The sequence below is a fragment of the Oncorhynchus masou genome, chromosome 28 (assembly GCF_036934945.1).
Source record: "Oncorhynchus masou masou isolate Uvic2021 chromosome 28, UVic_Omas_1.1, whole genome shotgun sequence".
Lineage (NCBI taxonomy): Eukaryota > Metazoa > Chordata > Actinopteri > Salmoniformes > Salmonidae > Oncorhynchus > Oncorhynchus masou.
Window position 1 is genome coordinate 14,942,202 of NC_088239.1, and position 144,179 is coordinate 15,086,380.

At 45.4% G+C, this 144,179-nt stretch overlaps 6 protein-coding genes across 9 annotated transcripts in view; 1 reads left to right on the top strand and 5 right to left on the bottom strand.

Annotated features, from left to right (window-relative positions):
- Positions 1-24,540, bottom strand: part of LOC135517236 (vascular endothelial growth factor receptor 1-like) — an 80,797-nt gene extending 56,257 nt beyond the window's left edge. The window contains exons 1-4 of one of the 4 annotated variants that reach the window (XM_064941353.1): positions 24,219-24,537; positions 17,053-17,158; positions 16,197-16,408; positions 11,426-11,550 (exon numbers count right to left, since the gene is read on the bottom strand). In XM_064941353.1, the coding sequence (XP_064797425.1) occupies positions 11,426-11,550; positions 16,197-16,408; positions 17,053-17,158; positions 24,219-24,276 (501 nt within the window). In that variant the 5' untranslated portion in view covers positions 24,277-24,537. Of the gene's footprint in view, positions 1-11,425; positions 11,551-16,196; positions 16,409-17,052; positions 17,159-24,218 lie in introns of those variants that run through there. The other 3 variants (XM_064941355.1, XM_064941356.1, XM_064941354.1) reach the window with 3 other exon arrangements.
- A 12,092-nt stretch (positions 24,541-36,632) lies between these two features.
- LOC135517238 (uncharacterized) lies at positions 36,633-66,815 on the bottom strand. The gene is made up of 14 exons (XM_064941358.1): positions 66,367-66,815; positions 51,097-52,686; positions 49,928-49,969; positions 49,060-49,515; positions 48,769-48,913; positions 44,418-44,545; positions 40,844-41,023; positions 40,012-40,203; positions 39,152-39,331; positions 38,738-38,970; positions 38,480-38,609; positions 37,984-38,362; positions 37,792-37,866; positions 36,633-37,678 (listed from the first exon to the last, which is right to left on the bottom strand). Exons 1-14 carry the CDS (start codon positions 66,373-66,375, stop codon positions 37,500-37,502), a joined length of 3,918 nt encoding a protein of 1,305 aa, XP_064797430.1. The 5' UTR covers positions 66,376-66,815; the 3' UTR covers positions 36,633-37,499.
- A 716-nt stretch (positions 66,816-67,531) lies between these two features.
- LOC135518528 (complement C1q and tumor necrosis factor-related protein 9A-like) lies at positions 67,532-69,165 on the bottom strand. Its single transcript, XM_064943699.1, has 3 exons — positions 68,882-69,165; positions 68,717-68,779; positions 67,532-68,614 (listed from the first exon to the last, which is right to left on the bottom strand). The coding sequence occupies exons 1-3, from the start codon at positions 69,066-69,068 to the stop codon at positions 67,842-67,844; spliced, it is 1,023 nt and encodes a 340-aa protein (XP_064799771.1). The 5' UTR covers positions 69,069-69,165; the 3' UTR covers positions 67,532-67,841.
- A 2,237-nt stretch (positions 69,166-71,402) lies between these two features.
- On the bottom strand, positions 71,403-73,824 carry LOC135518529 (transgelin-3-like). The gene is made up of 5 exons (XM_064943700.1): positions 73,771-73,824; positions 72,785-73,094; positions 72,396-72,570; positions 72,032-72,134; positions 71,403-71,952 (listed from the first exon to the last, which is right to left on the bottom strand). Exons 2-5 carry the CDS (start codon positions 72,962-72,964, stop codon positions 71,811-71,813), a joined length of 600 nt encoding a protein of 199 aa, XP_064799772.1. The 5' UTR covers positions 72,965-73,094; positions 73,771-73,824; the 3' UTR covers positions 71,403-71,810.
- Positions 73,825-77,163: 3,339 nt separating this feature from the next.
- On the bottom strand, positions 77,164-93,569 carry LOC135517239 (palmitoyl-protein thioesterase ABHD10, mitochondrial-like). The gene is made up of 5 exons (XM_064941359.1): positions 93,456-93,569; positions 83,321-83,504; positions 82,036-82,147; positions 80,628-80,765; positions 77,164-80,480 (listed from the first exon to the last, which is right to left on the bottom strand). The coding sequence occupies exons 1-5, from the start codon at positions 93,547-93,549 to the stop codon at positions 80,139-80,141; spliced, it is 870 nt and encodes a 289-aa protein (XP_064797431.1). The 5' UTR covers positions 93,550-93,569; the 3' UTR covers positions 77,164-80,138.
- Positions 93,570-94,167: 598 nt separating this feature from the next.
- LOC135517240 (YTH domain-containing family protein 3-like) lies at positions 94,168-112,124 on the top strand. The gene is made up of 5 exons (XM_064941361.1): positions 94,168-94,655; positions 95,168-95,192; positions 95,583-95,662; positions 96,322-98,037; positions 107,490-112,124. The coding sequence occupies exons 1-5, from the start codon at positions 94,632-94,634 to the stop codon at positions 107,511-107,513; spliced, it is 1,869 nt and encodes a 622-aa protein (XP_064797433.1). The 5' UTR covers positions 94,168-94,631; the 3' UTR covers positions 107,514-112,124.
- The last annotated feature ends 32,055 nt before the right edge of the window (positions 112,125-144,179 follow it).

A 144,179-nucleotide genomic window follows, 5' to 3' on the forward strand; every position in this document is an offset into this window, starting at 1 on the left:
ATAGAGACAGAGTTGTGTTACTGTGGAGACAGAGTCTGGAGTTACAATATAGATAGAGTCTGGAGTTACAATAGAGACAGAGTCTAGAGTTACAATAGGGACAGATTCTGGAGTTACAATAGAGACAGAGTCTGGAGTTACAATAGAGACAGAGTCTGGAGTTACAATAGAGACAGAGTCTGGAGTTACAATAGAGACAGAGTCTGGAGTTACAATAGAGACAGAGTCTGGAGTTACAATAGAGACAGAGTCTGGAGTTACAATAGAGACAGAGTCTGGAGTTACAATATAGATAGAGTCTGGAGTTACAATAGAGACAGAGACTTGTGTTACTGTGGTAACAGAGTCTTATGTTACTGTGGAGACAGAGTCTGGAGTTAGAATAGAGACAGAGTCTGGAGTTACAATATAGATAGAGTCTGGAGTTACAATATAGACAGAGACTTGTGTTACTGTGGTAACAGAGTCTGGAGTTACAATATAGATAGAGTATTGTGTTACTGTGGAGACAGAGTCTGAAATTACAATAGAGACAGAGTATTGTGTTACTGTGGAGACAGAGTCTGAAGTTACAATAGAGACAGAGTATTGTGTTACTGTGGAGACAGAGTCTGAAATTACAATAGAGACAGAGTATTGTGTTACTGTGGAGACAGAGTCTGAAGTTACAATAGAGACAGAGTATTGTGTTACTGTAGAGACAGAGTCTTGAGTTACAATAGAGACATAGTCTTGTGTTACTGTGGAGACAGAGTATTGTGTTACTGTGGAGACAGAGGTATTGTGTTACTGTGGAGACAGAGTCTGGAGTTACAATAGAGACAGAGGTATTGTGTTACTGTGGAGACAGAGTCTGGAGTTACAATAGAGACAGAGTCTTGTGTTACTGTGGAGACAGAGTCTTGTGTTACTGTGGAGGCAGAGTTTGAAGTTACAATAGAGACAGAGTATTGTGTTATTGTGGAGACAGAGTCTGGAGTTACAATAGAGACAGAGTCTTGTGTTACAATAGAGACAGAGTCTTGTGTTACTGTGGAGACAGAGTCTGGAGTTACAATAGAGACAGAAGCTTGTGTTACTGTGGAGACAGAATCTTGTGTTACTGAGGAGACAGAATATTGTGTTACTGTGGAGACAGAATCTGGAGTAACTGTGGAGACAGTCTTGTGTTGCTGTGGAGATAGAGTCTTGTGTTACCGTAAAGACATAGTATTGTGTTACTGTGGAGTCAGAGTATTGTGTTACTGTGGAGACAGAGTCTGGAGTTACAATAGAGACAGAGTCTTGTGTTACTGTGGAGACAGAGTTTGAAGTTACAATAGAGACAGAGTATTGTGTTACTGTGGAGACAGAGTATTGTGTTACTGTGGAGACAGAGTATTGTGTTACTGTGGAGACAGAGTATTGCGTTACTGTGGAGATAGAGTATTGTGTTACTGTGGAGACAGAGTATTGTGTTACTGTGGAGACAGAGTATTGTGTTACTGTGGAGACAGAGTATTGTGTTACTGTGGAGACAGAGTATTGTGTTACTGTGGAGACAGAGTATTGTGTTACTGTGGAGATAGAGTATTGTGTTACTGTGGAGATAGAGTATTGTGTTACTGTGGAGACAGAGTATTGTGTTACTGTGGAGATAGAGTATTGTGTTACTGTGGAGACAGAGTATTGTGTTACTGTGGAGATAGAGTATTGTGTTACTGTGGAGATAGAGTATTGTGTTACTGTGGAGATAGAGTATTGTGTTACTGTGGAGACAGAGTATTGTGTTACTGTGGAGATAGAGTATTGTGTTACTGTGGAGATAGAGTATTGTGTTACTGTGGAGACAGAGTATTGTGTTACTGTGGAGACAGAGTATTGTGTTACTGTGGAGATAGAGTATTGTGTTACTGTGGAGATAGAGTATTGTGTTACTGTGGAGATAGAGTATTGTGTTACTGTGGAGACAGAGTATTGTGTTACTGTGGAGATAGAGTATTGTGTTACTGTGGAGATAGAGTATTGTGTTACTGTGGAGATAGAGTATTGTGTTACTGTGGAGACAGAGTATTGTGTTACTGTGGAGATAGAGTATTGTGTTACTGTGGAGATAGAGTATTGTGTTACTGTGGAGATAGAGTATTGTGTTACTGTGGAGACAGAGTATTGTGTTACTGTGGAGATAGAGTATTGTGTTACTGTGGAGATAGAGTATTGTGTTACTGTGGAGACAGAGTATTGTGTAACGGGGTTGTTTTCTTGGAGGAGGCAGACTTGAGGAAACTACTGTTACCCAGTGGAAGCATCCTGCACTTTCTCAGGGAACAGGTGGACCCCCCACCCCCAGTGTTAACTAGCTGATAGCCCCCCCACCCCCAGTGTTAACTAGCTGATAGTCCCCCCAACCCCCAATGTTAACTAGCTGATAGCCCCCCCACCACCAGTGTTAACTAGCTGATAGCCCCCCCACCCCCAGCGTTAACTAGCTGATAGCCCCCAGTGTTAACTAGCTGATAGCCCTCCCACCTCCAGTGTTAACTAGCTGATAGCCCCCCACCCCAAGCGTTAACTAGCTGATTGCCCCCCCACCCCCAGGGTTAACTAGCTGATAGCCCCCCCACCCCCAGTGTTAACTAGCTGATAGCCCCCCACCCCCAATGTTAACTAGCTGATAGACCCCCACCACCAGTGTTAACTAGCTGATAGCCCCCCCACCCCCAGTGTTAACTAGCTGATAGCCCCCTAATGTTAACTAGCTGATAGCCCCCCACCCCCAGTGTTAACTAGCTGATAGCCCCCCACCCTCAGCGTTAACTAGCTGATAGCCCCCAGGGTTAACTAGCTGATAGCCCCCCACCCCCAGTGTTAACTAGCTGATAGCCCCCCCACCCCCAGCGTTAACTAGCTGATAGCCCCCCACCCCCAGTGTTAACTAGCAGATAGCCCCAAGTGTTAACTATCTGATAGCCCCAAGTGTTAACTAGCTGATAGCCTCAAGTGTTAACTAACTGATAGCTCCCACCCTCAGTGTTAACTAGCTGATAGCCCCCGTGTTAACTAGCTGATACCCCCACCCACCGTGTTAACTAGCTGATAGCCCCAAGTGTTAACTAACTGATAGCTCCCACCCTCAGTGTTAACTAGCTGATAGCCCCCCAGTGTTAACTAGCTGATAGCCCCCGTGTTAACTAGCTGATACCCCCCACCCCACCCCCAGTGTTAACTAGCTGATAGCCCCCTAGTGTTAACTAGCTGATAGCCCCCCACCCCCAGTGTTAACTAGCTGATAGCCCCCCCACCCCCAGCGTTAACTAGCTGATAGCCCCCAGTGTTAACTAGCTGATAGCCCCCCACCCCCAGTGTTAACTAGCTGATAGCCCCCCCACCCCCAGTGTTAACTAGCTGATAGCCCCCCACCCCCAGTGTTAACTAGCAGATAGCCCCAAGTGTTAACTATCTTATAGCCCCAAGTGTTAACTAGCTGATAGCCCCAAGTGTTAACTAACTGATAGCTCCCACCCTCAGTGTTAACTAGCTGATAGCCCCCGTGTTAACTAGCTGATAGCCCCAAGTGTTAACTAACTGATAGCTCCCACCCTCAGTGTTAACTAGCTGATAGCCCCCCAGTGTTAACTAGCTGATAGCCCCCGTGTTAACTAGCTGATACCCCCCACCCCACCCCCAGTGTTAACTAGCTGATAGCCCCCTAGTGTTAACTAGCTGATACCCCCCACCCCACCCCCAGTGTTAACTAGCTGATAGCCCCCGTGTTAACTAGCTGATAGCCCCAAGTGTTAACTAACTGATAGCTCCCACCCTCAGTGTTAACTAGCTGATAGCCCCCCAGTGTTAACTAGCTGATAGCCCCGTGTTAACTAGCTGATACCCCCACCCCACCCCCAGTGTTAACTAGCTGATAGCCCCCTAGTGTTAACTAGCTGATACCCCCCACCCCACCCCCAGTGTTAACTAGCAGATAGCCCCCTAGTGTTAACTAGCTGATAGCCCCAAGTGTTAACTAACTGATAGCCCCCCAGTGTTAACTAGCTGATAGCCCCCGTGTTAACTAGCTGATACCCCCACCCCACCCCCAGTGTTAACTAGCTGATAGCCCCCTAGTGTTAACTAGCTGATACCCCCCACCCCACCCCCAGTGTTAACTAGCAGATAGCCCCCTAGTGTTAACTAGCTGATAGCCCCAAGTGTTAACTAACTGATAGCCCCCCAGTGTTAACTAGCTGATAGCCCCCGTGTTAACTAGCTGATACCCCCCACCCCACCCCCAGTGTTAACTAGCAGATAGCCCCCTAGTGTTAACTAGCTGATAGCCCCCCCCCAGTGTTAACTAGCTGATAGCCCCCTAGTGTTAACTAGCTGATAGCCCCCCCCCCAGTTTAACTAGCTCATAGCCTCCCCAGTGTTAACTGGGGTGGAGAGGGGTTGAGGGGGGTGGAGAGGGGTTGAGGGGGGTCGAGAGAGGTTGAGGGGGGTGGAGAGGGGCGGAGAGGGGTTGAGGGTGGTGGAGAGGGGTGGAGGGGGGTTGAGGGGTAGAGGTGAGTTGAAGGGGTGAAGGGGGTGGAGACAGGTTGAGGGGGTGGAGAGGGGTGGAGAGTGGTTTGAGGTGGGTTGGAGGGTGAGAGAAATGTCAGGATGTAGAAACGTGACTCCAGTCCATCTGCTCACATTCTGTTACTACAGGATATAGACACTCAGACTGGACTGGATTGGACCCCTAGGTTATGCTACACCTCCTCTCCTCTCCCCTCGCCTGAACGGGTCACTTTCACGGCTGCAGAGAGAGAGAGAGCGGCCCCCTGGGTATTGTTCCCGGCTGAAAGGTGGGCCGGACAGATTAAAGATCCAGACAGAGTGCAAAATCCTTCCAGGAAAAAAACACACTCCAGTGTGTGTGACAGAGTGTGTGACAGAGTGTGTGACAGAGTGTATGACAGAGTGTGTGTGTGTGGGATGGACTCTATGTTCGAAATGCTGGCCCAGATCGGGACGGATGGAGGGAGGGGCGAGGGAACACGGAGTATTTTTAGCATAATTACCTTTGTGGCTCAGGGCCGGGCGTTTGTGTGGAGATGGGAGCAGGACGTAAACATAGAGAGCAAACAGAAGTGAAGTGTGTGTGTGTTCTGCCTCAGTGTGTGTGTGTTCTGCCTCAGTGTGCGTGTGTTCTACCTCAGTGTGCGTGTGTTCTGCCTCAGTGTGTGTGTGTTCTGCCCCAGTGTGCGTGTGTTCTGCCTCAGTGTGCGTGTGTTCTGCCTCAGTGTGCGTGTGTTCTGCCTCAGTGTGTGTGTGTTCTGCCAGAGTGTTTGTGTGTTCTGCCTCAGTGCGTGTGTGTTCTGCCTCAGTGCGTGTGTGTTCTGCCTCAGTGTGTGTGTGTTCTGCCAGAGTGTTTGTGTGTTCTGCCTCAGTGTGTGTGTGTTCTGCCTCAGTGTGTGTGTGTTCTGCCTCAGTGTGTGTGTGTTCTGCCTCAGTGTGTGTGTGTTCTGCCAGAGTGTTTGTGTGTTCTGCCTCAGTGCGTGTGTGTTCTGCCTCAGTGCGTGTGTGTTCTGCCTCAGTGTGTGTGTGTTCTGCCAGAGTGTTTGTGTGTTCTGCCTCAGTGTGTGTGTGTTCTGCCTCAGTGTGTGTGTGTTCTGCCCCAGTGTGCGTGTGTTCTGCCTCAGTGTGCGTGTGTTCTGCCTCAGTGTGCGTGTGTTCTGCCTCAGTGTGTGTGTGTTCTGCCAGAGTGTTTGTGTGTTCTGCCTCAGTGCGTGTGTGTTCTGCCTCAGTGCGTGTGTGTTCTGCCTCAGTGTGTGTGTGTTCTGCCAGAGTGTTTGTGTGTTCTGCCTCAGTGCGTGTGTGTTCTGCCTCAGTGTGTGTGTGTTCTGCCAGAGTGTTTGTGTGTTCTGCCAGAGTGTTTGTGTGTTCTGCCTCAGTGCGTGTGTGTTCTGCCTCAGTGTGTGTGTGTTCTGCCTCAGTGTGTGTGTGTTCTGCCTCAGTGTGTGTGTGTTCTGCCAGAGTGTTTGTGTGTTCTGCCTCAGTGCGTGTGTGTTCTGCCTCAGTGTGTGTGTGTTCTGCCAGAGTGTTTGTGTGTTCTGCCTCAGTGCGTGTGTGTTCTGCCTCAGTGTGTGTGTGTTCTGCCAGAGTGTTTGTGTGTTCTGCCAGAGTGTTTGTGTGTTCTGCCTCAGTGCGTGTGTGTTCTGCCTCAGTGTGTGTGTGTTCTGCCTCAGTGTGTGTGTGTTCTGCCTCAGTGTGTGTGTGTTCTGCCAGAGTGTTTGTGTGTTCTGCCTCAGTGCGTGTGTGTTCTGCCTCAGTGTGTGTGTGTTCTGCCGCGCTTCGTTTCGGATTCCAAGGCACATCCTGAAGGGAGAGCCAGGGACGAGAGGAAAGTGAGAGATTACTGAGTGGTTTGTTTATTTATTTTGCACTTTTAGCATTTCCTGAAACACTCCTCGGAAAGACAATGAATGAATAAACTGCCAGCAGCCCACTCACCCTACCTGAATGTTGTTGTATTGATCAAACTGTTCAATCTCTTCCACAGAAGAGGCTATCTACGTACAATAATACTCTCAAAAGATTTGCCTGAGGGGCATCCCTTGCCTTGCTAGTTTCAGTCAGTCCTGCCCATTACTACTGGCACCTCAGCTTCCTTTGACCAGGATACCAGCTGGTTAAGGAATCAGGAGGAGGTTGGCAGCCTGACCGCCTTAGGAGAGGAGGGGTGTGTGAGTAGGGGGAAGGGTTGGCGGAGACAGGGGGCACTCCAGACCCCATGTCCTGTCTCCGGGGGTAACAACAGTGCCAACAGGACGACAGAGGAAACCGCAGGCGCCGCTCACTCAGAACACAGAGGTAAAAAAGGGGCAACTCTGACACACTGAGACGTTGCCACAAACACACACACACACACACACACACACACACACACACACACACACACACACACACCCACACACACACACACACACACACACACACACACACACACACACACACACACACACACACACACACACACACACACACACACACACACACAAGCATATACAAATTGCACTTCATTGCACTTATCTACACTCTCACACTCACTCACCACTCAGGCACCAACACTCACAAACACATCCTCACACTTTCACACACATCCGCAGACTGACACAAACAAACGGACACGCACACTCCAAGGCAGAACGGTTGCCAAGATAAGAACAATGATCTGTCCTAGGAGAAACAAGCGCCCTGTGACTTGTGTACAGATGGGAGTGTTGATGGAGAAACAGAGAGGAGTGTATTGTTCTAAGAGGTAGTCAGGAGTGCCAGTAGTGGAAATAGCGAGGTACCTGACAAACACTATATTGTTGTCTTTCCTTGTTTGACAAGACACTGACTAGCTGTCTGAAGCAGAATCAGGCAGCCACTAAGTGGATGTGAGAGTTATTGACATTGTGAAGTTGAGGTGGAGAATGTGACTTGATTCTGTCAGCCACACTGCTTTGCTCAGTTGGGCCGGGCGACCAGCTCTAGGAAGAGTCTTGGTGGTTCCAAACTTCTTCCATTTAAGAATGATGGAGGCCACTGTGTGCTTGGGGACCTTCAATGCTGCAGACATTTTTTGGTAACCTTCCCTAAATCTGTGCCCTGACACAATCCTGTCTCGTCGCTCTACGGACAATTCCTTCGACCTCATGGCTTGGTATTTGCTCTAACTGAGCTCAATTTCAAGTCTCATAGCAAAGGGTCTGAATCCCCTTTTCTATAATATTTCTAAAAACCTGTTTCTGCTTCGTCATTATGGGGTATTGGTTGTAGATTGATGAGGAAAAACATGTATTTAAATCATTTTAGAACAAGGCTGTAATGTAACAAAATGTGGAAAATGTCTGAATACCTTCTGAATGCACTGTAGAGGGGAGCTGTTTTTCTTGCTCTGATGCTTTCTCTGGTAATATAGTTTCAGCAGAGAGGAAAAGGATAAGCGAGATGGCTCACTCTTGCCAAATTCTGTCCAGTTGTAAGCCCAATGTGTTTCTATGGGAATAATATGCAGACCTAAATTTCTCGCCTGCCTTCCCGCCTTTGGGACAAAGAATCCCATTGTTAGGTCGGAGACATGAGCATCTCGTCATTACATACGGATCTCTGGTTTCAGTCTCTTGCGAATTGGAAAGGAAAGTTGGCGGGTGCACAGTGCACTGTTAGAATGCATTGCCCTAAAGGATATTGATGTTTTGCCAAAATTATATAATTACTCTTGTCTAAATAAAATAATTCAAAATACTTCACCAGGGAGCATGACTTAGGCAGTAGAATGGCCTTACTGAAGAGCTCCGTGACTTTCAACGTGGCACCGTCATAGGATGCCACCCTTCCAACAAGTCAGTTTGTCACATTTCTGTCCTGCTAGAGCTGCCCTGGTGCTGTTATTCTGCCCTGCTAGAGCTGCCCTGGTGCTGTTATTCTGCCCTGCTAGAGCTGCCCTGGTGCTGTTATTCTACCCTGCTAGAGCTGCCCTGGTGCTGTTATTCTGCCCTGCTAGAGCTGCCCTGGTGCTGTTGTTCTGCCCTGCTAGAGCTGCCCTGGTGCTGTTATTCTGCCCTGCTAGAGCTGCCCTGGTGCTTTTATTCTGCCCTGCTAGAGCTGCCCTGGTGCTGTTATTCTGCCCTGGTGCTGTTATTCTGCCCTGGTGCTGTTATTCTGCCCTGCTAGAGCTGCCCTGGTGCTTTTATTCTGCCCTGCTAGAGCTGCCCTGGTGCTGTTATTCTGCCCTAGTGCTGTTATTCTGCCCTGGTGCTGTTATTCTGCCCTGCTAGAGCTGCCCTGGTGCTGTTATTCTGCCCTGGTGCTGTTATTCTGCCCTGCTAGAGCTGCCCTGGTGCTGTTATTCTGCCCTGCTAGAGCTGCCCTGGTGCTGTTATTCTGCCCTGCTAGAGCTGCCCTGGTGCTGTTATTCTGCCCTGCTGGAGCTGCCCTGGTGCTGTTATTCTGCCCTGCTAGAGCTGCCCTGGTGCTGTTATTCTGCCCTGCTAGAGCTGCCCTGGTGCTGTTATTCTGCCCTGGTGCTGTTATTCTGCCCTGGTGTTGTTATTCTGCCCTGCTGAGCTGCCCTGGTGCTGTTATTCTGCCCTGCTAGAGCTGCCCCGCTCAACTGTAAGTGCCGTTATTGTGAAGTGGAAACGTCTAGGAGCAACAATGTATCAGCCACAAAGGGGTAGGCCACACAAGCACACAGAATGGGAGCGCCGAGTACTGAAGAAAAATCACTCACTACCGTGTTCCAAACTGCCTCTGGAAGTACCGTCAGCAGAAAAACTGCAGTCGGGAGCTTTATGAAATGTGTTTCCATGGCCGAGCAGCCGCACACAAGCCTAAGATCACCATGAGCAATGCCAAGCGTTGGCTGGAGTGGTGTAAAGCTTGCAGCCATTGGATTCTGGAGCAGTGGAAACGCATTCTCTGGAGTGATGAATCACGCTTCACCATCTGGCAGTCGGACAGACACATCTGGATTTGGTGGATGCCAGGAGAACGCTACCTGCTTTAATGAATAGGGCCAACTGTAAAGTTTGATGGAGGAGGAATAATGGTCTGGGGCTGTTTTTCATGGTTCAGGCTAGGCCCCTTAGTTCTAGTGAAGATAAATCTTAACACTACAGCATGCAATGACATTCTAGATGATTCCGTGCTTCCAACGTTGTGGCAACAGTTTGGGCCCTTTCCTGTTTCAGCATGACAATGCCCCCGTGTACAAAGCGAGATCTATACAGAAATAGTTTGTCGCGATCGGTGTGGAAGAACTTGACTGGCCTGCACAGAGCCCTGACCTCAACCCCATCGAACACCTTTGGGATGAATTGGAACGCCGACTGCGAGCCAGGCCTAATCGCCCAACATCAGTCCCTGACCTCACTGATGCTCTTGTGGCTGAATGGAAGCAAGTTCCCGCGGCTATGTTCCAACGTCAAGTGGAAAGCCTTCCCAGAAGAGTGGAGGCTGTTATGGCAGCAATACCCATGATGTTAGAAAGCAGGTGTCCACATACTTATGGTCATATAGTGTATGTGTGAGGATAATGTGTCTTGAGAATCATTTAAAATGTTGAGACAAGAAGAAGAAGAGGAGGAAGGCGTGGGGAAGATATGATGCGTCTTTCTCCAGAACACATGTATATGTAGGAATGGGCTCATTTGGCAAAGTGATATTTCTGATTGTCTTAACTCACCATGTACACCACTTATTTTTTCTCAAAAAAACAGACTTCGTTGGCTTGTGTAACATCAATTGCGAATGATAGTTCCTAAGTATTAGAAAAATCTTTCCAACACCCCCGGCCTCAATAATCACCAAGCCTCCGTGTGAAAGTGCAAAATATCATGATCTGATGACCCCATATAGCCAGTGGAAATGTTATTTTAAAAAACAGCGGTCTGTCTAAAGCTCACTGGGTGGGAAACTCTGAGGGCCCAGAATAGGTTAGTTTATACAATGTTGCAGTTCACTAACAATAGCTCAAGTCAAGACAGATAGAAAGGGAGGCAGACAGGTGGAGAAGAGAGATGATTGTGATTGAAAGAAGCAGAATTTATCAGGTTATTTTCTACTGTTTTTATTTGTCAGCTTTACTTAGTTGAGATGGAAGTTACAGGCCTACTGCTGCATTGGCCTATAGGCTCGGAGTTCTATGAGCTCATTTCTTTAGCCGCCAATTTACATTTACATTTAAGTCATTTAGCAGACGCTCTTATCCAGAGCGACTTACAAATTGGTGAATTCACCTTCTGACATCCAGTGGAACAGCCACTTTACAATAGTGCATCTAAGTCATTAAGGGGGGGGGTGAGAAGGATTACTTATCCTATCCTAGGTATTCCTTGAAGAGGTGGGGTTTCAGGTGTCTCCGGAAGGTGGTGATTGACTCCGCTGTCCTGGCATGGATCACAGTGTATCAATGTGTTCATATGGCAGAGGCTGCTGGTCTCACCTCAGTTCAATTTGAACTTTGACATTTTTATCATTTTATTTCAGATTTTTATGATTAACCACGTGACAATGACTGAGAAAATAAAATGTTAATATTAAAATTAAACTGTTGCACAAAAATGTGCATATAAAAGATGGGTAGAAATGGTAGGATAAACTGGAAGCTTCCCCAAACTTGAAACTCCCCAGCTGCCTATTGTCTTTACTATTACACCTATTAAAACTAATTGTGAACGCAAGCGGGTCTGCTGTTGGGCCTGGTGTGTGTGTGTGTGTGTGTGTGTGTGTGTGTGTGTGTGTGTGTGTGTGTGTGTGTGTGTGTGTGTGTGTGTGTGTGTGTGTGTGTGTGTGTGTGTGTGTGTGTGTGTGTGTGTGTGTGTGTGTGTGTGTGTGTGTGTGTGTATGTGTGTGTGTGTGTGTGTGTGTGTGTGTGTGTCATAGAATCTGATTGGGCACTAGGGTGAAGGGAACTCACCTTGACCAATGAGACAGTGGCGTCAGGGTTGGTGACCCTACAGGGGAAGACCAGAGGCTGGCTCTCCTTCATATACACAACGTCTGGACTGTTATTCTGCTCCTCCACAAATGGCCGCTGTCTGTCTGAAACCACATCACTGAGGTTAGGGATAGGAACACACCAGCATGGACACACACAGACATATTGTATAGATGGCTATTCATCAGAAAGCAATCAACAATAAGCACAAAGATACAAACACACAAACACTCACCCATACTAAATACCGTTCAGAAAACAGTGATCTGGAGTCAACAATAAACACACACAGATTGTTTAGAGGTAATCAAAATGCCTGTGTTCCTTCCAGATACATTGCGATTCTTTCCCTGTGCTCTAATATCCCTGTGCCATTGAAAGATGTGGGCGGGTGGAGCTCACCTCATTGTTTGTCAGCTACTGTACTGTGCTATTCAAGGAAAGCATAATCTCTGAACATTTGAACAAAAGTACCCCAAGGACTAGTGGCCTGGACCGCAGGGCTTCCTCCTGCTGCTTTGATTTCATATAAAGGAGCTGGTGAGGGGTCAGGAGGGACCGGAGGGTGAGCAGAGTGGGACAAGAGGGACCGGAGGGTGAGCAGAGTGGGGCAGGAGGGACCGGAGGGTGAGCAGAGTGGGGCAAGAGGGACCGGAGGGTGAGCAGAGTGGGGCAAGAGGGACCAGAGGGTGAGCAGAGTGGGGCAAGAGGGACCGGAGGGTGAGCAGAGTGGGGCAGGAGGGACCGGAGGGTGAGCAGAGTGAGGCAAGAGGGACCGGAGGGTGAGCAGAGTGGGGCAGGAGGGACCGGAGGGTGAGCAGAGTGGGGCAGGAGGGACCGGAGGGTGAGCAGAGTGGGGCAAGAGGGACCGGAGGGTGAGCAGAGTGGGGCAAGAGGGACCGGAGGGTGAGCAGAGTGGGGAAAGAGGGACCGGAGGGTGAGCAGAGTGGGGCAGGAGGGACCGGAGGGTGAGCAGAGTGGGGCAAGAGGGACCGGAGGGTGAGCAGAGTGGGGAAAGAGGGACCGGAGGGTGAGCAGAGTGGGGAAAGAGGGACCGGAGGGTGAGCAGAGTGGGGCAAGAGGGACCGGAGGGTGAGCAGAGTGGGGCAGGAGGGACCGGAGGGTGAGCAAAGTGGGGCAGGAGGGACCCGGAGGGTGAGCAGAGTGGGGCAGGAGGGACCCGGAGGGTGAGCAGAGTGGGGCAAGAGAGACCGGAGGGTGAGCAGAGTGGGGCAGGAGGGACCGGAGGATGAGCAGAGTGGGGCAGGAGGGACCCGGAGGGTGAGCAGAGTGGGGCAGGAGGGACCGGAGGGTGAGCAGAGTGGGGCAGGAGGGACCCGGAGGGTGAGCAGAGTGGGGCAGGAGGGACCGGAGGGTGAGCAGAGTGGGGCAAGAGGGACCGGAGGGTGAGCAGAGTGGGGCAGGAGGGACCGGAGGATGAGCAGAGTGGGGCAGGAGGGACCCGGAGGGTGAGCAGAGTGGGGCAGGAGGGACCGGAGGGTGAGCAGAGTGGGGCAGGAGGGACCCGGAGGGTGAGCAGAGTGGGGCAGGAGGGACCGGAGGGTGAGCAGAGTGGGGCAGGAGGGACCCGGAGGGTGAGCAGAGTGGGGCAAGAGGGACCCGGAGGGTGAGCAGAGTGGGGCAAGAGGGACCGGAGGGCGAGCAGAGTGGGGCAGGAGGGGCAGGAGGATGAGAGCAGAGTGGGGCAAGAGGGACCGGAGGGTGAGCAGAGTGGGGCAGGAGGGGCAGGAGGATGAGAGCAGAGTGGGGCAAGAGGGACCGGATGGTGAGCAGAGTGGGGCAAGGGGGACCGGAGGGTGAGCAGAGTGGGGCAGGAGGGGCAGGAGGATGAGAGCAGAGTGGGGCAAGAGGGACCGGAGGGTGAGCAGAGTGGGGCAGGAGGGGCAGGAGGATGAGAGCAGAGTGGGGCAGGAGGGGAAGAAAGGGCTGGAGGGTGAGAGCAGAGTGGGGCAAGAGGGACCGGAGGGTGAGCAGAGTGGGGCAGGAGGGGCAGGAGGGTGAGAGCAGAGTGAGGCAGGAGGGTGAGAGAAGAGTGGGGCAGGAGGGGAAGAAAGGGCTGGAGGGTGAGAGCAGAGAGGGCGATGGAGTTGGACGCCTAATGGACGTGGTAGCTGGAGTGATTGATGGACCCCAGGGGTCTTGTTAGCCAAACATTAGCCCTACCCTGTGACCTGGGCTCCTCTCACTCCTTTGGCCCCTGGCCCAGCTCCATGCTCAGCCAGCTGCCCCAGTGGCCCAACTCAGGACAGGGAAGGGCAGAGAGGGGCAGACAGGGCTCTCACTATACCTCCTTTGCCCTTGGATGGTCCTGAATCCTGAATGGCCTTCATCCTCTTTCACTTCCCTTACCCTCCCACCTTCCAGTCCCGCCACCTTGTACAGACTGTCCCCCCTACCTCCCCTGCCATAGACCTCCAGCCTCCCTTCCACCTCTACCAGCCCCCTGCGGCTCTTCTCCCGTCCTCCAGCACAGGATGCTGTGAGCAGGGCTGAGGGGAACAGATAAGCCTGGTGCCCTGGGAAACTCTGCCCAAACCTGAGCCTTTCAGCAGCTGGGCTATTTACGTGGTAGCACGTAAATGAAAGTGAAAAGGTTTTATATATAGACCTGGTAGAGGGAGAGGGAGGCTAAGAAAAGAGACTGGCTAGGGGGGAGAAACTGTGCCAGAGTCATTACAAAGGATGTGTTGTTGGGACAAACAGTGTTTAGATATAATTGTCTCTCTGACATTGGTCTGTATTTAGCACCAACGACATCCAGTTTAACCTGAACCTATAAACAATGAGACAGCGCGAGAAAGAGACTGACTGACCACTCCATTAGAGAAAGAGGGGGAGACTGACTGACCACTCCATTAGAGAAAGAGGGGGGAGACTGACTGACCACTCCATTAGAGAAAGAGGGGGAGACTGACTGACCACTGCATTAGAGAAAGAGGGGGAGACTGACTGACCACTCCATTAGAGAAAGAGGGGGAGACTGACTGACCACTCCATTAGAGAAAGAGGGGGAGACTGACTGACCACTCCATTATAGAGAGAGGGAGAGGAAGGGGAGACCGACTGACCACTCCATTAGAGAAAGGGGGGGAGGGAGGGGGAGACTGACTGACCACTGCATTAGAGAAAGAGGGGGAGACTGACTGACCACTCCATTAGAGAAAGAGGGGGAGACTGACTGACCACTCCATTAGAGAAAGAGGGGGGAGACTGACTGACCACTCCATTATAGAGAGAGGGAGAGGGAGGGGGAGACCGACTGACCACTCCATTAGAGAAAGGGGGGGAGGGAGGGGAGAGACTGACTGACCACTCCATTAGAGAGAGAGGGAGAGGGAGGGGGAGACCGACTGACCACTCCATTAGAGAAAGGGGGGGAGGGAGGGGGAGACTGACTGACCACTCCATTAGAGAGAGAGGGGGAGGGAGGGGAGAGACTGACTGACCACTCCATTAGAGAGAGAGGGAGAGGGAGGGGGAGACCGACTGACCACTCCATTAGAGAAAGGGGGGGAGGGAGGGGGAGACTGACTGACCACTCCATTAGAGAGAGAGGGAGAGGGAGGGGGAGACCGACTGACCACTCCATTAGAGAGAGGGGGGGAGGGAGGGGGAGACTGACTGACCACTCCATTAGAGAGAGAGGGGAGGGAGGGGGAGACTGACTGACCACTCCATTAGAGAGAGAGGGGGAGGGAGGGGAGACTGACTGACCACTCCATTAGAGAGAGAGGGAGAGGGAGGGGGAGACCGACTGACCACTCCATTAGAGAGAGGGGGGGAGGGAGGGGGAGACTGACTGACCACTCCATTAGAGAGAGAGGGAGAGGGAGGGGAGACCAACTGACCACTCCATTAGAGAGAGGGGGGGAGGGAGGGGGAGACTGACTGACCACTCCATTGGAGAGAGAGGGGGAGGGGGGAGACTGACCACTCCATGAGAGAGAGAGGGGGAGGGGGGAGACTGACCACTCCATGAGAGAGAGAGAGAGAGAGAGAGAGAGAGAGAGAGAGAGAGAGAGAGAGAGAGAGAGAGAGAGAGAGAGAGAGGGGGAGGTAGGGGGAGACTGACTACTCCATTAGAGAGAGAGGGGGAGGGAGGGGGAGACTGACCACTCCATTAGAGAGAGAGGGGGAGGGAGGGGGAGACTGACCACTCCATTAGAGAGGGGGAGGGAGGGGGAGACTGACCACTCCATTAGAGAGAGAGGGGGAGGGAGGGGGAGACTGACCACTCCATTAGAGAGAGAGGGGGAGGGAGGGGGAGACTGACCACTCCATTAGAGAGGGGGAGGGAGGGGGAGACTGACCACTCCATTAGAGAGAGAGGGGAGGGAAGGGGAGACTGACCACTCCATTAGAGAGAGAGGGGGAGGGAGGGAGGGGGAGACTGACCACTCCATTAGAGAGGGGGAGGGAGGGAGGGGGAGACTGACCACTCCATTAGAGAGAGAGGGGGGAGGGAGGGGGAGACTGACCACTCCATTAGAGAGGGGGAGGGAGGGGGAGACTGACCACTCCATTAGAGAGAGAGGGGGAGGGAGGGGGAGACTGACCACTCCATTAGAGAGAGAGGGGGAGGGAGGGGGAGACTGACCACTCCATTAGAGAGGGGGAGGGAGGGAGGGGGAGACTGACCACTCCATTAGAGAGGGGGAGTAAAAAGCACTTCATTGAGAGACTCCTGGAGTGAGTTGGTAGTTGTTAGATGCATCTTGGCACGTCTTACCTGTGACATAGACATAGACAGCTCTCTGCCTGAGCGTCCGATGACTGTACCGACACCGGAACGATCCTGTGTGCTGGGCCTGGGCCGAGCTAAGCGTCAGTTGGCTGCAGTAATGCTGGCTCTGCCTACCACAACGAGAATCTTCCAATCGCATTCTATCCTGATCTCTGGCCACACCTCCAGGGAATGCCCACGACAGCTCCCACCGACCCCTGATTGGTCAAAAGTAAAATGGCATTAAACATTCCATCTCTCTCATCGCACCTCAACTTCTGAAAAGCTGACCATAAAGCGGTCCATATAAAACAGGGGTGTCAAAGATACAGCCCGTGGGTTTGATCCGGCCCGAGAGCCCATTCAAACCGGCCTGCGAGGTGATTTAAGTAAATAAAATAAAAATAATTGTTTCATCTCAATCGACATTGAAATGACTAAAACTACATTGAAACTGTGTAGAAATGATAAAGGAGCTTCATTTCCACTCTGTCCAGCTCACTAACAGTCATCTCAACGAATGCTAGACAGTCAGGGAGCACAATCTTTTGCAAAGAAATATAACACATTTTGAGTGCGGTTCTACGGACCTCGGTGAAGACAGAATGCGGCCCATGGGGCAAAATGAGATTGACGCCCCTGATACAAAAACTAATCTGGACAGAATCAGTGTCACCTTGATTGGGGAGGATGGGCTCGTGGTAATAACTGGAGCGGAATCTGTGGAATGGTATCAAATACATGGAAACACTGTGTTTGGTGCCACTCCATTCCCTCCGTTATGGACATTATAATAAGCTGTCCTCAGCAGCCTCCTGTCCATCACATTTGACCTGTAACCTTTCACTCCAGAGAGACTCACCTGCAGTGGATTGTCAGAGTCTGGTTGGCCTCCAGGACCAGCTGTCGACTCTTCACATCCAGAACAGGAACACTGAACTTCCCCTTAGGCACACTCTCCACCTTACCTGCAGGGGGAGAGAACAGAGATGTCTTTTAGGCTGCAGGCCAGGCTGGCCCCCATACAGGGGGAGAGAACAGAGATGTCTTATAGGCTGCAGGCCAGGCTGGCCCCCATACAGGGAGAGAGAACAGAGATGTCTTTTAGGCTGCAGGCCAGGCTGGCCCCCATACAGGGAGAGAGAACAGAGATGTCTTATAGGCTGCAGGCCAGGCTGGCCCCCATACAGGGGGAGAGAACAGAGATGTCTTATAGGCTGCAGGCCAGGCTGGCCCCCATACAGGGAGAGAGAACAGAGATGTCTTATAGGCTGTAGGCCAGGCTGGCCCCCATACAGGGAGAGAGAACAGAGATGTCTTATAGGCTGTAGGCCAGGCTGGCCCCCACATAGGGGGAGAGAACAGAGATGTCGTATAGGCTGCAGGCCAGGCTGGCCCCCATACAGGGGGAGAGAACAGAGATGTCTTATAGGCTGCAGGCCAGGCTGGCCCCCATACAGGGGGAGAGAACAGAGATGTCTTATAGGCTGCAGGCCAGGCTGGCCCCCATACAGGGAGAGAGAACAGAGATGTCTTATAGGCTGCAGGCCAGGCTGGCCCCCATACAGGGAGAGAGAACAGAGATGTCTTATAGGCTGCAGGCCAGGCTGGCCCCCATACAGGGAGAGAGAACAGAGATGTCTTATAGGCTGCAGGCCAGGCTGGCCCCCATACAGGGAGAGAGAACAGAGATGTCTTATAGGCTGCAGGCCAGGCTGGCCCCCATACAGGGAGAGAGAACAGAGATGTCTTATAGGCTGCAGGCCAGGCTGGCCCCCATACAGGGAGAGAGAACAGAGATGTCTTATAGGCTGCAGGCCAGGCTGGCCCCCATACAGGGAGAGAGAACAGAGATGTCTTATAGGCTGCAGGCCAGGCTGGCCCCCATACAGGGAGAGAGAACAGAGATGTCTTATAGGCTGCAGGCCAGGCTGGCCCCCATACAGGGAGAGAGAACAGAGATGTCTTATAGGCTGCAGGCCAGGCTGGCCCCCATACAGGGAGGGAGAGAACAGAGATGTCTTATAGGCTGCAGGCCAGGCTGGCCCCCATACAGGGAGAGAGAACAGAGATGTCTTATAGGCTGCAGGCCAGGCTGGCCTGCAGGCCCTGGCCCCCATACAGGGAGAGAGAACAGGATGTCTTAGAGGCCAGGCTGGCCCCCAACAGGGAGATGTCTTATAGGCTGCAGGCCAGGCTGGCCCCCATACAGGGAGAGAGAACAGAGATGTCTTATAGGCTGCAGGCCAGGCTGGCCCCCATACAGGGAGAGAGAACAGAGATGTCTTATAGGCTGCAGGCCAGGCTGGCCCCCATACAGGGAGAGAGAACAGAGATGTCTTATAGGCTGCAGGCCAGGCTGGCCCCCATACAGGGAGAGGGAGAGAACAGAGATGTCTTATAGGCTGCAGGCCAGGCTGGCCCCCATACAGGGAGAGGGAACAGAGATGTTGTATAGGCTGCAGGCCAGGCTGGCCCCCATACAGGGAGAGGGAACAGAGATGTTGTATAGGCTGCAGGCCAGGCTGGCCCCCATACAGGGAGAGAGAACAGAGATGTCTTATAGGCTGCAGGCCAGGCTGGCCCCCATACAGGGAGAGAGAACAGAGATGTCTTATAGGCTGCAGGCCAGGCTGGCCCCCATACAGGGAGAGAGAACAGAGATGTCTTATAGGCTGCAGGCCTGGCTGGCCCCCATACAGGGAGAGAGAACAGAGATGTCTTATAGGCTGCAGGCCAGGCTGGTCCCCATACAGGGAGAGGGAACAGAGATGTCTTATAGGCTGCAGGCCAGGCTGGCCCCCATACAGGGAGAGAGAACAGAGATGTCTTATAGGCTGCAGGCCAGGCTGGCCCCCATACAGGGAGAGAGAACAGAGATGTCTTATAGGCTGCAGGCCAGGCTGGCCCCCATACAGGGGGAGAGAACAGAGATGTCTTATAGGCTGCAGGCCAGGCTGGCCCCCATACAGGGAGAGAGAACAGAGATGTCTTATAGGCTGCAGGCCAGGCTGGCCCCCATACAGGGAGAGGGAACAGAGATGTCTTTTAGGCTGCAGGCCAGGCTGGCCCCCATACAGGGAGAGAGAACAGAGATGTTTTATAGGCTGCAGGCCAGGCTGGCCCCCATACAGGGAGAGAGAACAGAGATGTCTTATAGGCTGCAGGCCAGGCTGGCCCCCATACAGGGAGAGAGAACAGAGATGTCTTATAGGCTGCAGGCCAGGCTGGCCCCCATACAGGGAGAGAGAACAGAGATGTCTTATAGGCTGCAGGCCAGGCTGGCCCCCATACAGGGAGAGAGAACAGAGATGTCGTATAGGCTGCAGGCCAGGCTGGCCCCCATACAGGGAGAGAGAACAGAGATGTCGTATAGGCTGCAGGCCAGGCTGGCCCCCATACAGGGAGAGAGAACAGAGATGTCTTATAGGCTGCAGGCCAGGCTGGCCCCCATACAGGGAGAGAGAACAGAGATGTCTTATAGGCTGCAGGCCTGGCTGGCCCCCATACAGGGAGAGAGAACAGAGATGTCGTATAGGCTGCAGGCCAGGCTGGCCCCCATACAGGGAGAGAGAACAGAGATGTCTTATAGGCTGCAGGCCTGGCTGGCCCCCATACAGGGAGAGAGAACAGAGATGTCGTATAGGCTGCAGGCCAGGCTGGCCCCCATACAGGGAGAGAGAACAGAGATGTCTTATAGGCTGCAGGCCAGGCTGGCCCCCATACAGGGAGAGAGAACAGAGATGTCGTATAGGCTGCAGGCCAGGCTGGCCCCCATACAGGGAGAGAGAACAGAGATGTCGTATAGGCTGCAGGCCAGGCTGGCCCCCATACAGGGAGAGAGAACAGAGATGTCTTATAGGCTGCAGGCCTGGCTGGCCCCCATACAGGGAGAGAGAACAGAGATGTCTTATAGGCTGCAGGCCTGGCTGGCCCCCATACAGGGAGAGAGAACAGAGATGTCTTATAGGCTGCAGGCCAGGCTGGCCCCCATACAGGGAGAGAGAACAGAGATGTCTTATAGGCTGCAGGCCTGATAAGTGTGTGAATTGGACCATTTTCCTGTCCTGCTAACCATTCAAAATGTAACGAGTACTTGTGGGTGTCAGGGAAATTGTATGGAGTAAAAAATACATCATTTTCTTTAGGAATGCAGTGAAGTAAAAGTAAAAGTTGTCAAAAATATAAATAATAAAGTAAAGTACAAATACACCCCCAAAATACTTAAGTAGTACTTAAAATGATTTTTACTTCAGCACTTTACACCACTGCCCATATGTTGCTCAACAACTAGCAACTGATGTTATTGTGGGAGGAGATGACAATGACTGATATGTGAATCAGCTGTGCACAACGGTGAAAACTCTTTTGAAAAAACAACTGAGGATGAGATTCTTGTGCTGCATTCCAACACGACTGACCACCACAGTGCTGATGACAGCACCCAACTGATTACAACATAATGGGCACAACAAAACCGCCACCACTAGCGCCATTGACCAATACCACTGATCCTGCCCACAGCTCTGGTCCAGGGCGTTAGGGAATGAATGTGAACTAAAGCCCTGGACCAGAGCTATGCTGATGCCAAAAACCTGATCTAATAAACACTGTAGAACAATGCAGTAATTGACCACAAAACCGGGCGTTGACAGATCAACTTACAGTGTCATCACAGACACTCCCATGCAGCAATACCACTGACCCTTGTCACCTGCTCGTTCCCATGCCAGTAAGACCACTTGAGGACCACAGTGGAAATGCGTGAGCACTAAGCAGTGTCGCTGTTGTTTATCAAATAATATCAACACTCCACTTCATGGTAGCTGAGGTTAATTAATGAGAGATTAAGGGTGCTGTCCATCCACCCTTCCTTCCTCTCAGCCCAAAGGGAAACTTCATTCACACAGACACGTCCTTGAATCAGCCCCAAAAAACTAGTTCACACTGCATCCTATTTGAACAAACACAAACCTAGTTCACACTGCATCCTATTGGAACAAACACAAACCAAGTTCACACTGCATCCTTTTGGACCAAAACACAAACCTAATTCACATTGCATCCTTTTGGACCAAAACACAAATGTAGTTCACACTCAGTGGTGGTCAGTGCCATTTCAGATGAGGGAGGACAAAACATGTTTTATGAGCATGACCTTATTTCTATTACAGCATGTTGGATGGCTGTCATTCACATCCCATTCACCCAGTTCAATGTAACAGAGATATGTTGATATGTTGGAGGACGTCCTCCAGAAGTTGTCATAATTACTGTGTAAGTCTATGGAAGGGGGTGAGAACCATGAGCCTCCTAAGTTTTGTATTGAAGTCAATGTACCCAGAGGAGGAAGAAAGCTAGCTGTCCTCTGGCTACACCATTGTGCTACCCTACAGAGTGCCGTTGAGTCTACTATAGAACTTCTTTGCAAAATAGTGTGTTTTAATCAATTATTTGGTGGCGTGATTGCATTTAGTATTGTTTTATCTAAAAATTATATTATTTTAAGTTACTGAGGAGGATATTCCTCCCCTTCCTCCTCTGAGGAGCCTCCACTGTTCACACTGCATCCTATTGGAACAAACACAAATCTAGTTCACACTGATCTAGCGTGGTTTGTAATCAGAACTTGTCATAGTACAATTTGTAAGTCGCTCTGGATAAGAGCGTCTGCTAAATGACTTAAATGTAAATGTAAATAGTACAGCAGACTGGGTGTGACTTCCTAGGTCCTCCTGCTTTTGGTAAAGCCTTTCTTTAGGTCCTCCACGTCATAACCAGCATGTCAAGCATTCTCACTTCACCAAAATGAAACTTCACTTCAGTGTGGTATCCTCTCTGTACTATCTTCCTGGTCATACACATCACTATACTGAGACGGAATACTGACCTATCATTTTATCCCATCTGTGACCCTCCCATTACTAATATTCATTGTCATGGTTACCAGTGGATGTCCCCTTCAGCAGCTCTAGTGTTACTCTGGTAATTTCCTCTGTTTCCACTCTGAGTGACACCCCCCCCCCACACACACACACACACACACACACACACACACACACACACACACACACACACACCCCCCCCCCCCCCACACACACACACACACACACACACACACACACACACACACACACACACACACACACACACACACACACCACACACACACACACACACACACACACAGAGAATCCTGCAGCAGAGTCTATATGTCGGTGTAAATAGTGTAAAGGAGGAAGGGAAGTCAAGTCTCTCTCAGCACAGGCCCAAGGGGCATTTCAACAGGCTGTAAAGTGGCCAGAACCCCCCTTCCCATGTTACTCAATACAGCTGGAGCTTTCATTCAACAAACCCTAGTGCCATTTCATACAAGTGGAGGATCAGTTGGAGTTCAAGGACATGTCTGTTTAGAACCCCAGAATGTGCCTGCAGGACAGGAGTAAGTTACAGAGCTGGATGTAGCCGAAGATTACAAAAGGAGAATTTTGTAATAATTTCCCCTCAAGTTTCCCCTCCAGTGTGCATGCTATTCTAATCATGTAAAACACAGAAATGATTTTATAAATCATGGCGACATTTGCATTTCGTTGGAGGGACATAATAATGTTTGGCCTTCTATATCCTGTTTCCATGGTACAATGCATTCTTCTCGGGTCCTTATCAGACAGCATATTATAACACAGTAGTAAGACATAGAAACAGTTTGGAAAATGCCATTGGTGTTTGCTCCACTGGTATAAATGTGAAATATTTTTGTTTGAATTGCAGTTTTGTGTATGTTTTGCCTAAACCAGTACAGGGTCATATTCTTCTGTGTAATAAATGTAGGGCTATTGAATATGAAAAAAGCAAGGATTGTTCCTCAACTTGTTTCATTGGTCTGCATCAAAAGTGCAATGATAGTAAACGACCAAATTAATACAAAGTTAATTGATTTTACTGACAATGTTTAACAATTAATTAAATGAATTAAGTAATTAATTACTCCAGTTGTATTATCTAACCCATTAAAAAAGCTTGCATTAAAATTAATACAACTAAAATTAATACAACAAATAAAAGACTGTATGTAGAGGACAATTGTGACATTATATCAGGTTTGACATGACAAAAACACTCGTTCCATTTAGTAAAAAGTTGTTGAACAATAACCATATGCCCTGCGCTACCCTCATACTTTATGCACACAGGAGCTAGTTCACCCCAGTCTCCTCCCCGTGCGTCTGTTCAAGTCGTAAACGCTGATTAGCGCCATTTCCTGCGCTCTAGAAGGTTTCCTAGTGCTGGTCATGACCCCGCACTCATTTATATTAGAACTTCCCTTTCACAAACTCATCAGCGTCAGGAAGTAACGCCCTGTGTGCCGATTCAACCAGGGCCAAAGCGCGCACAGAGAAGCGGATGCCAAGCCTGGCCACAGAGGTCCCCGCTATCCAAACAACTATCCCACAGGACAGGGCTTATCTACTAAACAACACTTAGCTGTAAAAGAACCGCACTTCATCAACCACCCCTGCCACACGACCACACTGGTTTCTCAATGGGCCGATAAACGAGACAGTAGACGGGAAAGCGTCAAAGAGCCTGGTCCTGTGGCCCCTTATGTTCAAAGCGCGGGATGTTGGGTAATCTGTCTGCCAAGTGCCAAGCGTTCAAAGAATGTTCCCCTGACGCCAATACTATCTTTTTACCGTGGCAGCACGCACGTTCCTCCTGATTATGTGGGAATCAATTTGACATGGTCTTGCACAATATGACTACTAATAAAAGATGGCAAGTTGGCAATGTACGCGCATCAACATCCTCGTGCGTCAAGCATTCAGGCAATAATTACGCATGATGACTAATGTGTCCTGAACAAATTGACGAATAACTATTCATAATTGTACTTTTTTAAACACATTCAATCATATAATTAAGGAATACTTTATGTGATTTGTCCATAAGCGACAGAATGGGTGAGGGTGCGCTCTACGGGCATCCATGAAGGGGCTAGTTGCATCAATCAGTGAACTCTCTACTCACCCTTTGCGAGCGCACTGCCAGCCAATCCACACAGAACCACGAAGATATAACCAATCATGTTGTCCGTCTTCCCCGTCGCACTGAAGAAGAGGTATGTAAGAAGAAAAGTGTAACAGGGAGTTTAGTCCTTGTTCTCCAGAGAATCGAAAGCTACAGACAGCACACCACCAGCCCACTCCTCGCTGCTGCTTCGCATTGATTCTGACGAGTAGGACAGGTTTCCCGAGGAGAGGAGAGCAGAGCCGTGGGAGAACACGCTACAGGACACCACACATCAACTCCAGTAAAACGTTTTCCCATTGTGCTCTTGGGGATCGGTTTTATACAGTTCCCATAGCGACCGGATTACTGGCCTTCCAGTGACGTCCATCGACACACCCATGGCGCGTGAAAGCAGAGTCCCACGCCCGTACCCATTCTCACAGTCACTCTGGACTAATTAAAACAATGAAGACAACGTACTTATACGGAGACCCTGCTTGACCCACAAACACCAGACCATGACACGATTTACATTGAGTAAGCAAAAGCACACCCAAGCAATTACGTGCGTAAATCTCAGTGCCTTCGGTGGCTGCTGGAGAGGTGGCAAGTAGACAATGGGGTAATATGCAAACAGGGAGACTTGCTTGAAACAATTACCAGCTTTGATCGGACCGGTAATAGTTTTCATTAACAAACATCACCAGAGCCTTCCTATCTCTATCACCTGGGTTCCTCACCTATGACATTGGTGGGTGTATGCAGTGGTGGAGAAAGTACCCAAATGTTATACTTGAGTAAAAGTAAAAATACCTTAACAGAAAGGTACTGAAGTAATAGTGAAAGTCACCCAGTACTACTTGAGTAAAAGTCTAAAAACATTTGGTTTTAAATGTAATGAAGTATCAAAAGTATATGTAAATGTTAAATTATACTTAATTAAGTATCAAAAGTATAAATAATTTCAAATTCCTCTTATTTAAGCAAACCAGACGGAACGATTTTGTAAATTTGTATTTATGGATAGCCAGGGGCACACTCCAACACTCAGACATCCTTTACAAACGAAACATGTGTTTTTAGTGAGTCCACCAGATCAGAGGCAATAGGGATGACCAGAGACAATCTCTTGACAAGTGTGTGAATTGTACCATTTTCCTTTCCTGCTCAGCATTCAAAATGTACTTTTGGGTGTCAGTAAGAAGTACATGATTTTCTTTAGGAATGTTGTGAAGTAAAATTAAAAGTTGTCCAAAATATTAATAGTAAAGTACAGAAACCCCCAAAACTGACTTAAGTAGTACTTTAAAGTATTTTTTACTCAAGTACTTTACACCACTGGGTGTATATGCCCATTAGGACTACCTTACCTAGAGTCAGGCACGCACATTTCATTCACTTATTGATGGAAACAGCATGACACTGGGGTGGTGAGTGCTCTAAGATATGAATCATATCAGTATTGCATGTTAGTATAATTCTGACACTGTGTGGTATGCAAACTGCATTGTAACGATGATTGTAGACCACAGGAGGTTGGTGTCACTTTAATTGGGGAGGACATGATCTTGGTAATGGCTGGAGTGGAATTAGTGGAATGGTATCAAACATATCAAACATATGGTTTCCATGGTTTCCATGTGTTTGATTCCATTCCATTAACTCTGTTTCAGACATTACTATGAGCCGTCATTCCCACAGCAGATTCCACTACTGTAAACAAAGGAATGCAGTGACTGCAGTCCATTACAATACAAGTATTAGTGAAGTACAGTACATTCACCCTCCATTTGACCTTTATAAATAGGATATATATATAATGTCTAATTTTCAGGACCCAAAAGTTATCTCTCTTGATTTCGCTGATTGGATTAAATGGATGGAAATATAATGATTGGAACGGACAAATCACTGGCTTGAATGGGGGACTCCCGTTCTATTTAATCCAGTCTGATAGGCAAAATCCAGATAAATAATTTGAAAAACTGGCCCATGTGTATAGACAATATATAGACAATAGTGCCACCTAGAGAGAGACTCATTGAATGACATATGATGGTTTGAGCTTCACAACGTAGTACATCAGGGGTGTCAAGCTCCTTCCACGGAGGGCAGAGTGTCTGCGGGTTTAGTTTTTCCCTTTCAGTTACGAACCAGTCAATCAGATCTGGGGAGTTCCTTACTAATTAGTGACCTTAATTCATCAATCAAGTACAAGGGTGGAGCGAAAACCTGTTGACAAACGACCCTCCATGGACTGAGTTTGACACGTGTACAACAGAAAAATAATTGTGTAAGTATACAATACAAAAGATATACTATACAAAGACATGTACTATACAGAGACATGTACTATACAGAGACATGTACTATACAAAGACATTTACTATACAGAGACATGTACTATATAGAGACATGTACTATACAGAGACATGTACTATACAAAGACAGGTACTATACAGAGACATGTACTATACAGAGACATGTACCATACAAATACATGTACTATACAGAGACATGTACTATACAAATACATGTACTATACAAAGACATGTACTATACAAAGACATGTACTATACAGAGACATACTATACAAAGACATGTACTATACAGAGATATGTACTATACAGAGATATGTACTATACAGAGATATGTACTATACAGAGACATGTACTATACAGAGATATGTACTATACAGAGACATGTACTATACAGAGACATGTACTATACAGAGATATGTACTATACAGAGACATGTACTATACAGAGACATACTATACAAAGACATGTACTATACAGAGACATGTACTATACAGAGACATGTACTATACAGAGACATGTAGTATACAGAGATATGTACTATACAGAGACATACTATACAAAGACATGTACTATGCAGAGATATGTACCATATAAAGACATGTACTATACAGAGACATATACTATACAGAGACATGTACTATACAAAGACAAGTACTATACAGAGACATGTATTATACAGAGACATGTACCATATAAAGACATGTACTATGCAGAGATATGTACCATATAAAGACATGTACTATACAGAGACATATACTATACAGAGACATGTACTATACAAAGACATACTATACAAAGACAAGTACTATACAGAGACATGTATTATACAGAGACATGTACCATACAAATACATACTATACAGAGACATGTACTATACAGAGACATACTATACAAAGACATGTACTATACAGAGACATGTACTATACAGAGACATGTACTATACAGAGACATGTAGTATACAGAGTTATGTACTATACAGAGACATACTATACAAAGACATGTACTATGCAGAGATATGTACCATATAAAGACATGTACTATACAGAGACATATACTATACAGAGACATGTACTATACAGAGACATACTATACAAAGACATGTACTATACAGAGACATGTACTATACAGAGACATGTACTATACAGAGACATGTACTATACAGAGACATGTAGTATACAGAGTTATGTACTATACAGAGACATACTATACAAAGACATGTACTATGCAGAGATATGTACCATATAAAGACATGTACTATACAAAGACATACTATACAAAGACATGTACTATACAGAGACATGTATTATACAGAGACATGTACCATACAAATACATACTATACAGAGACATGTACTGTACAAAGACATACTATACAGAGACATGTACTATACAGAGACATGTACTATACAAATACATGTACTATACAAATACATGTACTATACAGAGACATGTACTATACAAAGACATACTATACAGAGAGAACAGGGCTCCGGGCAGCCGAGTGGAAATGGAGGAAAACTCGCCTCCCTGCGGACCTGGCATCCTTTCACTCCCTCCTCTCTACATTTTCCTCCTCTGTCTCTGCTGCTAAAGCCACTTTCTACCACTCTAAATTCCAAGCATCTGCCTCTAACCCTAGGAAGCTCTTCGCCACCTTCTCCTCCCTCCTGAATCCTCCTCCCTCCTGAATCCTCCTCCCCCTCCCCCCCCTCCTCCCTCTCTGCAGATGACTTCGTCAACCATTTTGAAAAGAAGGTCGACGACATCCGATCCTCGTTTGCTAAGTCAAACGACACCGCTGGTTCTGCTCACACTGCCCTACCCTGTGCTCTGACCTCTTTCTCCCCTCTCTCTCCAGATGAAATCTCGCTTCTTGTGACGGCCGGCCGCCCAACAACCTGCCCGCTTAACCCTATCCCCTCCTCTCTTCTCCAGACCATTTCCGGAGACCTTCTCCCTTACCTCACCTCGCTCATCAACTCACCCCTGACCGCTGGCTACGTCCCTTTCGTCTTCAAGAGAGCGAGAGTTGCACCCCTTCTGAAAAAACCTACACTCGATCCCTCCGATGTCAACAACTACAGACCAGTATCCCTTCTTTCTTTTCTCTCCAAAACTCTTGAACGTGCCGTCCTTGGCCAGCTCTCCCGCTATCTCTCTCAGAATGACCTTCTTGATCCAAATCAGTCAGGTTTCAAGACTAGTCATTCAACTGAGACTGCTCTTCTCTGTATCACGGAGGCGCTCCGCACTGCTAAAGCTAACTCTCTCTCCTCTGCTCTCATCCTTCTAGACCTATCGGCTGCCTTCGATACTGTGAACCATCAGATCCTCCTCTCCACCCTCTCCGAGTTGGGCATCTCCGGCGCGGCCCACGCTTGGATTGCGTCCTACCTGACAGGTCGCTCCTACCAGGTGGCGTGGCGAGAATCTGTCTCCTCGCCACGCGCTCTCACCACTGGTGTCCCCCAGGGCTCTGTTCTAGGCCCTCTCCTATTCTCGCTATACACCAAGTCACTTGGCTCTGTCATAACCTCACATGGTCTCTCCTATCATTCCTATGCAGACGACACACAATTAATCTTCTCCTTTCCCCCTTCTGATGACCAGGTGGCGAATCGCATTTCTGCATGTCTGGCAGACATATCAGTGTGGATGACGGATCACCACCTCAAGCTGAACCTCGGCAAGACGGAACTGCTCTTCCTCCCGGGGAAGGACTGCCCGTTCCATGATCTCGCCATCACGGTTGACAACTCCATTGTGTCCTCCTCCCAGAGCGCTAAGAACCTTGGCGTGATCCTGGACAACACCCTGTCGTTCTCAACTAACATCAAGGCGGTGGCCCGTTCCTGTAGGTTCATGCTCTAAAACATCCGCAGAGTACGACCCTGCCTCACACAGGAAGCGGCGCAGGTCCTAATCCAGGCACTTGTCATCTCCCGTCTGGATTACTGCAACTCGCTGTTGGCTGGGCTCCCTGCCTGTGCCATTAAACCCCTACAACTCATCCAGAACGCCGCAGCCCGTCTGGTGTTCAACCTTCCCAAGTTCTCCCACGTCACCCCGCTCCTCCGCTCTCTCCACTGGCTTCCAGTTGAAGCTCACATCCGCTACAAGACCATGGTGCTTGCCTACGGAGCTGTGAGGGGAACGGCACCGCAGTACCTCCAGGCTCTGATCAGGCCCTACACCCAAACAAGGGCACTGCGTTCATCCACCTCTGGCCTGCTCGCCTCCCTACCACTGAGGAAGTACAGTTCCCGCTCAGCCCAGTCAAAACTGTTCGCTGCTCTGGCCCCCCAATGGTGGAACAAACTCCCTCACGACGCCAGGACAGCGGAGTCAATCACCACCTTCCGGAGACACCTGAAACCCCACCTCTTTAAGGAATACCTAGGATAGGATAAAGTAATCCTTCTCACCCCCCCCCCTTAAATGATTTAGATGCACTATTGTAAAGTGGCTGTTCCACTAGATGTCATAAGGTGAATTCACCAATTTGTAAGTCGCTCTGGATAAGAGCGTCTGCCAAATGACTTAAATGTAAATGTAAATGTAATGAGACATGTACTATATAGAGACATGTACTATACAAAGACATGTATTATACAGAGACATGTACTATATAAAGACATGTACTATACAGAGACATTTACTATACAGAGACATTTACTATACAGAGACATGTACTATATAAAGACATGTACTATACAGAGACATTTACTATACAGAGACATTTACTATACAGAGACATTTACTATACAGAGACATGTACTATACAAATACATGTACTATACAAATACATGTACTATACAAATACATGTACTATACAGAGACGTGTACTATACAAAGACATGTACTATAGAAAGATATGTACTATACAACTGCATACACTACCTGTCAAAAGTTTTAAAACACCTACTCATTCAAGGTTTTTCTTTATTTTTACTATTTTCTACATTGTAGAATAATAGTGAAGACATCAAAACTATATAATAACACATATGGAATCATGTAGTAACCAAAAAAGTGTTCAACAAATCAAAATGTATTTTATATTTGAGATTCTTCAAATAGCCACCCTTTGCCTTGATGACAGCTTTGCACACTCTTGGCATTCCCTCAACCAGCTTCATGAGGTCGTCACCTGGAATGCATTTCAATTAACATGTGTGACTTTGTAACCGATGTGAAATGGCTAGCTAGTTAGCGGTGGAATGGGAGTCTGCCACCTTTCCAACAAGTAAGTTCGTCAAATTTCTGTCCTGCTAAAGCTGCCCTGGTCAACTTTTTAAGTGCTGTTATTGTAACATGGAAATGTCTAGGCGCAACAATGGCTCAGCTGCGAAGTGGTAGGCATCACAAGCTCACAGAGCGGGACCGATGAGTGCTGAAACGCCACAATAACTATTCGTCGGGAGCTTCATGAAATTAGTTTCCATGGCCGAGCATTGATTGCCGTATGTCCTTGTTTACCCATGTGCCGACGCTGTGCCTGTCGTGCTACCTGTCTGTTCACAACTAAATGTTGACTCTCCGTACCTGCTTCTCATCTCCGGCGTCGGTCCCTACAAGGGAGTTGTGACTGGTATTTTTGTATTTCTGGTATTTTTGTTTCAAGCCTATTCCAAACCTTAATTCTAAAGGTTAGGCATTATGTCAGAACAGTTAAGGTAAGAGTTGAGTTAATGCCTAAACTTAACCCTGGAATGATACAGAGAAGTAACCAAACACTTCGAAATTTGACATTTGAGAAACATGGATAAACATATTCTGATGTGAGAGTGTGAGAGTGAGAGTGTGAGAGTGTGAGACTGTGAGAGCATGTTGCAGCACATCACAAAACACAATCCCCCGCTCTCTATGTTTGTATGGTGTCTCTCGTTATCTCTCAACCTGTCTGTCTCTCTCTGTATCTCTCTTACTGTCTCTTGCTTTCTCTCTCTATCTCCTTGGGAGATTGCGAGGTGATGAAAGGTATAACCAAATATCTAACAGTAGCTTACATTTTCAAGTTATTTTTTTCAAGTTCAAATTCAAAAGGTACTTAATCCAAAATGTAGACAACCCAGTACCCACCTTTCCATCACACCATGTACTGTTCACTAAGTACAGTAGGGTAAACAGACAACTACATCATGTTACAGAGAGTGACAACAGCAGTGAACTGTCCTTTGTTTCTGAAGGAATTGAAGTACTGGTAAAACATTTGTCGTCTTGGCAGGATTCCCCGAGGGAGTGCACAAAGTGTGGCTGGAGGGGTCTGCTTTCCCACGGGCTCGTGCAACAGTGTCAGCACTCAATCAAGAGGTGCACTCTGAACAGACATTCATGAGAGCAAGAACCCGATACCCCTAGAGACAGATTTTACTATTAAGATAAACCATAAGTTCTAAGTGGGGAAACTTGGTCACAGACTCATATCCATTATCGGTTAACCAGCACATCCACTTATATAAGGAGAAAGGAGTTCTAACAGTTTAAAGCCTAACATAATGAAAAGTAAACTGATGAAAATCTATACCTACAAAGACCGTTGCTTTGATTGTGCAGCCTGAACAGCATCCCGTTGTCTCCCCTTACTGCTCTGGCAGGTTGAAAAGTGCAGTGAGTGCTGAAGCCATCTCTCTCACCTCTGCAGGTGAACCGACAGCAGAACAATGTCCGAGACGCTGTAAACCTCAAGTTCTGCTTTTAGGGAGAACCCTCATGGCACTGTCCCGTTTGTCTCCATGAAGGCAGCATGCAACAATATCCTAGCCATAGAAATGATGGCGCGAGGAGACCCATTTTGCGAGTCTAAAGCTCTGTAGAAAAAGGACAGAAACCTGACCTGAGCATATCAGAAGCAGAGGAATCATTTACTCTGCAAAACTGTGCAGGCAGGTGTCACATGGAGCCCTGGAATGCAGTGCGGCACAATGGGACCACTATGAAAGGGTACAATCCACATAACCATCCGTGCAACAGAAATTGTGGCAAACTTGCTCCCCTGTGCACAGCTTGGCCAAATGTTTGAGGGAGGGATATTTAGAGATTTACCGGGATTTAATGTACAACAACCACTCCCTTTTCCTGGGATAAATAACTGCGAGAAAACTGTAAATTCTAATAAATGATTTCTATGAACAGCATGGCATAAAATGGAACTGTTAAATGATAAATCTATCTTCTCTACAGCCTCTGCATGATGAATCAATGCTCAGGGTGAGGACAGACAGCCCATCTCAGTATGGAGCACAGTTCAGTGGGTTGAGTCACTGACATGATCTTCCTGTCTGGGTTGGCGCCCCCCGTTGGGTTGTGCCGTGGCGGAGATTTTTGTGTGCTATACTCGGCCTTGCCTCAGGATGGTAAGTTGGTGGTTGAAGATATCCCTCTAGTAGTGTGGGCGCTGTGCTTTGGCAAAGTGGGTGGGGTTATATCCTTCCTGTTTGGCCCTGTCCAGGGGTATCATCGGATGACGCCACAATGTCTCCTGACCCCTCCCGTCTCAGCCTTCAGTATTTATGCTGCAGTAGTTTGTGTTGGGGGGCTAGGGTTAGTTTGTTATATCTGGAGTACTTCTCCTGTCTTATCCGGTGTCCTGTGTGAATTAAAGTATGCTCTCTCTAATTCTCTCTCAGAGGAAGACCATGCCTCGGGACTACCTGGCATGATGACTCCTTGAGGTCCCCAGTCCCACCTGGCCGTGCTGCTGCTCCAGTTTCAACTGTTCTGCCTGCGGCTATGGAACCCTGACCTGTTCACCGGACGTGCTCCCTGTCCCAGACCTGCTGTTTTCAACTCTCTAGAGACAGCAGGAGCGGTAGAGATACTCTTAAAGATCGGCTATGAAAAGCCAACTGACATTTACTCCTGAGGTGCTGACTTGCTGCCCCCTCGACAACTACTGTGATTATTATTATTTGACCATGCTGGTCATTTATGAACATTTGAACATCTTGGCCATGTTCTGTTATAATCTCCACCCGGCACAGCCAGAAGAGGACTGGCCACCCCTCATCGCCTGGTTCCTCTCTAGGTTTCTTCCTAGGTTTTGGCCTTTCTAGGGAGTTTTTCCTAGCCACCGTGCTTCTACACCTGCATTGCTTGCTGTTTGGGGTTTTAGGCTGGGTTTCTGTACAGTACTTTGAGATATCAGCTGATGTCAGAAGGGCTATATAAATAAATTTGATTTGATGATTTGATTTGACAATGCATGAAAGACCTATCATCTCATCATGGTAACTTTTTTCCTTGTGACATGTAGGCCTACATTTGCTGCAGTATAGTCTATGCTACAATAATATATGGACCGAATGCACATCTAATTTACACTTCTCCATCTGGCTTTCGGGGGCCACCTTGTTTTTTAATTGTAAAGATGATTATTTTTAATATTGCAGCTGCAGAGTTTTAAAACAGCCTATCACTTGAATACTGTTGCTTTAAATCAGTGCACGCACTAGCACTCTTGCAGTCTTACTTTCTCTCCATCAACTCCATTTAAATGGCATCCAAAATAGATCATCCTGTTACATTTACGCAATAAGGCCCGAGGAGGTGTGGTATATGGCCAATATACCACAGCTAATGACTGTTCTTACTCACGACGCTACGCAGAGTGCCTGGACACAGACCTTAGCCGTGGAATATTGATCATATATCACAAACCCCAGAGGCGCCTTATTGCTATTATAAACTGTAAATTAGAGCAATAAAAATAAATATTTGTCATACCCACGGTATATAGTCTGATATACCACGGCTGTCAGCCAATCAGATTTCAGGGCTCAAACCACCAAGTTTATAAATGTATATACATATACACACACTACCTTTCAAAAGTTTGGGGTCACTTAGAAATATCCTTGTTTTTGTAAGAAAAACACATTTTTTGTCCATTAAAAGAATATCAAATTGATCAGAAATACAGTGTAGACATTGTAAATTACTATTGTAGCTGGAAACTGATGATTTTTAATGGAATATCTACATAGGTGTATAGAGGCCCATTATCAGCAACCATCACTCCTGTGTTCTAATGGCACGTTGTGTTAGTTAATCCAAGTTTATCATTTTAAAAGGCTAATTGATAATTAGAAAACCGTTTGGCAATTATGTTAGCATAGCTGAAAACTGTTGTTCTAATTAAAGAAGCAATAAAACTGTCCTTCTTTATATTAGTTGAGTATCTGCACAATCAGCATTTGTGGGTTCGATTACAGGCTCAAAATGGCCAGAAACAAAGAGAAGCAACAAGAGTCTTGTTCTGAGAAATGAAGGCTATTCCATGCGAGAAATTGCCAAGAAACTGAAGATCTTGTACAACGTTGTGTACTACTCCCTTCACAAAATAGCGTAAACTGGCTCTGACCAGAGTGGGAGGCCCCGGTGCACGACTGAGCAAGAGGATAGGTACATTAGTGTCTAGTTTGAGAAACAGATGCCTTACAAGTCCTCAACTGGCAGCTTCATTAAATAGTACCCACAAAACACCAGTCTCAACGTCAACAGTAAAGAGACGACTCCGGGATGTTGGCCTTCTAGGCAGAGTTCCTCTGTCCAGTGTCTGTGCTCTTTTTCCCATCTTAATCTTTTAGTTTTATTGGCCAGTCTGAGATGGCTTTTTCTTTGCAACTCTGACTGAGTCTCTGATGACAGCTCCTACAAACCCACCATTAATGAGTCTTTAGGCTTGTGAGGACAGTCTCTGAGGACAGCTACCACACACACACCATTAATATGGAGTCTTCAGTCAAATATTCCAAGCAGTAGGCTGGATTATATGGGAAAACTGTACAAAACTGTATGTGGTCAGTTTTCATGTCTTAAAGTAACGCCATCGTTTGTAATCTCAAACCGCGCGCAATACTTAAACTATCGTGATAACGAGGTACCGATTCTCTCATGGCAACGAAAATGACTCCTTTATAGTAGTCAGTCACACACTGTAAATGCATGTATTCTTAGTGAATGGCCTAAAGCCTACGTTTTCGATTTAAGTAGGCTACTTAAAGAACATTTTATGGGGACCACTCGGTTGATTTGGCTGCACAATGACCGTTCTACTAGTCACTGAGGCCTAACCTAAATTGGTTAAAAATTCAATTTATTCCCATTAATCTACACTAGGTAACGCTCAAAGAATATGCTATAATTAAAATAGCACTGTCCCCTTGAGACGCAATGCCATATCTGTAATCTCCACCAGTTTGTCCACCGTCCCCGCGCTCTTTCCCACGACACAGCGACATTAATTACCTCGCGCCTCTCATATCACGGGATCGTTCGCTTCAGAGTGCCATCTGTCATTTATACTCTTCCATTCTCTTAAAAGGTCAAATCTAGATTTGGAAAAGGCAGGCCTGTGTAGGCTATTGGCTAAACCGTGCTACTGTGGGGGCCTCGCTATCTACCGAGCCGCCAGGTGAACGTAACCAGATCAGACCGCACAGATGAGCCTCTGTGGGAACCAGTGACCATACAGAACGCAACGTGACCTGCGCCAGATACTCTGTTTGCTGGGGCTCATTCAGTGGGATCATCTGTGATATAATTCATCCGATTATAGCAGATATGTGTATGGTACATTTCCCCAGATACCTAAGTACCTGAGGGGTACACAAAGCAGGATCACACTTTTTCAGTCAGGCCCCATCTCTTCTGCGCTCGACCAGCACAAGCACTGTTCATAACATAACAGGAAATATTGCAGGTTTTAAAGCTTATTTTCTGCAATTCTACACATTTTGTCAAGCGGTGCAGGTACATTTTTGCCGTTTTAAAGCTAATTTTCTTGCAACGCTAAACATTTTGCATTCATGTGACATTCGATTGACAAACAAAATCTATGGGCTCAAAAACATAGCTAAAAAACATTAGCTGACATGGGCTAGTTGATATGGACATTTCTGATAAGCTATAAATAGCTCTCGAAGGTCTGCAATGACAAGAGGATTCTACTTGTGCATTCCACTATTACAACTTCTAGATTAAGTTGAAAGTAGGGCATGTGCTCACTCTTGAAAATAAAAAAATATATTTGTCTGGTGGGATCAGATACAATTCTATTCCACTTACGAGATCATTTTCAAAACAAGGCACATGTTTTTTCACAACCAACATCACTTGCATATGGTACAGTTTATTTACAACAGTGATAACAGGGTTAGTGCGTGTGTAAACCTGTGTGTGCGTGCGTACGTACACCGTCCTGTGTGTGCGTGCGTGCGTACGTACACCGTCCTGCGTGTGTGCGTGTGTACGTACACCGTCCTGTGTGTGTGCGTGCGTACGTACACCGTCCTGTGTGTGTGCGTGCGTACGTACACCGTCCTGTGTGTGCGTGCGTACGTACACCGTCCTGTGTGTGCGTGCGTACGTACACCGTCCTGTGTGTGCGTGCGTACGTACACCATCCTGTGTGTGCGTGCGTACGTACACCGTCCCGTGGGTACACTGTCCTGATGGTACATCGTCCCGTGGGTACATGTGTACACTGTCCTGTGTGTGGGCTGTGCTTTCACTAGCAGTCTAACGCCAACAGGGTCCAGCCTCAGAGAAATAAACTAAAACCAAGATATCAGGTAAATATTGGACAGGTAATTTAAAAGCTGAACGTGTAGTACATCATTGCCATAATTACTATAATACAGGTTTCTGCTCGGCGGTTGGGTTTAAAGGATCTCAGACTACAAAGCAGTATCTTCACCACACCAGCAACATGGAGGGGTGTCCATCTGTATGTATATTAACAAGTCCAGGCACTGATTTAACTAGACAAATAAACACAGACTTAAAGATAATGCCATAACAAACAAAACACACAGACACTTTAAGAGGCAACACAAACACATTGATAAAACACACATTACACAAAGCAGTACGCGCACAGATACTGTCCTGTGGGTCCATAACAACTGTACGTTTTTCTGAGTTATCAGGACGCTTCTTGGTGAGACCATTTAGAGTCAGGACCAGGCGGGGGATCCTCACTTCCTGAAGAAGGTGTGTCGGGTGAAGGTGTACCACAGATGGGCGGGCTTTCGCTTGGGCTCGGCCAATGTGAACACCTGCTGCTGAGGCACGCTGGTTGGCACGGTAACGTGGCGCTGGTGAATTGGATGCAGGGGCTGGTGGTGGGGCGGGACATTGCCAGAGTAGCCCATGGCTGTGGAGGAAATGGAAAACACATTTTAAAAACATTATTTGCAATAGTGATGAATCCAAAACCACATGCACAGCAATCGGAAGAACAGAAAAGCATGATTTATTAACGCTTACTCTTAATTTTCCCTTGTCGGGATTTCCTCGCATTGAAGATTGCTTGTTTTCGCTGCGTTTCACTGATCTTCATTCCTGTCATGAAAAAACAAAACAAATACCAGACAATCAAATGTCATTCAACACATTCTCCTTTTCCCAACAACCCCTCTCGTCTCCTCTTTCCTTTCCCTCCATTCCACCCCTCCTCACCCATCTCTTGGTCCTCCTGTACCCTCCGTCTCTCCCTGGCAAAGGCCTGCAGCCAGCGCTGTCTGTCCTGGGGCTTTCTGCAGCAGAGGTAACACAGGGTCTCCAGAGTGGAGCTGTTCCGGAGCCACAGGGCATTCTTCAGCGAGATGCCCAGCTCAGGGTCCTTGCCATCGGGCATCTCCAGCAGCTCCGTGTGGTCCATGTCCAGGCGGCCGCGGTAGTACAGCAGGTCGCGGCGCAGCACATCCTTCTTACAGAACACCAGCTGGTGGTCGAACAGGAAGAAGCTGCGCTGCTGTGTCTTGTTGCCCTGGCACACGATCCGGGTCAGCTCTCCAGAGTGGATCAGCTCCGAGCTGCGCTCCAACACGTCTGCTCCCTGAAAGGAACAATGACAGAGAGACAGACATTCATTAGGTTGAGCTGCATTCATTGTTAGAACACACAGGGATAACATCTGCCTGCTACAGTAATAATACACCTGGAAGATTCTCACCTCCCAGCGTAGGATGGCCACTTGCCAGTGAGCGATGGCGTCAACACTTTCCAGGCGCCTCTTCCCCTCATTGATGAGGCTCGCCACGTTCTTCATCGCCTCGTACGCATCACTCACTCCACCGTAGTCACTACAGCACACAACATCAACAGCATTGGAGAGTGTGAAAAGGTTTGTGTGTTGCACAACGAGCTGTGTATATATAACACACACACGTGGGTGTTGTGAAGTTTGTAAAGTGTGTGTGTTGTGGCCTACCTGTGGTCTTTGGGAGTGTATTTGAGCAGCTCTCCCAGCTGCAGGGGGTACTTGCAGATCTTCTGGACAGGCGTGAGCAGGAAGCCGGCGATGGAGATGTCAATCATCTGCTGCAGCAGCCGGCAGGCCTCAAAGAAGTGCTTGTACCTGCCCAGCTTCATGAGGCGCTGCAGCTCCCCACACGCTGCAGGGTGGGTGTTACAGTACTCAGAGTAGATGGAAAAACCCTCACCCTAAGAGAGGGGAGAGAGGAGAGAGAGGGAAGAGAGACAGTTAAATAAAACCTTACCAAATAGGGATGTGACTGCTTTGAAATGTATAGTGAAATGTTTTGGAAAAATGCTGCATTTAGTAATACAATCTGTGTATGTGTGTGAGTGTGTGTAGAAAGGTAGAACCAACAGTAGAACGTACCTGTAAGAGGAAACAGGCTCCTATCTCACTGAGGTGAGGCTGGTCTGTGTTGTACTTCCTCTCCAGGTCTTTGAGGAACTGTCTCTGGAACTTGTAGATGTCCTCGATGTTACTGAAGATGGTCTTCAGCTGCAGCTCAGTGAACATGCCTGGGTTTTTACCACACTGACGGATATAGCCCTGGGAAAAGCATTAGATATTGTCAGATGTTTTAGTTGTAACAAGGAATAACCGTTACTATGGAGTTGCGGACAACGCAAGGTTTGTCCAGCAGGGGGAGCGCCAATGAAGCGGGTGAAAATCCAGAGCTTTAGGGAGATTGTCATTTCGGTAAATCAGTCCTCTTCTCTCCTGGACTCCTCTGTCCTCTCCTCCGTGACCCGGAAACTGATAAGTGGTCGAGAAGACACCCCTCCTCCATTTCCTACTTCGACAGATGATGCACAAGAGTGTCCTTGCGGCAAATAGCAGGGAAGTGCTACGCCCCCTTTGAATCAGGTGTTCTCAAAGCATCTTGAAATCAGGTGTTCTCCTTGCATCTATAAAATGCGTTGCACAACTAGCTAATTTGTTTTATCACTTTACACAATTATTCTGGAATTCCACCAGTTTAAACTTCATTTGCCGGATGAAGCGTGAGTAGAAAAGGAGTTTCATTTCATACAAATGCATTCGTTCACACATTTCCTCTCCTCCGCTCCTCAATTACCTTTGACCATTTTTCCAAAAAGAGGCAAGGAGAAGAGAGGAGAGCAGGAGAGAAAAACTAAGGTAAATTCTACCCTATCGGTAATGTCAGTGACTATGGAGGACACATGGGTTAGGGTCGGGTTAATGTTTCTGGTTGAGCCTCCACCCACCTCACAGATGTCCCGGAGGTGTTTGATGTAGATGCGTTCTGTGTTCATGATCTCTTTGACCACGTTGGTCCTCATCTGGTGGCGGTGCTCAGCGCTGTGTGTGTCCCGGGGGGCAGTGTGTGGGTTCTCCTGGTCCAGAGCACAACGCTCTACACTCTCCGCTCCAGAATCCTCCTCCTGGTTCACACGCACCTGTCAAATCACACACACGTTACCAGGTGAACCACAGAGTCACGCATCTGTGAATTAAACCCTATTAACCCAACCTACATCCCTATGGTAACATTAGAAACACCATGTATGGTTAACAAGCCCCTGTCCGTCGCCAACAATCCCCAACAGGGGCAATTACCAAGCGGTCACCCCCCCGTCAATTAACTGGCCTCACCATGGTTACCATAGCTTGCCTAATTAAGATGCAACTGTAAATCAACACAATTCACCAGGGAAACACCCAAAACCTCTGAACCCACACTACCCTTTCCCTTGAACACACACTACTAAGGGGCTGGGTTGCAGCCAAGACAGCTGGCAGGGTCTAGCGTAAACATCAATTACACAGAGGGCAGAATGTCTACTTAAGACAAAACATGGACACTTGTTGTATTGTCTTGCTTCCTGATCCAAGCCGATCATGTCAATGGTTTGTTCAGAAAGTTGTTTTGTTTTTGACCTCTTTTTGCCTCATGACCTGATCTGTTTGTTTCTTGTTGTTGTGAAAAAATATCAATAAAAAACACAAAGAGCTGTTAAATAATTGACTTTGACAGATTTTTTTATTTTCAATGCAACAGGGCTAGTGCACAAATGTGTTGACTCCGTGTTGTCTTACCCTGACGAAGCTGGAGGGGAACCAGGCCTCCTTGTCTGCCCCCATGCCCCACCACCAGTCCTTGTGAGGGGCCTCCAGCACCCGGATCACCTCCCCCGCCTTGAACGCCAGCTCCTGCTCCTCCATCGTCACATGGTCCCACAGGGCCTCTGCATACACAGCTTGACCCTGGCTGATCCACTGAAAGAGCGAGAGAAAAAAGGGTAAGAGAAGTGGAGGGTTACCGAGCTTATGTAATGACAGACACGCACAAATAAATACAGAATTACATGCACAGCATACTCATGTCTGACACACAGATTACGCTTGGACTTGGGACCCCAGAGCTGCGTCCAAACTCAGACCAAAACAGATCACACACACACATCAGGGATTGCAGAAACGGCATATTGTCTTGGAGACATTTATCCAATGTTCCCTCTAAGCTGCGCGCAGTAGCCCCCAGACCGCCGCACAGAAATATCAGCCCACAGAGAGAAGTACGATATTGAACTTCATTCAACGACTGATCGATCTCCCAAGGCATTCCTCCATTTTTTCTGTAAAAAAAATCAACAATTTGTATTTATTATGGAGTGGAAGTTAACACTCAAGGTTTCTCTTTACTGTGGCAATTGTGATCGAATCAACACAATATTATCCACGTTCAACGCAACAGCTTAGCTTTTGTTGTAGACAGAACGCATCGGAGTAGGATTCTATTGTATTGACACGCACTACTCAGCCTGTACTCTACACAGACCGGTGCAGCGTAACCAATCAGAGCTGCAGTAGGCCTACATGCAAATAGACCATTGCCATATATGGATCTGTACCATTTACTGGACTGGACTGTGTTTACAGCATGAGCGGTCGTGAGTAGGGCTGTGGTGGTCACAAAATTTTGTCAGACTGTGATTGTCAAGTGAATAACTGTCAGTCTCATGGTAATTGACCGTTAATTAACAAACACATTAAGCATCTCCTGGCTTCCACACATTTTAAAAAGTTGAATAAATCCATGTATTATAGACTACACCGTCACAATAAATCCATGATTTATTTTAGACAGGTCTAAAGAAGCATGATATGAAGAAAATGTAGACTATTTCAGAAGAACAGAATAGCATACTCTGAGTTGTCTTTATGTTAGGTCCTGAACTGGCTATGCCATATGGCTGTGGGCTACACTATTTCATTTAGCAGACAAGATTTGCTTATAATTATGTTGCATTACTTTATAGTATGGTGAATACAATTGAACAAAGCTAAATAAAATAAATATTTTCTCCAAACGATTGAGTGCGCACATTTGGCTATTCAGTGTTGAGCAGTTAAAGAAACAGGTATTCCTATATGCTTAATTTAGATTTATTAAATGTAACTTTAGTTGTTCTACAAACGTTGTTTTGATTTTTAATACATTGTAAGGCTGCATGATGACACTAATGATCATTTGAAAGAAAATAGCTTGAAAAGGCATGAGTTCTGTATTGTTTATGGCGCAGGCTGGACACTTCAATAGTCTCAATCACAATTTGACACGCACTTGATAACGCCTCGAATTTCACGGCGGAATCCCCTTTGTGGCCGTAATGCACCCTAAAACAAATCCATTCCTTTTACAGCCCGAAGTGCTGTGCTCTTCTCTTTTGAGTGTGCCGTGCAATCCAAAGAGTCTCTCACTCACACAGCTCTCCGTTAGCTGGTCGGGTCTTTCTTACAGGCTACAAATTAAGACAGACACGTCGGGTGACGCAACTTCTCACGTCCTTATCCAACTCTGATGTGCATATTGAAGATATTGGAAGAACTGTTCACATTTACTTTGAACAGCAAAAGCCCGAGACTATGTTAATCTACTGACCCCCATAGTACAAAAGTAGACCTGTTCTATTATGTGCGATAAATGAAGATTTAATAAAAAAAAAAATAGTCTGGGACAGTTGGGATAGAGCCCAAATTAATACAACCACTAGCATCAAAAAAACTTTTTAGATCAAAACGTTCAGCTTAAAATGTTGATAAACCATACGGCTATTTCTTCATATTATAAGCGCAGCAATGAGCACATAATGGTGGAAAATGTTCTTCCCCAAACACATATGCCTGTTAGGCTCTACACCCCTTGTAAAGCAGATTAGTGCGCATACTTTTAATTATTTATTTGGCCACTGCAGTTGTGATACAAACCTATTAAAACATATTGGCCTATGGGCTAGGCTACATAGGTGTGCAACTATGAAAAAGTCACAAAAAAGATGCATGGTTTCTTATGCTGGGAATCATTCACAAGTGATAATGTATTAGCTACCGTTCAAAAGTTTGGGGTCACTTAGAAATGTCCTTGTTTTGGAAAGAAAAGCACATTTTTTGTCCATTAAAATATCAAATTGATCAGAAATACACTGCAGACATTGTTAATGATGTAAATGACTATTGTAGCTGGAAACGGCAGATTTTTTATGGAATATCTACATAGGAGTACAGAGGCCCATTATCAGCAACCATCACTCCTGTGTTCCAATGGCACAAAGGCAGAGGCTGAGTTGCAAAGAAAAAGCCATCTCAGACTGGCAAATAAAGAGAAAAGATTAAGATGGGCAAAAGAACACAGACACTGGACAGAGGAACTCTGCCTAGAAGGCTAGCATCCCGGAGTCGCCTCACTGTTGATGTTGAGATTGGTGTTTTGTGGGTACTATAACGAGGCTGCCAGTTGAGGACTTGCAATTTGCAAATAAATTCATAAAAAAATCCTACAATGTGATTTTCTGGATTTTTTCCCCATTTTGTCTGTCATAGTTGAAGTGTACCTATGATGAAAATTACAGGCCTCTCATCTTTAAGTGGGAGAACTTGCACAATTGGTGGCTGACTAAATACTTTTTTGCCCCACTGTAGCTTTGTTTCGTCTTAAAGGGGCACTGTTGTATTTTGAGACGGGCTTGAATAAGCTAAGTAGTCAATAGGCAGAGGGTAGCACAATTGTCTGATTCTCTGTAATAATCATGCATTTTATTTTGTAGAGTGGTTTCTTGCATCAAACAACAACTCTTTCAGTCACCTCCCTGTCTGAAGGACGAGTAAATAAAGCAGGTTCCAAAAGCCTCATGGAATGTTGGCCTACATTGAACACCACATATTGGCTGCTACTGTAGGCTGAATGATAGAACAGCTATTTACATGTTAAGATATTATCCATTTTCTCCATTTTTTTTATGGCAGGCCACTCTGGTAGGCCTACATTATGATCAAATAGCCACAGTAGCCTACTTGAGCACTTAAAAACAGGTACAACCTCAGTGTTCAGAGTAAACTTGCTTCTACACCTGCATTGCTTGCTGTTTGGGGATTTAGGCTGGGTTTCTGTACAGCACTTTGTGACATCAGCTGATGTAAGAAGGGCTTTAAGTAAATTTGATTGATAAACTCGCACTGGAAGTTGCACAGAATTTTCTCAACATTCAAGTTTGCACTCAGCAGACATGAAATTTGATCAGTGCCGAATTTCTTGAAGGAACATTGGTTACATCTGATGCTGAATGCATCCTGCAATTTAACACAAAGGCAGGCAGGTAGATAAGCAGCACACCTGGCTGAGAGCAGACAGCCCCACCCCAGGCTGCAGGTACGTTGTGACATCACTGAGCTCATCGAAGCTCCCCTCCTCCTCACTCACACTGTCACCATCCACCGCTGCACAACACTCTGAGCCTCCGTCTGCAGTGGGGAGGAGAGAGTTAGTACAGTTACACACATCAGACATGCTCTCTCACACACACAAACAGCACTCACTACACCAGGGATCATCAACTATATCCAGCCGCGGGCCGATTTGTTCTTGAGTGGATGGTCGGGGGGCTGCGACAAATACAAATCATTTGTAGAAGGCAAATTGACCGCAAGAAGCCCAAACAGATATGTTTAACTAAAACATAATCATTTCAAACCTTGTTTACATTTGTATACGATCACATTTCACTATTATGCATGGGAAAAGATTTCCTATAATGAAATCAATTGGAGCTGGTTTCCTGGTGTTTTTAGTCTATGTAGAAAATAAATAAATAATAATTAAACATATGTATATATATATAAATAATTGTGGGTTTTGTTTAGAAAACTTGGGGGGGACAAAAAAAGCCCACCCGCGGGCCAGTTGGGGAACCCTGCTCTACACATTACACACTCTGGAAAGATGGTAAACACACTATTTTACACAATAACTTTCAAAGCTCTCCCAGACCTGCCAACCCTGTCCAACTGTTTAGAGTACAAGACGAGCAGCAAATTGGAGATTCATGTGCTTAGACAAACATTATGCATCACACCTAGTTCAGTTAGTCCTCTGAAAAGGTATTTAAAAAACATAAATAAAAGATTCATACTGATAAGTACAGAACATATAATATAAATATATGTTTTGTGGAATTAGCATATTGTCTGTATGTTTATTCCATTACATGTACAATATAGAATGGAGATAATTATCTATAACGTTTTTCTTAGCACATGCCCCCAAGTTTAGTCTCTATAGCAGAGGAACGCTAGTCACCTCTCAAACAGGGCCAATCACTAGGGACAGCTCACATGTATTGGCTTTTTAGACACAGTTCCTAATCAACACTAAAAGCAAAATCATTTGGAAAACATAAAAACAAATGATCACATCGACACAGACTGGCTACACAAAGCTCCAGTAGGCTACCGCAAAGAGAATCTGAACGCTGTTCAGTAGACTACCGCAAAGAGAATCTGAAGGCTGTTCAGTAGGCTACCGCAAAGAGAATCTGAAGGCTGTTCAATAGGCTACCGCAAAGAGAATCTGAACGCTGTTCAGTAGACTACCGCAAAGAGAATCTGAAGGCTGTTCAGTAGGCTACCGCAAAGAGAATCTGAAAGCTGTTCAGTAGACTACCGCAAAGAGAATCTGAAGGCTGTTCAGTAGGCTACCGCAAAGAGAATCTGAAGGCTGTTCAGTAGGCTACCGCAAAGAGAATCTGAAGGCTGTTCAGTAGGCTACCGCAAAGAGAATCTGAAGGCTGTTCAAAAGGCTACCGCAAAGAGAATCTGAAGGCTGTTCAAAAGGCTACCGCAAAGAGAATCTGAAGGCTGTTCAGTAGGCTACCGCAAAGAGAATCTGAAGGCTGTTCAGTAGGCTACCGCAAAGAGAATCTGAACGCTGTTCAATAGGCTACCGCAAAGAGAATCTGAACGCTGTTCAGTAGGCTACCGGCTACGCCAAAGAGAATCTGAACGCTGTTCAATAGGCTAGGAGAATCTAACGCTGTTCAGTAGGCTAGAGAATCTGAACGCTGTTCAGTAGGCTAAAAGAGAATCTGAAGGCTGTTCAGTAGGCTACCGCAAAGAGAATCTGAACGCTGTTCAATAGGCTACCGCAAAGAGAATCTGAACGCTGTTCAGTAGGCTACCGCAAAGAGAATCTGAAGCCTGGCCAGTAGGCTACCGCAAAGAGAATCTGAAGGCTGGCCAGTAGGCTACCGCAAAGAGAATCTGAACGCTGTTCAATAGGCTACCGCAAAGAGAATCTGAACGCTGTTCAGTAGGCTACCGCAAAGAGAATCTGAACGCTGTTCAGTAGGCTACCGCAAAGAGAATCTGAACGCTGTTCAGTAGGCTACCGCAAAGAGAATCTGAAGGCTGTTCAATAGGCTACCGCAAAGAGAATCTGAAGGCTGTTCGGTAGGCTACCGCAAAGAGAATCTGAACGCTGTTCGGTAGGCTACCGCAAAGAGAATCTGAAGGCTGTTCAGTAGGCTACCGCAAAGAGAATCTGAACGCTGTTCAATAGGCTACCGCAAAGAGAATCTGAACGCTGTTCAGTAGGCTACCGCAAAGAGAATCTGAACGCTGTTCAATAGGCTACCGCAAAGAGAATCTGAACGCTGTTCAGTAGGCTACCGCAAAGAGAATCTGAACGCTGTTCAATAGGCTACCGCAAAGAGAATCTGAAGGCTGTTCGGTAGGCTACCGCAAAGAGAATCTGAATGTTCTAGGCTACCGCAAAGAGAATCTGAAGGCTGTTCAATAGGCTACCGCAAAGAGAATCTGAACGCTGTTCAATAGGCTACCGCAAAGAGAATCTGAACGCTGTTCAGTAGGCTACCGCAAAGAGAATCTGAACGCTGTTCAATAGGCTACCGCAAAGAGAATCTGAACGCTGTTCAGTAGGCTACCGCAAAGAGAATCTGAATGCTGTTCAGTAGGCTACCGCAAAGAGAATCTGAACGCTGTTCAATAGGCTACCGCAAAGAGAATCTGAACGCTGTTCAGTAGGCTACCGCAAAGAGAATCTGAAGGCTGTTCAATAGGCTACCGCAAAGAGAATCTGAACGCTGTTCAGTAGGCTACCGCAAAGAGAATCTGAAGGCTGTTCAATAGGCTACCGCAAAGAGAATCTGAACGCTGTTCAGTAGGCTACCGCAAAGAGAATCTGAAGGCTGTTCAATAGGCTACCGCAAAGAGAATCTGAACGCTGTTCGGTAGGCTACCGCAAAGAGAATCTGAACGCTGTTCGGTAGGCTACCGCAAAGAGAATCTGAAGGCTGTTCAGTAGGCTACCGCAAAGAGAATCTGAACGCTGTTCGGTAGGCTACCGCAAAGAGAATCTGAAGGCTGTTCAATAGGCTACCGCAAAGAGAATCTGAACGCTGTTCGGTAGGCTACCGCAAAGAGAATCTGAACGCTGTTCAGTAGGCTACCGCAAAGAGAATCTGAACGCTGTTCGGTAGGCTACCGCAAAGAGAATCTGAAGGCTGTTCGCTAGAAGAGTCTGTTTCAGCCTATGTAAAGGTGTCTATTGTATTTCTTTGCGCATATATCATTTCAGATTTTCAAAATTGATAAAATCTAAAATGTAGTACAAAGGCATTTTAGAAGCACTGCCTCTAAATCTAATACAGGACACTCATTGATTCTTCATCGTGCAGTCTTCTAAACTCGACTCCATTTAATTCCAAGATGTTTATATTCATTTTTGATTACACTTTTGTAATGCTTTTTGTGACGTGGATCATAATTACTGTTAGTCTATCAGGTTGCGTTCTCCTCGTAATGTTACGTGGATCATAATTACTGTTAGTCTATCAGGTTGCGTTCTCCTCGTAACGTTACGTGGATCATAATTACTGTTAGTCTATCAGGTTGCGTTCTCCTCGTAATGTTACGTGGATCATAATTACTGTTAGTCTATCAGGTTGCGTTATCCTCGTAATGTTACGTGGATCATAATTATAGTTAGTCTATCAGGTTGCGTTCTCCTCGTAATGTTACGTGGATCATAATTACTGTTAGTCTATCAGGTTGCGTTCTCCTCGTAATGTTACGTGGAAAATACAACTAATGGGACGCAGAATGAACTGTTTTTCACACTCGCATAAATGCGAACAGTTATTTTTCGTACTTGTATTTAATTTCTTTCACTAGCAAATGCGAGTGAACTGTTGGCACATTAGAGCCCACTGAATGTCCATCTTATGTTCTCTAACGTTAGCTTGAACCAATGCGTTTACCTTTCCACAACACACAGAGTCCATGTGTTAACTTACAGCTGACAGTCCGCAAACTCAGCATCACAACAAACAGGAGGGACAGACACGAGGAAGCTACGTTGAGTAATGATGTATTCCTCTCCATGTCCATTGACACAAAACTCCGTACATGTCTGTGTGTTGCAGCTCGAGAATCGGGTTGTTAGATTTACTCAGTGGATTTATTTTTTATTAAAATGTTTAAAAAAATATATTTAAAAAAATCAGGCCCTATTCATTTCTGCGTACTTTTAACTCAGATCTCATACATTCATACATGGACAGAGTAGTTGTTACACAACATGCGTGCATGTTGGCCAATCCGGTCTCTGCTTTACGCTTCTTTAACAGACATTCTACCCCACTCTGCCTCTCATACACAAACATACTCACCACTGAGGACTCTGTGTAGTTTGCGTTGTCCAAGGCGGTCCAGTCCAATGGGGGTGCTCTGGGAGAAGGTGGAGGGGCGGAACCTGGCCGACACAGCCCTGTAGGAGGGCACTTGGTGGGATGGGACAGGGGGGCGTGACAGGGGCTAGAGCAACATGGAAAGGACAGTGTTAGGGGCCTTTGGGAACGTCCAAGGGTTTTGCACTTCAATCACAAACAGGGCATTATTTGACATACTGTGTTACACAAATCTCAGTATATCTAGCCATTGTTAAATAGTGAGGTGCTTACAGATGGCAGGCGGTCCTCTCTCTCCTCAGCGCCAGGTGAAGAGTACAGATCCACTCCTCCAATCACAGACATAGGCCGTCTTCTCCGGCACCGGAGATCTCCATTCATATTGTAGTTCTCTTGGCTGTCACTGTCCTGCGAGCCTCCATTACTTTTGAAGTCCTGACAGGGAGTTCCATTTGTAATCCTCTCCTCAGGATGTAGCTCCGCCTCCTCCTCGGGGATGGCGTACTTCCTGGCAACCAGCTGAGCGTAGTCAGAGATTGGCCGAGGCCTCGATCGCCCCGCCCTCCGTCTGGGGGTGACAGACGTGGACGTTTCCGTTGCGCCTGTTGCCATGGGTGAGGTGGGAGAATCTTGGGAACATGTTGGGGTGAGAATGGTACCGGTGGCTGAAGGAGAGGGCGCCTCTTCACCCCCTAACAGTGCCTCTCTGCCCTGTTCGTCTGATGTGTCCTGCAGGTAAGAGTAAAGGTGAAAGGTCAAATTTGATGTCCCACAATGCCTGCTCCTAATTAAACACATCCTCGTTACAGAATGTCTGTTAATCAGAAACAGAGCTTGCTGTTTAGCTGACGTGTCAATTGTGGAAAGTCCGTACAAATGTCAGTGATATGGAATATTTATTTTTGCACATTCTTCTCCCATATCACATACCCTGAATTCATGTAAAAAGTCTTATCAAATTGTATGTGTACACACAAGGAGGAGCGACAGAAGAGAATACATTTCCTCCTATTTAGGTTACTGCCCAAGAGAAATTGTTTGTAATGGTTAGTTTAACCGACCAGAGAGCTTACTAGTATACTGTACTGGTTAAGTTTAATTTGTTTGTCATTGGCATGTCAGAAGAGAGAAGTTCCTTTACCTCCAGCTCCTCCTGATCTTGGTCTGGTCTGGTCCATATGCACTGGAAAGGTACACAGTAGATCAGCACCATGGTCAAACACCAACACACTCACAGGCCTCTGTCCCGAGGTCTGGGTCTGCTTCTCCTTCTGCCTGCTTCTCTCTCTTCAACCAATGAAAATCAGCTAATTTCCCTCCATCTGATCAACTAAAATCTGCCATCATGGTTCTCAATCAAATAAACCAGTCTTCTGATTGAATATTCAGTCCTCTAACAACCCAGACAGTGTATTATTCCTGGTGTGTCGGTAGTGTTTTCCTAGATCTCTCTGTAAACTCTCCCAGGCCCAGCGTGACTAGTGGACTTTGTCCTGGTGGCCTGCCTGCCTGCCTGTTGTTGAGGGCAGAGTGGGGAAGGGAGGGGACAGCATTGCTCTTACTGATAACCAGCCAGCCACAGCACACTGGAACAGGAGCCCTGCTTGCTTATGCAACCAATCCCACCACCAATCATAAACAATACCTAATAATTAACTGTGCCTGTTCTGCTCCTTCAGATTGGCCGGCCTCTACAGCCGGCAAACACGTGACCCTGCTACGGCTGTGGCTGCTGGGAGTCACGCAATCACAGTGGTGACAAATACACTAGACCGACGCTTATGAGACACAGATAAAGTGACAGTAGATGTGACACAGGGCTGGGGCCAATCAGCTGGGCTGTAAAGCCTGATTGACAACTGACTTGATCAATCATGTTGGACAGGAACTTTGGACGAGGCATGGGCACGCAAGCGTTGGATTCTTTGGTTAGCTAGAGACACGCGCCTCCACTCACTTATCTAAATGACTTTAAGAGACCTGACATAATCAAAGATCACTTCCTAAACCACCAGATATCTCCACGACTACGTTGCATTTCACAAGACAAGGTCACTGCCAGAAGATCGAATTATTACGATAAAGGCCTTACAACGGATCATTCTGCTCCAATTGATAAGGATGAGACTGTCTGCCTTCACCCCCATGACGACTTTTCACTGTGCTTCCCTTTGAGCCCGCTGAATAAATAGGAATGAGATGTCACCACCAGCAAATCGCTTTCACCTGATGTCTTTCAGATCAGTAGTCCAGACATTCCAGTAGGACTGAGCCAGTGTAGCAGATTGGAGCATTAAAGTATTATCTTACCTGCTTTGGTGCCGTCTTGACCTCTGCATTGACCTCTGGCTGGTGTTTGCTGTGGCTCTCACATGGCTCCCCCTGGGGGAGTGGAGTGGAGTCACATAGAGCTCTCCACCCATCTCCCCGACCCTCCTGAGGCCTGCCCCCCTCACACAGGCTGCTCCTCAGGGGAGATGAGGTTGTAGCAAGAGGTTCACTATTGGTTGGGAAACTGAAGACATGGTCATGTCTTCTATGGAGGTGGGGGTGGATGGTTGGCGTGTGTTCCAGTGATACCAGAGTGACGTTCCTCGTTCTGGCGGGCGAGGGCCGCCGTTGACGGTTGCCGGCGGGAAGGCAGGGCGTACGGCGGGAGTAGTCGTCGTGGAGACGGCTGAGGGGGGACAGGGGAGTCACGGGGGAGCCCGGGCAAGTGACGGGGGACAGGTTAGACCTGCGTCTCACAGTCAGGTCAGTCATGCTGCCCACTAGCTTCAACATGTGGCCCCTGGCCCCTAGGGGACTTCTAAGGCGACCAGGGCTCTGGCTGCGGTCCCTAAGGTCCACGGACGAGGCACTGGCTGATCTCTGTATGCTGGGGCCCACATTGGCCACTACAGAGCCACTGGTACCAGGTGAGTCATTTGGAGAGGGAGAAGGGGCTTTGCGTCTGAAAGGGGCCTTAAGGTGTAGGTTGTCTGCGCTCTTGGTTAGTCTGCTCAGCACGTTGACGCTCTCTTCCGAATGGAGGTTCACCTCAGACCCTGAACTAGAGCCTAAACCTGGCCTCTGATTGGATGAAACCCCCTGTCCTGGACCCTCCCCGCGTTCCCCGTTCTGCCCAGTGTCCAGCAGTGAGATGCGCCCCGCCCCATATGCTCTCTGGATACTCCTTGAAAAGCGTGTGTTTCTCTGCAGTCCATCTTCCTTATCTACTTCCTCCTCTTCATTTTCAGAACTATAAGGGCTCATCCCAGCCACCTGCTGGCCAATAGACACCCTACTGGACACACTATAGCCCTCCCCACACCTCAGTCTTAAGCTCTGATTGTTTGTGACCATTCCATTACATTCACCCTGGTTGGCTGCTGAGATGTACTCCCCATCCGGATTAGCTGTCCCTCGGTTCTGAATGCCTTGGAGCACTGAGGAGCGCAGCTTCTTAAAGGAGCCCATGACGGCAAGCCCTGACAGGACTGGCCAAGCCTGCGGGCCCCCGGCACTGGATTGAGGACCCTGGAAGGAGAGGGGCCTGGTTGTGCCCGGACTGTCCCCAGGAACGGTGCACTTCCTCTGGGTAGAGAAGAGCCTCATGATCCTGGAGGGGTAGGGCTTCATCTCAGGGTGGCCTATCACTTGGCTGGACCAGGTGTCCGTGTTGAGCCCGTTCAGTCTCCTCTCCTCATTGTGGGGGTCATAGGTCACAAGCTGTACCTGGGCACCACACCCAGACAGCAGGGACGGGGGCGCCGCCCTCTCCACGTGACCCTGGGTAGGGTAAAGTTCGCCGAGGGGTCGGGGCCAGGCTCGAGGTTGAAGGTCAGGGTCGGTGGAGGAGCCATCGCGACAGGAGAGGGAGTCATTGCTGGTAGACAGGGCTGCATCGCTCTGCCCCGCCTAAAGAGACAAGACATGTTACGTAACACTTGTTTTATTTAACCAGGTAGGCCAGTTGAGAACAACTGTGACCTGGCCAAGATAAAGCAAAGCAGTGCGACAAAAAACAGAGTTACACATTGGATAAACAAATGTACAGTCAATAACACAATAGAAAAGTCTATATACAGTGTGTGCAAATATAGTAAGATTAGGGAGGAAAGGCAATAAATTGGCCATAGTGGCAAAATAATTACAATTTAGCTATTAAACACTGGAGTGATAGATGTGCAGAAGATGAATGTGCAAGTAGACATACTGGGGTGCAAAGGAGCAAAAATTAACAGTATGGGGATGAGGTAGTTGGGTGGGCTATTTACAGATGGGCTGTGTACAGGTGCAATAATCAGTAATCTGCTCTGACAGCTGATGCTTAAAGTTAGTCTCCAGCTTCAGTGATTTTTGCAATTTGTTCCAGTCATTGACAGCAGAGAACTGGAAGGAAAGATGTTGGCTTTGGGGATGACCAGTGAAATATACCTGCTGGAGCACGTGCTATGGGTGGGTGTTGCTATGGTGACCGGTGAGCTGAGATAAGGCGGAGCTTTACCTAGCAAAGACTTATAGATGACCTGGAGCCAGTGGGTTTGGCGACGAATATGAAGCAAGGACCAGGCAACGAGAGCATATAGGTCACAGTGGTGGGTAGTATATGAGGCTTTGGTGACCAAACGGATGGCACTGTGATAGACTACATCCAGTTTGCCGAGTTGAGCGTTGGAGGCTATTTTGTAAATGACATCGCCGAAGTCAGTTTTACGAGGGTATTTTTGGCAGCGAAGGATGCTTTGTTGTGAAATAGGAAGCCGATTCTAGATTTAATTTTGGATTGGAGAAGCTTAATGTGAGTCTGGAAGGAGAGTTTTGTTTTATAACATATAACACTTTATATTACTCTTCTTACTACAGTGTCCTTGGTTGTTTAAAAGGCCCTTTGATTTCAATGTTTTAATACCCTTCATTAACATTATAAAAACACAGGGAACCTGTGCAAATAAGAGCGGTTTATTTATCCTATCCAGCGGGTTATTTAGCCTATTTAGCCTAGCCAGCAGTTGATTTAGCCTATCCTATTTAGCCAGCCCAGCAGTATATTTAGCTTATCCTTTTAAGCCTATTCTATTTAGCCTATCCAGCAGTGTATTTAGCCTACCCTATTTAGTAGTTTATTTAAACTGCTGGATAGGCTAAGTAGGCTATTTCACCTATTCTATTTAGCCTATCCAGCAGTTTATTTAGCCTATCCTATTTAGCAGTTTATTTAGCCTATCCAGCAGTTTATTTAGCCTAATAGGCTAAGTAGGAAAGGCTAAATAGGATAGCCTATCCAGTGGTTTATTTAGTCTATCCTATTTAGCCTATCCAACGGTTTATTTAGCATATCCTTAAAGCACACTAGTACAAAATAGCCAGAGTTGCCTTTATCTTTAACACTAGACTGCCTGCTACCATACACACAGCCCTGAAGGTGGCACACAAGTGAGGGGTACACTGTTAACTTGAAAAAGGCCTTTCAGGAAGTGATTTACACCAGAAGCAGCTAGACGGACATAAAAAACACAATTCGGATTCAGAATGTAATTCAAGGAAACACTACGAGTAATGCAGAAAAGTAAAGTAGGCCTAATTATTTGTTTACTACAAATGAATGGGTGCCACTACCAGTATAATGTTTAGCCAATAACATTATTCATTTATGAGTCTGCAAATGAGTATGTTGCTGTGAAGTATGAATAAAATATATCTTGAGTGGAGTACAGTATTATTGCTGACTTAGTATAGTAACATAAGTCTTTGTATATATGTGAGTGCAAGAAAAAGATTGCTCTTTTGTTAACAGCATGTGTTTCTGAGCTTTGAGTGTGTGAGTGAAAGAATGAGAGCGAGAAAGAGAGGGTATCTGGTAGTCTCTCTCCCTGACAGCTATCCTATCTACACTGAACAAAAATATAAATTAAACAAAGTGTTGGTCCCATGTTTCATGAGCTGAAATAAAAGATCCCAGAAACGTTCCATACGCACAGAGAGCTTATTACTCTCAAATGTTGTGCACAAATGTGTTTACATCCCTGTTAGCGAGCATTTCTCCTTTGCCAAGATAAACCATCCACCTGAGGTGGCATATCAAGAAGCTGACTAAACAGAATGATCATTACACAGTTGTACTTTATGCTTATGGACAATTAAAGGCCACTAAAATGTGCCCTTGTGTCACACAACGCCACAGATGTCTCAAGTTGAGGGAGCGTGCAATTGGCATGCTGACTACAGGAATGTCCACCAGAGCTGTTGCCGAGATTATTCAATGTTCATTTATCTACCGTAAACCGCTTCCAACATTGTTTTAGAGAATTTGGCATTATGTCCAATCGGCCTCACAACCACGTGGAACCACACCAGCTCAGGACCTCCACAGCCGGCTTCTTCACTTGCGGGATTGTCTGAGACCAGACACCCGGACAACTGGCGAAACTGTGCGTTTGCTCAACCAAATCATTTCTGCAAACTGTCTGAGACGGTCTGTCTCAGGGAAGCTCATCATCCTCACCAGGGTCTTGACCTGACTGCAGTGTGGCATCGTAACCGACTTCAGTTGGCAAATACTCACCTGCCACGCTGGAGAAGTGAATCCCGGTTTCAACTGTACCAGGCAGATGGCAGACAGTGTGCATGTCATCGTGTGGGTGAGCGGTTTGCTGATGTCAACATTGTGATCAGAGTGCCCCATGGTGGTGGTGGGGTTATGGTATGGTCAGGCATAAGCTACGGACAATGAGCACAAGTGATGAGATCCTGAGGCCCACTGTCGTGCCATTCATCCGCCACCATCACCTAATGTTTCAGCATGATAATGCACGGCCCCATGTCGCAAGGATCTGTACACAATTCCTGGAAGCTGAACATGTCCCTGTTCATAGTCTGTATACTCAGACATGTCACCCATTAAGCTCGTTTGAGATGCTCTGGATCTACATGTACGACAGTGTGTTCCAGTTCCCGCCAATATCCAGCAACTTCACAAAGCCATTGAAGAGGAGTGGGACAACTTTCTATTGGTCACATACACATGGTTAGCAAATGTTATTGCGAAGGTAGTGATCTGCATATGCTTCTTAGATCCAACAGCGCAGCAGTATCTAACAAATTACACAACACAACCTAATACACACAATTTAGTAAAGTAATGGGATGAGAATATATAAGTATAAAATATATGGATGAGCAGTGACAGTGGCTAAGATGCAATAGATAGTGAAGGATACAGTATATATAGTTGAAGTTTACATACACTTCGGATGGAGTTATTAAAATTTGTTTTTCCACCACTCCACAAATGTCTCGATAACAAACTATAGTTTTGGCAAGTCGGTTAGGACATCTACTTTGTGCATAACAAGTCATTTTTCCAACAATTGTTTACAGAGAGATTATTTCACTTGTTCACAACTCCAGTGGTTCTGAAGTTTACATACACTAAGTTGACTGTGCCTTTAAACAGCTATGTCATTGCTTTAGAAGCTTCTGATAGGCTAATTGACATAATTCGAGTCAATTGGAGATGTGGATGTATTTCAAGGCCTACCTTCAAACTCAGTGCCTCTTTGCTTGACATCATGGGAAAATCAAAAGAAAATCAGCCAAGACCTCAGAAAAAAATGGATGGTTCATCCTTGGGAGCAATTTCCAAACACCTGAAGATACCACGTTTATCTGTACAAACAATAGTACGCAATTATAAACACCATGGGACCACGCAGCCATCATTACGCTCAGGAAGGAGGCGCGTTCTGTCTCCTAGAGATGAACATACTTTTGTACGAAAAGTGCAAATCAATCCCAGAACAACAGCAAAGGACCTTGTGAAGATGCTGGAGGAAACAGGTACAAAAGTATCTATATCCACAGTAAAACGAGTCCTATATCGACATAACCTGAAAGGTCGCTCAGAAAGGAAGAAGCCACTGCTCCAAAACCACCATAAAAGAACCAGACTATGGTTTGCAACTGCACATGGGGACAAAGATTGGTGCACTTCACAAAATAGATGGCATCATGAGGTAGGAAAATTGTGGATATATTGAAGCGACATCTCAAGACATCAGTCAGGAAGTTAAAGCTTGGTCGCAAATGGGTCTTCCAAATGAACAATGACCCCAAGTATAAGTTGTGGGAAAATGGCTTAAGGACAACAAAGTCAAGGTATTGGAGTGGCCATCACAAAGCCCTGACCTCAATACCATAGAAAATTTGTGGGCAGAATTGAAAAAGCGTGTGCGAGCAAGGAGGCCTACAAACCTGACTCAGTTACACCAGCTCTGTCAGGAGGAAATGGGACAAAATTCACCCAACTTATTGTGGAAAGCTTGTGGAAGGCTACCCGAAACATTTGACCCAAGTTAAACAATTTAAAACGCAATGCTACCAAACACAAATTGAGTGTATGTAAACTTCTGACCCACTGGGAATGTGATGAAAGAAAGAAATGCTGAAATAAATCTCTACTATTATTCTGACATTTCAAAAAGTGGTGATCCTAAAACAACTAAGACAGGGATTTTTTGCATGATTAAATGTTAAGAATTGTGAAAAACTGAGTTTAAATATATGTAAACTTCCAACTTCAACTGTACATATGAGATGAGTAACAGAAGATATGTAAACATTCTTAAAGTGGCATTGTTAAAGTGACTAGTGTTCCATTTATTAAAGTGGCCAATGATATCAAGTCAGTAGGTAGGCAGCCGCTGTGCTTGTGGTGGCTGTTTAACAATCCGATGGCCTTGAAATAGAGATTGAAAAACAGCTTCTATGTCCCAGCTTTGATGCACCTGTACTGACCTCGCCTTCTGGATGGAAGGATGGTTATTGTCCTTGATGATCTTTTTGGCCTTCCAGTGACATCGGCTGTTGTAGGTGTCCTGGAGGGCAGGTAGTTTGCCCCCGGGGGGGGGGGTGATGTGTTGTGCAGACCGCACCACCCTCTGGAGAGCCTTGTGGTTGTGGGCGGTGCAGTTGCCGTACCAAGCAGTGATACAGCCTGACAGGAGGTTCTCAATTGTGCACCTGTAAAAGTTAGTGAGGGTTTTCAGGTGACAAGACATTTTTTCACCCCCTTTTCAGGTTGAAGAGGCACATTTGCACCTTCTTCACCACACTGTGTGCTTGGACCATTTCAGTTTGTCGGTGATATGTACCCCGAGGAACTTAAAACTTTCCACCTTCACTGCTGTCCCGTCGATGTGGATAAGGGAGTTCTCCCTCTGCTGTTTCCTGAAGTCAACGATCATCTCTTTTGGTGACATTGAGTGAGAGGTTATTTTCCTGACACCTCACCTCCTCCCTGTAGGCTGTCTCGTCGTTGTTGGTAATCAAGCCTACCACTGTAGTGTCATCTGCAAACTTGATGATTGAGTTGGAGGCGTGCATGGCCACACAGTCGTGGGTGAACAGGGAGTACAGGAGAGGGCTGAGAAAGCATCCTTGTGGGGCCCCTGTGTTGAGGATCAGCGGAGTGGAGATGTTTCCTAACATCACCACCTGGGGACGGCCCGTCAGGAAGTCAAAGACCCTGTTGCACAGGGCAGGTTCGAGACCCAGGGTCTTAAGCTTAATGATGAGTTGAGGGTACTATGGTGTTGAATGCTGAGCTGTAGTCAATGAACATCTTTATACATAGGTATTCCTCTTGTCCAGATGGGATAGGGCAGTGTGCATGCGATTGCATCGTCTGTGGACCTATTGAGGCGGTAAGCAAATTGGACTGGGTCTAGGGTAACATAAGGTGGACGTGATATGATCCTTGACTAGTCTCTCAAAGCACTTCATCATGGCAGAAGTGAGTGTTAAGGGACGATAGACAGTTCAGTTACCTTAGATTTCTTGAGAACAGGAACAATGGTGACCATCTTGAAGCATGTGGGGACAGCAGTCTGGGCCGGCAGCCTTGCAAGGGTTAACACGTTTAAATGTTTTACTCACGTCGGCCACAGAAGGAGAGCCCACAGTCTTTGGTAGTGGGCCGTGTCGGTGGCACTGTATTGTTCTCAAAGCGCGCAAAGAAGTAGTTTCTTTGCAATGTCCGCGACATGGTTAATTTCTCCAGACCACAATCAACAGCCTGATCTATGCGAAGGAGACATGTCATGCTGCATGAGGCAAATGGTGGTCACACCAGATACTGACTGGTTTTCTGATCCAAGCCCCTACCTTTAAAAACATGTGATGTATCTGTGACCAACAGATGCATATCTCTATTCCCAGTCATTTGAAATCCATAGATGAGGGCTTAAATGTATTTACTTAAATTGACTGAATTCCTTATATGAACTGTAACTTAGTAAAATCTTAGAAACTGTTGCATGTCACGTTTATATTTTAGTTCAGTGTACATTTCTCCTTGGCGGTGTATATTTTCTACGGCCAAGGAGCAGTGGGCCTCAGTGTAAGTGCGTGTGTGTGTGTGTAGGGCAGCGATTAATGCAGGCCAGTCTTTGATGAGGGGTTTTGTGAGCATGACTAAGCAATGAGAATCACTAATCCATTGTGATTAATGCAACAAATTGCCCATTTTCTCCAGATTTGGCAGACAGAGAGAGGTGAGAGGGAGTGATCTCTGCTTCTCCATCCTGAGATCTGAGTAGTTTCACACAGACCCAACTGATCACACAGTGGCTCTGCTATAGACCTTTTAATCAAATACACACTTCACTTAATGGCGAAAGTTCATACTACATGGAGGACCTAACTTGTCTATCATAGATTAGACTGCCTGTGTCTGGCTTTTCCACTCCATCTCTAGCTCCAGTGAGTGAGAGTTAGATTACGTGCTGTTAGCATTCTCTTCCACCATATGGATTATCTCAATGCTACACCTTCTCTGTTGACAGTTCACCAACCTCGCTCCCCTCACTCACTCTGACCACTACTGTAAACAAAAGAAAAGCACTTTCACCATTCCTACTCTACTCGTACTAGCCTTGCCTACCACCCTTGAAGGCTTCTAGGTACTCCAGTAAGACACAAGGTTGGTGAATGAAAGAGAATTCTCTAGCACTGAACAGGCACACTAAGGTGGTCCTTAAGTCAATATATTATCTCAAACGCATCTGATCTTGCACAATGCACACTACCCCTATGCCTAGCACCAACATTCACAACCCAGTTGGGACCTGCTACACTTGGCAGGATAGAGCACAGGTTTCTGTTTCAAAAGATTTGGAGTTTCTGCCTGCCAATACTTCAAATCTAGTGATCAACAAAATGAGTGTGTGTAGTTTTACCTTGGCCAGAACAATAAGCTGCATAAGACAGTGGAACCTCCTACTGTACTAGCCACCCTCTTACGTCAATCATACTACAGCACTATGTAGGTCTACATAAAAGGTTCACCCATTTTGAATCTTATATTGTCTTTGTGCATCTCTGAGTTATGTTCCATCGATTCCCTGGGTCATTTCATGTTTTCATGTGTACCGGCATTCAAGCAGGCAGAAATCCGGTAGGTATTACATAACACTGTGATAAAGTCGCTATCACTACACTGGAAGTTAATGGGACTACAACTTTTAGATCGCAAAAAAGTCTATCATACATGTCAGATTTCAATACTGGCCAATGTCATAACTCAGGTGGATGTCTTCTCTTGAATGAGCCATTGATCATATTTTTGCGATATTCCTACCTTGAGAAATGTGTCATTTAACAGGAGGGTATTTTTCCTATTTGTCTGCCTCTTTAGTGCGAGGTGCATTGCATGGTGCAGTTGCCAGAGATATTATTGAAAGGAGATAGGAATGAATGAAGGAACATATGACATTAACCAATCACGTTGTGTCATGCTAACCCTTCTCACAGTCAAGAAACGTGCCTATTATCCTCGAAAGTACGCAGTGTCACGATTCCAAAGCTATACGAACCTACAGATAGCAAATTAATTATCTCACATCTCGGAAAAGATTTTCAGTGTTGTACTTCTTGTTGAAAACAATGTGCTAATGTTGGGTTTTTGAGCTAGCGCCAAGGACTCCATTCACTCCTTGACCCAGAATTGTTCAGAATGCACCGCGCGGCCAATTGATGTAGCATGGGCAACGTTTCCCATCTCCTCAAAAGTACAGTGCATTCGGAAACTAATCAGACCCATTCCCCTTTTTGTTACGTTACAGCCTTATTCTAAAATATATATCTACACACAATACCCCATAATGACAAAGCGAAAACAGGTTTAGACATTTTTGCAAATTTGTTAAAAATAAAAACAGAAATGCCTTATTTACACAAGTATTCAGACCCTTTGCTATGAGACTCAAAATTGGACTCAGGTGCATTCTGTTTCCATTGATCATCCTTGAGATGTTTCTTCAACTTGATTGGAGTCCATCTGTGGTAAATTCAATTGATTTGTCATGATTTGGAAAGGCATACACCTGTCTATATAAAAAAGGTCCCAAAGTTGACAGTGCATGTTAGAGCAAAAACCAAGCCATGAGGTCGAACAAATTGTCTGTAGAGCTCCGAGACAGGATTGTGTCGAGGCACAGATATGGGGAAGGATACCAAAAAATGTATTCAGCACTGAAGGTCCAAGAACACAGTGGCGTCCATCATTCTTAAATGAAGAAGTTTGGAACCACCAAGACTCTTCTTAGAAGCTGGCGGCCCGGCCAAACGGGGGAAAAGGGCCTTGGTCAGGGAGGCTTTGGGACAAGTCTCTGAATGTCCTTGAGTGGCCCAGCCAGAGCCCGGACTTGAACCCGATCGAACATCTCTGGAGAGACCTGAAAATAACTGTGTATCGACGCTCCCCATCCAACTTGACAGAGCTTGGAGGGATCTGCAAAGAATGTTGAGAAACTCCAAATACAGGTGTGCCAAGCTTGTAGCGTCATACCCAAAGAAGACTTGAGGCTGTAAAAGCTGCCAAAGGTGTTTCAACAAAGTACTGAGAAAAAGGTCTGAATACGTATGTAAATGTGATATGTTTGCAAATGAAAGAAACTTTTTAAAAATAATTTACAAAAAAAAACGTTTTTTTGCTTGAACATTATGGGGTATTGTGTGTAGATTGATGAGGGGGAAAACTATTTAATCAATTTTAAAATAAGGCTGTAACATAAAATGTGGAAAAAGTCAAGGGGTCTGAATAGTTTCCGAATGCACTGTATATCTGCCGTTGTTAGCCAGTCAGCCCATCGAGAGAGCATTGCATTGTGGATGATGTAGTTGAATTGAACTGCAGATTTCCACAATCGATTTCCCATGATACCAACCTTATTATAACTACAAATAGAAACATTTGTTCACCAAAAATATTGTTCTCACAGTGTTATTTAACACTGTACATTAAAGGAATAAAGGGTTTTGGGTGGATTTTTACTATAAGTTAATTAAGCTTCAACAATATGGAAGGTAAATATGCAGGTCAGGTCAGTGTTCTCGCATGGTTGCATGTGAAGTCTGGGAGAAAATGGTGCTCTGGCTCTCAGGCCCAGAGTTAATTAAGAGCTCAGAGAGAGGAGAGCAGAGGAGCCCCCCCACACGGCTGCCAGCTGGAGCCAACCTCTGATTAGATTCCCAGAGAGAGGAGGGCTGGGGCTACACTCACAGATATACTAAGGAGGTTCACAGTATAATGAAAAACATACACACATACTGTAGAAGACACAGACACTGTGTAGATCTACACACACACACCCTAGCACTACACAGTGGGAAACCCTGCCATATGGGAAAGGAGTGGAGGCGCACATCTCTTGGTCATCAACTTCCTTCTCTTTGGGTTGGTAAGTCAGTCTTACGTAAGGGGTCATAAACCTGTAATCATTAGTGAACTCTAGCCCCCAATTCACCTACACAGAGCAGAGTTGTCTTGCCCCAGGCTATGGCTAATTGGGCAGAAATATAAACGGATGGTTAAAATAGACGGCTAGACAGAGAATATGAAGGGAAAGGCACTTCTCTAGCAGTTCTCTAAATTGGTAACTAAGCCATGGAACAGACAGAACCTCCCCAAAAGCACTAACACTGCCATGATTCTATGGTAAGCTGCTCAGCCTGCTTGTTTTCAGGTTGTCTGTTGTTATTGGAGTGATCGAATCTAGATAGCCAGGCTTAAGAGTGCTATCCTGAACAGAGAGACAAACACGTTCAGGGTAAATAACTTAACACACTAGAACTTATTGAAATTGTGAAAGAATGAGAGAATAGTTTATCCCTTCCAAGTCAGTCAGGCTGACACGTATGTAGGAGACCTTCCATGTCAGCCAGGCTGACACGCATGTAGAAGACCTTCCATGTCAGCCACGCTGATACGCATGTAGAAGACCTTCCATGTCAGCCACGCTGATACGCATGTAGAAGACCTTCCATGTTAGCCACGCTGATACGCATGTAGAAGACCTTCCATGTTAGCCACGCTGATACGCATGTAGAAGACCTTCCATGTTAGCCACGCTGATACGCATGTAGAAGACCTTCCATGTCAGTCAGGCTGATACGCCTGTAGAAGACCTTCCATGTTAGCCACGCTGATACGCCTGTAGAAGACTTTCGGGCTTGAGACTACACAGAGGGCGCTTCTCTTTGTGTGTGTAAAACTCACCAGTGTGTGGTCCAAAGAGAAGCTGAGTTTCTCTGAGGAACTGTTGAAGGAAACACACATGGCTCCTATCACCAAGCCCCGTCCGGCATGCATCTGTGTGTGTGTTCCTCCCCCAGGAATAATCTGATTAAGCAGGCTATACCAGTCTGTGCAGCACTGGTTTCATCTACAGTGCAGCCATTAAGACTACTAGTCAGCAACATACACTATGAGTTAGTCATACATTATAGTACTCTTAAATCAGGGAAGCCTTACGACCACTCTACAGCTGCTGAAAACCCACTCTATAGACTCCAGATAATTGGAATGGATAATGTGATTGTTCCATTATATTGGTGGATCCATGTAAGATCACATGGAATTTAGAACCATGTGTGTTACTAGGCTATATAAAGCTGAATACTAACTATTATCGCTGGATGCCATCTATACAAGGAATCTGATGGAATCTCTAGCTCACACAGAGAGCCTGCTCAGTGTTAATAGTAGATTGATCTACTATTGGGGAGGGAAAGAGGAAGACAGAAGAATGCACTTTCCTCCCATCAGATAGTCTGGTCTTTTTAACCGTTACACTGTCTAACTCACCTAGCCTATGCAACAGAACCAAACCCCATGTACATTCTGAGAAAGTGATTTCCAGAGATTGGGACCTGGCAGCCATGTCTGCGTGCTTGTTCACCAGAATCATCCTAAACCTAGTGCTGTTCAGATTCACTAATCTCTGTAGACACACCAGGATCTCCTATTGCACAGTTGTTTGGCATTTCTGGTGACTAGTCTGACGAGCACCAGGCCGAGTCCTGTGTGCTAACAAGCAGTGGCCTACTCCTTGACATTCAGGATGTTGCAGATAAAAGTGTCCTATATAGAGCAGCTGACACAATAGTCTATTCTCTGAAGCAAAGTACAATTACTATTTTATGTACACATTTTAGCCTAGTTCTGTCTGAATGTTTCGTAACATTACACCCTCCTAACTAGGCACCTGTTGCCAGCTTGTTGAAGTCTAATATCTCACAACGGCCCAGTTCCCCTTCTTTTTGTCCAATGACAGAGGGCATACAGAGAGACCGCACCCCCCCTTTGATCGTGGGAAGCCAGGTATTGGGTAGAGTGTCTGTCTCATTCATTCACTCACCTGATATAGTCTGTCAGAAAGCCCTGAATGGGAAACCCAACACCAACCACAGGTAACAGAGGACAAGACGCTACTATGAACACTAGGACTTGTAGGAATGCTACACACACAAATATCTGACCTAACAAGACACTAACATTCCACATACAAATAGCAGACAGTAAAACGGGTCTGGGACACTGCACATATAGTTAGTGTGGGGTGAAGTTACTAACCCTTGAGGGGCCCAGGCAACCTCTTTCCAGGATGACAGAGAGCCAGTTATAGCAGGGTATCAAATCAATCCCACTGATAGACCTTTGACATAAGCTTCTCTGAGAACAAGGACATTTATATGAGGCAAAGTTCAGACATAAGAACTCCATGTAACTACCACTCCTGTGACGAGTGGATATACTGTGTGAAACAGACACAGTCTCCTACACCAGTGAAAATACACTGAAAATACACTGAATAGTGAAAATACACTGAACAAAAATATAAACGCAACATGTAAAATGCTGGTCCCATGTTTCATGATCTAAAATACAAGATTCCAGAAAATGCCCATATGCACAAAAAGCTTACTTCTCTCAAATTGTGCACACATTTGTTTACATTCCGTTAGTTAGCATTTAATCATTTGTCAAAATAATCCATCTAACTGACAGGTGTGGCATATCAAGAAGCTGATTAAATAGCATGATAATTACACAGGTGCACCTTGTGCTGGGGACAATAAAAGGCCACTGTAATGTGCAGTTTTGTCACAACGCCAGAAATCTCAAGTTGAGGGAGCGTGCAATTAGCATGCTGACTGCAGGAATGTTCACCAGAGCAGTAGCCAGATAATTTCATGTTGATTTCTGTACCATAAGTCACATCCAACCCGCCTCACAGCCGCAGACCATGTGCAACCACGCAAGCAGAGGACCTCCACATCTGGCTTCTTCACCTGTGGGCTCGTCAGGCAGGTGCTGAGTATTTTTGTCTGTAATAAAGCTTTTTGTAGGGAAAAAAACGAATTCTGATTGGCTGGGCCTGGCTCCTCAGCTGGTGGGCCTATGCCCTCCCAGGCCCACCCATGGCTTTGCTCCTGCCCAGTCATGTGAAATCCATAGATTAGGACCTCATTTATTCATTTAAATTGACTGATTTCCTTATGAACTGAAATTGTTGCATGTAGCGTGTATAATTGTGTTCAGTATATTTGAATACTGGAATTAAATAGCAAAGTTTGTGTGACATGTTCAGATATACTACTGAACAACAGAACATCTAGCTGACATGAAGCGCTTCCCCTGACACAGTATAGCACCCTTGCCTGAATGTGCCCCTGCGCCTGGCGTTCCATCCATAGAGATAGAACTGGTCTGGTATTCGAACTCCCTGGTGTATGAGCACGTACTAGTCGGAAGCTTACAAAAACATATACCTCTGGAAAACAATCTACTACAGCTATAAATCCATACTGAAAAGGAAGTAACAGGGAATGTTGAAAATTGAAAAAAAGAGCTGGAGAATAAGATGAAGGCGATTATGTTCCTGTTCTTTCCCATAAGCCAGCAAAACACCAGATGAAAAAGTGCTTATTTATTTGTGTATTTAATTAACTTAGTTTCAGCATAAACCTCTTACTTTGTAGTTGACCGAGACCCCCACAGCACCCAAATAATGGCATCTCTCACATCACTATAACAACCAGGGGAGTACCTAAAATACCCCCCCCCCATCTTGAATTAACGTTAAAGGAACAAATCAATACTAGAACCCAAACGGATTTGATCAATATTGACTGTGAATGACATTTATATCCACAAAAAAAGTTGGCCAGATTCATATTAGCCATACATTTGTTTATGATGCAACAAATTGATATTACATTCATCTGCAATTTGGTTAAGTTTGCTTAATAACTTACCCTTCTCATAGTCGTTGATGTTGTTCTGTGCCACCGGTATTTCTCAAAAGAGAAGTAGCGGTTTTTGTTGATTAGATAGCCATAATCGATAAACACTTTACTAAAAGAGTTAGCAAGCTACTTGAAGGTCCAAATGTCTTTTGGGTCCAGCAATCGATGATTACACACGAAAACATGTCGGAAGTAGCAGGCTGCTGTTTGATAAACTGGCTTGCAACAAATGACTAATTGCAACATCAAACAGTAGGCTAGTTAGCTGGCTAGCTAACCGATAAATTCTAAAAGATTTAACGTTACAAAAATGAAAACTGGCTTGGTAAATGGTTGCGGGCGAGAAAACATCCGGCGTTGGTTATTCAAAAGAATAAATGGAAAAAGAGGGAGTCAATAACTTAAAGTTGTTCTAGCAAACTCAGAGTCCTTTGGTACTCAAGTGTGTGAGGCTGGTCGATTATTGGCAGCTCGAGCTGTCGTTTCGGTGAGCAGCATCAGTACACTTGTTGCGGTGATTGCTTGGGGGTGGAGTTTGCGTTCGACCTTCACGGTTTTACACTAGTTACCACAGCCACTAAGTCAAATAGGCTATATCGTAAACATGTATACAATCTAAAATTAGCTTTTTGGTCTTAATTTAAGGTTATGGTTAGGCATATGGTTAGCAGTGTGATTAGGGTTAAAGTTAGGTTTAAAATCACACAGACCAGAAATCGTAAAAAATAGTCGGGGTTTATGACATTGTGGTTGTGGTAACTAGTGACGACCCCAAATTCACTCAAACTACGTTTTTCTCAATTTTTGTGGTGGTCTGACCGCAAAAGAACCACACCTCCTAAAGCCAATCACAGTTAAACAAACATGACCACGGCAGTAAAGCACGCCCATAGTAGGTTGCTCTCCATTGTAAAAAAAAAAAACAGCCGTGGATTTATAAATGCGAGTGTCCTCTTCGGACGTCATTTCTGGCACTGACATTTGGCATGCCTTTGAAAAAGTACAGGACCTTCCAGTTGTTTGTAGTATTGCAAAACTCAGCCTGTTTCCTCATGCCTAAGTGTTTTTATTCATGCCCGCACCCAGAAATGTATATCACATTACACCAGCTGATATATTCTTCACAAATGTGTACCTGACTACTTTGTACATTGGAGTAAATTAAAAGACAGTGAACTGTTTACAGTTTATTGAAATCAAACAAGATACAAGAACACATGTCACAGGAAATCTGTCATAGTTTGCTGAGTTATCAAAGAGATGATCTTAAATGATAGGCGAAATCAGTTGCAGCATCAAAATATTACATACAAATTGTTTCGTTTATGTTCATATTTGATAACAAACCATTTAAACAATGCTTTTTGTCATTGCCTAAAATTACTGTATACGATAGGCTATTAACGTCACGTGAACGACATATTAAAGTCATCTTAACGTCATATGTAACAGTGTTACTTCACTGAGCCATGTGAACCTAACCCCTATTCTGCACCAAAGAGAAGGAACCCAGAGAAGGTTGTATCATCATCTTCATCAGCAAACAGCCCGTTGAAGAGCTCTCCCCCAGCCACCTGCAGCCACACCTTGTCCCCTTTCTCCAGGTGCAACACAGTCCCGCCTGCCGCCTGGTCCTCACTGCTCTGGTAGTTATCCATGGTGTGGATCACCTTCACCCCGTTTCTCACTAATGCTACTTTTACATTACGGGAGAACACAGTGATGTGGTAGGTAAAGTAGTAGGCCCCAGCCACCACGCAGGTGAACCGTCCGGTCTGTGGGTCATAATGGTCCTGCTGGTTGTAAATCACCTTGTCAAACCTGATCGGTGCGTTAGCCGGTGGGAGTTTGGTGTATTCGGTTAGACCCACTGAGAATGCGCTTTTTGGGATGAAGAATGTGTCCCCCTTCTCTCCCTTCTCCCCTGTCTCGCCCAGATTCCCTCGCTCTCCGCGGTAACCAATGTTGCCTTTGAACCCTGGGGGGCCGAGGTTTCCCTTCGGTCCTGGTCGGCCTGGAGTTCCCAAGGGCCCCTGGATGCCTCTGTCCCCCTGAAGCCCGATCTCCCCCTTCTGCCCTTCAGGTCCCAGAGGTCCCAAATCCCCTTTCGGTCCCTGGATTCCTGGTAACCCGAGCTCCCCCTTCTGGCCCTTTAGACCTATGGGCCCTGAGACTCCTTGGGGCCCCATCTTCCCTGGTGGCCCCTTCTCTCCATTCTCACCCCGTCTGCCCTTTATTCCTGCCAGACCAGCTGTACCTGCAAATGCAAGGATAAAGGAATTGTGTCTATATTGTTTATCAGAGAAAGCCAGTAGTGATAACTGTACAAAGTATTTTTGATTATAAAATACAGTATTACCCAGCTCCCCTTTGTCTCCTTTGGGGCCACTCTGTCCAGTTGGTCCAGTGATGCCGATTTCACCTTTTAATGAATAAAGAACTTTCAAAAACTCATTAGCATGGACCAGAAATGCTGGTTTCTATTGAGACCTGTTTAACTGAGGAGGTTGCGCCTTTGTTTTACCTCGATCACCCTTGTCACCTCTGAACCCATCTCGTCCATCTCGGCCTGGCATTCCATTGTGGCCTGGGTCTCCTGGTATTCCTGGATGTCCACAAACACATTCATTCTTCTTGGGTTCTTCCAGTGCTACGCATCTCACAGCCAGCAGAAGGAGCAAGAGAGAGACTCTGAGTTTCACCCACACCATTGTCCCTCAAGAGCCAATGCTTCACAGCAGCCCAGTTGAGTATTCTCAGCACTAGATGCACAATGCAGAAGAGGCTAATCCAGCTCAACACATGAAGTTCAATGCACACTCACACACACATACATTCACAGGCACATGCATACAAATTGAGCGCAGGAGAATGAACACAGCTGAATGTTTGTAGAGCCAAGACACCGAAGAAGGCCACACAAACCTTTCCAAGGACTTGAAAGGTGGTGACATCACCATGCCAACTGCTAAGCCAGGCATCCCATTGGTTCGACAAGGATAACGGCTATTTTAGGTTACTTATTCTGTGTCCAGCCCTCTCCCCGTTCCACATCACCTGTCCCCTTCTAGAATATTCCCCATTCTCTGGCAGGGTAATGATCAGCTTGGACTGTGCTGAGCATACAGTATCTGTTACCATAGGGATGGTAGCAAGGCAATCAGCAGACGCCCGGCCCGCTACAAGGAGTCGCTAAAGCACGATGAGCCAAATAAAGCCCCAGAGGCCATAACCCTCCCCTAATCCGTACGAGGCTGGGCCAATTGTGTGCCGCCCTATGGGACTCCCGGCGACTGTGGGTTGTGAAACCACCTGGGATCGAACCTTGGTCTGTAGTGATGCCTCAAGCACTGCGATGCAGTGCCTAAGATCGCTGCACCACTTGGAGAATTTCAATGCTGGCCTGTGTGGTGGCTGTCTAACTCCTCCCGAATAGTCTTAAAACTAAAAGGTTAAGGGGCCTGGAATTGACTGAAATCATTAGCAACAGAACACAAGACAAGGGACACTCAGGATGGGGAAATGTTAACGTATGTGTGGTAATCATCAACATCAGCCATATTGTTAAATGCTTGACCCCATAAATTACACCATTGCCATCAACTCTGACCTTTCCGGTTAGTGTTCTAGAACATACACACCCATCCCTAACCCCAGAATCATTTTTTATCCATGTATTTGTCATATTCTCTACACACAAGATTTCAGATATAAACATAATTCTTAATGTAAACATGACAAATTATATTTAAAAATATCTATTCAAGCATTATCAGGCCAGGAACAGAATGATAATTGTGTCACTTTCATACAAGATGGCTCTAACAGTGGTGTAAAGTACTTAAGTAAAAATACCTCAATGTACTACTTAATTTGTTTTTTGGGGTATCTGTACTTTACTTTAGTATTGATATTTTGGACAACTTTTACTTTTACTTCACTACATTCCTAAAGAAAATAATGTCCCCAAAAGTACTTGTTAAATTTAGAATAAATAGCAGGAAAGGAAAATGGTCCAATTCACATACTTATCAAGAGAACATCCCTGGTCATCCCTACTGCCTCTGATCTAGTGGACTCATTAAGCACACATGCTGTGTTGTAAATTATGTCTGAGTGTTGGAGTGTGCCCCTGTCTATCCATAAAAATAAACACAAAATGGTGCCATCTGGTTTGTTAAATATAAGGAATTTGAAATGATTTATACTTTTACTTTTGATACCTAAGTATATTTTAGCAATTACATTTACTTTTGATACTTAAGTATACTTAAAACCAAGTACTTTTATTCAAGTAGTATTTCACTTGGGTGAATTTCCCTATTGGTCATTTTCTATTAAGGTATCTTTACTTTTACTCATGTATGACAATTAAGTACTTTTTCCACCACTGCTCTTAAACAATCATGGGATTGGCTGAAACACACATGGACACATCCAGTACATACATTATAATTACACATATGTTATAAATGCACAGCACAGGACCAGTCGGCAGAACTGAATACATGCCTTTGAATTCCTCTGCATTATGGTGGGTGACATTTCTTATATAAGGCATAGTTTAATGTCTGTTTGCTGTAATAACCAGGCACAACGTGATGGTAATTTGGTTACAGCAGTTACTGCAAAGTCTTCACATAATTAACACAAGACAGCAGAGGCATCATCGCTCATCGAGATCCATTCGGTTATACATGAAACATCTCATGAGGTATAGCAAACCCTCCATGACTATACAATGACTCAGACACACTTACTGTACATACAAACAAACAAATAAAGAGCTAAATAATTAAAATATGTAACATACTATAACATGGACTTGCTGATATATTTGGTAGTAGTGTAAAATACTATTGGCTTGTTTTGTAGAGGGACGACTCCAATCTTGGTTTCTCTGTATCGACTGAATTACTAAGACTTCATCCACTGAAGGGAATGGCTAGCAGGACCATATGGATGGAGAGAGCAGGACCATATGGATGGAGAGAGCAGGACCATATGGATGGAGAGAGCAGGACCATATGGATGGAGAGAGCAGGACCATATGGATGGAGAGAGCAGGACCATATGGATGGAGAGAGCAGGACCATATGGATGGAGAGAGCAGGACCATATGGATGGAGAGAGCAGGACCATATGGATGGAGAGAGCAGGACCAAGGAGGACTGGAGAGTGGGTGTGGGGTAAGCAGAAACTACTGATGTCTGTAGGAATCATGGTGTGGTTGGGGTATATTGAGCACCCTGTTCGGGTGTTGGGGACGAACAATAGGTGTGTATGTATGTATGTATGTATGGCTGGTGTTGCTGGGGAAGGGGAAAAAGGGGTGGGTCATTTCATGAGGTTCAGGGAGTGTGGTGGAGCTCTCTTCTGGAGGTCCAGTAACTGGAGTACACCGCCAGGCTAAGGGAGTGGCTGGCAGCTGGCTGGGCAGCTGGCTGGTGTCTCTACATGATCTGGCGGTGCGATCCGTAGCCCGTCATGCCGGACTGCGAGGCCCCACGGTTGCTGCCCATCTGTAGACCAATCAGACTCTGGCCCTGACGAAGCTGGTCCTCAGAGAACTCCCGCCGGTAACCCTGGGCTTTCCTACACAGACCAGGACAAACAGGAGAGTTGAGATGTTGTGTGAGTGTTGTTCTACAAGGGGGTCGTGGCCAGTCCGTACCTGTGGAACCAGTCTCTGTCGCCACGGTAATGTCCATCGTCCTTGGTGAGGGCAACACTTCCTAGGGCCATCAAGGTTCTCTGTACCGCAGCCATGTCCTGCCCTGTAACCATAACAGAACAGAACCTCACAAGCACTGGACCCCATCCATACAGCAAAGAACAGGCGGGGCACCAGTGATTTTACCCACGTACCCATGCTGGACTATAAAGACTTGTAAATTCAATGTGAGTATTGATGGTCGTGTACAGACAGACAGAGCTCAGCAGAAACACTAGTGTGAGACTCTGCGTCATTGGAGAAGCATATCAACGTCGCCCGGATTTATGGAGGCTTTATATGTGCCCGTGAACGTGCAGCCCACCTTCCCACAGGTCCACTGTCTGGAAGATGTCTGTGGTGAGTACTCCGTAGGCCTCGGCAGCCTGCAGAAACTGGGAGATCTTCTCCATCTGCTTAAAGGCCATCTGGGTCTCCAGAATCTTCTTGATGGGCTCATTACCACGCGGGTACAGGCTATTGATGAGCCTACAGAGAATCTACAGGGAGGAGGAGAGAACGGTGGAGTAAGAGGAATACAGATACATGGATAAAGAAGAGAAGAAGTAGAGGGAGAAAGGAAGAGATTGATCAATGAAAAGAGGGAGAGCGAAACAAAGATAAAGGCAGAGGGGAGCATACATTGGTGTCATTGTTAGCGGTCCAATCAATCAGTGAATCTTATTGAGTTTGTTCATTCTCGTGCATACTCACTGTTCCATCCATCAGCCAGGTCTGGAAGTTCTGTCTGCTTGGCTGTGGTCTCTCCAGGTTCCCCCCACACTGAGCTACGATCCAGTCCACCAGCCGGGCCTCCAGGTCCAGATCATACTTCAACTCTATCTTTTCCTGCACCTCCTTGCTCAGGCCGTAGCTGGGTCCCCTGTTAGCCATGGCTCCTCCTGTCCTGCTCACCCAAACAGACAGACAGACAGACAGGCCAGACAGACACCCACTGACCAGTCGTCTGCAGCTCCACTGACCAACACCCTGCAGCAGTCACAGCACTGGCAGCCTGCACCTGCTATACAAAGGCAATACATCATGTAGAAAATGGAACGTTGTCAAGCACTGTTAAAGCAATGCTGCTGTATTAACATCCAATTCCTGACATCAGAACAATAACTATTGCAAAGTAGTCACATTCTTCATGGTGCATTATAAGGGACAACATTTATTTTTATTTTGATCATGAGCTACATCACCTATTGTTCACGTGATTTACTTTTCTTTCCTCTGCTTTCTCCCTAATGGCCATTGTGTTCCTTACAGCACAGACACTAAGCACATCCCCCCCAGAGACCCAGATCGCTAGCCTAAATGGGTGTGGTCCTTGGCACACGTCCCACGCACATTCTCATGAGATAGCCCATGGTAGTCTAGACTGTGAGCGTGCTGAGCATATCGAAAAGCAATCGCATTGCATTGATTGTGTAGCCTACCATGAATGCGAAAAAATCGTAACTTTTTTCACCTCCCCAAAAAACGTATAAATTAGGAAATCGGATTATGAATTTCAATCATGCACTATGTAGGAAAAGTATAAGATTAGTAAAAAAAACAACCTAACGCAAGTTTTCCGAATATCTCCTAGATAATTTAATAAACTAGCAATTCCGTTTAATTATTAATGCACACAACAAAAATCATGCGCTGCTTAAATAATAAATTAGAGGAATAAAAACTCCGGGCACACTTACTAGAAAAAAAGAGGAGAGAACGTTCGTCTGGTAGCTGCTGTGTAGTTAATTCCACTGAGTTGGTCAGCGCAGAGGATGCTGAACCCGCGGCGCATGCGTGGGCGAGGCTCTGGACTCCGTGTCCGGGAGTGGCACGCCACCGGTTTTATATGTGCGGCTGCCAAGAGGAGGATCCCTCTAGATCTCTGATACAGAATGCGACAGGCCAGCGGGAAGAAGAGGAGATGGCAAAGCAAGGCAAGGCGAGCCTACGATCAACTTTAAGGCTATGTGGGCTGACCATCATTATCATAAAGTCCAGGGGTGATATTAGCATGATAATCTTGGTAGGGCAAAGTCACCCAGTTTGTTATAAATTCATGCCAGCAAAGCCATTAAACACCATGCCAGCAAAGCTAACACAACACGAAACAATTCATTAATTGCACGATAACGGTGACAAACCGTGCCCACAAACTGTTAGGGCCTACATAAAGCTGTCCCAACAGCAGTCCAACACCTTAACACTGCTACACCTGGCTGTCAGCAGAGCCTTGTTTGCCAGTAAAGCACTTAATTCAGCCTCATTTACTGCCTTTAAAAAACATAGCCATATCAGCTGACTTGCTTAAATAAAATGTGATTTCTATTGAAAATTGAGATGTACAAACTATGGCATAAAAGGATGACGAGTGGATAAGAGGCAATCTGTAATTTCGTTTCAGATATTAATGAGCGAACTAGGACTGACATAGTTAATATACCGTTGAAGTCAGAAGTTTACATACACTTAGGTTGGTGTCATTAAAACTAGTTTTTCAATCACTCCACACATTTCTTGTTAACAAACTATAGTTTTGGCAAGTCGGTTAGGACATCTACTTTGTGCATGACACAGGTAATTTTTCCAACAATTGTTTACAGATTATTTCACTTACAATTCACTAAATTGACTGTGCCTTTAAACAGCTTGGAAAATTCCAGACAATTATGCCATGGCTTTAGAAGCTTCTGATAGGCTAATTGACATAATGAGTCAATTGGAGGTGTACATGTGTATATATTTCAAGGCCATACCTTCAAACTCAGTGCCTCTTTACTTGACATCATGGGAAAATCAGAAGAAATCAGCCAAGACCTCAGAAAAAAATTGGACACATCCACAAGTCTGGTTCATCCTTGGGAGCAATTACCAAATGCCTTCATCTGTACAAACAATAATACGCAAGTATAAACACCATGGGACCACACAGCCGTCATACCGCTCAGGAAGGAGACAGGTTCTGTCTCCGAGAGGTGAACACACTTTTGTGCGAAAAGTCTAAATCAATCCCAGAACAACAGCAAAGTACCTTGTGAAGATGCTGGAGGAAACAGGTACAAAGGTATCTATATCCACAGTAAAACGAGTCCTATATCGACATAACCTGAAAGGTCGCTCAGCAAGGAAGAAGCCACTGCTCCAAAACTGCCATAAAAAAGCCAGATTACGGTTTGCAACTGCACATGGGGACAAAGATCATACTTTTTGGTGAAATGTCCTCTGGTCTAATGAAACAAAAATAGAACTGTTTGGCCATAATGACCATCGTTATGTTTGGAGGAAAAAGCCGAAGAACACAATCTCAACCGTGAAGGGGGTGGAGGCATCATGTTGTGGGGATGCTTCGCTGCAGGAGGGAGTGGTGCACTTCACAAAATAGATGACATCATGAAGCAGGGAAATTGTGTGGATATATTGAAGCAACATCTCAAGACATCAGTCAGGAAGTTAAAGCTTGGTCGCAAATTGGTCTTCCAAATGGAAAATGACCCCAATCATACTTCCAAAGTTGTGGCAAAATGGCTTAAGGACAACAAAGTCAAGGTATTGGAGTGGCCATCACAAAGCCCTGACCTCAACCATACAGAAAATTTGTGGGCAGAACTGAAAAAGCATGTGCGGGCAAGGAGGCCTAAAATCCGGACTCAGTCACCCCAGCTCTGTCAGGAGGAAAGGGACAAAATTCCCCCAACTTATTGTGGAAAGCTTGTGGAAGGCTACCGGAAACGTTTGACCCAGTTAAACAATTTAAAGGCAATGCTACCAAATACTAATTGAGTGTATGTAAACTTCCGACTTCAACTGTAACTATTTGTTCAGCACTTTCTAAATGTACACAGCCATAATTCAGAACATGGGCGTTCTTACAGTATTCACCCTGTACACCAAGTCAGAACTGTAGGATAAATAAAGGGGGCACATAAGCAGACAATGAAAGCTCTTACAATATTTGATAAATGACATTTCTCTTAAACAGGCTATAGGCTGTGTGTGCAGGGCTAAGTCAGAACAGTAGGCAAAATGAGGGAGAAAAGGGACCAAATTATTAGGGTGAGGCACATGGGCTACTAACAGCTTACCAAGCAACATACACTTAGTATTACTTAGCTACAGTATAGATATTTTCCTGGCATATTACATAATTTATGCAGCAGTATACAATACATTTTTGGACTCACCTTGGTGTGCTCTGCTCACATGAACAGGAAGGTGGAGCGGTGGTCCTTCTTGGGCAAATTTTTGTCATCAAACTTTGTCTTCAAAGACTGGCATTATGGTGCTTTCAAGACAACTGGGAACTCGAGGAAAAAACAAGGTCGAATCATGACGTTAGTGATCTTCAGGTTGGAGCTCTAGAAAGAGGCCAGAGTTCCCGACTTGGAATTCCGAGTTGGATGACCGTTCAAAATGTACCCCCCAACGAGTTCCCAGTTGTCTTGAACTCACTGAAATCTGACTGGATTGACAGCATGGCCAATGTTGAATGTTTATCTTTTTAATCCTGGAAAAGAGACCCTTAAACCCAGACTTGGACCACACATCCACTCCACTGAATAGCAGGATAGTGATTGCTTAGCAATGCTTGCAGTTAGCCACTGATTCCTTCCAACCCCCTCATATGTTTATGTCCAGTGGCCAATGAGCACTGATGTGTTTTATCTATAATTTATCTTCATATGAAAAGGATTTGTAAGTAGATTGTCGACTTGATTCACGATGATGACGACTACTAGCTTGCTAAGATTTTGAAAGTATGATGTTGTCCAATCAAAGCTACTGTAGATATAACATGATTTGTTGTCATTTTATCTGTGGCCAATGACCTTGAGCATTCTTGGTTGGGAACTTCTAATGTAACTCTATGGCAGCACCCAAGGGGCTTGAATTTGAGCTCCTCCCGTTGATTTTGCAGTGACGTAATGTCCCCATCAATAACAGAACACTTAGCCAATCACAGCGCAACTAGAGAACATTACCCACCCCTACACTCTGTATTTTCAGCTGGCTGCCCCACCACCTCAGAAAGCACTGAGCTCGGCTGAAACACCTGCATTTTGGAGCTGCCTTACTCAGGAAAGCAAAAACGAGACCATGTTTGTATGCGGCTTTATTAACTTTTTGTTTTACATTGTTTGCAAACTGATATGTGACAGGTAATAATGTTAAAATAACATGCAAAACAGGCAACAAAAAAAGTTATTTTTTAGCTAAACTGGTGGGGCTCAAAACTGGTGGGGCTCCACCTGCCATGAATGACAGGTGGGCACTGATGGATGAGCACTGATGGATGACAGATCTGGAGAGAGGGTCTGAGTGCGGTGAAGGCTACAGTACTGAAATGACATCATGCATCACAAGCTGGAAAAAGTATTCAGAAAGTGTTGAAATACGGGAAATAGAGATGATTTTCCAGAATGTCCATTAAACTTTTGAATCCTAACATCATTGCAATACTGTACCATTTGACTGTCAAGCTAAAATAAACTCAGGAGTATTCTCACCATCACTGTATCTGAGTGTATGCACTTCTAGCCCTTGTCATTGGGGTACATGGTCTAGCACTACATATTAGTAAATTCCTCACCAGTAATGTACATACAGTGAGTGCATTCAGAAAGTATTCAGAACCCTTGACTTTTTCTACATTTTGTGACGTTACAGCCTTATTCTAAAATGGATTACATTTTTTTGCTCAATCGACAAACAATACCCCATAATGACAAAGCAAAAACAGGTTTTAGAAATTTTGCTAAATATATATATTTTTTTTTAAACAGGAAATATCACATTTACATAAGTATTCAGACCCTTTTATCAGTACTTTGTTGAAGCACCACGATTACAGCATCGAGTCTTCTTGGGTATGACTACAAGCTTGTTACACCTGTATTTGGGGAGTTTTTCCCATTCTTCTCTGCAGATCCTCTCAAGCTCTGTCAGGTTGGATGGAGAGAATTGCTGCACAGCTATTTTCAGGTCTCTCTGGAGATGTTCGATTGGATTCATCCGGGCTCTGGCTGGGCCACTCAAGGACATTCAGAGACTTGTCCCGAAGCCACTCCTGAGTTGTCTTGGCTGTGTGCATAGGGTCGTTGTCCTGTTGGAAGGTGAACCTTCACCCCAGTCTGAGATCCTGAGTGCTCTGGAGCAGGTTTTCATCAAGGATCTCTGTACATTGCTCTGTTCATATTTGCCTCAATCCTGACTAGTCTAACGGTCCCTGCCGCTGAAAAACATCCCCACAGCATGATGTTGCCACCACCATGCTTCACCGTAGGGATGAGGCCAGATTTCTTCCAGACTTGGCATTCAGGCCAAAGTTCAATCTTGGTTACATCAGAACAGAGAATCTTGTTTATGATGGTCTGAGAGTCTTTAGGGTACTTTTGGCAAACTCCAAGCGGGCTGTCATGTGCCTTTTACTGAGAAGTAGCTTCCGTCTGGCCACTCAACCAGTCTGGCCACCTGATTGGTAGAGTGCTGCAGAGATAGTTGTCCTTCTGGAAGTTTCTTCCATCTCCACAGAGGAACTTTAGAGCTCTGTCAGAGTGAACATCGGAATCTTGGTCACCTCCTTGACCAAGGCCCTTCTACCCCGATTGCTCAGTTTGGCTGGGCAGCCAGCTCTAGGAAAAGTCTTTGGTGGTCCAAACTTCTTCAATTTTAGAATGATGGAGTCCTCTTGGGGACCTTCAATGCTGCAGACATTTTTTGGTACCCTTCCCCAGATCTGTGACTTGACACAATCCTGTCTCGGAGCTCTACTGACAATCCCTTCGACCTCATGGCTTGGTTTTTGCTCTGACATGCTCTGTCAACTGTGGGACCGTTATATAAACAGGTGTGTACCTTTCCAAATCATGTCCAATCAATTGAATTTACCACAGACTCCAATCAAGTTGTAGAAACATCTCAAGGATGATCAATGGAAACAGGATGCACCTGAGCTCAATTTCGAGTCTCATAGCAAAGGGTCTGAATACTTATGTAAATAAGGTATTTGTTTCTGATTTTGAATACATTTGCAAAAATGTCTAAACTGTTTTTGCTTTGTCATTATGGTTTTTGTGTAGATTGCTAAGGGAAATAAAACATTTGATCCATTTTAGAAAAAGGCTGTAACATAACAAAATGTGGAAAAAGTCAAGGGGTCTGAACACTTTCCAAAGGCAATGTACAGTACTTAAATAACTCAGGCACTTTGATTTACACCCCAATGCGTGCTCATGTTTAAGTGTCGTCATCCGAAGAGTGAAAGGTCAGAGCAGCAGGGGACCAGAGAGAGAGAGAGAGAGAGAGAGAGTTACTGTGTCTGCTGCAGCAGGACTGGCTTTCTGCCCCATTGAACACAGTCCAATAACCAACGACATGTTAATCAACAGCCCAGTGGTTCAGACTGGCCCATGGGAATGTGGGTGGATGTACAATAAAATAGAAAAGACCTTCCTCTGGACTTTTCTTCAGCTATTTTGAGACAGTGTACAGTCTTCTTGGTATCGACACAGTGTGATAATACAGCTTGGACCGATCACCACACAATGTCACGGTGCTTCTGCATAGGAGGCAGTTTGATGGAGCTTGTTGTCTGTGTGTATTCCATCTGTGCCTCATATAATATCTGCATGCACAATTAGACGAGACCTGCGCTCCACTCTGCTGTGCAGAGGCTTTGTTGACCCAACGGGTATGAGACGTGGTAAAAAAGGCAATGTAGAACTATTAGGGTCTGGCAAAAGGACCAGGATCTGTCAAACAAACAGTGGCAGCATTAGCAGTGGCAGTATTCCCCGTAAAAAGGTTTACCTAAAAAGACTGCACAGAGTAAACTGGTAAAAGACACACTCCCTCCCCAAGGCAGGCATTAGGGACCTGGCTGAGGTTTCTGACAGACGACATCCTTGTTCCATCACAGTTTGTACTTTCGATAAACCTCATCTTTCTCTCTTGCTTTGTAACAGCATACTGAGGACAAACTGGGCAGGATGGAAGGAAGGGTAAGGGGAGAGTGGGATCATATGGTTGCTCCTGCCTCTCCAATGGGGTGCATTCCTAACACCCCCCCAAATCAAACGAGGGTGGTCAGCTTGTCTATGAGGTCATCGATGGTGTAGACCATGAGCCTGATGTCATCCTTCTCGGCCATGCGGTGCTGACCGTGGCGGCGGAGGATGACGTCCACGTCGGGGCTGAGGACGCGCTCGGCCACTTGCATGGAGATGTGCCAGGGCACGTCGTCATCCTTCAGGCCGTGGATGAGCCTCACGGGGCAGGTGATGGGGATGGGGCTCTGGAGGACACAATGGTTCTCCGCCTCCTTCAGGAAGCCCATAGTGAACGTGTAGGTGCCCTCCTCGCTGTGCTTGGTGGGCACAGTCAGCACGCCCTTCTCTTCAATCTCCTTACGCACCTGTGGTGAAATGGGATCCATTTCATTTTAAATCAAATAATAAATTGACATTCCCAGAGCATTATATTTCAATTCACCACTCCCTGAAAATAAATGGAATTAGCACCTGGTCATAACCACACATTATTTTATGATGTCCTCGCTCACCTCTAAAGACATTGACTTGAAGGCTGTGACGATGTGGTCTGCTGCCGTGGATATGCCCACCAGAGCTGCAGTCTTCTCCGGCCTGGCGATAGCTGCCAACAGCATGAGCCAGCCGCCCATACTGGACCCCACCATGATCTAAACAGAGACCATGGGGAAAGACGTGATTACGTTAAAGATGCCTTGATCTAGGATAGGGAGCAATGGTACATAGAAATACCAACAGTTTGATATGGATTGCTTCGCTTGTCTCCTCATCTCCTTTCTTCCATTTGAACCAACTCTTCTGCAGAGAAACACCATGGTCATCTAGTTATCGCTACAATGGACAGAAGTAGTTTCTAAAAACAGATGTGATTCTAACCAGGGGAAATTATTTTCCGATCGTTCAGTTCCGAGCACAACCCGTCTGTATTTCGTTGGTTTGATCCAGAAAAAAAGGTTAATATAGTTCCTTTTCGTACATTTCCTCCCCCCCATGAACTCAACATACTGTAGCTTTTACATTTATGTCATTAATTTACTCCACCAATTAGTGTGGATGGAGAAGCTTGCTATGGAACGGTAAGCTAGTTGTTAACATGACATGAAGTGAATTGTAATGTGTTTAGGCTATTACTAGTATTATAATGTCACTAAATTACAGAATTACATACCAGATATTAAGAATGTTCTGGGAACAATTTAAAAAAATGATTAACCAGTTCTCAAAATGTGAACGGTACTGTTCCGGGAACACTAAAAGATCACTTTCGTTTCCGATTCAGTTTTTCCGTCCCTGGAAAAAGGCTGTTATTTTTTCTGTTCCCTGAATCAGTTCCAAATCATCATCATCATCATCATCATCATCACAAGGACATTGGGAGTAATATGACTCTGGCCCTGTTAATGGGCTCATTCACTAGCTGTAGGTCTGATGAATGTCAAGAAGAGCCCTGAAGCCTGGCATGGGAGGCTATGCTATGCTACTCAGGTAATGATTGAACGGTGCGTGACGTGAACGTTACATGGTGTTGCGAGATGATATTTCATTTGGGTGACAGCGCCCACTTGTGAAAACATGTGACACTAACACCACCACCGTTTGAAGTCAACAACACTAATAGACAACCACAGTTGTTTTTATACAGATTCTAACTGAAATCTTACACAACAAATAGAGTAAATATTATGGAGGGCAAAATTAACAGAGCATATTTTGAAATATCAATGGAGAGAAGGTCTATAACTGGGTTATAAAGTCAAACCAGTCTTTGAGCTCTTAAATGCAGATCTGAAAATACAAAACACTTTAATAATGAACTAAATCAAATACCAATTTGAATCCAACCAAATACACACAGAAATACGAGAGTTATCTAAAGGCTAGTTTAGATATGATTCTATAGCCAGTGGAGAGTTCTTTCACCTGTGGACCCTCTGTTAGTTCATCCAACACGAAGAGGACATCTTTCTTCCAGGTGCCGATGGTCCCTTCAGTGAACACCCCCTCCGATAACCCATGGCCTGTGTAGTCAAACCTGGGGAACCACAAACACAACATGAACCTGGAGGACCAGTCAGACACACAATAAAACATGGGGGAAAAATCTGGCTACTAAGCGAGCATAAAAACTCTGAGAGCATAGTGTATTTGGGTAACATGACTTAGAGGGTGGTCTATTTGCGTAACATACAGGCTATCAATCAATCAAATGTATTTATAAAACCTTTTTACATCAGCAAATGTCAAATTTCTATAACAGAAACCCAGCCTAAAACCCCAAACAGCAAGCAATGCAGATATAGAAGCATGGAAAAACTCCCTAGAAAGGCAGGAACCTAGGAAGAAACATATAGAGGAACCAGGCTCTGAGAGGTGGCCAGTTCTCTTCTGGCTGTGCCGGGTGGAGATTATAAGAAGACATGGCCGTTTAGGGCCAGAATGTTCTTCAAGATGTTCAAATGATCATAGATGACCAGCAGGGTCAAATAATAATCACAGTGGTTGTAGAGCGTGCAACAGGTCAGTACCTCAGGAGTAAATGGGTTCAAAAGCTAGGGAGTCTATTCAGGCAATGAACATCAAGATAGAGGTTTGGCTAAGGCACGCCTACCTCAGATATTCAGATTCAGGGGGTATATTCGGGTAATGTGCCACGGTCTAAATGACGGTATAAACATGGTATTTCTATAACATGGTTTATTAGGCCATACAATTTTTATCAAAATGTTTACTCAATTTCCTTTTCTGAAAAGTGAGGTGAGAAAGAGCGAATAAAATTTTAATCAAGTAGACCCTCTTGTTAAAATACTATAGCAACCTTTGTTCAACACCTATAACCTAATCAAAAGATTTTAGCAACTTGGGAAGGCTAAAAGAGCCAAAGTTCAGCTATAATTTGAAAGTTAGTTGTGTACCAGTATGCCTTTACAGGAAGCTTGAGGAAATGAGTTTTGCCATAACCATGCAATTCTATTTATTTGGATTTATATTTGTGGGAAACATTTAACTACATTTGAGTAATTTAGCAGACACTCTTATCTAGAGTGATTAGGGTTAAGTGCCTTGCTCTGGGGCACAGACAGACTTTTCACCTAGTTGGCTCGGGGATACGAACCAGCGGCCTTTCAGTTCCTGACCCAACGCTCTTAACCACTAGGTTACATGCTGCTGTGTATTGTGTTACACAGCGGCAGGTAGAGTACAGTACCTAAGGTATGAGTGTCCAAGAGACCTGCAGAACTCCTCCAGTGCCTCAGCTTTCTGGCCATTCATGTTGGATCCATACCCAGGCAGGAAGACCACGCCTGGACTCTTCCCCTTTACCCTGCAGTAGGCCAGCTTAGGGAGCTCTGGCCTTGTCACATACTGTACAGAGGACTTCTGTCTCGCCCCTGTATGACAAACACACACAATATGTGCCAATTGACTATGACAGAATTCTAATAAGTGATTTAATGCAATCGTTGAGAATGGAGTGCGTCTTCAAGAATAGCGTGTAAAATATAGGTTGTATTTGGGTGATTTGTGCAACCCCCTTGAAAGATCAAATCAGGGTGAAGTCAAGGCAAGGAATGATCAGCTGTGGCCAGTGCTGTGGGACAAGACCTTGTTCACATCACCAGAGTGAAAGCTACCGAACAGACCCTAATACAGCAGACTATGACCCGATGCAATTCAGGTGAAAAAGTGTTACTTATCACAATGTAAAAACAATTAAAACAGAATAACATTACAAGCCTAGACAATTATAAAGCAAAAGGTTATACTTAATTTAACAGCATTTGCATTGATGTCTAAAAATGAGGCTACCCTTGCTGCTTTTAGCAACGCTAGAACTGGCATAACGCAGATTCTCTGGACCCCTGCAAGGTCGCAGTTCACCCCCTGAAAAAATAAAACAATCGAGTCAGCCAGACAGCCATTCGCAAGGTATAGATTGCAGATCGCTGTCCATTGTGTTGAAACTGCGACATGTCTATGCGGCTGCCTATCGAATTGATGATAGGCTTTCTGTGGTGCCAGGGCATGTAGCCTATAGCTTTGCCTTAGCTAATGGATAAATGTTAGAACTATTTGGTTGTCATTTTCCAATGATAAGCAGGGCGTCCACTTAGGATGCTGGCTGACGGATTGTAAAATAAATGTTCGATACAACAGCATACTAATCTGCAACCAATTGATTTGTTTAGAATATACAGCTGTCCTGTATAGCCAACCTGCATGACATGAACCATCCTCGCGGTCTCTCCCAGCATGGATAGAAATTTGTTGTGCGTAAAACCAGTCTATTAATGCCAGCCTATAGTAACAACAATATGCAACTGTGTCGCCTTGCATTTTGTGTTCAAATGTTCTCACCACGACCTGTAGGTCCAGGTTGCGGGCCCGACTGTTTTCAATACTGAGTATTGACAATCCAGACAGTATTTTCGGACACATTGTGCATTATATGTCCATTGCGCTGCACACAATTTAAACTTATATCTTGGCATGCATCATTCAAGACTACCAGAGATAAGGGACTGTAGATATTGCAACCACACAATTGAAAACGGCAGTTCACCAGTATGAACAAAATCACAAACCGCTTTTTTGTTGAGCCCTCAGGAACAGCTGTCATTTAAAGATGATAATCTGTTTGCATCTGCCAATTTATTGACTGTCCAGTATCCACATGACCTGTCCCCAGAGCTTCCTATACAGTTCATCTCTTTCCGTAACATGTTGAGGCTGGCAATTAAGGAGGATATGAGAGGCTCAATTAATGATGTTGCAGATCTGCTGTATTTGAAGCACCCGACTCCCTTCTGCCCAGTTTCCCTGATGTACTATGGAACATAAATTTAACAGACTTTCTATAAACGTGGGTCTGTAGACACACTTTTCTCTCTGCTTAGCGCATATCAAAATAAAAGTCCTGCACGTGCACCATACCTGCCCCAAAAAAAGCAGGAACTTGGAGGACTTTTATTTTGACACGAGGTAAACCCACGTTTGGAAATTCTGTTTAATTATACTTTCCATTAGATGCTTTTTTCTCTAATTCCCCCCTGCATAAGGACCAAGCCTACAGACAATCAAAAGAGTATGTTGAAATAAAATATTATTTAATTTCTGGCTTCCAGCAGACTATTTTAAATTGTTTTTGCAAGCCAATTCCCAGCAACGCAAGTATGTAAATACCATAGAGCCAGAGGACTCATCTTTGTATCTGTGCCATTATAGTGTCTCTGAAAGCATGGGCAGCACCATTGAGGCAATCTCCATTTTGAAGGAGTCAATTTTTTTCATGATTGGCTGATCCGTCCAGGTTGGACATGACTCCAACAGGGTCACAATGAAGTTGGAAGACCCACTCAGTTTGACTTCAATCAAAACGGTGAAAGCTCTCAATGGCTCTGCCCATGCTAATGCAGCCTTTTGGCTACTTGAGGCCTCTATCATTCTCTATGGTAAATACTAGCGTTGCAAAAAGAAACTACTCCTGCACTTTACACTGGGGGACTGTGCTAACCACAGACATTAAATCCAGTAAATGGTGATTGCGCTGATGTACGTCATCCCCGTATTCCGATGGAAAACACCAGATGGTGCATGAAGCTGGAAGTATTTGAATTTGAAGCACGCCATATCAGAGATGACTTTTGAGGAGATGTAAAACTCTATTGGAATCATATTAACGCCCATTGTGTACATTGCCCATGCGTCATCAATGGGCCGTGTGGTCCATTCTGGGCGATTCTGGGGCAAGGACATAGCCTGACTTTGAGAAGGGATTACGTGACGGTTCGCTTAGCAACCGTGTGACACAGCATGACAAGGTGAACGTGATTGGTCGACAGTCTGATGGGTAAGGTGTTACATGTTCCTCCATTCATTGCCCAATGGGATTCTGGTATTCTCCTTTCTCGAATATATCTGGCCATATTGCTGAATGGACCAAAACGTTTTTTTTTTGTTAAGGATCATGGCGAAAGTGGTCGTAACTAGCAAAAGATCATGGTCGATGTTGTTGTTTTCATCCCGCCTGAGAGCGTCAACCTTAACTTCTTATGGCTGCAGGGGCAGTATTGAGTAGCTTGGATGAAAAGGTGCCCAGAGTAAACGGCCAGCTCCTCCGTCTCAGTTGCTAATATATGTATATTATTATTAGTATTGGATAGCAGTATTGCAGTACCGAAGAGCCCTTACTGCTGCTCGATCATCCTATTTTTCTAACTTAATTGAGGACAATAAGAACAATCCAAAATTCCTTTTTGATACGGTCGCAAAGCTAACTAAAAAGCAGCATTCCCCAAGAGAGGATGACTTTCACTTTAGCAGTGATAAATTCATGAACTTCTTTGAGGAAAAATTATGATTATTAGAAAGCAAATTACAGACTCCTCTTTAAATCTGCGTATTCCTTCAAAGCTCAGTTGTCCTGAGTCTGCACAACTCTGCGTGGACCTAGGATCAAGAGAGACGCTCAAGTGTTTTAGTACTATATCTCTTGACACAATGATGAAAATAATCATGGCCTCTAAACCTTCAAGCTGCTTACTGGACCCTATTCCAACTAAACTACTGAAAGAGCTGCTTCCTGTGCTTGGCCCTCCTATGTTGAACATAATAAACGGCTCTCTATCCACCGGATGTGTACCAAACTCACTAAAAGTGGCAGTAATAAAGCCTCTCTTGAAAAAGCCAAACCTTGACCCAGAAAATATAAAAAACTAAATCGGCCTATATCGAATCTTCCATTCCTCTCAAAAATCTTAGAAAAGGCTGTTGCTCAGCAACTCACTGCCTTCCTGAAGACAAACAATGTATATGAAATGCTTCAGTCTGGTTTTAGACCCCATCATAGCACTGAGACGGCACTTGTGAAGGTGGTAAATGACATTTTAATGGCATCGGACCGAGGCTCTGCATCTGTCCTCGTGCTCCTAGACCTTAGTGCTGCTTTTGATACCATCGATCACCACATTCTTTTGGAGAGATTGGAAACCCAAATTGGTCTACACGGACAAGTTCTGGCCTGGTTTAGATCTTATCTGTCGGAAAGATATCAGTTTGTCTCTGTGGATGGTTTGTCCTCTGACAAATCAACTGTAAATTTCGGTGTTCCTCAAGGTTCCGTTTTAGGACCGCTGTTGTTTTCACTATATATTTTACCTCTTGGGGATGTTATTCGAAAACATAATGTTAACTTTCACTGCTATGCGGATGATACACAGCTGTACATTTCAATGAAACATGGTGAAGCCCCAAAATTGCCCTCGCTAGAAGCATGTGTTTCAGACATAAGGAAGTGGATGGCAGCAAACTTTCTACTTTTAAACTCGGATAAAACAGAGATGCTTGTTCTAGGTCCCAAGAAACAAAGAGATCTTCTGTTGAATCTGAAAATTAATCTTAATGGTTGTACAGTCTTCGCAAATAAAACTGTGAAGGACCTCGGCGTTACTCTGGACCCTGATCTCTCTTTTGAAGAACATATCAAGACCATTTCAAGGACAGCTTTTTCCATCTACGTAACATTGCAAAAATCAGAAACTTTCTGTCCAAAAATGATGCAGAAAAATTAATCCATGCTTTTGTCACTTCTAGGTTAGACTACTGCAATGCTCTACTTTCCGGCTACCCGGATAAAGCACTAAATAAACTTCAGTTAGTGCTAAATATGGCTGCTAGAATCCTGACTAGAACCAAAAAATTTGATCATATTACTCCAGTGCTAGCCTCCTTACACTGGCTTCCTGTCAAAGCAAGGGCTGATTTCAAGGTTTTACTGCTAACCTACAAAGCATTGCATGGGCTTGCTCCTACCTATCTCTCTGATTTGGTCCTGCCGTACATACCTACACGTACGCTACGGTCACAAGACGCAGGCCTCCTAATTGTCCCTAGAATTTCTAAGCAAACAGCTGGAGGCAGGGCTTTCTCCTATAGAGCTCCATTTTTATGGAACGGTCTGCCTACCCATGTCAGAGACGCAAACTCGGTCTCAACCTTTAAGTCTTTACTGAAGACTCATCTCTTCAGTGGGTCATATGATTGAGTGTAGTCTGGCCCAGGAGTGGGAAGGTGAACGGAAAGGCTCTGGAGCAACGAACCACCCTTGCTGTCTCTGCCTGGCCGGTTCCCCTCTTTCCACTGGGATTCTCTGCCTCTAACCCTATTACAGGGGCTGAGTCACTGGCTTGCTGGGGCTCTCTCATGCCGTCCCTGGAGGGGGTGCGTCACCTGAGTGGGTTGATTCACTGATGTGGTCATCCTGTCTGGGTTGGCGCCCCGCCCCTTGGGTTGTGCCGTGGCGGAGATCTTTGCGGGCTATACTCAGCTTTGTCTCAGGATGGTAAGTTGGTGGTTGGAGATATCCCTCCAGTGGTGTGGGGGCTGTGCTTTGGCAAAGTGGGTGGGGTTATATCCTTCCTGTTTGGCCCTGTCCGGGGGTGTCCTCGGGTGGGGCCACAGTGTCTCCTGACCCCTCCTGTCTCAGCCTCCAGTATTTATGCTGCAGTAGTTTATGTGTCGGGGGCTGGGGTCAGTTTGTTATATCTGGAGTACTTCTCCTGTCCAATTCGGTGTCCTGTGTGAATCTAAGTGTGCGTTCTCTAATTCTCTCCTTCTCTCTCTCGGAGGACCTGAGCCCTAGGACCATGCCCCAGGACTACCTGACATGATGACTCCTTGCTGTCCCCAGTCCACCTGGCCGTGCTGCTGCTCCAGTTTCAACTGACCTGAGCCCTAGGACCATGCCCCAGGACTACTTGACATGATGACTCCTTGCTGTCCCCAGTCCACCTGGCCGTGCTGCTGCTCCAGTTTCAACTGTTCTGCCTTATTATTATTTGACTATGCTGGTCATTTATGAACATTTGAACATCTTGGCCATGTTCTGTTATAATCTCTACCCGGCACAGCCAGAAGAGGACTGGCCACCCCACATAGCCTGGTTCCTCTCTAGGTTTCTTCCTAGGTTTTGGCTTTTCTAGGGAGTTTTTCCTAGCCACCGTGCTTCTACACCTGCATTGCTTGCTGTTTGGGGTTTTAGGCTGGGTTTCTGTACAGCACTTTGAGATATCAGCTGATGTACGAAGGGCTATATAAATAAATTTGATTTGATAGAAAACACTCTAAAGTTTCCAAAACTGTCTAAATATTGTCTGTGAGTATAACAGTACTGATATTGCAGGAAAATCAAACCAGGAAGTGGCTTCTATTTTGAACTCCATGTTCCATAGCCTGCCTTTGCTCCATTTAAAGGGATATCAACCCGATTCCTTTTCCTATCGCGTACTCAAGGTGTCAACAGTCTTCAGACATAGTGTCAGGCTTTTATCGCGGCAGGTGTTTGCATGAGTTTTGCTCACGCAACAGAGTTTGGGCAGCCATTGCCTTTCCCTCTCCTACTGAAAAATACAGTTGCGGTTGATATTATTATTGGTTATATATTTTAAAAACAACCTGAGGATTGATTATAAAAAACGTTTGACATGTTTCTGTGGACATTACGGATACTATTTGGAATTTGTCTGCGTTGTCGTGACCGCTCTTTCCTGTGGATTTCTGAACATAACGCGCCAAACAAACAGAGGTATTTTGGATATAGTCTTTATGAAACAAAAGGAACATTTATTGTGTAACTGGGAGTCTCGTGAGTGAAAACATCCGAAGATCATCAAAGGTAAACGATTAATTTGATTGCTTTTCTGATGTTCGTGACCAAGCTACTTGATGCTAAGTGTACATAATGTTTTGTCGAGCGATCGATAAACTTACAAACACTTGGATTGCTTTCGCTGTAAAGCATATTTTCAAAATCTGACACGACAGGTGGATTAACAAAAGGCTAAGCTGTGTTTTCCTATATTGCACTTGTTATTTCATGAATCTAAATATTTTTAGTAATATTGTTTGAATGTGGCGCTATGCAATTCAGCGGTTGTTGATGACAATTATCCCGTTAATGGGATTGCAGCCATAACAATTTAAGGTGCTACACATAGGATTACTTAGAATTTTTGCATTGCAACTTCTGAAAATGTCCATAACGTATCAGACGCTTATAGAGGAATGATCGTGTTTCACAGTATTACTTACCCGCCAGTGTTGTGATTGGCTGTGATATTCGCCTATTGATTTCTACTGCCGGAGTGGCATCTGTTGTCAAAATGGGGGAAGCTGTTCTGACTTTGTGGCTGTGTTATTTAGTGGAAATTGCTTTGTCTTTTCCTGGTTGCTAAAATTCTACACTGTTCGCTCAATTTCAGAATATGTGATAAAAACAAGCACTGAATAGTGTAGGGAATTGTATCATCTAAATTGTTGTGAAATAATATATTTCCAATAACAAATATGTATAAATGACAGAATTGCACAAAATATGTATATAAAAAGGCCAAATTCTTCCCAGACCCAAGTACAAGAAATGTTCCCCATGTGTGCAACTTCTGTAAGCTCCTATACACCACTACGCAAATGTGATGATTTGCATGCACTGCTTTATTATAAAGGTGATTTATTTTTCTCCATCTGTTCCGGTACCTCAAAGCTTCCCAGGTCACCCCCTCTCGCACTCACTTTTTTGTTCCACCACCTCCCTATTTACAACCTAATTAAGCAACTAATTCTAAAACAGAGAAATATTGACATTTCATAAATTACATGACTGTCCCCTAGAATAGACTTTAAAAAAATACTAAACCCTCCCTTTGACTGAAATTCAAAAAGCATGACACCCCCATTTTCCTCCAGGTACCCATTCTGTACATTTCGATCTATCCCTAACCAATGATGGGTAACATCAACCACTTTTGAACATATACAGCGCTTTCAGACCCCTTGACCTTTTCCACATTTTGTAACGTTAGCCTTACTCTAACATGGATTTGATTATTTCCCCCCCTCAATCCACACACAATATCCCATAATGACAAAGCAAAAACAGGTTTAACATATTTTGTAAATGTATTACAAATAAAAAGCATATCACATTTACATAAGTATTCAGACCCATCACTGAGTACTGCCACCACCATGCTTCACCGTATGGATGGTGCCAGATTTTCTCCATACGTGATGCATGGCATTCAGGCTAAAGAGTTCTATCTTGGTTTCATCAGACCAGAGAATCTTGTTTCTCATAGTCAGAGTCCATTCGGTGCCTTTGGGCAAACTCCAAGTTGGCTGTCATGTTCCTTTTATTGAGGAGTGGATTCCATCTTGCCACCATAAAAGCTTGGTTGGTGGAGTTCTGAATAGATGGTTGTCCTTCTGGTAGGTCCTCCCATGTCCACAGAGGAACTCTATCAGAGTGACCATCGGTTTCTTGGTAACCTCCCTTGACTAAGGCCCTGCTCCCGATTGCTCAGCTCTAGGAAGAGTCTTGGTGATTCCAAACTTCTTACATTTAAGAATGATGGAGTCCACTGTCTTCTTGGGGACCTTCAATGCTGCAGACATTTATTTATTGCTAGTAGCATACCACCCTGCATACCACTGCTGGCTTGCTTCTGAAGCTAAGCAGGGTTGGTCCTGGTCAGTCCCTGGATGGGAGACCAGATGCTGCTGGAAGTGTTGTTGGAGGGCCAGTAGGAGGGTGCCTCTTTCCTCTGGTCTAAAAAAATATCACGAGGGCAGTGATTGGGTGCCGTCTTTCAGATGGGACATTAAACGGGTGTCCTGACTCTCTGCGGTCATGAAAGATCCCATGGCACTTATTGTTAGAGTAGGGGTGTTAACCCCAGTGTCCTGGCTCAATTCCCAGTATGGCCATCAAACCACCACAGTCACCTAATAATCCCCAGGTTGTTGCTGCAAATGAGAATGTGTTCTCAGTCAACTTACATGGTAAAATAAAGGATAAATAAAATAAATATTACCCTTCCCCAGATCTGTGCCTTGAAACAATCCTGTCTCGGAGTTCTACGGACAATTCCTTCGACCTCATGGCTTGGTTTTTGCTCTGACAACTGTGGGACCTTATATAAACAGATGTATGCCTTTCCAAATCATGTCCTATCAATTGAATTTAACACAGGTGGACTCCAATAAAGTTGTAGAAACATCTCAAAGATTATCAATGGAAACAGGATGCATCTGAGGTCAATTTTGAGTATCATAGCAAAGGGTCTGAATACTTATGTAAATAAGGTATTTCTGTTGTTTTATTTGTAATAAATTTGCAAAGAATTTCTAAAAACATGGTTTTGCTTTGTCATTATGGGGTATTGGTTGTAGATTGATGAGGGAAAAAACGATTTATTCAACTTTAGAATAAGGTTGTAACGTAGCAAAATGTGAAAAAAGGGAAGGGGTCTGAATCCTTTTCTAACGCACTGTAACGCCTTTTACTTCCAAAAATCAGAATAGGGTTGTTTAACCTTTATTTAACTAGGCAAGTCAGTTAAGAACAAATTCTTATTTTCAATGATAGCCTAGTGGGTTAAGTGATGACTCAGAAATGTAGATATGATGGTAATGAGGAAATAAAGTACATCAGCATGTGTGGTTTGTTTATTCTGCAGCAGCATATGTTATTGGTCATTTACACATTACAAAATGGACTCATTAAGTGATCCTTATGTGAAACACAATCACACCCTCTTGAATATGATTATAGTTCCAATTCAACTTTAACCCCCAGAGGGGGTATTACTTCCCTAAATGTACATGTCAACTCAGGGATTCGATCTTGCAACCTTCCGGTTACTAGTCCAACACTCTAAACACTAGACTACCTGCCATTGTCTTCCACACTGCTTTGTTTCTGACTGCGGTTTGTAAGGAGGAACTGCAGTCGAAAGTTCATGACCTTTAATCACATGGTTGTTGTAAAGGTCATGCAGTCGACATGTAGTAGCAAGTCGGACTAATTTTATACCCATAATGCCACACATTGTTTATGGCTGTGACGGTTGGTCAACGTGTTGACTAAAGTGATACGCTCGAACGCGCCCATTCCTTACCTGCATTGATTGTGCGATATCTAAGAATATGCAAGTGCTGCGCAGTTTATGTGTACGAGCAAACAAATACATTCAGATGACGGGTTCTGCCGCCGGGTTGTCACAAGTTGCCACAGCCACGAAGTCAAAATTTGGCTACATCGTAATCATTTATGAAAACAAAAAGTTGCTTAATTTAAGGATAGGGTTAGGCATAGTGTGGTTAGGGTGAAGTTTTAAATCATTTTAAGAAGATAAATTGTAGAAATAGGCTGGGTTTATGACTTTGTGGCTGTGGTACTTTGTGCCGACCCTGCCTCTGCCACACCCCCTCTATTTGTTTTTATACACGATGCCTATACATTTTCCCGTGAAACGGTACACATCGAACCGTAGTACCATACTCACCTCCCAAAGCCTTTAGCCAGAGAGTAGCGACTGCTCCATCCCTCAAAATGTGAGGCAGTCCTTTGCGACAGGACTTCAGGGCCACGGCTGCCATATCTCAGACTTCACCACACACTACGGAAATATCGCGAGAAGATCAACTTTGCCAGATCTTCTTCTTTGGTGGGGTTTTTTGTCGGCGGTTGGCATCCAACTTTATGGTGCATTACCGCCACTTCAATGTTGACAGATGCATACAATAGAGGTACCCAATACATTAGTGTGTCTGTGTACATGAGAAGTGGTCCACAAATGGAATATACTTAAAAAATATATATTGTAGCATGCACCCTGGGTTAATTTTCCTGAGAGGAGACCTGTATGTGCTGGTAAGCAAATTATTAAATGAATCCTTCCATTAATGTAATTTGCAATGAAAATGTCACACGACAGTGATCTTTTGGCAGGGCATTCCATGTAGCCTAATGGTCTGCTTCGCAGAGAGACCGTTTCAGATTATATTGAGCAGGCAGACAGGGACAGATATGACTGAAGTGACACAGTTTGTCACATCACAGTGAACACAATTTATTTTAACAAGGGAAACAAACGTATGTTGTATTGTAGAGTAAAGGGTAAATCTTCTGAGACATGTCATGTGAAATGTGACTGTCAGTCTGTAGTAACATGGCTCAGAGCGTCACAGGCGGAAGGTCATGGAGCAATAGAACGGAAGCGAGATAGATGCAGTGTTCATATGCTAGTCGGAACTAGGAAACTCGGAAATGTCCGACTTGCTATTTATTTGAACGCGGCACGTGTATAACTACAACCAGTTAGCAAGTCGGACATTTCCAAGTTTCCTAGTTCCGACAAGCATGTGAACGCGGCATAATAGCCCATCCGCCATTGTGGAATAGAGTAAAGGATATTCCAATCTGGCAGTTTCAGAGTAAGTGATACATTGTAACCGAACGTCAACTAGATCGGAAACATTTAATACCACAGACAGATACAAAGTCGCGATCCTCGGCGCTCGAGAAAATATTGTAGGGAAAGATCTGACGACTGGAGAAAAACACCGCCTCTACATACAGAGATTGGATAACCCGAGACGAGCTGAGAAAAATACCGGAGTGCAGAAGCAGTAGAAACCGTGGACAGTCGCAAACAGAAATCCGTTTCGGCTCCTGGAGGATGTCTGCAACCACAGTCGATCAGGTGCTTATTGTTGACAACCCACTGTCGTGAAATGTTTGTAGTTGCAGTTTGATAATTGTCAACCGTTTTGTCAGCTGCTATCATTCAGTGTGGTAGGCATGTCATATAACATAGGCAAAAGTATTTGATATATGATAGCTATTAGCTGCTATGTAGGCCGAACCTTGAAGTAGCCTACCGGCTGCGCAGCGGTGGCAACAAGCTCCAGCTTGAGCCGGTTGCTGTATTCTGTACTATGCGGCACGTTTACTGGATGCCAGTGGGCGTTTGACATCCGGTCAATAATCACAAGGAAGCCGTAGGTCTATAAACTAGTCTAGGGCTGAATGTGTTTAAAATATTTGTTTGATATACAGCCACTGGTATAGAATCATTGTTTGTAATTCAGTAGCCTAGGCCTCACCTTGCATGAATGCTACCATCACTTTTCTCCCTATCAAACATAGACCTAATATGCTAAATCTGATGCATCTATTTTCTCTTTTTTTTGCACTTGCCCATTCTGATGTCAGAGACCCAAAGGACAAGGAAATAAAGGTATTCCTGTCACTGTACTATTTTACTATTGCATGGTTGTTGTGGAGTTTGATGGCAGTCAAAATGTTGTGTGACTAAGGAAATGCTTTGAAAACTGATAACAAGAGTGTAATTAAATCACTGCTTTCATCACTCTTCCACCACATTTTGGTGACCTGGTGTCATCAGTCAAAAGTAGGTCAACTAACCAAATATACCTATACACCACTGTGCCTGTCATATTATTGGGTGTTGTTCTACCCCAACTACTTAAAGGCAGTATAAGGGGGTTTATCAGCTGTTCATTATTCGTTTATAGATCTGTTAAACACAATGGTTTATTTTAGCCGAGAGACCTTTTTGGTTATATCACATTTAAAGAATAACCTAAGAACCATTTTTTCTCTCCAGTACAAAACGGATCAATGCATCAGAAGGATGGAGTAAACGATGAAGACTTTGAACCTTACCTAAGCAGCCAGACAAATCAGGTGAGAGAGTGTACCCATTGTGTCCAAGCCTGTCAGCTATGCAACTTGACGTTCCACAGCATAGAGGGGATATGTGTTATTGGCACCTTTTGAACCTGCATGAACCCTCAGAATAGTGTCTTATAGTGATATATGAAGGTGTATAGAGTGTATAGAGTGTAGTCTACGTGAAGGAGGAGCTATTGACAGATTACTGACTCATTTTTAAATGGAAAAGTATTAAAAATGACCTTTTGATAGTGGAATTATTGTTGATTTTTTATTTATTTTTTGTACTAAAAAGAAAACTGGGTGGTGTTCATCATCTTGGGCCTGGGCAAAGCTTACTTTGTCTTATAGAATTCTAGTGGAATGTAGCCAAGAACAAACCCACCATCAACCATGCCAATTTACTTATAAAATACATTCTTGTTGTTGTAATAATTGTCAGAGTTCACAACAGACAGATTATTATAAAACTGTTGCTGTCTTCACTTGTTGCTATGGGAAACATTTGATAGAGCTGGTATCTATAATTTCCACTGAAAGCCAATCTTGCTCCTTAAGAAGAACGCTGATTTATTTCTTAGATACGGTTTTGAAGAGAGATGGGCAAGATTTGTCTTAGCTTCTATCATTAAGGTCATCCATTAACTGACCCCTGTTCTCCCCTTCTGCAGAATAACAGCTACCCACCAATGTCCGACCCCTACATGCCCAGCTACTATGCTCCCTCCATAGGCTTCCCTTACTCCCTGGGAGAGGCGCCCTGGTCCACTGCGGGGGACCCCCCCATGCCCTACCTGACCACCTATGGACAGATGAGCAATGGCGAGCACCACTTTATCCCTGACGGGGTGTTCAGCCAGCCGGGCGCCCTGGGCAACACCCCTCCCTTCCTCAGCCAGCACGGCTTCAACTTCTTCCCTGGAAACGCAGACTATTCCACCTGGGGCACCAGTGTCTCTCAGGGCCAGTCCACACAGAGCAATGCCTATAGTAATAGTTATGGTTACACCCCTAGTTCCCTGGGGAGGGCTATAACTGATGGACAGGCGGGCTTCAGCAGTGACGCCCAGCTCAGTAAGGTCCCGGTGCTGAGCAGCATTGAGCAGGGCATGACTGGGTTAAAACTGGGAACGGACATGGGCGCCGCAGTCACCAAGACTGTCGGCTCACCCCTCGGGGGCATGAGTAGCATGGCGGCCAATAGCATGCCACCGTTGGTTAGTTCCTCAGCCCCCAAACCCACGTCCTGGGCGGCCATCGCCAGGAAGCCGGCCAAGCCCCAGCCCAAGGTCAAGCCCAAAGCCAACATGGGGATGGGGGGCCCTACCATTCCCCCGCCGCCCATCAAGCACAACATGAACATTGGCACCTGGGACGATAAGGGCTCCCTCAACAAGCCCCCCTTAGCTCAGACCATGATGCCCCCTCAGACCATGGTGCAGCAGACCCTGATGGGCCAGCCCCTGCTGCAGAGCCCTCTGCCCCACCAACATCAGCCCCAACATCAGCCCCAACACCAGCACCAACACCAGCAGCACCACCAACCCTTTCAGCTGCAGTCGCTCCAGTCCCCCCAACACCCCCAGCAGATTCCCCCAGGCCCCCCACACCCCCACCAACACCCCCACCCCCACCAGAACTTTTCCTCCCAGCCCGGACCCCCCCAACCCATGCATCAACACCAACACTCCCAGCTCCCACCCCAGAACCGCTGGGTGGCTCCTCGGAACAGGGGCACCTTCAACCAGGGAGGGGCGGAAGGCTTTGGGATGGGTGTTGGTGTTGGTGGGGTCCCCCTCAGTGCCTCTCCCTGCTCCGGGGAGGTGCACCCCGTGTTAGAGAAACTGCGGGCCCTCAACAACTACAACCCCAAAGACTTTGAGTGGAACCTGAAGAACGGCCGTGTGTTCATCATCAAGAGCTACTCCGAGGACGACATCCACCGCTCCATCAAGTACTCCATCTGGTGCAGCACCGAGCACGGCAACAAGCGCCTGGACGGGGCCTACCGCTCGCTGGGGGCCAAGGGGCCCCTCTACCTGCTGTTCAGCGTCAACGGCAGTGGTCATTTCTGCGGCATGGCGGAGATGCGCTCGCCTGTGGATTACAACTCCTACGCAGGCGTTTGGTCTCAGGACAAGTGGAAGGGCAAGTTTGAGGTGAAGTGGGCGTTTGTGAAGGACGTGCCCAACAACCAGTTGAGGCACATCAGGCTGGAGAACAATGACAACAAGCCCGTCACCAACTCCAGGGACACTCAGGAGGTGCCTCTGGAGAAGGCCAAGCAAGTGCTTAAAATTATCGCAACTTTCAAGCATACCACCTCAATCTTTGATGACTTTGCACATTATGAGAACCGCCAGGAGGAGGAAGAGGCCCTGCGGAGGGTGAGAGAACCGTGCTGCTGACATACACACACACACACACATATAACACACACACACCCACCCCTATCGTATCAGCTGACAGCAGCAGAGTGTCTATATGAGTTTGACTGACTAGTGACCATCTGTCACACAGTGTAGTACTGGTCAGTGTCTATCATCTGAGGTCTTAGTTCATAGGCCTCTAGTCTACTCCCATGTTCCATTTCTACCAGTTATTACTCCCATGTTCCATTTCTACCAGTGTTATTACTCCATGGTGGTCGGTTCTACCAGTGTTATTACTCCCATGTTCCATTTCTACCAGTGTTATTACTCCCATGTTCCATTTCTACCAGTGTTATTACTCCCATGTTCCAGTTCTACCAGTGTTATTACTCCCATGTTCCATTTCTACCAGTGTTATTACTCCCATGTTCCATTTCTACCAGTGTTATTACTCCCATGTTCCATTTCTACCAGAGTTATTACTCCCATGTTCCATTTCTACCAGAGTTATTACTCCCATGTTCCATTTCTACCAGAGTTATTACTCCCATGTTCCAGTTCTACCAGAGTTATTACTCCCATGTTCCAGTTCTACCAGTGTTATTACTCCCATGTTCCAGTTCTACCAGAGTTATTACTCCCATGTTCCAGTTCTACCAGAGTTATTACTCCCATGTTCCAGTTCTACCAGTGTTATTACTCCCATGTTCCAGTTCTACCAGAGTTATTACTCCCATGTTCCATTTCTACCAGTGTTATTACTCCCATGTTCCATTTCTACCAGAGTTATTACTCCCATGTTCCAGTTCTACCAGTGTTATTACTCCCATGTTCCATTTCTACCAGAGTTATTACTCCCATGTTCCATTTCTACCAGTGTTATTATTCCATGGTGGTGGGTTCTACCAGTGTTGTTACTCCATGGTGGTGGGTACTACCAGTGTCATTACTCCATGGTGGTGGGTTCTACCAGTGTCATTGCTCCATAGTGGTGGGTTTTAGCAGTTTCATTACTCCATGGTGGTGGGTTCTACCAGTGTCATTACTCCATGGTGGTGGGTTTTAGCAGTTTCATTACTCCATGGTGGTGGGTTCTACCAGTGTCATTACTCCATGGTGGTGGGTTCTACCAGTGTCATTACTCCATGGTGGTGGGTTCTACCAGTGTCATTACTCCATGGTGGTGGGTTCTACCAGTGTCATTACTCCATGGTGGTGGGTTCTACCAGTGTCATTACTCCATGGTGGTGGGTTTCAGCAGTGTCATTACTCCATGGTGGTGGGTTTCAGCAGTGTTATTACTCCATGGTGGTGGGTTCTACCAGTGTCATTACTCCATGGTGGTGGGTTCTACCAGTGTCATTACTCCATGGTGGTGGGTTCTACCAGTGTCATTACTCCATGGTGGTGGGTTCTGCCAGTGTCATTACTCCATGGTGGTGGGTTCTGCCAGTGTCATTACTCCATGGTGGTGGGTTCTACCAGTGTCATTACTCAATGGTGGTGGGTTCTGCCAGTGTCATTACTCCATGGTGGTGGGTTCTACCAGGTTCATTACTCCATGGTGGTGGGTTCTACCAGGTTCATTACTCCATGGTGGTGAGGTAGGTTGATGTGTGGAATTAGCAGCCCGTCCCACAGGCCTGTCATCAGACCATCATCACTACCATCTTTGCCCACCAGTGGGTCTGCTTGGGTCCAACCAGGAAACCCTGTCTGATGAGGCAGCCATCTTGTGTGGCTGTGTGCTTCTGTGAGAGTGATCTGGAGAGTGGGACACATAGGGGTTTCCTGAAACAGGCTGCATTCCTCACATACCTCCCCTCAGACAAAGGCAGAAGTGGCTCTTATCTACCTTTGAACACCAGGCCTTTGGCAGACACAGGCTCCTCTTGCTTCATTAGCTGTTCTCTCCATCAGCCCAGCTCCACCCTGTGTGCCTAATGTGTTTCACTGGGAATTTCTGGGTTATGTTTCAACATGGTTCAACTGTTTTATATCTCAGGGTTATTCCGCAACGATTTGGAAAAAAATAACATTATTCTCTGGTTCTTCCTTGCGCAGGCAGACACACTTTAAGCCATAAAATACATACAACATTTTGAAGGTGGAAAACAACTAAAACACGGATTGTTTTAGGGATGGACCAGTGAGGAAAACATTTAAACCTTTTATCTTAAGCACACATTCCTAAGTAAAACAAAATATGCAAATCTATTAAGAAACCCCCCACACAACCTGCTCTCTTTCTCCTTCCCCTCTCTCTCATTTTCTCTCTCTGTTCTTTTCTCTCTCTCTGTTCTTTTCTCTCTCTCTCTGTTCTTTTCTCTCTCGCTCTCTGTTCTTTTCTCTCGCTCTCTGTTCTTTCTCTCTCTCTCTCTCTCTCTCTCTGTTCTTTTGTCTCTCGCTCTCCTTCCCTTTCTCTATCATACATATTTGAAGTCCAGGTTTTCAGGAACACTGAAAACAACTTGTTAGTAGGAAGTGTGTTTTGATGGTTGCTGAGATAGCGCTGTGTAGCCTAGTGTGGGGCAGGCGAGAGGCTCTGCTGTTGTAGCCCTGACCCCTCTACATGACAACACAGGTCCTGACAGAACCCTCGCTGGCTCACTTTCCCCAGCCTGACAAGGTTAATTGACCCACATTGTTGGGCCTATCTCCTCTCACTCTGAGGGATGTCAAGTGGAGTGGTCTGTAGCATGTCATCTCCGAGGCTTGAAGCTAACAATGCTAAGTTAACTGTGGAGACTGAGACAGTATACAGGATGAACAGTATAGACCTAGATCAGTAGATTGAAATATTTGCACAGGTGTGTTTGTCAATGTTGTCTGTGGGATGTGTGTGTCAGTGTCAATATGGCAGTCCCCCAAATTAACCCTTCAGTGCATGAGTTCAGTAGGTGGATGTGAGTAGGTGGGTGGGTGGGTGGGTGGGTGGATGTGAGTAGGTGGGTGGGTGGATGTGAGTAGGTGGGTGGGTGGGTGGGTGGATGTGAGTAGGTGGGTGGGTGGGTGGGTGGATGTGAGTAGGTGGGTGGGTGGATGTGGGTGGGTGGATGTGAGTAGGTGGGTGGGTGGATGTGGGTGGGTGGATGTGAGTAGGTGGGTGGGTGGGTGGATGTGAGTAGGTGGGTGGGTGGGTGGATGTGAGTGGGAGGGTGGATGTGAGTAGGTGGGTGGGTGGGTGGATGTGAGTGGGTGGGTGGATGTGAGTAGGTGGGTGGGTGGGTGGGTGGATGTGAGTGGGTGGGTGGATGTGAGTAGGTGGGTGGGTGGGTGGGTGGATGTGAGTAGGTGGGTGGGTGGATGTGAGTAGGTGGGTGGGTGGGTGGATGTGAGTAGGTGGGTGGGTGGGTGGATGTGAGTGGGTGGGTGGATGTGAGTAGGTGGGTGGGTGGGTGGGTGGATGTGAGTAGGTGGGTGGGTGGATGTGAGTAGGTGGGTGGGTGGATGTGAGTAGGTGGGTGGGTGGATGTGAGTGGGTGGGTGGATGTGAGTGGGTGGGTGGATGTGAGTAGGTGGGTGGGTGGATGTGAGTGGGTGAGTTGATGTTAGGGATGGGCATTCTAGACATTTTGAGATTGTTGGAGAACTCGCATGACATTTTTCCGATTTACACGACTGAAAGAAAAAATGTGTACATTTATCTATATGCCAACAGATCGCACCAATGCCTAATTAATCATAACCATTACAGATAACATCCTAATTGTTAATTAATAATATCAACTGGTTATATTATATTGTGGAACACAATCTTCATAAAGTAACCACAGCAGTGGCTCTTGCTTGTAGAAGCCTATGGCTGTGCAATGACAGCCTTGTTTTGTTATTTTAGCAGACAAGACACTCTTATTTCTCCAGCCCTTACAACAGTCAAGACAAACCTATTGTATAGTAAACAAAAAACATGACTAAAATAGAACAGAATATTTTTCTAAATGAAAATGTTGCCAGTGTGAAGTGATGCACATCTTGTGCCTGAGGCAGATATTTTCAGTGATCATTTCAAACAGGGCTCAATTTGGTGAGTTGAAAGACCATTTTTTTCAGGGTTACAAACCAAAATTGGTTTTTATTTTCGATATACAGACATTCGATTTAGTTTATTCTGTTTGTTCGTTGGAATTTTTTTAATAGATGAACAATTCCACATTGAATACTGCATGATGATGAATTATGGCCACAACACCTGTTTGCTGAGTAGGCAATGCTAATTGATTATGATGAAAAATACACTCTTTGTCTTTATCAAACTAATCTTTTTGCCTATTTTCAGAGTGGAACCTGTCTATATTTAGGGTGGGTTATAGCCTAGGCTAAACAATTCTAAATGGCACTAGCAGTTCACAAAGTATCTCAAGTGGACAGCAGATGGGACGCAATCAATCCAAAACTGCAGCGCGTTGTTGGAACATATTTTTCTACTTTAATCAACCAGTCCGTTTCGAATTTGTGATTGAACTGTCATCATTTGACAAAGAATATAGCTTGTGTGTCCCATCAGTTAGATACGTTTTTTCAGGCATTTCATTTCTGTCGGCCTAACAGGAGGGAGCGGTCGGAATGCAATTGAGTGAATGAGACACTGAGGGGAAATGGAATTTAGGGAGAACAGCTGTGTGCACTGTGTTATTTATGTCATGTTTTGTTGTGCCCCACAAATGGAACACGAGAGTAAAAGCTAATAAACGTTGTCTCCATGACAACATCTCACTTGCCCATTCGGGTAGCCACAAAGCACATTCCACCAAATAATTGTACAGCACGAAAAAAAGGCATCTCTGTTTAAAGACCGAGCTTTGACATCTGTTCAAGAACTTGTACTCATGTCCATCTCTAGTGGATGTGAGTGGGTGGACGTGAGTGGGTGGCCTTAGGTGGACACAGACACAATAACATGTTGGTCGAGTATACATATTTTGCAGATTGTTATCACAGGTGCAGCAAAATTGTTTTCTAGCTCCAACAGTGCAGTAATACCAAACAATACAAAAACAAATCCCCCAAATAAAAATGGAATTATGAAATATCAGAACGAGCGATGTCAGATGTGTATGGGGTGTTTAGACAGTATATGAATAGAAAAGCTGTGTACAGCAGTAGTTATATATAGGATGAACCTTGATTAGAATACAGTATACTGTATACACAGGAAGATCAATTTGGTGAGTTCAAAGACCATTTTTTTTCAGGGTTACAAACCAAAATCGTTTTTTATTTTCGATATACAGACTTAGTTATATATATACTCGATTTAGTTTATTCTGCTTGTTCTTTGGAATGTTCTAAATAGATGAACAATTCCACATTGAATACTGCATGATGATGAATTATAGCCACAGCATCTGTTTGCTGAGTAGGCAAAGCGTGAGCACCAAGCCTCATGCAACGGAAAAATGTCAGATAAAGCAATTTCAAAGATTTGGCTGTTTTTAATCTTTTCTATGCTGTAATAAAGGCTTTTAAAAAATGGTTTCATTAGAACAGACTGGTATTACTTATCATGTATTTAGTATTGATTACACTGTTCCAAACAGGCAGAAAAATAATATTGTAATCTAACTGCACCGGTTTGTCACACACAATATGCACGCAGCTCTCGCTCTTTATACCCTCCATTTTCTTCATCAAATCAAATGTCTTCCACAGATCTGACTTCCTCTTTCCCTCCTGAGCAACCAGTAAACATTTTCCCGTTTCAAGTTTATTTTTCATGTCCCCCTTTACATCCGTGCTACTGTGTTGGGAGTTTGTTATAACTCATTTATTGATGTGATTATGACAGACTAGAGGACAGGCCTTATTGGTCACATGCATGCGATGCTTACATGTTTCACGTAAAGAGAGCAAGGGTTGAGCGAATAGGGAATGTTTTTCCTGAGGAAATTAGAGATTTCGGTAACAGAACTTTTCAGTCAGAAACAAGTAAGAAACTAAATGGCTGAAATGATTTGCAGCTTCAGCACAGACAGCACAATAAACGCTGTGCTGTGGTACCTTTTCGCGGCATTAGGGAGGAGAGCGAGACAACATGTGCCTATCACACAGACACTCACTGTAAACATTTTTTACAGAGTGACCATCGGGCTCTTTCTTGAGTCATTTGTGTCTTAATTATTTAATCAAACAGTGTGCTAAAAGCATCAGACAAGCACAGTGCATATGTACAGTCGTGGCCAAAAGTTTTGAGAATGACACAAATATACATTTTCACTAAGTCTGCTGCCTCAGTTTGTATGACGGCAATTTGCATATACTCCAGAATGTAATGACGAGTGATCAGATGAATTGCAATTAATTCCCAAAAACTTTTCCACTGCATTTCAGCCCTGCCACAAAAGGACCAGCTGACATCATCTCAGTGATTCTCTCGTTAACACAGGTGTGAGTGTTGACGAGGACACGGCTGGAGATCACTCTGTCATGCTGATTTGAGTTCGAATAACCGACTGGAAGCTTCAAAAGGAGGGTGGCGCTTGGAATCATTGTTCTTGCTCTGCCATTGTTGCCTGCAAAGAAACATGTGCCGTCATCATTACTTTGCACAAAAAGGGCTTCACGGGCAAGGATATTGCTGCCAGTAAAATTACACCTAAATCAAACATTTATTGAATCATCAAGAACTTCATGGAGAGCAGTTCAATTGTTGTGAAGAAGGCTTCAGGGCGCCCAAGAACGTCCAGCAAGCGCCAGGACCGTCTCCTAAAGTTGAATCAGCTACGGGATCGGGGCACCACCAGTACAGGGCTTGCTCAGGAATGGCAGCAGGCAGGTGTGAGAGCATCTGAACGCACAGTGAGGCAAAGACTTTTGGAGGATGGCCTGGTGTCAAGAAGGGCAGCAAAGAAGCCACTTCTCTCCAGGAAAAACATCAGGAACAGACTGATATTCTGCAGAAGGTACAGGGATTGGACTGCTGAGGACTGGGGTGAAGTCATTTTCTCTGATGAATCCCCTTTCTGATTGTTTGGGGCATCCAGAAAAAAAGCTTGTCCTGAGAAGACAAGGTGAGCGCTACCATCAGTCCTGTGTCATGCCAACAGTAAAGCATCCTGAGCATCCTGATTCATGTGTGGGGTTGAATCTCAGCCAAGGGGATGGGCTCACTCACAATACTCCCTCAGAACACAGCCATGAATAAAGAATGGTACCAACACATCCTCTGAGAACAACTTCTCCCAACCATCCAGGAAAAGTTTGGTGACGAACAATGCTTTTTACAGCATGATGGAGCACCTTGCCATAAGGCAAAAGTGATAGCTAAGTGGGTCTGGGAACAAAACATCAATATTTTGGGTCCATGGCCAGGAAACTCCCCAGACCTTCATCCCATTGAGAACTTGTGGTCAAACCTCAAGAGGCGGGTGGACAAACAAAAACCCACAAACTCCAAGCATTGATTATGCAAGAATGGGCTGCCATCAGTCAGGATGTGGCCCAGAAGTTAATTGACAGCATGTTAGGGCGGATTGCAGAGGTCTTGAAAAAGAAGGGTAAACACTGCAAATATTGATTCTTTGCATCAACTTCATGTAATTGTCAATAAAAGCCTTTGACACTTATGAAATGCTTGTAATTATACTTCAGTATTCCATAGTAACATCTGACAAAAATATCTAAAGACACTGAAGCAGCAAACTTTGTGGAAATTAATATTTGTGTCATTCTCAAAACTTTTGATTTTATTCCAACACGTCTATATGGAAATATAAATTTAAACATTTGACCAATTGATTGGTCGAGAGAACAGGAAGTCTCTCGGTCGACCAATAATTATTTTAGTCAGGGACAGCCCTAAAGCGTTTCACCCTATCCACTGTGGCTTCGTCGACATTATCTGCTGAAGTCTACGATCAGCTCCTTTTGTTTTCTTGACGTTGAGGGAAAGGTTATTTTCCTGCCACCACTCTGCTAGGGCTCTCACCTCCTCCCTATAGGCTGTCTTGTCATTGTTGGTAATCGGGCCTATCACTGTTGTATTGTCAGCAAACTGGATGATTTAGCTGGAGACGTGCGTGGCCACACAGTCTTGAGTGAACAGGAAGTACAGGAGGGGGCTGAGCACCCACCCTTGAGGGGCCCCTGTGTTGAAGATCAGCGTAGTGGAAGTGTTTTTTCCTACCTTCTCCACCCGGGAATGGCCCGTCAGGAAGTCCAGGATCCAGTTGCAGAGGGAAGTGTTTCGTCCCAGGGCTCTGAGCTTGGAGGGTTCTATGGTGTTGAATACTGAGCTGTAGTCAATAAACAGCATTTGTTTATTATTATATTATTTCTCCAGTTGGAATAGGGCAGTGTGCAGTGCAATGGTGATTGTCATCAGTGGATTTGTTGCGGTCATATGCTAACTGAATTTGGTCTAGGGCGGCGAGTAAGGTGGAAGTGATATGATTCTTAAGTAGCCTCTCAAAGCACTTCATGATGACAGAAGTGAGTGCTACGATAGTCATTTAGTTCAGTTACCTTTGCTTTCCTGGATACAGGAACAATGATGGACATCTTGAAGCAAGTGGGGAGAACAGACGGGTATAGGGAGAGCTTGAATATGTCTGTATACACTCCAGCCAGCTGGTCTGCCCATGCTCTCAGCCCTAGTCGTCATCAGCTGGTCTGCCCATGCTCTAAGCCCTAGTCGTCATCAGCTGGTCTGCCCATGCTCTAAGCCCTAGTCGTCATCAGCTGGTCTGCCCATGCTCTAAGCCCTAGTCGTCATCAGCTGGTCTGCCCATGCTCTAAGCCCTAGTCTTCATCAGCTGGTCTGCCCATGCTCTAAGCCCTAGTCGTCATCAGCTGGTCTGCCCATGCTCTAAGCCCTAGTCGTCATCAGCTGGTCTGCCCATGCTCTCAGCCCTAGTCGTCATCAGCTGGTCTGCCCATGCTCTCATCACTAGTCGTCATCAGCTGGTCTGCCCATGCTCTCATCACTAGTCGTCATCAGCTGGTCTGCCCATGCTCTCATCACTAGTCGTCATCAGCTGGTCTGCCCATGCTCTCATCACTAGTCGTCATCAGCTGGTCTGCCCATGCTCTCAGCCCTAGTCGTCATCAGCTGGTGAAAATCAGTCACCCGTCATCATTAACAGTTAAGGGAACACTCAGCCATTATGAGGATTACAGTTACAGAAACTAGCCTTTGAAAGAAAGGAGAGTTTGAATCGTCACTCAGAGTTCCACAAGCAAGAACTCATCTTGGTAGAACTCTTCAGTTGACACCACTGTGTGACATACACAAATGTTGAAGTGAAGTGCATGTATGTTCCTTGGGGATTTGGCCCTTAGATGTTTAACTTGCAATGTCTTGCATCACTGAGCTTTTATCACATAAACGGAGGACAAGCGATTCAGTCAAAGAAATACTAATTTCCCTGAGGATGTTTTCTAACAGTATTCCATGTGTTTTTTCCCCCCTCCCACTTATGCATCCTCTAATTTGGTTTATTTTCCCCTCTCTCTCTTTCTTTCCTCAGGAGCGGAATAGAAATCAACAGTAACCATACAGAGATCTCCCTGCTAGAAGGCAAACACTAATGACATAGGACCTTTAAATAATTAGCCTAACCACACGGAAACTAAGGGTTTTGCCATCTTTTCTGCTGAAGACAACAACGACATCGTATCTCGTGACGTGAACACGACGACGGACTCGCCTGTATCAGTTCTCTGGTGATGTACCCCAGTGTTCCTGTCTGGGGGGAAAAGGAAAGAACTCACTTTAAACTCTTCTAAAACAGCCTCTACCAATACCCTGAACTCTCCAATAACTCTCTGAAAGCACTTTCAGTCCTTCTAAAACAGCCTCTACCAATACCCTGAACTCTCCAATAACTCTCTTAAAGCACTTTCAGTCCTTCTAAAACAGCCTCTACCAATACCCTGAACTCTCCAATAACTCTCTGAAAGCACTTTCAGTCCTTCTAAAACAGCCTCTACCAATACCCTGAACTCTCCAATAACTCTCTTAAAGCACTTTCAGTCCTTCTAAAACAGCCTCTACCAATACCCTGAACTCTCCAATAACTCTCTTAAAGCACTTTCAGTCCTTCTAAAACAGCCTCTACCAATACCCTGAACTCTCCAATAACTCTCTTAAAGCACTTTCAGTCCTTCTAAAACAGCCTCTACCAATACCCTGAACTCTCCAATAACTCTCTGAAAGCACTTTCAGTCCTTCTAAAACAGCCTCTACCAATACCCTGAACTCTCCAATAACTCTCTGAAAGCACTTTCAGTCCTTCTAAAACAGCCTCTACCAATACCCTGAACTCTCCAATAACTCTCTGAAAGCACTTTCTCTCTGGACTTCTGTTTGTTATAACTAACTGACTAACCAGTGTAGTTGCTTTTTCTGAGGCTTTCACCAGATTATTTGTCGTTTTTTGTTAAGTTTTTAATACCTCCCAAATTTTGGGGAAGAAAAATGTAGTTCCCCTCCCCCCATGAACTTCAGCACCTTCAGACAAGATTAAAAAAGGTATAATGTGTAACAAAATCATTTACTTGAATCTGCACTCGGCTTGTGATTGATTGACAGGTGAGAGAAATGACAGGACACGCCCCAAAATAATGCCAATCATTAGACGAACCCGGCCCTTACTCCCGCCCCTTTATTTCTGCATCTGTTTCTGTGTATCAAACGATGAGATGGATGATGTAGTGAGCTGGGTGAACGGCAGTTATTACACATGTTTGTTTAATTTCTCATGATTATTATGTAACTCTGAAGTGCATTTGTCTGAGGAGAAATCTGCTCTGCGGTAACAGTCGCCTTGGTAGCTGTCGGTAACTTGTCTTTTATTCTGTTGTTAATGTACTGTACCGTACCTCAGGCTAAAGCTGGGGCCTGTTCAGGAGGCTTCAATGTTACACAACATTTAGATAGCAAATGCATTGTGTAGAGTAGAGAGGATTCTCTGTTATGTTGGGAATCAGGGAATCTTGTCAGCTCTATACATTCTGTTTCCATCTGCAATGTTGGGTAATATTTCACCTCACTGAGCAGGCCCCAGGCTCTCTGTCTCTGAAGAACTCTATAACGCTTTTGGGATGACCCTCCTCCCCTGGCGTTCCTGGCTCCAGGTAGAAGTTACCATTAACCACAGATCTGGGATCAGATACTTCACCCCACACCCTAACCTAAACCATGAGGGGGATGAAAGATATATCTGATCATAGATCAGTGGTTAGGAGTGACTTCAGCCTACTGCCCATTTGCTGCTTGGTGTAACAGAGGTTTCCTGAAAGCTGAACATCACCAAGGAAGTGAGCATTTTCTCCTCAAGGTGTCTCGCTAGCGAAAATAAACATTACCCATGTTTAGTGAAACAAATGCTTCTGAGTTGTTACTTCCCGGGAATTGAACATAACATAACATAACATTGTGCTTGGAGCTCTGCTGAATGGGTATACACTGGAAGTTAGACCTGAGACACAGTTGAGACTCACCTTCTCTTGTTCAAAACTGACCCCAAATCAAGTGAAATGCATGAAGGGTTAAAACACTAGTACCCACTGTGTCATCCATTTGTTGTTTCTGCAAATGATCCTATAATATAACAGCTTTTAGTGCTATCTGGTATCCTTGGGATGTCCCTAGCCTAAATCCTTAACCCTTACCTAACCTTAACCCTTACCGAACCTTAACCCTTACCTAACCTTAACCCTTACCTAACCTTAACCCTTACCTAAACTTAACCCTTACCTAACCTTAACCCTTACCTAACCTTAACCCTTACCTTACCTAACCTTAACCCTTACCTAACCTTAACCCTTACCTAACCTTAACCCTTACCTAACCTTAACCCTTACCTAACCTTAACCCTTACCTAACCTTAACCCTTACCTTACCTAACCTTAACCCTTACCTTACCTTAACCCTTACCTAACCTTAACCCTTACCTAACCTTACCTAACCTTAACCCTTACCTAACCTTAACCCTTACCTTACCTAACCTTAACCCTTACCTAACCTTAACCCTTACCTAACCTTAACCCTTACCTAACCTTAACCTTTACCTAACCTTAACCCTTACCTTACCTAACCTTAACCTTAACCCTTACCTAACCTTAACCCTTACCTAACCTTAACCCTTACCTTACCTAACCTTAACCCTTACCTAACCTTAACCCTTACCTAACCCTTACCTTACCTTACCTAACCTTAACCCTTACCTAACCTTAACCCTTACCTAACCTTAACCCTTACCTAACCTTAACCCTTACCTTACCTAACCTTAACCCTTACCTTACCTAACCTTAACCCTTACCTAACCTTAACCCTTACCTTACCTAACCTTAACCCTTACCTAACCTTAACCCTTACCTTACCTAACCTTAACCCTTACCTTACCTTAACCCTTACCTAACCTTAACCCTTACCTAACCTTACCTAACCTTAACCCTTACCTAACCTTAACCCTTACCTTACCTAACCTTAACCCTTACCTAACCTTAACCCTTACCTAACCTTAACCCTTACCTAACCTTAACCTTTACCTAACCTTAACCCTTACCTTACCTAACCTTAACCCTTACCTAACCTTAACCCTTACCTAACCTTAACCCTTACCTTACCTAACCTTAACCCTTACCTAACCTTAACCCTTACCTAACCTTAACCCTTACCTAACCTTAACCCTTACCTTACCTAACCTTAACCCTTACCTAACCTTAACCCTTACCTAACCTTAACCCTTACCTTACCTAACCTTAACCCTTACCTAACCTTAACCCTTACCTTACCTAACCTTAACCTTTACCTTACCTAACCTTAACCCTTACCTAACCTTAACCCTTACCTAACCTTAACCTTTACCTAACCTTAACCCTTACCTTACCTAACCTTAACCCTTACCTAACCGTAACCCTTACCTAACCTTAACCTAACCTTAACCCTTACCTAACCTTAACCCTTACCTAACCTTAACCCTTACCTAACCGTAACCCTTACCTAACCTTAAACCTAACCTTAACCCTTACCTAACCTTAACCCTTACCTAACCTTAACCCTTACCTTACCTAACCTTAACCCTTACCTAACCTTAACCCTTACCTAACCTTAACCCTTACCTAACCTTAACCTTTACCTAACCTTAACCCTTACCTTACCTAACCTTAACCCTTACCCTTACCTAACCGTAACCCTTACCTAACCTTAACCTAACCTTAACCCTTACCTAACCTTAACCCTTACCTAACCTTAACCCTTACCTAACCTTAACCCTTACCTAACCGTAACCCTTACCTAACCTTAAACCTAACCTTAACCCTTACCTAACCTTAACCCTTACCTAACCTTAACCCTTACCTAACCTTAACCCTTACCTTACCTAACCTTAACCCTTACCTTACCTAACCTTAACCCTTACCTAACCTTAACCCTTACCTAACCTTAACCCTTACCTAACCTTAACCTTAACCTTTACCTAACCTTAACCCTTACCTAACCTTACCTAACCTTAACCCTTACCTAACCTTAACCCTTACCTAACCTTAACCCTTACCTAACCTTAACCCTTACCTAACCTTAACCTTTACCTAACCTTAACCCTAACCTTACCTAACCTTAACCCTTACCTAACCTTAACCCTTACCTAACCTTAACCCTTACCTAACCTTAACCCTTACCTAACCTTAACCCTTACCTAACCTTAACCCTTACCTTACCTTAACCCTTACCTTAGCCATTTTACATTTCAACTTCAATGGGGCAACGTCAGAGTTGCACATCCCAAGGATCCACTTTTCCCAGCTTTTTAACTTTCACTAATATAAAATGCCCACAATTGACACGTCATAAGCTGTGTCCCAATAGCATGGCTTCTTCCACTCTCCTTCATCATGACTGATACTGCAGGCGAAACCACTTGACGTCTTCATTCGCTGTTCTTGAATATGAGTATAGTCCTGAATGTCAGGAGAAGTGCAGTATTTTAGTCTATGAGGACATACTTTAGCTATGACTATGCTAGATAACAGCCCTCCTATCCTACTTAAAGCCATGATCTGCTCTGTGTGTCTGTCTGATGACATCTGTAAGTAATAGACTGTAATTACACACCAAGGCATTTCCTGTTTCTGTTCTATAAAGGCTCTTTTCCATTGATGCCCATGTTTTCTGTTGTGTTGGACATTGGGAGGGAGAATGCAACTTTTGATAGTTGAATTAACATTCAGCCATGAACCATTTCTTCCTGTCTACCCTGTGGTTTGACCTATAGGCCTACTGTACCAATCTCTCCTTTAGTTGCTACTCTATTGCAGGGGTGGGCAACTAGATACAGCCATGGGCCGAATGGTCGGGGGGACGGAAAATAATTATAATGAAAGTAACAATCATTTCATACCTTGATTACATTGAGACACGATTACGTCATTTTTATGTATTTACTTGTGGGAATACTTGGGAACAGATTTCCTAAATTAAACAAATTTTTAGCTGAATTCCTGGTGATTTTACCATTTAATTTTTTTTTTTAATGAAAATAAATTTACTAAAAACTTTGGGGGCCCAAAAAAATCAGTTGCGGGCCGGCCGCCTGTTGCCAGCCCCTACTCTATTGCATTCTCTAATACAAAGTGCCAAAAATAAATAACCTTTCAGTTATTTACAGAAGTAAGGAAGTATAATTAATTTCAAACTGCATCACACTAACTCCGTTTTCAGTATCGTAAAAGCCACTCGATGGACTATACCAGGTGTACTCAAATCTGACCCGGCCTTTTCTGTTCTACCTGATAATTAATTGTACACACCTGGTGTCCCTGGTGTAAATAAGTCCCTGAAGGGAACAATGCAACTGGCTTTGATGCCCAGAGTTCTGGCTTCGAGGTCCAGAGTTGAGTTTGAAGGGACTATACAGTTCCTGAGGTACATGCGTGTTGTAGTTTAGTATATGTCCACTAGATGGTGCCATTGTATCATTTGCAACTTGGACCCATGGACTGCAGTGTGGAGTGGTCCTATTTGAAGTAATGCTGTGTGTTTCATGTCCTGTGATTTGTCTCCCTTGTATAAAAGACACAATAGCACCTCGTTACCCAACAGCTCCTCCAAACCCTCCACATGCAATTATACACAGCTCACAGACACTTGTTGTGCAAACTGCACCTTCGTCTGAGCAATTAATGCCGGCTTGCCAAGGATGTCCTTTACACAGAGAGAGCGAGAGAGAGCGAGAGAGGGGGAAAGAGAGAGAACCCTCTTTGTGTGTGACAAAGAGTTGTAATTATATTGGAGGAGGCTCTGGATTGGGACTCTCCTCTCTGTCCTCCTCTGCCTGTTCATTTGTACATCCATCAGGCTTTCTGCAGACAGCCTCTGAAAGGACTCACACTCTCCCTGCATTCCTCTGTGAGGGAAACCAAAGCAGGCCACTAATAATTGTAGAATAGAATAGCAGAACGCTTAACACAATTACTGGGTGCTAGCTGCACGTGGCAGTGTTGTTGAGATGCACAAAGGGCCGAATATGCTAATGGAGGTTTCGTTCAGAGGTTGAATTAGCTTGCGGCAGATCTAACAATAGAGAGCATGACCTCTGACCTCTACTCTATTAGCTCAGCTAATGCCCAATGATGATGTTGTGGAGGCTTTTGTATTGTGATGTGGATTACCTTATTGTGTTTGTGGAGTTTATGCAGCTATTATACAGTAGTTGTGTATATTTGACTCAAATTGGTTGTGTTCATTAGTCTGTTGTGTTGCCAATGAACTCGTCAAAACGGCTCCAAAGGGATGCCTTTAACAAGCCCCAAAATGTCATTTTCGGAGCAGAAATCCTGTAGCGTAGGGATTAGATGAGATGAGAGGAAAGGAGACTTGTCTCCTGGATTCCTCTGATTCCTTTGAAGTTTCAGCTGCATTGAAGACTTGTCAAGACAAGGCTGGGGGCAAGGTTAGGTCACGCCTCTGCTCTGCACCGCTGACATTTCTCTCGATTCTGTTTTGAATGTTTCCACACTCTCGGCCCCGGCACGTCTGGTCTCTCCTACAAGCCCAACCTTGACATGAGGCGTATTGATGACCATGCTCAGTGACATTTAGTGATCTTAGGGTGACAACCTGACATTATTTCAAAGAATGTTTTTGTTTGTCAGTTCAGAGCTGTTGGAATCAGGGGGTCAAAGGGTGCCCAAGGGTGTTGGGAAACCCAATACCAACGGAGAGCTCGGTTTGTTGTTTTGAAAGTCTCAAAAGTGTTCTATTCGAAAAGTTTGGTTACTGGCTACCTTTTGAATTTGGATCTTGCAACGTGGTTAGCATCAGTTGCTGGGTACGCTGCTATCTGACCAGAGTTCCTGCCAACCAAAAGTGTGAAGAGATGCTTGGCGTAGCAGGTAGCCTAGCTGCTATCAAGCTAGCAATGTTTCCTGAAAGATGGAACACAGCCCGTGATACGGTTAGCCCTTGTGGCTGAGACTGCGGATTGTCCCGGACTTGTGGCTGTCTAAAACGCTGCTGTTTGTTGCTGTGTCTACCTGCCCTGCAACCTGCCACCTGGAACTGCGTGGAGTACCGGTGTTAGCCTACGTTGCTACCAGGACATCCAAAGCCCGTGGGGAGTAACAGAGAGGACAGTGTTTCTCTATCACAGGTGAAGGATCTTTTAAAACTAACAAAAGGCTTCTACAAGCATTTGTTACAAAACCAGGAAAATAGCTTCAAGAGCTTTGTCAAAATACTGATGGACTAACTAACAAAATAAAGTTTTTAAGACATGTAACTTTCAAAATGCATCCCTGTATGATGCATTTTAAAAGTTACATATCTTGAAAACTTGGTTGCTAACAAGCAAAACCTATTGGTACTATTTCAACAATGGTCTAATGAAAGAAAATACTTAGATAGTTTTGGGGTGTAGTTTTCATTAAAGAACAATTTGCTGTTCTTCCAAGGAGAGGTGGATGTCCTGAAAGAGGCTTTAGATGTCATCAGCATTGTCTATGAATCATTATTAACAAAGACTGGGAAACCTGACTATGTAGAGGGACAATCCAGGAGCAATAACATTGTTGTGGATGGCATACCAGACTCTTTACATGATAACTGGGCTGAGGTTGTGGAGAAAGTAAGAGAAATGATTACTGAACCGCTGCAGATGGAGAGTGCCCACACGTCTGGAAAACCTGTAACCAGCCCAGGTGACAGACCCAGGCCGATAGTGGTCGAGTTCCAAAGGTCTAAGGATAAGATGGCTGTTCTAGACGGAGCCAAGAACTTAAGAGTAACCAACATATCCCAGGACTATTCGGAAGTGGGGCGCCAGAGGCAGAAATAACTTATCTTAGCCATGAAAGCTGCCAGAGAGCATATGGGATATTGCTTACATCCTCTACGACAGGCTCATTGTCCACCCTCCATCCCAAAAGACTGGGAGGAATGAGAGAGCCAAGCTTCCGGGTCAGTAGTTTCAGCCCCACATCACACACACATACACCAACTGAAACTCACAAGTGCCTGATTGACTGACTCTATTAGCCAAACAATGTTCTTATCAAGCCATGGGTGTTTTTTTTCTTCATATTATGTCTACCTCCGATAAGCTTCCGAGGAAACGGCTAAAAATAGCCCATAATAATAAATCTAGCATTTGAAATAACGTTTATGAAATCAATAGCTTGATCAAATCACATAACAATATATTGGCCATCTCTGAGACTCACTTAGATAATGTATTTGATGATACAGCAGTAGCAATACAGGGATATGACATTTAAAAGAGACAGGAATGCCTATGGGGGAGGTGTTGCTGTATATGTTCAGAGCCATATTCCTGGATCTCATCTCTAATGTTGCTGAAGTGTTGTGGTTGCATGTTCGCCTGCCTCATCTAAAGTCTCTTCTTTTAGGGTGATGCTATAGGCCACCAAGTGCTAACATTCATTACGTGGATAATATGTGTGCAATGCTTGATCATGTGTTTGATGTTAACAGAGAGGTCTATTTTATGGGTGACCTGAATATAGAGTCGTTTTCATCAAGCTGTCCGCTCAAGAGGAAGTGGCTCACTGTAACCAGTGCCTGTAATCTGGTTCAGGTTATTAATCAATCTACCAGGGTGTTTACAAACAGTACAGGAACAACATCATCCACATGTATTGATCACCTTTTTATCAATACTGCAGCACTCTGCTCTAAAGCTGTATCCATACACATTGTATGTACTGACCATAATAGAGTGACCATATCTACAAAAGTCTAAGTTCCAAAGGCGGGTCCTAAGTTCTAGACTTCAGCTGAATCTGAAAATAAATAATGTGGCTGTTGAGAAAATTCAGGAGACAAAATGACTCGGTGTTACCTTGGATTGTAAGCAGTCATGGTCAAAACATATCGATGAAATGGTTGTAAAGATGGGGAGAGGTCTGTCCGTGATAAAGAGATGCTCTGCTTTTTGGCACCACACTCCACAAAGTCCTGCAGGCTCTAGTTTGATCTTCTATTCATTATTGCCCAATCATATGGTCAGGTGCTGCAAAGAAGGACCCAGAAAAACTGCAGCTTGCCCAGAACAAAGCGGCACGTCTTGCTCTTCACTGTAATTAGAGGGACGTTTTTGTTCTATATTTTATTTAACTAGGCAAGTCAGTTAAGAACAAATTCTAATTTACAATGACAGCCTACCAAAAGGCCTGCTGTGGGGACGGGGGCTGGGATTCAAAATAAAATAAAACAACACTACATAAAGAGACACCTAAGACGACAACATATCATGGAAGCAACACATGACAACGCAGCATAGTAGCAACACAACATGACAACAACATGGTAGCAACATGGTAGCAAATTGTCCAGTTTGAGTGTTTTTGCAGCTCGTTCCAGTTGCTAGCTGGAGCGAACTGAAAGGAGCTGCGACCCAGAGATATGTGTGCTTTGTGACTGGCAGAACGGGTGTTGTATGTGGAGGATGAGGGCTGCAGTAGGTATTATATATCAATACTATGCATTCCAGTCTCTCTTGGCTAAAAGTAGAGGAGAGACTGACTGCATCACTTCTTCTTTTTATAAGAAACTTTTATGTCTTGAAAATTACAAATTGTTTGCATAGACACAGCTCTGACACACACACTTAACCCAACAGACATGCCACCAGGGGTCTTTTCACAGTCCCCAAATCCAGAACAAATTCAAGAAAATGAACAGTATTATATAGAGCCATGATTGCATGGAACTCCCATCCCAGATTGCTCAAGTGAAAAGCAAACCTGGTTTTAAGAAACAGATAAATCAACAATTAAATCAAATTTTATTTGTCACATACACACAGTTAGCAGATGTTAATGTGAATGTAGCGAAATGCTTGTGCTTCTACTTCTGACAGTGAAGTAATATCTTACAAGTAATCTAACAATCCCCCAACAACTACCTAATACACACAAATCTAAAGGGGTGAATGAGAATATGTACATGTAAGTATATGGATGAGCGATGGCCGAGCGGCATAGGCATGGTGCAATAGATGGTATAAAATACAGCATATACTGTACATGTGATATGAGTAATGTAAGATATGTAAACATTATTAAAGTGACATTATATAGTGGCATTGTATAAAGTGACTAGTGATCCATTTATTAAAGTGGCCAGTGATTGGGTCAGCACACCTCTCTGCACAACGCCTCTCCCCTATTTGACCTAGATATTTTGTGTGTACTGTATGTATTGACATGTAGGCGATGTGTGACATTTTAAATGTATGTAGTTCTGTCCTCGAGCTGTTCTTGTCTATTAATGTTCTGTATTGTGTCATGTTTCATGTTCTGTGTGGACCCCAGGAAGAGTAGCTGCTGCATTCGCAACAGCTAATGGGGATCCTAATAAAATACCAAAATACCCAATCAGGGACCCCCCCAGTAAGCATTGAAGTATCCACATGGGCACCCCGGAGATATTACCGTCGGTCCATCCTACTATGTTCAGAGCACTCCACAAAGGAACAATGAGTCATTCCACCCCGATTGAATGATTCCATGGTGTTTTATGTCCTATTTTTTTGGAATGGGGATTTGAGTGACTGCGTTGCCATGGTTATACCATTATCTTTGGGTTAAAAGTGGAGCCTGAACAGGCTCTCCAACACACAGTAATGATATGATATAGATCACAGCATTGAAGATGCCATTATGCTACACACAATAAGACAAACATGAGCGTTTGGCATTTATACTATCACTCTCTTGTAATGCCTCAACAACTGCACTAATGATGCAGATGCAACGGTAATTGAACTGTGCGTACACTGTGCGTACACTCCACTAGTGACTTTTTGGTTGTTTTGTCTGTGCTTAAATTGACTAACATTGTTGCCCTTTGTTCTACATGAATGCAGAGTTGTGAAAATGAATAAAATGTTGACCACATAAATGTAGTATTCCCAAAACAGGAAAAGAGCAAATGCACTCATATCTGAGATGTATTTCTGCTACTCCCCATGGGGTGGGTGCCCTCTGTAACTACAACTGAAGAAGACTCCAGTGTTTAGCTGCCTCTCTCTGCTACTCTGTAAATGAGGACAGGCCCCTCTAGTACACTATCTCTGTGTTAATATTCCATTCACAGCTTTTAGTTTTCACAGCATGCGGCCTTGAGTCTCAAATGCAAACTAACAGATAAACAAACACATACGGAATAACAAATCACAAACATCACAAGGAATGAGCTGATGTTATTGCAAGTTTAGATGGAGTTTGGTGAACTTTTTCATAAACAGAATCTTTCATCTCTGAATCTCTTCATTGTGTGTCTCTTATGAATTCGTTTTGAGTCAAAAAGTCACACATTTGTCTTTATGATTTGAAGAAGAATAGTGTCTCAAATCTTTCAGACAATCTGCATGACTTTCCATAGTCTGTAGAAAACATATTGATATTATTATCATCATTGATAACCTTCCCTGATATACTGTACCAACACACCCACCACTGGCCTCAACAACATTTACCAGTATGATTCAACAGAAATGTGCCTTTTCATCCTAATCAATGTCTCCAGAGTAATTTCTACATGTCTGTATCCATTTCACTGTGAGAACTAATGAGAACACTGTAATAGTGTTGCCAACGATCACATGACCCTCAGTTCTAATGACAGTTAATTCAATTTTCATCCCAGAATCCTTCTCTCGGCTACCCCCTGTGACTCTCAAATGACACCCTATTCCCCAATCCCCATATAGTACACTACAGTAGTTTTGCCCGGAGCCCAAAAGTTTGCCCAGAGCCCATTTCAGACACACACCCTTGTAATTGGTTTCCAGGCAGGTAGAGTGTTATTTTAGGACACTTCAACATGTCCAGGCCATCATAACTCTGCCGTAGCCTATCCACACAGCTCTGCTCTGCCCTGAGGTGTCATGTTAATGCCTTTCTGCTGCTCTACTGTCCTCTTTTATTTAGGACCTAGAAGTCCTAAATAATGTACTACTTTTGACCAGTGCACAAAGGGCACACAGTGCTCTGGTCAGAAGTAGTGCTCTATGTAGGGAATAGGGTGTCATTTAGGACGCAGTCCTGGTGTCACACTCTGACCATGATTTGCGTTGTTTCTTTCTATGTTTTCTTTGGTCAGGGTGTGATATGAGTGGGCATTCTATGTTGTATGTCTAGTTTATCTATTTCTATGTGTTTTGGCCTGATATGGTTCTCAATCAGTGGCAGGTGTTTGTCGTTGTCTCTGATTGGGAACCATGTTTAGGTAGCCTGTGTTGTATTGTAGTTTGTGGGTTATTGTCTATGTGTAGTTGCCTGTGGCTGCACTTGTTGTCATAGCGTCACAGTCGTTTTTGTGTAAGTGTTCTTCATGTTTTTTCATCATTCAATAAAAGAATGAATTCTCACCACGCTGCGCTTTGGTCTACTCCATACGACGAACGTGACACCTGGACTCCCAGTGTATTTACTTCACCAGATCTCTATCTGCATATTAGACCAGGCGGTGGCCCAACATGACACATGGCCCAGCACAGTTGACCCACCATCATGTATGTTTAATCCAGAGCGGGGACAAATTGAGTCTTCAGACAGGAAGTGTGAATGGGATGTGAGTTCAGCAGGATTAGTAAGTAGTAATGAGTAGTAATGACGTCATTGCTTCCTGTCCATCCTATTGATATGACAGTGGTACACAGGAGGTGGAGTGCTCCAATCCAGCCATTATTATGAGCCATCCTCCACCCAGCAGCCTCCTGTGGAGGGGTAGTAGCCCAGCGGGAAATGAGGCATCTTCTGTGTTGGGGTGTGTGTTAACAGGGGAATTGGAGTGGAGGCTGGTGGTGGCCATGGCTGTGAGGGGTCTGAAATACAATGCATTTGAAATAAAATTAAACACAGAGAAATGAAATACTAGCAGGCTAGGAGTCAGGGGAGTTAGGGTTGGTGTGTCTGTCTGTCTATCTGCAAACTCTTTAACCTCAACAGATTCAAGGACAAGAGAGAACTCATCAACACTTCCAATGTGGAGCTCCAGTGTGATAACGCCATCACTGCCCACTCGGAAGAGGACCTTTAGTGCGTCCTGGATGCTTTCGCAAAGGCGTTCATGCTCTTGGGTCTGACATGCTCTTGGGTCTGACATGCTTCTGGGTCTGACATGCTTCTGGGTCTGACATGCTCTTCGGTCTGACATGCTTCTGGGTCTGACGCACTCCTGGGTCTGACATGCTCTTCGGTCTGACATGCTCTTGGGTCTGACATGCTTCTGGGTCTGACATGCTTCTGGGTCTGACATGCTCCTGGGTCTGACATGCTCTTCGGTCTGACATGCTTCTGGGTCTGACATGCTCTTCGGTCTGACATGCTTCTGGGTCTGACGCACTCCTGGGTCTGACATGCTCTTCGGTCTGACATGCTTCTGGGTCTGACATGCTTCTGGGTCTGACATGCTCTTGGGTCTGACATGCTTCTGGGTCTGACATGCTTCTGGGTCTGACATGCTTCTGGGTCTGACATGCTCTTCGGTCTGACATGCTTCTGGGTCTGACATGCTCTTCGGTCTGACATGCTTCTGGGTCTGACGCACTCCTGGGTCTGACATGCTCTTCGGTCTGACATGCTTCTGGGTCTGACATGCTTCTGGGTCTGACGCACTCCTGGGTCTGACATGCTCTTCGGTCTGACATGCTCCTGGGTCTGACATGCTTCTGGGTCTGACATGCTTCTGGGTCTGACGCACTCCTGGGTCTGGCATTCGCCTTGGTCTGGCACTCGCCTGGGTCTGGCATTCACCTGGGTCTGGCATTCACCTGGGTCTCGTATTCGCCTGGGTCAGGCATACTCCTGGATCTGGCCCTAAACTTAAGAAAGATCCCACATCTTCTACTAACCACCGCCTGGCAAAAATACACCGGCCCTTGCAATATACATTGACAATACCACTCTTAAAAACGTGGACCTACCTTGGCAGCCTTCTCTCCTCCAAAGCCGACATTGATGAGGAGATACACCACCGCCTAAACTGTGCCAGTGGAGCTTCAAGACTGGGGAAAAGAGTCTAAAATCCTGGTCTACAAAGCAGTGTTGCTCCCCACCCAACTGCCAGAAACATGGGCCACATTCAGCAGACACCTTAATTAAAGCCCTGGAGTCTCACTACGAAAGAGGCCTCCGAAACATCATGAGGTTCAGCTGTGAAGATAGCCACCACTACCACCCACCCACCACCACCACAAACCCTTTACCACAATGCACCAAATTATGTGGCTCCCGGATTGGCCTCTTCAGCCATCTGAAGACCCACAAGCAGGACCTACCAGGAGGACAATCATATTCGACCACGAGTGATCGCCTGTCTGTCTGTCTGTCTGTCTGTCTGTCTGTCTGTCTGTCTGTCTGTCTGTCTGTCTGTCTGTCTGTCTGTCTGTCTGTCTGTCTGTCTCTGTGTGTGTGTGTGTGTGTGCATGTTGGTGGTGTGGGTTCTGTAAACCTGACAGAGTGTGTGTGTGTGTGCGAGCATAAAGTGAGAATATGTGTATAATGTGATGCAGCCCCTCTGTTCCTGTGACTCCCTCCCTCCCTGTCAGACGTGAAGGAGATTATGGGCCATTAAGAGCTCTCTGCTGCATGTGCAGTTTCTATTGATCACATCCACTCAACTCACTTCAGCCAATGATCCGATTACAAGTGTTGTCCCCCCCCTTCCCCCTCCCCGTGTCTCCTCCCTCCCGCTTCCTCTATTACCCCTCAACCCTATCTTCCCCCTCCCCCTGTCTCCTCCCTCCCGCTTCCTCTACAACGCTTCAACCCTATCTTCCCCCTCCCCCTGTTTCTCCTCCCTCCCGCTTCCTCTATTACTCCTCAACCCTATCTTCCTCCTCCCCCTGTCTCCTCCCTCCCGCTTCCTCTACAACGCTTCAACCCTATCTTCCCCCTCCCCCTGTGTCTCCTCCCTCCCGCTTCCTCTATTACTCCTCAACCCTATCTTCCCCCTCCCCCTGTGTCTCCTCCCTCCCGCTTCCTCTATTACCCCTCAACCCTATCTTCCCCCTCCCCCTGTCTCCTCCCTCCCGCTTCCTCTACAACGCTTCAACCCTATCTTCCCCCTCACCCTGTGTCTCCTCCCTCCCGCTTCCTCTATTACTCCTCAACCCTATCTTCCTCCTCCCCCTGTCTCCTCCCTCCCGCTTCCTCTACAACGCTTCAACCCTATCTTCCCCCTCCCCCTGTGTCTCCTCCCTCCCGCTTCCTCTATTACTCCTCAACCCTATCTTCCCCCTCCCCCTGTGTCTCCTCCCTCCCGCTTCCTCTATTACCCCTCAACCCTATCTTCCCCCTCCCCTGTGTCTCCTCCCTCCTTTTTCCTCTACAACCCCTCAACCCTATCTTCCCCCTCCCCCTGTGTCTCCTCCCTCCCGCTTCCTCTATTACCCCTCAACCCTATCTTCCCCCTCCCCTGTGTCTCCTCCCTCCTTTTTCCTCTACAACCCCTCAACCCTATCTTCCACCTCCCCCTGTGTGTCTCCTCCCTCCCGCTTCCTCTACAACCCCTCAACCCTAACTTCCCCCTCCACCGTGTCTCCTCCCTCCCGCTTCCTCTATTACCCCTCAACCCTATCTTCCCCCTCCCCCTGTGTCTCCTCCCTCCTTTTTCCTCTACAACCCCTCATCACTAATCTACCAAAAAATAAATAGGCAATAATAATTTAAATTCCTTCTAAGACAATTTCCTGGACAAAATGTTTCACTGTAATAGTGAAGGTGAAAACTTGGCAGTAGAAAACCTAAACAGTATATTTGACCTCTCAGCTTCCCTATCAAATCAAAAAAATTCAAGCAGACAACCGAAGAACATTTACAAACAATGACAAATGGTTTGATGAAGAATGCAAAAACCTAAGAAAGAAATTGAGAAACCTTTCCATCCAAAAACATAGAGATGCAGAAAACCAGAGCCTACGCCTTCACTATGGTGAATCACTGAAACAATACAGAAATACACTACTGAAAAAGAAGGAACAGCCTGTCTGTCACGTCCTGACCTTAGTTCCTTTTTTATGTCTCTATTTTAGTTTGGTCAGGGTGTGAGTTGGGGTGGGCATTCTGTTTGTTCTGTGTGTTATAGTTCTATGTGTTTGGCCTGGTATGGTTCCCAATCAGAGGCAGCTGTCAATCGTTGTCTCTGATTGCGAACCATACTTAGGTAGCCTGTTCCCACCTGGTGTTTGTTGTGGGTAGTTGTTTTCTGTGTCTGAGTTTTCACCATACAGAACTGTTTCCATTTTCATTTCTTTCCCTCACTTTGTTATTTTGTATTTCTCGTGTTCTGATGTAATAAATTATCATGGACACTTACATTAATACATTTTGTTCCGATCCTTCCTACTCCTCATCAGACGAAGAAGAAGTTCGTTACACTGAAGAAATCAGCGCAATGTAATTGAAGAATCCATAGAATCTAACCACTTCTGGGAAAATTGGAAAACTCTAAACAAACAACAACATGAAGAGTTATCTATCCAAAATGGAGATGTATGGGTAAACCACTTCTCCAATCTTTTTGGGTCTATAACAAAAAACAAACAGCAAAAACATATACATGGTCAAATACAAATCTTAGAATCAACTATTAAAGACTACCAGAATCCACTCTATTCTCCAATTACATTAAATGAGATACAGGACAAAATATAAATCCTACAACCAAAAAAAGGCCTCTGGGGTGTTGATGGTATCCTAAATGAAATGATAAAATATACAGACTGCACCTGTACATAGCCCATCTATAATTTAGCCCAAACAACTACCTCTCCCACTATTTGTATTTATTTATTTTGCTCCTTTGCACCCCAGTATCTCTGCTTGGACATTCATCTTCTGCATCTATCACTCCAGTGTTTAATTGCTAATTTGTAATTATTTCGCCACTATGGCCTATTTATTGCCTTACCTCCCTTATCTTACCTAATTTGCACACACCGTATATATACTTTTCTATTATGTTATTGACTGTAATTTTGTTTATTCCATGTGTAACTCTGTGTTGTTATTTGTGTCACTGCTTTGCTCTATCTTGGCCAGGTCGCAGTTGTAAATGAGAACTTGTTCTCAACTGGCCTACCTGGTTAAATAAAGGTGAAATATATATATATATATATTTTTAAATTAAGAATTTGAAAAAACAAATCCAGTTGAAATAAAATAAAAAAGAGAGAGAGAGAGAGAAAGAGAGAGAGAAAGAGAGAGAGAAAGAGAGAGAGTGAGAGAGAAGAGAAAACAAGAGGTGGTAGTTAGTACAGCTACTCTACCAGTAGAGGCCCTCGTTGTTTTGATGCACGCTGTTGAGACGATGGGTTCCATTTTCACACATCCACATAGGCTTATAATAGAACAATAATAATTTAATTGTTCCAAATTTGTGGAAAGATCTGTTGTAGGTAGAAAGTACATTTATTCGTGACATATAATATATTATGAGAGTCACAAGAGAAATATGTCAACAGAAAAGTGTGATAGAAATATTATCTTTCACTGAAATATTAGACATATTATCTTTCATTTTGTTAAATCTTAGAAAACAATTGATCGATTAGCTTTGGAAAAAGAGAATTGAAGACAGATCATTACAGCAAACATAAGCTGTATTGCATTTCTTTGACTAACGAAAAATGTCATAGAAATGTCAATTTACTGATTTAACAAGTTCACACAAATATCTTTAAGTGTCTACCATCATTGTTATTGCTAGGAACGGAAGTCATTCCACTTCTGGGATGTACCTGGTGATGGAAATCTCCTGTTTTAAATGAAGAAGCATTCTAGTTGCTGTGTTCAGCAGTATGAGATGTGTTGTCATGTTGCCTAGATAGCAATGGTAATGCTGCAGAGCAATGGAGAGATGAGTCGCTCGCAGTATAAGACAAAGTAACGGGGCAACTGTCAAACTAAATGGCCCTCATTCACTGCATTCACCTTGTTTCATATAATACTGTCACGTTTAGATTCAATTATAGAATGTATTTTATCAAACAACGTGTACGTCTACATTTTTATCACCTCCAAATAAAAGCTGCAGATTATTCTAATTGATTCAATTATTGCACTTTAACAAATGCAGTATGACCAATATAACTTCTAATGTGGGATGGAAAAATATAGGCGATATTATAATGACCACAAAATGAACAGGAGTCCATCTGTGACAGGCCAAATGTTCAGCAGTACGTTTGACAGATATTAGCTATAAACACGACCTCCTGCTGTGAGCTAGTAAACACCTCCATCTGAACACCTGCTGTCTGTCTGTTACCTTCTATTCCTTTTCAAGGGAATGTCATGGCTGGAAATGGCTGTGTCATAAAGGCCTGCTCTTGCAAGGTGATAACTGCTGCTAGTCTCAATACTAACTGATTGTGTAGGGTTAAAGATGGGCATAAATGCTAACTGATTGTGTAGGGTTAAAGATGGGCATAAATGCTAACTGATTGTGTAGGGTTAAAGATGGGTATAAATGCTAACTGATTGTGTAGGGTTAAAGATGGGTATAAATGCTAACTAATTGTGTAGGGTTAAAGATGGGCATAAATGCTAACTGATTGTGTAGGGTTAAAGATGGGCATAAATGCTAACTGATTGTGTAGGGTTAAAGATGGGCATAAATACTAACTGATTGTGTAGGGTTAAAGATGGGCATAAATGCTAACTGATTGTGTAGGGTTAAAGATGGGCATAAATGCTAACTGATTGTGTAGGGTTAAAGATGGGTATAAATGCTAACTGATTTTATAGGGTAAGTAAGCAAAGGGTACGGATGCTATTCGTATACAGTGGAATGCTAACACAGCTTTTACAGCTACGTAATGACTCACCAAGATGGGCTGAGATAGTGGTGTGATAGCAGTAGACCAACACATGCACACGCGCACGCCGCACACACTTGACACAAACACACACACGACACACACATCCTGCTGTAAAAAATATTGGTGCAGAGAAGAAGGCTTGATTTACGGAGCGAAGCAGAGAGCAGAAGAGTGTTTCCAGCAGTACTATTGATTCTCTCTCTCTCAATTCAATTTCAGTTTTTCTATTCATTTGAAGGGCTTTACTGGCAAAAGAAAGATATGTTAACATTACCAAAGCAAGTGAAGTAGATAATAATAATAAGCAAAAGTTAAATAAACAATAAAAATTAACAGTAAACATTACACTCACAAAAGTTCCAAAAGAATAAAGACATTTCAAATGTTATATTATGTGCAAATAGTTAAAGTACAAAAAAGAAAATAAACATAATAATGGATTGTATTTACAGTGGTGTTTGTTCTTCACTGGTTGCCCTTTTCTTGTGGCAACAGGTCACGCATCTTGCTGCTGTGATGGCACAGTGTGGTATTTCACCCAGTAGATATGGGAGTTTATCAAAATTGGGTTTGTTTTCAAATTCTTTGTGTGTCTGTGTAATCTGAGGGAAATACATGTCTCTAATATGGTCATACATTTGGCAGGTGGTTAGGAAGTGCAGCTCAGTTTCAACCTCATTTTGTGGGCAGTGTGCACATAGCCTGTCTTCTCTTGAGAGCCAGGTCTGCCTACGGCGGCCTTTCTCAATAGCAAGGCTATGCTCACTGGGTCTATGCAAAGTCAAATATTTCCTTAGGTTTGGGTCAGTCACAGTGGTCAGGTATTCTGCCACTGTGTACTCTCTGTTTAGGGCCAAATAACATTCTAGTTTGCTACATTTTTTTGTTAATTCTTTCCAATGGGTCAAGTATTTATCTTTTTGTTTCCTCATGATTTGGTTGGGTCTAATTGTGTTGCTGTCCTGAGGTTCTGTGGGGTTTGTTTGTGTTTGTGAACAGAGCCCCAGGACCAGCTTGCTTAGGGGACTCTTCTCCAGGTTCATCTCTCTGAAGATGGCTTTGTTATGGAAGGTTTGGGAATCGCTTCCTTTAAGGTTGTTGTAGAATTTAACAGCTCTTTTCTGGATTTTGATAATTAGCGGGTATCGGCCTAATGCTCTATATGCATTATTTGGTATATTACGTTGTACACTGAGGATATTTTTGCAGAATTCTGCATGCAGAGTCTCAATTTGGTGTTTGTCCCATTTTGTAAATTCTTGGCTGGTGAGCGGACCACAAACCTCACAACCATGAAGGGTAATGGGTTCTATAACTGATTCAATTATTTTTAGCCAGATCCTAATTGGTATGTCAAATTTTATGTTCCTTTTGATGGCAGAGAAGGCCCTTCTTGTCTTGTCTCTTAGATCGTTCAAAGCTTTGTGGTAGTTACCTGTGGCGCTGATGTTTAGGGAAAGGTATGTACAGTTTTTTGTGTGCTCTAGGGCAACAGTGCCTAGATGGAATTTGGATTTTTGGTCCTGGCAACTGGACCTTTTTTGAAACACCATTATTTTTGTGTTACTGAGATCTACTGTCAGGGCCCAGGTCTGTCAGGGCCCAGATCTGTCAGGGCCCAGGTCTGACAGAATCTATGCAGAAGATCTAGGTGCTGCTGTTGGCCCTCCTTGGTTGGGGACAGAAGCACCAGATCATAATTTAGATTCTAGTAGGGTGAGTCTGGGTACTGCAGACTGTTCTAGTGCCCTCGCCAATTTGTTGATATACAGTGCGAAAGTATTCGGCTCCCTTGAACTTTGCGACCTTTTGCCACATTTCAGGCTTCAAACATAAAGATATAAACTGTATTTTTTTGTGAAGAATCAACAACAAGTGGGACACAATCATGAAGTGGAACGAGATTTATTGGATATTTCAAACTTTTTTAACAAATCAAAAACTGAAAAATTGGGCGTGCAAAATTATTCAGCCCCTTTACTTTCAGTGCAGCAAACTCTCTCCAGAAGTTCAGTGAGGATCTCTGAATGATCCAATGTTGACCTAAATGACCAATGATGATAAATACAATCCACCTGTGTGTAATCAAGTCTCCGTATAAATGCACCTGCACTGTGATAGTCTCAGAGGTCCGTTAAAAGCACAGAGAGCATCATGAAGAACAAGGAACACACCAGGCAGGTCCGAGATACTGTTGTGAAGAAGTTTAAAGCCGGTGGCGAAAGGTCGCAAAGGTCAAGGGGGCCGAATACTTTCGCAAGGCACTGTATATCCACCCTGCTACCACGAAAAGACCTACCCTGGACTTGAACAGCCTTTATGACCAGGTCCACCTATACAAGGCAGCAGTGCCCACCACTCTACCCTGGACTTGAACATCCTTTATGACCAGGTCCACCTCTATAGGGCAGCAGTGCCCACCTTCGCCCGGACCCTAAAGGACATCGCCCTCAACCGCAGCCCCAACACCTCACACAGGAGCAACAGATCAATAGACACCCCTCCGAGACCAGCGAGACCCTCTTCCAGAACTGCGGGACCAAGCCTGTGGGACCAAGCCAATGCCATGTACCAGATGCTCAGCAGTCTCTGCTCACACTTACTGTTCTGAGGTCAAACCACACGACTAACAACATTGGACACTTTATGGAATACAAAGCCTTCACTATCTCATTCTGAAATATCCCAGGACTGAGGTCATCTGACTTTGGCCTAAAGAGCAGGAACCTGGACTTCACCAAATAAATCAGAAACACAGACATTGTCATCCTACAAGAAACGTGGTATATTGGAGATGGACCCACTGGTTGCCCTCTAGGTTACAGAGAACTAGTAGTCCCATCTACCAAACTACCAGGTGTGAAACAGGGAAGGGACTCAGGGGGTATGCTAATTTGGTATAGAGCAGACCTAACTCACACTATAAAATTAATCAAAACAGGAACATTTGACATTTGGCTAGAAATTCAAAAGGAAATGATCTCAACAGAGAAAAAGGTCCTCCTGCGTGCTACATACAGTGTATCCCCCACTAGAATCCCCATACTTTAATGTAAACAGCTTCTCCATCCTGGAGGAGGAAATCGATCATTTACATTTACAAGTCTGTGGCAACCTAAATGCCAGAACTGGACAAGAACCTGATCAATGTTAGTGATGGCATTTTAACAGTCTGATGGCCTTGAGATAGAAGCTGTTTTTCAGTCTCTCGGTCCCTGATTTGATGCACCTGTACCGACCTCACCTTCTGGATGATAGCGGGGTGAACAGGCAGTGGCTCGGGTGTTTGTTGTCCTTGATGATCTGTATGGCCTTCCTATGACAATGGGGGGTGTAGGTGCCCTGGGTACATGCCCTCCTAGGTACAACAACAACAACATAACCAACAAAAACGGGTCACAACTCCTGCATCTCTGTTGCTCACTGGGAATGTACATAGTCAATGGTAGGCTTTGAGGGGACTCCTACGGTAGGTACACCTATAGCTCATATCTTGGCAGTAGTAATGTAGACTACTTCATCAGTGACCTCAACCCAGAGTCTCTCAGAGCATTTACAGTCAGCCCACTGACACATCTATCAGATCACAGCAAAATCACAATCTACTTGAACAGAGCAATACTCAATCATGAGGCATCAAAGCCAAAGAAACTGAATCAAATTAAGAAATGCTATAGATGGAAGGAAAGTAGTGTGGAAACCTACCAAAAAAACAACTAAGCAACAACAAATTCAATCCCTTTTAGACAACTTCCTGGACAAAATGTTTCACTGTAATATTGAAGATGTAAACTTGTCAGTAGAAAACCTAAACAGTATATTTGACCTTTCAGCGTCCCTATCAAATCTAAAAATGTCAAACAGAAAGCAGAAGAAAATTAACAACAATGACAAACGGTTTGATGAAGAATGCAAAAACCTAAGAAAGAAATTGAGAAACCTGTCCAACCAAAAACATAGAGACCCGGAAAACCTGAGTCTACGCCTTCACTATGGTGAATCACCAAAACAATACAGAAATACACTACGGAAAAAAAGGAACAGCATGTCAGAAATCAGCTCAATGTAATTGAAGAATCCATAGAACCTAACCACTTCTTGGAAAATTGGAACACACTAAACAAACAACAACACAAAGTTATCTATCCAACACGGAGATGACATCCAGCTTGGGTGACATCTGAACTCACTTCCTGTCTAGTATTAATAAAGACATCCAGCTTGGGTGACATCTGAACTCACTTCCTGTCTAGTATTAATAAAGACATCCATCTTGGGTGACATCTGAACACCACTTCCTGTCTAGTATTAATAAAGACATCCAGCATGGGTGACATCTGAACTCACTTCCTGCCTAGTATTAATAAAGACATCCAGCTTGGGTGACATCTGAACACCACTTCCTGTCTAGTATTAATAAAGACATCCAGCTTGGGTGACATCTGAACTCACTTCCTGTCTAGTATTAATAAAGACATCCAGCATGGGTGACATCTGAACTCACTTCCTGCCTAGTATTAATAAAGACATCCAGCTTGGGTGACATCTGAACACCACTTCCCTTCCAGAATTTAATTAAGAGCTACTTTAGAATGAAGTGTAACTTAGAACACTTTTACAAAAACACATCTTAATATTTTTTTAATGGTTAATTGGTCATTCTATTTTTGTGGTAGGTATGCAGCCTTGAAATGTGTAAGCTAGTTGAGGGATTTAGTCACAATGAAAAGTGAAAATGTGTAAATTTGAAAAAAATGTTTGAGGAGAATATACAACACATCCCTTAACATTCATGATCTACAGTGAGAATGTGGTTAAATCATAACCCGTCTACAGCTTCAGTCATTAACCATTTATCTGGGAGGAATCAAATAATTGACAATCACCCTGCTCCACACACCCATGTGACTGACTCTCTCTCTCTCTCTCTCTCTCTCTCTCTCTCTCTCCCTCTCTCTCTGTGTGTGTGTGTGATGCACACACACGTAGGGCTATTTACATATCGTCTGCAGCCATCTGCTCTAAATGATGGGTAATTAACTCAGTGCCTTTGTCTCTGTGAGTGGATGGATGACATATATACGCTCTTCAACAGAGAACGCACAAGAATGAGAGAAAGAGAGTGAGAGGATGGAGAGAGATTGAGAAATAGGGGGATAGAGAGAGAGAGAGAGAGAGAGAGAGAGAGAGAGAGAGAGAGTGTGAGAGAGGGTGGGAGAGAGAGGAAGAGAGAGAGACAGAGAGAGAGGAAAAGGAAGTAAGGGTTCTCAGTGAGAATGATGCTGCATAGCTGACCCAGAAAGGCAGTACAGAAAAGAACCATTAAGATGATGGAAGGAGGACATGTTGGGTCAGAGAGGAAGAGAGAGGACACACATGTGTGCATGCGTGTGTGTGAACCTGCCAAGCAACTCACCCACAGCTTCCTGGTCAAGGTCATTCTGTATTACGCAGAGCATCTTTGGTCTACATAATGCTCCCAAAACCAAAACTAAAAGGATTAACAAGCGCAAGTTGAGCCCTTTAATATTGGTTTTGGTAGCAGCTGTCAAAACAATATTTTTGTTATTGAAAATATTTTACAACAATTTAGATGGTACAAATGATTCCTTATTCAATGCTTGTTTTCTCACATAAACTCAAATTGAGCGAACAGGAAATGGCATAGCGATTTCCACTAGATAACACAGCCACAAAGTCAGAACAGCTTCCCCCATTTTGATAACTGGCGGGTAAGTAATACTGTGAAACACTTTTACTAAGCTAACATATGGAATTGTCTTAAGATGGTCATACCATGGATGATTTAGTTATTTGATTAGATATTTTAGGACCGTGTAGGTGGAATTGTTTTAAATGTTTTATTATTTGATGAAACATTAAATTTGGCCTTTTTGCTATTAGCCCATAGAAACGCATTTAATAACACATTCATACATTGATAAACAGATAGTCCAAAAATATATCAAACGGAAGTTTGGTTTGAGGTGTCTGAAGTGCATCTGAGATATAATGGAAATCCTCAGAAAAGAAACGTTCCCAAAAAATATTTGCATTTTAATTTAATATTTTCTGGTCTGTATCAGGTTTCCTTCAGACGATTCTCTTGAACCTTGTGGGCATCATAGAGCAAAACGGAGAACAGATTCCAAATCATTTCTATCCCATTCTATCACACTACAGATGTTTCCGTGAGAAGACCGATTCTCGGGATGGACAGAGCTGTAGCTCAGCCAGATGCTGAAGGCCGACATCGGTGTATGTGGTGGATTGAGATCAGCCCATATGCAAAAACAAATATCTCTTGCTGACAGAGAGATTTTGATGGGATTTTTTTGTAATGCTAATTAGTTTTCAGCGCGAGATCAACTCTAGGGGTTAATGTTTAACTGCTAAGTTCCCATGCTCCCGGTCATCTCTGACAAGAGATCAGCTCTATGTACACACTGTAATTACCAACTGCTAGCTCTACATATAAACCTGACACCAAACCTGACACCAAACCTGACACCAAACCTGACACGCAGGCAGGCAGACAGACAGGCAGGCAGGCAGGCAGACAGACAGACAGACAGACAGACAGACAGAGACAGACAGAGACAGACAGACAGACAGACAGACAGACAGACAGACAGACAGACACCACTATAATCCTACCCAGCCTTCACCCCATGGGCCAGCTCCAGCCAGCCAGTGGGATATGAACATAGCATTCCAACAAACAAGCAAACAAACAGGTAATTGCGGTGATTAGGAGATAAGCGTTAGAGGGTAAACAGTGTGTTAAAGAGAAGCGGAACCCGACCCCGTCTGACCTTTCAACATGCAATATCACTGCTAAGCTATAGAGCCGTACACACACAGCAACACATTATCACAGTAACCATCCTTAAATATGCAGACCACAGAGAAACAAAACACTGCATGCATTCTGCCCTTAGCTATGCCATCTACATCCAGGGACAGCGCCGCAAAGCACCACTGCACAGTACTACAAGGTACCTGGAAATGACAGCCCTTAGCTATGCCATCTACAGCTACACACAGCAATAGACTGAACATATTACATCTAAAGTATGGTGTTTATCTTTTCAATTGTGTTTTTTCCCCCCGTGGCATATCGTTGCATTGCCTTTTGAAAACGACACACACGTTTCCCCAGCGCTAACATGTTCAACGAAATGATTGAAAGGTGTTGTTGTCACCGTGTTGTTTTTTTCATGGTCCATTCACTCCTCAGTTATGTTCTGTTCTCTGTCATGGCAACGACATGGGCAGTAAAAGGAGCATTGTCATGGTGTTAGTGGGACATCAATGGGAGGATGCAGAGTAAAAGCTCAGGGCAACATCTGAGAAACACACACGCATGCACACATACAACCACATGCATCATTTACCTTTCTTTTTCTGTGTCATGCTTACAGAATAATACAATACTAGCACACACACACACGCACGCACGCACACACACACACACACACACACACACACACACACACACACACACACACACACACACACACACACACACACACACACACACACACACACACACACACACACACACACACACACACACACACACACACACACACACACGCGTCCCTGATGCTTCTGGAATGTAGCTAGTTGCTGTGAAATGGAACAAACATTAATAATCATCAAGGAGATGATGTACAGTTTTCATGCAAACTTTATCCTAGATGGCTACAAACACTACTTGAGAGAGGGACAGTTAGATAGCTTCTCATTGGTAGAGAGCTGTTTCTCATGCTTGGGTCCACGTGAACAGCATTCCACCACCCTACCCCCCCAACTCACAGATGAAATGTACATCGCACCTCCAATTCCCAGAAATCTCGGCCTAAATCCTCTCTTTCAACTATTGAGGGGAGCAGGGAGCATGCCAGCTTGTTTCTGTTTATCCTCTGATCAATATTCCCCTCCTCCTATAACATCAAACGCCTCGGCCGATCCACTCAACCAATGACAGAGGCCGCTGCTGCTGGGAATGCACCGAGCATTCTTTTGGGATGTTCACACATCATTTAAACATTCATCATTGAAACATTCATCCTTGAAACATTCTTCATTTAGACCTTCTCCATTTAAACATTCATAAGTTAAACATTCTTAATTTAAACATTCTCCATTTAAACATTCATCCTTTAAACATTTTTAATTTAAACATTCATAATTTAAACATTCTTCATTTAAACATTCTTCATTTAAACATTCATCCTTGAAACATTCTTCATTTAGACCTTCTCCATTTAAACATTCATAAGTTAAACATTCTTAATTTAAACATTCTCCATTTAAACATTCATCCTTTAAACATTTTTAATTTAAACATTCATAATTTAAACATTCTTCATTTAAACATTCTTCATTTTAACACTCATCATTTAAACATTCATCATTTAAACATTCTTCATTTAAACATTCTTAATTTAAACATTCTTCATTTAAACATTCATCATTTAAACATTCTTCATTTAAACATTCATCATTGAAACATTCTCCAGTCTTCATGCTCCTGAGTGACACGGTGGTCCAAGGCACTGCATCTCAGTGCAAGAGGTGTCATTACAGTACCTGGTGTGAATCCAGGTGTCATTACAGTACCTGGTGTGAATCCAGGTGTCATTACAGTACCTGGTGTGAATCCAGGTGTCATTACAGTACCTGGTGTGAATCCAGGCGTCATTACAGTACCTGGTGTGAATCCAGGCGTCATTACAGTACCTGGTGTGAATCCAGGCGTCATTACATCTGGCTGTGATTGGGAGTCCCATAGGGCTGCGTCCAGGTTTGGCCGGGGTAGGCCAACATTATAATAAGAATGTGTTCTTAACCAACTTGTCTAGTTAAATCATTTGAACATTCGTCGGACCAATATCATACATTTTATGTACATGTAAACACGGCAGGTTTTGTTGTTGAATGATACCTGGCTGACACACGTGCACACGCACACTTAACTCCACTAACACACACACACACCAGCATCCTACACAGATCTATTCATTTTCAGCCCAGCCTGGCCCCACTCCTGTTGGGTCCTATTCTGAGTGTTGACAGGTTGCCACCAGTCCTGTCTGACTGTTGTGCTGGCGTTCTTCACTGCTTTAGACTATGGGCCTCTGATGCATACTGGAAATACGAAGGGGATTCTACTAATCCCATATTCTACAGGCCAACCTGGGTACTGAGTTTGAATATACTGAAAAGACAAAAAATGTAGACAGCTCTTTCTTGTTAACAGTAAATGGACTTAATTCTATACATTTTATTCTTAAACATTACATCATTACGTCAATCATCTCTGCACCTATGCTATACAATATAAATATCGTACATGACCAGTCCAGTAAAGTACTGAGTGGATGAAACAGTCAAATCAGATAGAGATCTATCTCTCTAATATGAGGCTGCTGCTGGGACATATTTTAACCGGGGCCAGGTGATGGCAGTCTTCTCTCTGAGTCTGTACCAGGCCCACCGTGTCCCACCGTGTCCCATCATGTCCCACCGTGTCCCACCGTGTCCCATGGTGTCCCACCGTGTCCCACCGTGTCCCATGGTGTCCCACCGTGTCCCACCGTGTCCCACCGTGTCCCATCGTGTCCCACCGTGTCCCATCGTGTCCCATCGTACCCCTCTCTCTCTCTCTCTCTCTCTCTCTCTCTCTCTCTCTCTCTCTCTCTCTCTCTCTCCCTCTCTAACTCCCTCCCTCACTCCATCTTTCTATCCCCCACTTACAGTTCTAGCAGGTGTAATGCAGATGCCCTCATTGTAATGATTTACTAATCTCAGTAAGGCCACATGTTCCAGAGGCTTGACTGAGTTTATCCCTATTGATAGAGATCAGTAGCCTGGAGACCTGACTACAGTACAGTGGTGACCTCTGGGACTGCTAGAATGTGCTTTTCTTCTCTGACGCCAGTTTTGATCCTGCCACACCGACATTCACCCTGGGGATAGATGGAGAGACAGGGGGAATGGAGCAGAGGAGGGGATAGAGGAGAGACACTGGGGGAATGGAGCAGAGGAGGGGATAGATGGACGGACAGGGGGAATGGAGGAGAGGAGGAGATAGAGGAGAGACAGGGGGAATGGAGGAGAGGAGATAGAGGAGAGACAGGGGGAATGGAGCAGAGGAGGAGATAGAGGAGAGACAAGGGGAATGGAGGAGAGGAGGAGATAGAGGAGAGACAGGGGGAATGGAGGAGAGGAGGAGATAGAGGAGACAGGGGGAATGGAGGAGAGGAGGTGATAGACAGCGAGACAGGGGGAATGGAGGAGAGGAGGAGATAGAGGAGAGACAGGGGGAATGGAGGAGAGGAGGAGATATAGGGAGACGGGGAATGGAGGAGGCGAGGAGATATAGGGAGACGGGGGGAATGGAGGAGAGGAGGTGATAAAGGAGAGACAGGGGAAATGGAGGAGAGGAGGTGATAGAGGAGAGACAGGGGGAATGGAGAAGAGGAGATGATAGAGGAGAGACAGGGGGAATGGAGGAGACGAGGTGATAGAGGAGAAACAGGGGGAATGGAGGAGAGGAGGTGATAAAGGAGAGACAGGGGAAATGGAGGAGAGGAGGTGATAGAGGAGAGACAGGGGGAATGGAGAAGAGGAGGTGATAGAGGAGAGACAGGGGAAATGGAGGAGAGGAGGTGATTGAGGAGAGACAGGGGGAATGGAGGAGAGGAGGTGATAGAGGAGAGACAGGGGGAATGGAGGAGAGGAGGTGATAGACACACACACGTAGCTATTTACATATCGGAGAAACAGGGGGAATGGAGGAGAGGAGATGATAAAGGAGAGACAGGGGAAATGGAGGAGAGGAGGTGATAGAGGAGAGACAGGGGGAATGGAGAAGAGGAGGTGATAGAGGAGAGACAGGGGAAATGGAGGAAAGGAGGTGATTGAGGAGAGACAGGGGGAATGGAGGAGAGGAGGATATAGAGGAGAGACAGGGGAATGGAGGAGAGGAGGTGATAGAGGAGAGACAGGGGGAATGGAGGAGAGGAGGTGATAGAGGAGAGACGGAGAATGGAGGAGAGGAGGTGATAGAGGAGAGACAGGGGGAATGGAGGAGAGGAGGTGAAGAGGAGAGACAGGGGGAATGGAGGAGAGGAGGAGATAGAGGAGAGACAGGGGGAATGGAGGAGTGGAGGTCATAGACAGAGAGACAGAGGGAATGGAGGAGAGGAGGTGATAGAGGAGAGACAGGGAATGGAGGAGAGGAGGTGATAGAGGAGAGACAGGGGGAATGGAGGAGAGGAGGTGATAGAGGAGAGACAGGGGGAATGGAGGAGATGAGGTGATAGAGTAGAGACAGGGGGAATGGAGGAGAGGAGGAGATAGAGGAGAGACAGGGGAAATGGAGGAGAGGAGGTGATAGAGGAGAGACAGGGGGAATGGAGGAGAGGAGGTGATAGAGGAGAGACAGGGGAAATGGAGGAGAGGAGGTGATAGAGGAGAGACAGGGGGAATGGAGGAGAGGAGGTGATAGAGGAGAGACTGGGGAATGGAGGAGAGGAGGTGATAGAGGAGAGACAGGGGGAATGGAGGAGAGGAGGTGAAAGAGGAGAGACAGGGGAATGGAGGAGAGGAGGAGATAGAGGAGAGACAGGGGGAATGGAGGAGAGGAGGTGATAGACAGAGAGACAGAGGGAATGGAGGAGAGGAGGTGATAGAGGAGAGTCGGGGAATGGAGGAGAGGAGGTGATAGAGGAGAGACAGGGGGAATGGAGGAGAGGAGGTGATAGAAGAGAGACAGGGGGAATGGAGGAGAGGAGGTGATAGAGGAGAGGAGGTGATAGAGGAGAGACAGGGAGAGGAGGTGATAGACAGAGAGACAGAGGGAATGGAGGAGAGGAGGAGATAGAGGAGAGACAGGGGGAATGGAGGAGAGGAGGTGATAGACAGAGAGACAGAGGGAATGGAGGAGAGGAGGTGATAGAGGAGAGTCGGGGAATGGAGGAGAGGAGGTGATAGAGGAGAGACAGGGGGAATGGAGGAGAGGAGGTGATAGAAGAGAGACAGGGGGAATGGAGGAGAGGAGGTGATAGAGGAGAGACAGGGGAAATGGAGGAGAGGAGGTGATAGAGGAGAGACAGGGGGAATGGAGAAGAGGAGGTGATAGAGGAGAGACAGGGGAAATGGAGGAGAGGAGGTGATAGAGGAGAGACAGGGGGAATGGAGGAGAGGAGGTGATAGACAGAGAGACAGGGGGAATGGAGGAGAGGAGGTGATAGACAGAGAAACAGGGGGATGCTCCCGGTCATGGAGGAGAGGAGGTGATAGAGGAGAGACTGGGGAATGGAGGAGATGAGGTGATAGAGGAGAGACAGGGGGAATGGAGGAGACAACAGGTGATAGAGGAGAGACAGGGGAATGGAGGAGAGGAGGTGATAGAGGAGAGACAGGGGAAATGGAGGAGAGGAGGTGATAGAGGAGAGACAGGGGGAATGGAGGAGAGGAGGTGATAGAGGAGAGACAGGGGAAATGGAGGAGAGGAGGTGATAGAGGAGAGACAGGGGGAATGGAGGAGAGGAGGTGATAGACAGAGAGACAGGGGGAATGGAGGAGAGGAGGTGATAGACAGAGAAACAGGGGGAATGGAGGAGAGGAGGTGATAGAGGAGAGACAGGGGAAATGGAGGAGACGAGGTGATAGAGGAGAGACAGGGGGAATGGAGGAGACAACAGGTGATAGAGGAGAGACAGGGGAATGGAGGAGAGGAGGTGATAGAGGAGAGACAGGGGAAATGGAGGAGAGGAGGTGATAGACAGAGAGACAGAGGGAATGAAGGAGAGGAGGATACAGAGGAGAGATAGGGGGAATGGAGGAGAGGAGGATATAGAAGAGAGACAGGGGGAATGGAGGAGAGGAGGAGATAGAGGAGAGACAGGGGGAATGGAGTAGAGCAGGAGATAGAGGAGAGACAGGGGGAATGGAGGAGGAGATAGAGGAGAGACAGGGGGAATGGAGGAGAGGAGGTGAAAGAGGAGAGACAGGGGGAATGGAGGAGAGGAGGTGATAGAGGAGAGACAGGGTGAATAGAGGAGAGGAGCTGGTATATGGAGACGGGGAATGGAGGAGATGAGGTGATAGAGGAGAAACAGGGGGAATGGAGGAGAGGTGGTGATAGAGGAGAGACAGGGGGAATGGAGGAGATGAGGTGATAGAGTAGAAACAGTGGGAATGGAGGAGAGGTGGTGATAGAGGAGAGACAGGGGGAATGGAGGAGAGGAGGTGATAGAGGAGAGACAGGGGAAATGGAGGAGAGGAGGTGATAGAGGAGAGACAGAGGGAATGGATGAGAGGAGGTGAAGGACAGAGAGACAGAGGGAATGGAGGAGAGGAGGAGATAGAGGAGAGACGGGGAATGGAGGAGAGGAGGAGATAGAGGAGAGACAGGGGGAATGGAGAAGAGGAGGTGATAGACAGAGAGACAGAGGGAATGGAGGAGAGGAGGTGATAGAGGAGAGACGGGGAATGGAGGAGAGGAGGTGATAGAGGAGAGACAGGGGGAATGGAGGAGAGGAGGTGATAGATGGAGAGACAGTGGTGAATGGAGGAGAGGAGGTGATAGATGAGAGACAGGGGGAATGGAGGAGAGGAGGTGATAGAGGAGAGACAGGGGGAATGGAGGAGAGGAGGTGATAGAGTAGAGACAGGGGGAATGGAGGAGAGGAGGAGATAGAGGAGAGACAGGGGGAATGGAGGAGAGGAGGAGATATAGGGAGACGGGGAATGGAGGAGGCGAGGAGATATAGGTCCTCCTACGGGGGGAATGGAGGAGAGGAGGTGATAAAGGAGAGACAGGGGAAATGGAGGAGAGGAGGTGATAGAGGAGAGACAGGGGGAATGGAGAAGAGGAGGTGATAGAGCAGAGACAGGGGGAATGGAGGAGACAGAGGTGATAGAGGAGAAACAGGGGGAATGGAGGAGAGGAGGTGATAAAGGAGAGACAGGGGAAATGGAGGAGAGGAGGTGATAGAGGAGAGACAGGGGGAATGGAGAAGAGGAGGTGATAGAGGAGAGACAGGGGAAATGGAGGAGAGGAGGTGATTGAGGAGAGACAGGGGGAATGGAGGAGAGGGGGAATGGTGATAGAGGAGAGGACAGGGGGAATGGAGGAGAGGAGGTGATAGAGGAGAAACAGGGGGAATGGAGGAGAGGAGGTGATAAAGGAGATTTAGACAGGGGAAATGGAGGAGAGGAGGTGATAGAGGAGAGACAGGGGGAATGGAGAAGAGGAGGTGATAGAGGAGAGACAGGGGAAATGGAGGAGAGGAGGTGATTGAGGAGAGACAGGGGAATGGAGGAGAGGAGGAGATAGAGGAGAGACAGGGGGAATGGAGGATGGAGGAGAGACAGGGGGAATGGAGGAGAGGAGGTGATAGAGGAGGGAGAATGGAGGAGAGGAGGTGATGGGGGAATGGAGGAGAGGAGGTGATAGACAGAGACAGGGGGAATGGAGGAGAGGAGGTGATAGAGGAGAGACAGGGGGAATGGAGGAGTGGAGGTGATAGACAGGAGAGACAGGGGGAATGGAGGAGAGGAGGTGATAGAGGAGAGACAGGGAATGGAGGAGAGGAGGTGATAGAGGAGAGACAGGGGGAATGGAGGAGAGGAGGTGATAGAGGAGAGACAGGTGGAGGAGATGGAGGTGATAGAGGAGAGACAGGGGGAATGGAGGAGTCAGGAGGTGATAGAGGAGAGACAGGGAAATGGAGGAGGAGGTGATAGAGGAGAGACAGGGGGAATGGAGGAGAGGAGGTGATAGAGGAGAGACAGGGGAATGGAGGAGAGGAGGAGATAGAGGAGAGACAGGGGGAATGGAGGAGAGGAGGTGATAGAGGAGAGACAGGGGGAATGGAGGAGAGGAGGAGATAGAATGGAGGAGAGGAGGTGAGGACACAGGGGGAATGGAGGAGAGGAGGTGATAGACAGAGAGACAGAGGGAATGGAGGAGGAGAGGAGGTGATAGAGGAGAGTCGGGGAATGGAGGAGAGGAGGTGATAGAGGAGAGACAGGGGGAATGGAGGAGAGGAGGTGATAGAAGAGAGACAGGGGGAATGGAGGAGAGGAGGTGATAGAGGAGAGACAGGGGAAATGGAGGAGAGGAGGTGATAGAGGAGAGACAGGGAGAGGAGGTGATAGACAGAGAGACAGAGGGAATGGAGGAGAGGAGGTGATAGAGGAGAGTCGGGGAATGGAGGAGAGGAGGTGATAGAGGAGAGACAGGGGGAATGGAGGAGAGGAGGTGATAGAAGAGAGACAGGGGGAATGGAGGAGAGGAGGTGATAGAGGAGAGACAGGGGGAATGGAGAAGAGGAGGTGATAGAGGAGAGACAGGGGAAATGGAGGAGAGGAGGTGATAGAGGAGAGACAGGGGGAATGGAGGAGAGGAGGTGATAGACAGAGAGACAGGGGGAATGGAGGAGAGGAGGTGATAGACAGAGAAACAGGTGGAATGGAGGAGAGGAGGTGATAGAGGAGAGACAGGGGAAATGGAGGAGACGAGGTGATAGAGGAGAGACAGGGGGAATAGAGGAGACAACAGGTGATAGAGGAGAGACAGGGGAATGGAGGAGAGGAGGTGATAGAGGAGAGACAGGGGAAATGGAGGAGAGGATGTGATAGACAGAGAGACAGAGGGAATGAAGGAGAGGAGGATACAGAGGAGAGATAGGGGGAATGGAGGAGAGGAGGATATAGAAGAGAGACAGGGGGAATGGAGGAGAGGAGGAGATAGAGGAGAGACAGGGGGAATGGAGTAGAGCAGGAGATAGAGGAGAGACAGGGGGAATGGAGGAGGAGATAGAGGAGAGACAGGGGGAATGGAGGAGAGGAGGTGAAAGAGGAGAGACAGGGGGAATGGAAGAGAGGAGGTGATAGAGGAGAGACAGGGTGAATAGAGGAGAGGAGCTGGTATATGGAGACGGGGAATGGAGGAGATGAGGTGATAGAGGAGAAACAGGGGGAATGGAGGAGAGGTGGTGATAGAGGAGAGACAGGGGGAATGGAGGAGAGGAGGTGATAGAGGAGATACAGGGGAAATGGAGGAGAGGAGGTGATAGAGGAGAGACAGGGGGAATGGAGGAGAGGAGGTGATAGAGGAGAGACAGGGGAAATGGAGGAGAGGAGGTGATAGAGGAGAGACAGAGGGAATGGATGAGAGGAGGTGAAGGACAGAGAGACAGAGGGAATGGAGGAGAGGAGGAGATAGAGGAGAGACGGGGAATGGAGGAGAGGAGGAGATAGAGGAGAGACTGGGGGAATGGAGAAGAGGAGGTGATAGACAGAGAGACAGAGGGAATGGAGGAGAGGAGGTGATAGAGGAGAGACGGGGAATGGAGGAGAGGAGGTGATAGAGGAGAGACAGGGGGAATGGAGGAGAGGAGGTGATAGATGGAGAGACATTGGTGAATGGAGGAGAGGAGGTGATAGAGGAGAGACAGAGGGAATGGAGGAGAGGAGGTGATAGAGGAGAGACAGGGGGAATGGAGGAGAGGAGGTGATAGAGTAGAGACAGGGGGAATGGAGGAGAGGAGGAGATAGAGGAGAGACAGGGGAAATGGAGGAGACGAGGTGATAGAGGAGAGATGGGGAATGGAGGAGAGGAGGTGATAGAGGAGAGACAGGAGGAATGGAGGAGAGGAGGTGATAGATGGAGAGACAGGGGAATGGAGGATATAGAGGAGAGACAGTGGGGAATGGAGGAGAGGAGGTGATAGAGGAGAGACAGGGGGAATGGAGGAAAGGAGGATATAGAGGAGAGACAGGGGTAATGGAGGAGAGGAGGTGATAGAGGCGAGACAGGGGGAATGGAGGAGAGGAGGTGATAGAGGAGAGACAGGGGGAATGGAGGAGAGGAGGTGATAGATGGAGAGACAGGGGCATGGAGGATATAGAGGAGAGACAGTGGGGAATGGAGGAGAGGAGGTGATAGAGGAGAGACAGGGGGAATGGAGGAAAGGAGCATATAGAGGAGAGACAGGGGGAATGGAGGAGAGGAGGTGATAGAGGCGAGACAGGGGGAATGGAGGAGAGGAGGTGATAGAGGAGAGACAGGGGGAATGGAGGAGAGGAGGTGATAGTGGAGAGACAGGGGGAATGGAGGAGATGAGGTGATAGAGTAGAGACAGGGGGAATGGAGGAGAGGAGGAGATAGAGGAGAGACAGGGGAAATGGAGGAGAGGAGGTGATAGAGGAGAGACAGGGGGAATGGAGGAGAGGAGGTGATAGAGGAGAGACAGGGGAAATGGAGGAGAGGAGGTGATAGAGGAGAGACAGGGGGAATGGAGGAGAGGAGGTGATAGAGGAGAGACGGGGAATGGAGGAGAGGAGGTGATAGAGGAGAGACAGGGGGAATGGAGGAGAGGAGGTGAAAGAGGAGAGACAGGGGGAATGGAGGAGAGGAGGAGATAGAGGAGAGACAGGGGGAATGGAGGAGAGGAGGTGATAGACAGAGAGACAGAGGGAATGGAGGAGAGGAGGTGATAGAGGAGAGTCGGGGAATGGAGGAGAGGAGGTGATAGAGGAGAGACAGGGGGAATGGAGGAGAGGAGGTGATAGAAGAGAGACAGGGGGAATGGAGGAGAGGAGGTGATAGAGGAGAGACAGGGGAAATGGAGGAGAGGAGGTGATAGAGGAGAGACAGGGAGAGGAGGTGATAGACAGAGAGACAGAGGGAATGGAGGAGAGGAGGTGATAGAGGAGAGTCGGGGAATGGAGGAGAGGAGGTGATAGAGGAGAGACAGGGGGAATGGAGGAGAGGAGGTGATAGAAGAGAGACAGGGGGAATGGAGGAGAGGAGGTGATAGAGGAGAGACAGGGGGAATGGAG

What these genes read in the sequence shown, in the direction of transcription:
- LOC135518529 (XM_064943700.1), bottom strand. Translation starts at nt 72,964, where the DNA reads ATGGCTAACAGGGGACCCAGCTACGGCCTGAGCAAGGAGGTGCAGGAA. An exon ending in CCTGGCTGATGGATGGAACA is followed by an intron (nt 72,571 to 72,784) that starts GTGAGTATGCAC and finishes TCCTCCCTGTAG; the next exon opens with ATTCTCTGTAGGCTCATCAA. An exon ending in GACAGAGACTGGTTCCACAG is followed by an intron (nt 71,953 to 72,031) that starts GTACGGACTGGC and finishes TGGTCTGTGTAG; the next exon opens with GAAAGCCCAGGGTTACCGGC.
- LOC135517240 (XM_064941361.1), top strand. Translation starts at nt 94,632, where the DNA reads ATGTCTGCAACCACAGTCGATCAG. An exon ending in CAAAGGACAAGGAAATAAAG is followed by an intron (nt 95,193 to 95,582) that starts GTATTCCTGTCA and finishes TTTTCTCTCCAG; the next exon opens with TACAAAACGGATCAATGCAT. An exon ending in AGGAAGAGGCCCTGCGGAGG is followed by an intron (nt 98,038 to 107,489) that starts GTGAGAGAACCG and finishes TTCTTTCCTCAG; the next exon opens with GAGCGGAATAGAAATCAACA.
- LOC135517239 (XM_064941359.1), bottom strand. Translation starts at nt 93,549, where the DNA reads ATGGCAGCCGTGGCCCTGAAGTCCTGTCGCAAAGGACTGCCTCACATT. An exon ending in CTGGCTAAAGGCTTTGGGAG is followed by an intron (nt 83,505 to 93,455) that starts GTGAGTATGGTA and finishes TTTGTCATACAG; the next exon opens with GGGCGAGACAGAAGTCCTCT. An exon ending in CTTGGACACTCATACCTTAG is followed by an intron (nt 82,148 to 83,320) that starts GTACTGTACTCT and finishes GTGGTTCCCCAG; the next exon opens with GTTTGACTACACAGGCCATG.
- LOC135517238 (XM_064941358.1), bottom strand. An exon ending in GGCTGTCTGCTCTCAGCCAG is followed by an intron (nt 41,024 to 44,417) that starts GTGTGCTGCTTA and finishes TCGCTCTTTCAG; the next exon opens with TGGATCAGCCAGGGTCAAGC. An exon ending in TGGCCATCCTACGCTGGGAG is followed by an intron (nt 38,363 to 38,479) that starts GTGAGAATCTTC and finishes TGTTCCTTTCAG; the next exon opens with GGAGCAGACGTGTTGGAGCG.
- LOC135518528 (XM_064943699.1), bottom strand. Translation starts at nt 69,068, where the DNA reads ATGGTGTGGGTGAAACTCAGAGTCTCTCTCTTGCTCCTTCTGCTGGCT. An exon ending in AGGTGACAAGGGTGATCGAG is followed by an intron (nt 68,780 to 68,881) that starts GTAAAACAAAGG and finishes ATTCATTAAAAG; the next exon opens with GTGAAATCGGCATCACTGGA. An exon ending in AGGAGACAAAGGGGAGCTGG is followed by an intron (nt 68,615 to 68,716) that starts GTAATACTGTAT and finishes TTGCATTTGCAG; the next exon opens with GTACAGCTGGTCTGGCAGGA.